The 124,666-nt window shown below is 31.8% G+C and overlaps 6 protein-coding genes across 8 annotated transcripts; 1 reads left to right on the top strand and 5 right to left on the bottom strand.

Annotated features, from left to right (window-relative positions):
* Positions 1 to 11,407: 11,407 nt before the first annotated feature.
* On the bottom strand, positions 11,408 to 15,222 carry LOC132759293 (uncharacterized). 2 transcript variants are annotated; one of them, XM_060751041.1, is made up of 4 exons: positions 14,372 to 15,222; positions 12,938 to 13,081; positions 12,567 to 12,688; positions 11,408 to 11,641 (listed from the first exon to the last, which is right to left on the bottom strand). In XM_060751041.1, exons 1-4 carry the CDS (start codon positions 14,790 to 14,792, stop codon positions 11,456 to 11,458), a joined length of 873 nt encoding a protein of 290 aa, XP_060607024.1. In that variant the 5' UTR covers positions 14,793 to 15,222; the 3' UTR covers positions 11,408 to 11,455. The 2 variants fall into 2 exon arrangements, with proteins under 2 accessions (XP_060607024.1, XP_060607025.1); XM_060751042.1 differs by having other exon boundaries at positions 12,938 to 13,072.
* Positions 15,223 to 15,376: 154 nt separating this feature from the next.
* LOC132759292 (heat shock 70 kDa protein 12B-like) lies at positions 15,377 to 31,982 on the bottom strand. Its single transcript, XM_060751040.1, has 5 exons — positions 31,768 to 31,982; positions 18,259 to 18,570; positions 17,739 to 17,957; positions 17,401 to 17,557; positions 15,377 to 16,729 (listed from the first exon to the last, which is right to left on the bottom strand). The coding sequence occupies exons 1-5, from the start codon at positions 31,804 to 31,806 to the stop codon at positions 15,651 to 15,653; spliced, it is 1,806 nt and encodes a 601-aa protein (XP_060607023.1). The 5' UTR covers positions 31,807 to 31,982; the 3' UTR covers positions 15,377 to 15,650.
* An 11,163-nt stretch (positions 31,983 to 43,145) lies between these two features.
* On the bottom strand, positions 43,146 to 60,943 carry LOC132759291 (chitin synthase chs-1-like). Its single transcript, XM_060751039.1, has 21 exons — positions 60,810 to 60,943; positions 60,081 to 60,202; positions 59,592 to 59,664; positions 58,085 to 58,281; positions 57,728 to 57,895; positions 57,232 to 57,382; positions 56,801 to 56,905; positions 54,767 to 54,882; positions 53,764 to 53,875; positions 52,354 to 52,551; positions 52,110 to 52,191; positions 51,269 to 51,408; positions 50,330 to 50,391; positions 49,890 to 49,986; positions 47,985 to 48,058; positions 46,542 to 46,689; positions 46,040 to 46,093; positions 45,056 to 45,205; positions 44,130 to 44,258; positions 43,647 to 43,797; positions 43,146 to 43,453 (listed from the first exon to the last, which is right to left on the bottom strand). The coding sequence occupies exons 2-21, from the start codon at positions 60,174 to 60,176 to the stop codon at positions 43,318 to 43,320; spliced, it is 2,439 nt and encodes an 812-aa protein (XP_060607022.1). The 5' UTR covers positions 60,177 to 60,202; positions 60,810 to 60,943; the 3' UTR covers positions 43,146 to 43,317.
* A 414-nt stretch (positions 60,944 to 61,357) lies between these two features.
* On the bottom strand, positions 61,358 to 89,278 carry LOC132759299 (uncharacterized). Of its 2 annotated transcripts, none has more exons than XM_060751049.1 (8): positions 88,677 to 89,278; positions 67,481 to 67,806; positions 64,630 to 65,001; positions 64,055 to 64,274; positions 63,465 to 63,562; positions 63,051 to 63,189; positions 62,462 to 62,614; positions 61,358 to 61,410 (listed from the first exon to the last, which is right to left on the bottom strand). In XM_060751049.1, the coding sequence occupies exons 2-8, from the start codon at positions 67,784 to 67,786 to the stop codon at positions 61,388 to 61,390; spliced, it is 1,311 nt and encodes a 436-aa protein (XP_060607032.1). In that variant the 5' UTR covers positions 67,787 to 67,806; positions 88,677 to 89,278; the 3' UTR covers positions 61,358 to 61,387. The 2 variants fall into 2 exon arrangements, with proteins under 2 accessions (XP_060607032.1, XP_060607033.1); XM_060751050.1 differs by having other exon boundaries at positions 89,095 to 89,278.
* Positions 81,795 to 82,589, bottom strand: LOC132759296 (uncharacterized). Its single transcript, XM_060751045.1, has one exon. It carries the CDS (start codon positions 82,587 to 82,589, stop codon positions 81,795 to 81,797), a length of 795 nt encoding a protein of 264 aa, XP_060607028.1.
* A 30,149-nt stretch (positions 89,279 to 119,427) lies between the features above and the next one.
* Positions 119,428 to 121,414, top strand: LOC132759298 (uncharacterized). Its single transcript, XM_060751048.1, has 3 exons — positions 119,428 to 119,956; positions 120,144 to 120,278; positions 121,185 to 121,414. Exons 1-3 carry the CDS (start codon positions 119,491 to 119,493, stop codon positions 121,397 to 121,399), a joined length of 816 nt encoding a protein of 271 aa, XP_060607031.1. The 5' UTR covers positions 119,428 to 119,490; the 3' UTR covers positions 121,400 to 121,414.
* Positions 121,415 to 124,666: the final 3,252 nt, after the last annotated feature.

Here is a 124,666-nt window from a genome sequence, read left to right as displayed (position 1 = left end):
GAAATGCGTAAGAATTCCGTTCCTTTGGAAAATGCGGACTACTTCAATGGTACAGAGTCTTTGTCCAATCAAAATAGACTACGGAATGTTACGAACCAATCAGATTCACGGAAAGAGCTGCGGACGTTTTACGTCACAAAAGTTTATCAATACACTAAAATTAAATGATCCGCAGCCTAGTTTTAGATTAAGAATTCTTCATTTATACACAAAGTAAACAATAGGAGAGTTACACATTTAGGATAGGTGTCCCGAATAGGTACTGTTGGATATTTATTGCAGTCTGATACCTTTGATTGTACTTTTCACACTTGCAAAATTTACCGACACCAAAATGCCGACTTCACTGTCAAATTGTCACCACAAAGATTTAATTCATTCCTGAGTAAGTTGAATGTATTTGTAGATGTAAATAATGGTGTTAAGAAATACTTTTAGTGCTGATAATTGTTCACGATAATGTTTTGTTATTTACTTCTGTGTTGGAGACACAATATTCATAAAAGTAATGTATTTTCGCGATTGTTAAAATGTTGAGTTCTCCCGATGATGTTACAAACAATACATAATGATTGTTTCTGGTACCATATTGAAATACTATAACAATATTATATGAATATTACACTGGCTGCCGGTACAGACCGGAATATCTAGCTCGAGGGTGACTGTTTACGGCGGTAACGAGGCTCTGCCGAGTTTCCGCTAAACAGTTACCCGAGAGCTAGATATTCCCGTCTGTACCGACAGCCGGTGTTTGATTCTTTTTCTTGCATATTACATATCTATTATTTTCAGAACAGAAATTACGTAAACTGATATTCTCATAACGCACTTTTTTCTTATAGTAGCGTATGAACGTACAACTTCATTCACAACGGTTTAGTGACGTCATCCTAAGAACGCAATTCATTCATAAAAGGCGCGCGTCTATGACGTTATTTAAAGCACGCGACTTGTCTTACATTGGGGTGTAAGACAGAGTTTTCTAGCACCAGTGTAAACGGTAGATAATCCTGTCTGATATGCAAGAAATAATTTGAATCCTCTCCCCCAAATTCAAATGGCTACATAAAGAATGTTTAATTTATTTATCTTGCAATGCAAAATAAAGAGATAACGAAATATCATATGTGATTTCAGGGCATTTTTGGCTATGTAACTGGGGTCTATTATTTGTTGTTTTGTTTTTTCAAAAAGTTTGATTTACATGAATAATCACATAGTAACAAAGTTTAGAATTAACTACATTAATTTCATGATAAGTTTATTATTATTATTTTAAAATAACCATGTATAGTTCAAGGTGTATTTTATTATTTTTCTTTTACCAAATTTCCTGAAATGACTTTTACAATTACCCGAAATATTACGCTTAGAGTATATCACTAAATGAACAGGACTGAGACCCTTCACAAGCATAAAGGTACGATAATTCTTACGAAACACTTACGCAATGTTAGTAAAACGCTGCCCTGGGACTGGTGCTGGTCCTGGTGCTGATGGATCGAACATTGCTGGGGTTCTTTGCTCGAACATGGCTGCCTCGTTCACATTGTCACCAGGATCTGGAAAATTAATGTCGGGGACGTCGTGATTATCAAGCACGGCATCCCCTACGTCACCTACCTCGGTTGTATGGTCATACGGCGGCATGGCCATGCGGGCGGAGATGAACATCGACCTCAATGCCTCTTGGTAGGGCCCGGTGTTAATCTGCAATCCATGTAGACTCGTCCGCAAGTGCTGGCCCTTCTTTGCTACCAGGATTTTGCATTCTTTACACATGAAGTAGTTCCTACCCGACTTCGTCTTCTTATTGGCTCCAACCTTCTTAACACTAACGGCCCCTCTTGCTTGCACTGCCGTAAAGCCGTGTTTGGTCCGGAGATGCTGGGTCAGCTTCTTAAATTTCGTCTGCTTCATGCTATCTCCCGTGCGGTCTTTCTCCTCCCTGCAAAGATAACACTCACGAGCAACTATTTCGTAAGAGGCCATAATGAGCGTAAAAATAAAACCAAACTAACAAACTCAGTAAAATACAAAAACAAATAAAGTAACAAACTAATTTTTACAGAAATAATAAACTTTTAATTCAAATATATTACTTTAAACTATCTAACTAACTATTTTATACAGAAATGATTTATACTAAAATCAATTTAGATTAATATGCAATCTGCTATATGATAGCAATTCAATTATATCAGTGAAATTTACTGATATATTAAACAATATCGCTCGCTCAAAGCAAATACAATAAAATATACAAGTGTAAATGTACAGAAAAAAGCTATATAATAGCAAATTATAGCAAATAATACTTCCAAAAATAGAGAAATAATCCAAGTATAAATCCAAAGGAATAAATTATTAAAATCACAAATGTAATCTTAGACTATACTGTGATAGTAAAAGCTAGAGGTTCACAAAGTGAATGAATATTTAGAGAATTTGCGCTGATTATGTTCTGGTCAATCCTAAGATTTTATCTTTGATCTGTTTTGATCTGTCAATTTTAATTACCCAGCATCCGTACTTTAAATGTTCTGTACACAGCAGAGGTGGCAAAGATTAACGCCGTGCCGGAAACGTATGTCTGACCAGTGACCTGTTCTTAACATTTCTTAAACAAAGAACTTGATAAAAGTCCCTGCTAAATATTGAACATTGGTCTAGGATTTAAGCAATGAATATTCTTTAAATTCCTCTTATTTGATACTAAATTTATATTTGATACCAAATTTATTAAAATTACGCAAAAATTGAGCAATTTAGACATTTAAAATACAGTAAATAAAAATAAATAATAATCTATATAAGATTTAAGATTTTTTTTATATATATATATACCATCATGTAAGGAATGATGTTCACTTTAAAAATAAATAAATGGAATTAAATGAATGTCTGTTCGCACGTACGTAATAGTACGTACAAATACTGTAACATAAATCGCGCGGTGTTTGTCATAATTTTCATCTATGAATTATGACTTTGATAATGAATATATTTTTATACGCAATATTGTAGAGATGGATGTGTCCTTAAATTAAATCAATACATTTAAATATATGTCTGTCTGTCCGTCCGTCCGCGATAGTGTGTAGAAGAGTAATATACTATATATTTTTGACAAAAATTGAAAATTGGGGTTTTCATCAATGAAAAATGACTTTGATGATTAATACATTTTTCATAAATAATGCACCATATTGTAGATTTTTGTCCGTCCGTGTTAGTGTGTTAAATAATGAATTATATATTTGAAAACATCGCGCGTGGTATGAAAATTGGCGTTTTATATCATTTTCAAGTATGAATTATGACTTTAATGATTAATATATTTTTATATATAATGCGTCATATTGTAGGGATGAATGTATACTTTGAGATAGATAAATGCAATGAATTAGGTATTTGATCTTAAAAAGGAAAATTCATAATAATTATGATATATTCTATAAAAGTGTTGTTTTTACCTAATTTTCTATGTTTGATATGTACTTTAATCTGTTTTATTATATTTTATGCAAATAAAGGCTACCTCGCATTGGCCAGTGCTGCTGGTGGAGTCATGGTAACAGCGGGGAATTATGATTTAACAGATAAGTATTTAACCAGCACTCTGCAAATTCGCAGGCTATTACCTCTGACGAATGTAAGACATTCCAATGTAAACCCGACACGTGAAAACCGATACCACAAAATTTTATAAAGTGGACAAAACCCCACACATACATTTTATAGAGTGGATATAACCCCACACTTATATTTTATAACCATTTATTATAAAACCATACAATTCATATGATTTTGATCTTGTAAGAAAACATAGTATTTACTCAAGTTTGATATAGTTACTTTAATTATTTAACGCAGTTCCGTTAATCATGATAATAAATGGTATGTTACATTTTATTTCAATACACAATACTATATGATAGAATGGTAATAAACAAATATTACTAATTGTTAAATACAAATTAAAGGGTAAACATTCATTATCTTAATTACCATTAATTATTCTAAGTGCAAAACATGTCAGTTATTTTATTCATCAAAGGTCAATACAAATTAGTTATTAAAATATGTGGGGTTATGTCCACTCTATAAAATTAAAGGTGTTGGGTTTTGTCCACTTAGAATATTCTATATCATTTTGCCAACATTCGAGATAATGGTCCTTAAGTACGGCTTCTTGGAATAATCTTTCTATCATCTAACAATACAAATATCTGGGAATGGGAATCAATTATTAAAATTACACAAACTTGTTCGTTTTTGAAAACAACACGTGGAAAACCAAATATGCTTAAGTCTTATTTTCAAAAGGGATACCCAGGTGTATACAATGGACAAGTAAGAAAATGTGTAAATTACTAACGAATTTTTTATAGTGTCTACTTATTTATTATTCAACTGTTAAATGTGAAACTATTCACATCATCTCATATATTGGCAATTTATTAAGGACTCGTAAATGATTTTGCCATTGTCCCGTAAGTGACCCAGTCTTCAGATGCTATGGATTGACAGAAAGAAATGTAATTTTTTCGTAATGTATATTTATAATAATTTTAGATTAACTTATATTCATTAAGTAAATGGAGCACACATATTTTAGGCAAGATTTTGCCATGATAATTTTTTTAAACAATTTAAACGAAAATGGTCAAAAAAGACGTAAAAGATCGTATAGATTGTCTTAGAAAATTGCCAGATAAGCATGTAAATCTAAGTAAGTGTAAACGATAACAGTAGTACGAATATATTTTTTCTCATATCACTAATATCGACAAAATCACTGTTTTATAAAAAAAATTTAGCTCTGGTCATTTACGGGACCCATCAATCTTATAACTTTTATCAACAAATCTAGATGCACTATATGGAGAAATAGGGATATATCCAATGGCAATATACCGTAAAATCATATTGTTTAAATACTGGATTAAAATACTTAAGTTACCTGATAACTCAATTCTTAAAAAAATGTATTACATGCTAAAAGAAGATGCAGATAATGAGCTATTATACAGAGAAAAAAACTGGGCTTATCAAATAAAAAATATACTGAACCAAATAGGAATGTCTTACTTTTGGCTACAACAAGATAATTTAAATATAAATGTATGTGTCATAAAGCAAAGAATTTTAGATATCTACAAACAAAATTGGTATTCAAGCATTAATAATTCTAACAGACTTTCGTCTTACAGTCATTTTAAACACGAATTTCAGTGCGAAAAGTATTTAAGCGTTATAAACAAAGATAGCCATAGGATTATTTTAACCAAATTTAGACTATCAGCTCATAATCTCGAAATAGAAAAGGGAAGGCACGATAATATTCCAAGAGAAAACAGAAAATGTCGAAATTGTTCATTAAATTTAGTAGAGACAGAATACCATTTCTTATTAATATGCCCGAAATATTACAATTTACGTAGAAAGTTTTTTAAACCATATTTTTGTAGATGACCTTCAATGTAGAAATTCGAAACACTAATGACAAGCAAAAATATCAAAACAATTAATAATCTGGCAAGTTATCTGTACTATGCATTTAAAGAGAGGACATAACTTAAGATTTTTAATATCCGATAACATACTTTTTTTTCTTATGATTACAAGTAAATGAGAGATAACTACGACAATAAATGATTAGTACATATACAACGGTTATGTCATCTTAGAAATATTATAATTGCCGTTTGATTTGTGGATATCGATATGAGATAACGTTAACAAATATCTTTCTACGTAGCTTCTTACATATTTAAGCGTATTTATGTTTATACTTGTCACCAATAATTCTCGGCACGTGAACAAAGCTCGTTCTACTGTGTACATGCATAAGTTTTTTTTATGCAATTATGTCGTAACCTTTGTTTTTATTTGTCAACAATACTTCTCGGCAACGTTAACAAATATTTTTTCTTCTTTGTTTAAGTACATTTGTTTCTTACATGTATAAGTATTTCTTATGCAAACTCTGTTACATATATCATAACATTTGTTCATACTGGTTAACAATACTTCTCGGCTAATTGTAACTTGTAACACTTTACACTATACAGAATATGATTTGACTATAAATTGTATGTTTACAATTTTATGTTAAATAAAATTTATGTTATGTTATGTTATATAAATGAACAGTAAAACATTGAACGGTATGTTTGTTTAAACAGATATAAAGTATCTAGATAAAGTAAAATAATTTATATGCATAAATAAAGAAAATCCCATTTAACCAAAAATATATGAAAAAATTAAAACGTTTTCATAATTTGTATATTTAAGAACAATTACTATCTGGTTTTTTACCAATTCTGCTAAGAACAATTCCATCTTATGATTAATACATTATATCTAAAACCCTAAAACCATTGCGTTTTATCAAACCTTCCTATTACTTACACATACACTTGGGGTTATGTGCGTGACTCCCCTTCTTGATCCGCACCTGTATACACCAAGTCCGTTTTTATTTTGCAAACCGTACGTCAAAATATTTTTGCAGATATTTACGACCTGGTCTCATGTCATGAACATAAAACTTGTTTTCCGCTATGTTGGCAACTTTTATAAAAACACTCCCTAAAATATCACAATTTCATAACGATAACAACATACGATTTCCTTTGATGTGAGATGACCGGAATGGTTTTCGGCACTTCTTTGCGCATTCATTATATGCCGAGATCCGGACACAATCTTCTAACGAATAAAGCACGTGATTTTGTTTTACATGGAATCATTACACCCGGGAGAATTTCATCCAGTCAGTTTGATAACCATGTGAATACCGTGAAATTATAAAGAAACGTAAGATGTGGACAAAAAACAAGTCATTGCATATTTTGGTTATATTCTTTTAAACATGTAGGAGAACTTTGAACGACGACTTTGTTCCCTGCGGTCTGGAGAGGCATGGAGGAGCACGTGACCTGTTTTCGATACATGGAGGAGCATGTGATCTGTAAACCGTACATGATTGGTTAATTGGCCTTTTCGAAAACCTGGCTAAATACCGTTTGCCGGTACGTTACGGATTTACCTCTAGGGAATTAGTCAGAGTGACACCTAATTAAGAACAAACAGCTATTACGTGATATTTCTAATTTTCTATAATTATTTTACCGTTTAAGGTGGAAAAATTTGAATGATGTGTTTGAATATTATCAATGTTTCTTTAATATGTATCTCAAATTTTACAAACAATTAATTGTTTATACTGAAAATCTACAAAATTAAAATATTCGTAGTGGCATCTGCCAGAACAAATAGAGATATTTAAACTTGTGTGTTTACTTTTTTTGCTCGGAATAATTCATAAAATGGTGGGCCTATTTAATCATTTTCTTAAAAAGAAATAATTGTTTTATGTTCGACCTTCTCCGGTCATCAACCGTCACCAGTTTCCAAAGACCTTCTTCTATATTGATCGATTATTGTCAACTATATTCCTGATAAAACCGCGCGTTTATTTATTCCCCACAAACAATGTTGAAAATAGTTAAATGGAAAATCTTTATATCATTAAAAATGTTCCCCGCAGGAAACCATTTTACTTGTAATGTAATTGTTGTACAAACTCAGACTTATATAAACTAAAGATATAATATATACATGTAGTTTGTACCAAATATTCTCGAACCTCTAGAAATCAATTTATTGTCGTTGTGGACATTGTGTTTTTGATTTCAAAGTATATTTTCCATAAACTTATAGTTCAAACATTATTTACAATGTTAAAATTATTATTTTTCTTTGTTTTTTGTTGTTTGTTTTTTTTCTCTTTTTAAATGTTAAAAGTTTAAAACTATTGGTAAGGAAATATAGAGCCCAAAAAATGTTCGCAAATGCTTTTTATTATTATACGATAATCGCCTTTGTAAAGACCAACATCTGCTTCATATTAACATTATTAAAACTATTTGCTTATTATTTCATACATATCTACAGGTTATTGGAGCAATATGAGGAAACACACAAAGATTCGGAAATTTCTTTCTTAAGCATTTATGAAAAGTACCAATTAGAAGGTGGCGAACTTAATACAATCTGTTTTGGTATGAATGTAAATAAATTATTTGATAAGACAGTGTGTATTGAAAGATGCAGCTCTTTAACGCCTCTGACCTCCAGATGGTAAAATGAAAAAAATTGAAATAATACTTCAAGTAAATGGTAAATACTGATATAGTTAGGTTTATTGTATAAATCCATCATTACTGACACCTTAATTCAAGAAAGAATGTTGATAAAAGCGTTAATATATTGGGTTTTCTTTTCCATAATTTACTACGTTACAAACGCAGTAGCTAGACAATATAAATAGGAGAGGATAATTCATTTAACGCGGTCATGTGTCACAACAGTGATCCGTAAAAATCCCAGTATCCGGTATGCCCGGGATCGTTTATCAATTTTCGTCCCCTATCACATTTCAAGCTAAATGTTAAATCGATATATTGGTCATCATATATATGAAATAATTAAACAATTATAATTTTTAGTGCCACGAATTCCTACAAATATAAAAACAAAAGCAGTTATTAGTATCCCTATAATTATGTTTGATAAAATCCGTGCGTTCCGGAGCACAGGTCGCGATATTATCCTGTACAATCACTTGATACTAGAAAAAAAAACCAGATTACAGAATTCCGTGGTATAATAAAAGAAGGTATTTCCCGTTGGTGGAAAAGCGAACTGTTTGTTTTCAGCAATAATGTTAAAATATGAACATTTTGAAGCGTCATTTCGATTTCTTTAAACTAGATAATGTTTTTTCAGGGGGGATTTTGAAATATATTAGCAAGCCGGCAGTTTTCTGCTATCTTCTGGAGGTCAGCTGCTTTAACTTGTAAACAAGATACAATATATCTAAGTAGGTATCTATGAAAAGGTATGCACCAATAAACGAGTACAAAGTTTAACAAGTAATATAATATTGTGGATAACTTCACCATTCTTAGTTTCTTATGAAAATCCAAACCATGCAAACGAAGTTCACATCTCCATGATCTGTGATTCTATAGTAAATAGTAATTCACTTATTATAAAGGATTTTCCAAACATAATGGATAAATGAATAAAGATATGTGGGTTTAAACTTGAAAAGATCTCAATGAATACGATATTGATCAATCTTACACACCAATCAAAGAATATATACAAATTATTGCAAGTCGGTACAAAAAATACGACTCTGCCATGGTATAGATAAACAAAACATCGAGCATTATAATTTGAATAACGATGTAGAATATTTGGGTCATGACAAAATTTTTATACATATATACAGAAGTCAAAACTGCAGCCGAATATTACAATTTCTAAATACTTCCAATGCTTGTTATTTTTGTAGAAAACTTAGACTAAACAAACAGAAAAATCATCCCGGGGGTCAAAGGTTTCCCTTATATGTATTTAATAAAAACTTAAGCAATTTTCTTGTCTAAAGGTACATGAACAAGGCTCAGAGCTCAGAAAATTGGTATGTAATATCATCTATAGGCTTTCTTCCAAATGTGTTATGCCTCTAGCGTCAAAATTGGCCTTGCCCCGGGGAATCATATGTTTTCCTTTGATATAGTTACAATTTAAAAAGTCTTGTCCTCTGAATTGTCAAATGATACGATATTTGGTATGCAACATTGTGTAGGGGATTTCTTCCAAGATTGTTCAAATTATAGCCCTGGTGCCAAAATTGTCCCCGCGCCGGGTGTCATGATTTTTGCTGTAAATGAGTAAAGTAAAAAATAAAAAAAATATCTTCATGTCTGAAGGTACAAGGTAAAGAGCTTAGATATTTGATATATAAAATCATCGATAGATTTTATACCAAAGTTATTTAAATGTTGCTCCTAGTATCAAAATTGGCCGCGCAAGGGGAGTCATACGTGTACCTTTTCTGTAAATAATAGTAATGTAAAACATAAAAAGTCTTCTCTGAATTGACAAAGGCTAAGGCATTAAACATTGTGAAGTGGACCTCTACCAAGAATGTTCAAATTATAGCCCTGGGTCAAAATGGAGACAGGGGGGGCATTAAATTTCATTTTGTACTTGCAGTAAAATCTTAAAATTACTTTTTTTCTGGAGGTACAAGGCTCAGAGCTTTGATATTTGGTATAGAGTATCGTCTATAAATCTTCTATCAAAATTGTTCAAAATTTGACCTTAGTGTTAAAATTGGTCCTTGGACAAACAACAGTCTGTCTTAAGGTGAGCGTTTTGCAGCCAATGGCCCCTGTTGTTAAAAACATCTGGCACTACGGACTGCGTCGTTAAAATGTTTTCAAAAGTTTTAGTGCTAATCTCAAAATGTTTAATATCGTGTACAAATAGACTTAATATTCATAAAATAATATTCAATGTTAGCATACATTCACTTTTTTTTATGTTTTAATCTCAACTATTTTTCTTTTTCAAAAACATTACCTTTCAGAAAACCCTTGACTTTTAAAGGAAGAAAACTAGAATAAATATGGATATTATGACATTCCAGGGTTGTCTTCCTTCTAATAAACTGCATGTTTTTGTATAATTTTGTATATCTATTTCACACGTTATAAAATATAAACAATGATCTCCAGCATTTACAACATGTGATATCCAAATTTTAAATGTTGAATTCCAGTTGAATTAAGTATTATACTGAACACAGGGCATAATAACCAAATATTTTATAATTACTTGCTTATTAAAATGTGGGGCCCTTTATATTTTATTATTTCATATTGGGGTTATAGTTAGACTTTAAGAAAAACTCCAAATTACGAGTTGAGCAAAGTCCTAATTAGGTATTTTTCTTCGTCTAATTAGGATTTTGTAAGTCTCTAAATTCGGTTTTGTTACAAATTAAGAGTTATAATATCCTAATAAGGTTTTTAAAGTCCTTATTAGGAGTAACAAAGAAGCAATCAACAATTTCACGCGGTTTCACTTTAAAAGATACTGATAAAAATCAGGAAAACATTTGTTAATATATATATATTGGTTTAATCCCCAGCCCTGCGGGCTCATGTTTTTGAATGCGTCCTCGTGCACCTTCAGATATAAGTGCACGAAAAAAGGTGCACAACCCTCTTTAACAATTGTGGGAGTCTTTCATATCCAACTGAACGCTATTAGACAACAATGTTTTTAAATAAAGCTTAGGTCAGTCAGACCTTCAGATTACAAATATTACATGCATTCATTTATTTTTGTCGTTCTTTCTGTTAACTTTCCAAAAATTTTAAAACATTTACTGTGTTCTTTAAATAACAACTTTATTTGCAGTTATTTGCATGTAAAGCGTTGATGTGAAAGAAGAGTGCAATGCCTGTATACAAAACTATCTTCATTCTCCATATTCGTTCAGCAAAGTAAATAGATATTAATGAATACAATACTTTCATATTTGATTTAATGTTTTGTACTATTCAAATACAATATTTCATTGATCAACATAAAGAAGAACACCCATGAACGATGTTGTTCTCTCAGTATCGTCACCAAACATATCCGGGTAGGAGGAGTAATGTGACGTCCAAACCTCGTCACCTTGGTTCAGATGTAAAACGACAGCCTTACTTCCCTGGTTATCGTCTGCATCGTCTCTACTCTCAGCAACTGCTCCTGTCTGTTTCCAACATTAAAATATAAAATAGACATACAGAAACAAGCTTGATGTGCTTACGGTTATATATGTTATCTCATATTTAATAACGTCTTTCCGTTGGAACCATCGCTTCGTTTCGTCGCTGTATTCAATCGTCTTATCGCCTCGTCGGAAACAGTACGTAAAGACATATGCACACTTCGGTCGAATTACTTAATCATTCCATTTTGGTTTACATATAGAAATATTTCAGTAATTATTGTTTTTCAAGACAGACTGACACTGAGTGATGACTTTCATCTTCAATTATGCACGAGGCAACCTATTTATATACCTAGCATTTATAATAGTTATTGAAACATATGTAAAAAAAAGTGTTGATTTATTATCAATTTGGTTCTTTTCAAAACAAAATATCAAATTAAAGTACATGTATTATTTATGCAGAAGACTTTCATTTTCTTTTTGCAACATAGATTGTATTTTATGCTGAAGTAGCAGTTTGTGAAACGCGAAAAGAAACGAAGTTCTGTTTTTTTATCGAAACAAACACATACAATGTTATTAAGAATCAGTATAAAGTTGTCAATCTTTTTAACGCCTTTCGGTTCTGATTAAATTAGTTCAATTGACATCGAATCATATTCTTAATTGTATGAATAAAGTTGTTATTCGAAACGCCGAAACAACATAAGAAAACGATTTATAGCTTTTTAGAAACTAGTTTCTTTTTTAACTAATATACTACGAAGAAAGTTGTAAACGTATTATACATTTTTACAATAGCCTTTAATGATATAAAGAAAAAAATCTTCAATCATTTAAGTATCAGTAAACAGTTTTCGAAAATAAAAGTCAATATGAACTTTTCTTTGTATACTTATAAATCATTGTAAATGTTATCTCTACAATAAATAAATAATAAATTCAACGAAAGAAAAACTACCTGATGAACTCCATTAACAACAAGTTTTACCCATACGTCATATGCATGTTCCCCTTGTAACTTTCTGGCCGTCACTGACCAAGATAGAAGATAAACCCCGGAAACAGACACTCGGAATATTCCTGAAAAACATATTATACATGTATTATATGAATATATTATAACAAAAAGGAATACTATAAATTTTTTCGTCGACACTTCAAGTGCACATTTGTTAAATTAAAAAAGAGGATGGGGTGTTAGGGGGCGCTTAAGATACATGTGGACTGAGATATTTACAATGCTGCTCATAAAGAATTCCATAAACTAAATTTTCAAAATACAAAAGCGTTACTCAGACCATTGTAACAAACGATTATATAAGCTACTACCGGTTTTGTCACTGTATGCTCCGCCATCATTTAGAAGAATCTGGTTGTACACGACTGGCTGGTCTGTGCCCAAATTTCTGATCACGTGATCCAAATACGCAGTGAATGCAATATTATCCGACGTTTGACGTCTATCTATGCTATCTATGATAGTCAAAAACAATTACATGATAATATATAAACATTTTCCTGTACATAATTCTAAACAAGTACTTGTTATCATTTAAATTACTTCAATTCATATCAAACTTACTAGTTCTAATACATCAAAACAAAGATTTCTGCAAATTATTTCAGAATGAATGTTCATTCAATATCCTTATTTTAAGTAGGTTTTGTTGGTTTATGCACATGTTTTGTAAAAGTTTTTGTAATCAATTTTTCATTGGTTTGCATGGTGTAAAGAATAATTTCATCACATTCATATTAATCTAAAGCGGTCAAGAAAAAGTGATTTTGCTTTTTTTTATCTATATAAAAAGGGCTCCATATGAAAAATGTATGTAAGCTTCGTGCTCTTTCCAACGTAAATAGAGAAGTAAGAATATCAACCTATATAAAATTATAACGATATTTCTGATATATTTACTTAGTATTCTTTTGCCATTAAGGTAGACCATGGGTAATGGGCACCATAAGGAACTGTAAAATTGACAACATAGGACAGTTATATGTCTTCAAGGTCACCTATATGCAAAATTTAAATAAAATTTACCGTGTGGTTTATGAGTTATGGATATATTTCTGAACTAAGACTTTGCCATTAGAAGGGCTTATTTTCAGAAATGAGGATACTGTAAATAATCTGTAATATCATCATTATAAAAAATGTTTTTCTATTGCTCATTGTTAAGAAACAAATAATAACATTCAGGTAACACATTACACAAGCAAAATGTTTGTTTCTAAACAAAATGTTCTTAATATGTATAAAAATGTTACCCTTCCCCACCCACTTTTAACACTAATTTTACCATTTCCCTATCTAAAATCCCTTATTCAAAATATCCCTAAAATTTATCGAAATGAGGGTCTGTTTTCAAAGTTTGCCTAAATTTTTTCAAAGGTATTTTAGTTGATCATGCGAAATATAAAATACATTTACCGTGTAGTTTTTATTTTATCGAACTTTGAAAATATCTGGTATCATATTTTCTATAAATTTTGGCATTATTTAGCAAAAAAAATACCTAAAATAATTATATAATTTAAATCAAACTTTTTTTCTTCCATAGGGGATCAGAGAGATACATAAATAATGTTAAAAAGAAAAAAAGAAAGAAAAAAGCCTCCGTCTGGGGTTTGAACCCACGCCCTTCAATTTCAATGTAGTTTACAAGCGATTCTAGCCTATTTGAATACTCTTCAAAGTGGAGGTAATGCATTACCCATGGTCTACCTTAAATCTATAAAGAAAATAATAAGTTTATTTACTTTTTCGATGAACATCTTGTTTATAATTTGTATGTTCCGAGTCTCTGTCATTCTCCTGACAGTTCTTTTGTACATTTGATTCACTTCTGTCGTCTGAAGGTATTTTATATACATTGTCACCTAATTGCACAATGCTACTATCAGTCTCAGGTTCTTTCCTTTCACATTTAGACACCCTGTTTGTCAGGTCATCTATATGTAGTCGAAATCGTGCTGTAGTTCCTATCAACACACTTATAGATTGCTTCAGATCCCGGTTGTCCTTTTCCAACTTATTAATCTTTACCTGCATGTTTTCAACTTTATCGATGAGATTCAATATCAGCTGGTCATTAAAATCCAAATGACATAACGTAACTTTCGTAGACACCATGACACACATAATAAAACAAAGAAAATTCGAAAATGTTACTAACGCCATCTTTACTAAAGTAATTTGACTCACACCATATATGAATAACAATACAATACTGTAGTTGACACACACTTCATAAGATAAGAATCGTGTTGACGTTTGGGATGTAAGAAAAGGGCATATGTGTCAAAATCTAAATTGTTATCTTTGTATGATAGGAACGGTAATATATCAGGGAAACCTACAAACCAATTCACAAAGTTATCTGTACATGAAGATTTCAGCAATTCAATTATAGTACTAAATGAAAATAATTCAATATTTCTTTATCATAATGTATTTGTCTGTTATTTTATAAAGCTTGTAGAATAGCAACCTCAAGCAACAGATGTTTATTAAATTTAGGTAAGAAGTGTTACTATGCTTAAGCAGAATTCAAAATTTAACAGAAACTGGTAAAATTTAGAATTTTAGAAATATCAGCAGATGTGTTCATATGGCAGTAAGCATGGAACCTTCAACTGACACGTATGTGCCATTTAATGAGAAGCGGCATATGGTCCCCAAATAAAAGCATACCTTCGTCCTAAACGAGAAAACAGGGGAAGGGGCGAAACCAAATGAAATAGAATTTTAAAAGGGGATCAGAGGTTAAATTGTAATTTATTTTCAGCAATTCCATCAGTTTTTAAATATGAAATATTTTATTATAAAATTTGATTATTGTTATGATAGTAATAAATTATGTTCTGCGTTGACTTGTATATACATAAACACAACTGAAACAAAACTGCAAGATTCCAGTCCTGTCGCTTTAGAAGACATCTATGTGACATTGCTAGTTCGTTGTTTTTTCTAAAATCAGTCAAGTAAAATCTACGGAATGGTAGACGAAAAAATGACTTCGTTGTTTTCACGTCAACCTTATTCAAGGAAACTGACAACTGTTTTCACATTTCTCCCTGTCTTCGCTTCTTCTGCAGTAACAGTTATTTCTGTGCCTCCAAACATAAATGTCACTTCTAGTGGGTTATTACACATATCATCTGAGCCAGACAAGTATAGGATGATCTTGCCAATAACATGACAGTCTCTGTCCGTGGTAAACCTAGGATTTGAAAGTTTTGATACACATATATCCCATTGTACTTTCTTCTGATTTCGATACTGTGGAAAATACCAGTCTCTGTACTGTGATTCTCTAGTTTTTACTAAATCTCCCCGAGTAACGTGCTTGTGGAATATATCTATGCACTGCACTCCGATATCAGTGACGATACGTTTTTCAATCGGGTGTTCATCTGGTATGAATTTTGCACTACTTGAAACACCGTATGTATATTTCACAACCCTCTCTGAAATAACAAAAGGATGATGTCCATACAAAACCGCACCTTTTAGCACCGCAGTCGAGGCCTCTATTGGTACAACAACAGGAATGTCTGAAAATTCTGTTTTAACAGCTTGTTGCAAAAGAATACATTCAGAGAAGCCGCCTACCATAATTATGCAGGAAATTCTTTCTCCATTTATTTTTCCTATCACCTTTTTGATTTCATGCACTGCTTTTACGCTCGCCAGGTGAAAAAACCTGTCGAAAACGTGTGACGGGAAACAGAGCTTGTCCCTTTTCAAAGTGACATCCATCTCTCCGAAAACATCTTTTAAACTTTTATGTTTCTTAAACATGCTAGAAATCGAACCTCGTTTACTTGATTCATATATATCTTTCAAACTTTGCGGGATTCTCATATTTACATGATCACGTTTTTGAGGGTTGTAAGATTTCTTTTTGGTTTCAAAGTCACCCATTAAGTACATCCAATCTTCAGTTTCTGACAGTTTAAATCGTTCGTACTTTTCATCAGATAAAACTGTTTTCAATAACTTTTCGAACTCATCATTGACTGCATTACCACCGTATATATTCCCACTTGAGGCCACTACTTGTTTAATACATTGTGCAGATGTGATTTCATGTACTGTTAAATCTATTGTTCCACCTGAAAAAAAATCTTACAGCCTTACAGATGTGAGGTACAAAAACACACACAGTATAGATAAAGTTGCATTTCTCATGATTGATCCTGATATTAGAAATGCAGTTTTACATATAAAATAAATATACATTTCGATTGAACCTCCATTTTACTTTAAAAGTCAATGTGGACAATTTACATGTACTAAAATATGTTTTGTTGCTGGTGACACATGACAATACAAAGCAACAGTATCATGGTAAATAGGTGAAGGAATATCAGCATATAACACTGGCCCTGAAGGTTTATTCTTCACGGCGGCAACACGGAATTCTGAGTTACCGCTGAACAGTTACTAGAGGACCAGTAATGTCCGTCTGTAACGACAGTCAGGTTTTTATTCTCTTTCTTACATATTTTGCATACATTATCAATCATTTTTTAATTAACTTAATTAACTTAAATAATTATTTAATGTATTTTTGTTTCATATGTAGAAAATGAATGAAGATCTACAAGATTATTTATAAGTTGGTCATTCTAAATCCACTATGCATTCATAAACGCCCTTAAATGAACATGAATGTTTTATTTCTAGTACCGATATAAATAGTTAAAATATCATTTTTTTATCCAAATCTGATCAATTTCTTTATTTTAAATGCAATATCTGTTTACATGTACAAAAAAATTACCCCCAGCATCCAGCACGAGGTATCTACTACCAACATTAAGGGAGGATAATGTAACACCCGTGTCTCTATCAACAGTACACACATCAAGTTGTCGGCAACAAACTGACGCAGCTTCTGGCTCAAGTGCTATAATTATGCTCTCCGACGATAATCCTGCCTAAATCAAAATATGTTTTTATATATAAGTCTGTGAAAATAAAAATCTAAAATGACGAAATATGCATTTTTTTTTTCAAAGAAAGATGCTGTACCTTAATTAACCTTTAAGATATTTTATTCTTTTTTAATTTGCTTGTTCTGATAAAGTTGTCTGTAATCACATTGAGGCAACGTTTTACCTGTAAGGCAGATTCCCTCATCAAATATTTTGCTTGGTCTGTCCAGATGGCAGGAACTGTAATTACCCATTTAATATCTCCCGGTCTTATATCTTGAAATCTTCTTTTTAAATCAGTGAACATGTCCTCGGCTAAAAACCGAATGCTTGCTGAGAATACGATGATTGCTGGTAGCACCTTTCCCATTTGATCGATAAGCTTCATGCCAGTATTTAACGGCTGTAAAGTATGTGTATAATGCATTCATCACGATTAGACAAAATAAAAAAAATCTCGAAAAGGGCGATCAATCTGACGCTTTAAATACAAGAATTTTTTATGAAATTGCAGACTCGATTTGATTGAGTCAATATAACCTGTATACAAAACAGTCATATTTAATTATTAAAATTAAGCGTCAGAGATATGCAAGCATATATGCAATGAATGAATGTTAAAATGATAAATACTAAAAGCATACATATACCTTTGTACAAAACGACGGAATATAATTTTTTTCAAATTATGAAAAGAATTTTACCTGGTAATATTTTCCATACAGACTAGTTTTGAAGTTTTTAAAGAAGAAATAACTATCGTGTTGTTTCTTTGATACTAAATCGTCATATTTTCTCTCTGCCTCGTAGCCAAATGAGTCTAGGGTTTGACCGTCTGGTTTTATCAAAGCGCATGTTGGTGTTTTTCCTGTTGCAAATTGCGTGTATGTTGAATACCAAGACTTAATATATATATTAGGCTTTATTTCTTGCTCCAGATCCGAAATAGTGGCAAATGCCCACCCAGAAAATGAAGTTCCCAAGTCTATGGCCGCAATGAAAAGCTTACTGTCCTTCTGAAATAATCATGATAATCATGTTAATAAGTTATTGAGTTTTTGTTACCTTATTGAGTGATCATTACAAACTTATTTTAATGTACAAAATGATGCTACTTTTGATACATTTTGAGGGGACTTAGAACTCTAGCTGATATAAAATGACTTTGGCATTGGTATAAGAGTAGTGAGGCATTAATATAAATGATACTACCACGTTATATCTTTAGAAACCAGACATGTAGGACCTTGAAAAGAAACAAGCGGCGAAAATTACTTGACTGTTAAATTTATAAACGTTTAAAGATGCATGCCTCCAGATGAGTCGAAATATCTCAATTAAATCACTTGATAAAAATGTAATAGGATTTTAGGAATAGAAAAGGATTCAAGATTCAAGTAATACAAATGTAGTTTACATTTTATGTGCGATTAATGATTCATTTTTAAGTATTTACAGCTATATTTCTACTGCGTTACTAACCAAAAAGTGCTATTTAGTTATTTTGGTAATCAACGCTGGTTGCAAGCGTCATTGATAATGTGCATGTTGCTTCATTTTAGTTACTTCACAATATTATACATGTACATTCGAATAAATTTTCAAATTTTTCATGTTTATTTGTATGAATCTGAAGGCGTACTGCTTTATTATCTTGGTGAATGTTTTACTATGCGATGAGCCAAAAAAATTTTTTTGATAACGTGCAAAATAAATATGTAGTTTTTGTAAAGAGCGTAATCAACTGTATTTTTTCTATCTGTATCTGACTTTGATCTGAACACTGTATTCAACGTGCTTTTGTAAAGGTACACGATATTGCAATTGTTAACATATGTTATCGACATAAATAACTCAATTTATTTTTCAAAACATGTTCTTTGTCCTTGCAAAGATCTCTTCCTTTTTAGATTTTTATTTCAAATTTTAATGTTAACTACTTTCCTACTGGTAGGTAGAATAAATAGATTATATTAAAATAATACGTTTTATAAAAAAAGGAAAATAATGATGTTTATATGTATGTTGGATAAAGAAATGAAGCAGTTTTATAGAATAAACCGCATTCAACAATTATCCGTATTATAGTATTTAAAGTTAAATGGTTCTTAATTGAAGGTCTGCAATATCAAAGAAATTATGTCGAGACTATTCATTATCATACATGGCAGTAAATATTTATTAAATGGATGTTGTTGGTAAGTGTGAGATATGTGATATTACATATAAATGTATTTATACAGCATATAATAAAATGATATAGAACAACCCATCATTCATTATGAAAAGGATCATCCTAAATCAATTAGAACTAGATCAACATTTTTTCCTGAATTATTGTGTAGGAATATACAAATTAGATTTTTCTATTATTTAATAATATTTGAAATACTTATTGAAAATGTGACCATTGTAGACCAATTCACATAGTTCACCGATAATACAAAATAGATAAAAGCAGTTAGTAACAAATTAAAAATAACATTGATATACTTGTACAATAAATTAAGGCATATGTTCGGAGAATATAACATAAAATATTTAATGTATGATCATTTATCATTTCTCTTGAAGAGATCTGCAATGATACACCTACAAAGGCAAATATACCTCGATTGTTATTTCTTAATGTATCATATTGTCGTTATATTTCAATCTGTGTGAATTTATGCATGCAAGGGCGCCTATAAAATGCGCTTTACAACATTTCCGATCTTCGTGATAACGTTACCTCTTTGATATTAGAAAACTATCTTAAATTAATAATCATTAGCAAAATTAAAAGATTTAACATCAACTGTTTCAGCCAATACTGCCAACAGTATTGCCTCAACTATATATATTTATAATCAATGCATCGCCGATCAAGGGTGAATATTAGAATATTAATGTACCAACACTATTGAGCCGATACAGTATCAAGACTGCTATACAGGACCAAACAAATTATCTTAAATGAGGTAATGAACAATTTTATATTCAAATAACTTGAAACAGGATTTGTGTTTCTGTTATTGTATGACCCCTCAAGAATTATCGAAAGTCCACTTTAGAAAAAAAAGCTCGTTTCTCTCTCTTTCCATTCTCATTAAAATCAATGTAGACAATTGCCAAAATAAAAAAAAAACATTAATTGCAAACATGAGGAGAATCATATCCACGACATAATATAAAACGAAAAAGAAGAACAAACGCCTGGATATACAATTGTTCATTATTTTCGAGACGTAAATGTCCTGAAATAGGCATCTTCCCCTTATTATTCTTATTCCTTTCATGTCTAGCGTTTGTTCACTGAAGGTATCCAAAATTATCTTAAACAAGTGTTTGTTTGTTTTTCATCTGTTGTGGTGTCAATTAAATTTTTTAAAAGCATTCTAGATAAAAAAGAACTGTCAGACTTAATCCAATATGTCTTCCCAAGTTTAATGTAATAAATGTCACTCGGATTAAAACTGGTTACAATTACCAAGGCTCACTAAACGTCACAATTAGTTGATGTTTCTAGTTCGTGCATGAGTCTGCAGTTTATGGCTGATATTTGATAGCCATTTATATTTTGATGTTAAGATTATTATTTTGTCAACGTAAATCAATGATAAGTAATTGAACACATACTGTATTTAGTGAATTTACAAGAAATGTCCTGCAAATATGAATCCAATGTATTTTTCAAGGACATAACTTGAATAAGTGAAAGGAGCTTATTATATAAATCACTTATCAGGATGTTTATAAAGGAGAGTGAAATTTGCTTGTAATTATAAATTCGAGGTTATGAATATAACTGTGTTTCATAAAAAACAACAGCAATATTAGTATAAAATGCATTTTGCTGAAGAACTTATTTGTAAAATGGAACATTTTTCTTTTAAACCCCTAGCTGTGTGTATTGAGAAGCAAAACAAAAAGGGTGCTTTTATTGACATTCCGTCGCTTTTAATGTCATGTCGCGATCAGATTGGAAAGCGTCAATGTTGTTGGTTCTTTTTGTCTAATACTTCTGTCAGAAACGTTCAATAGTAAGGCCATACATATGAATATGCTTCACATTTCCCCGTTCCATTCTGTATATGCATCTTTCAAATCCATATCGAAAACAATATAGGTGCTGGAAACTCGAGGAGGACAAGACAGATACGACGCAGTTTACCGGTATATTGCATTATCAAGCTTAACTTAGATATTGGGTTTATTCCACCAAAATACCAGGCACATAATAATCTAGCGTCGAATACAAATTAGACAATTATTCATTAAGGAAAAAGAAAATAGGAAATTTGCAAAATAATGCGGTGCACAGAAATATACAAACCGAGCCGGCAACATTTTTAATTTTGCTGTGTTGGACTTTCTTTAGTGATTCTTTTAATCTCTATTTTATAAATAAAGGTTGAAATCAGTATACAAATAATAATATAATTTATAATGTACAGTGAAATTTGAGAAAACCGGACGCTGAGAAAATCGGAACACTCTAAATACCGGACGAATAATTCAGTCCCAAATTTTCCCTTCTTTAAACTATTGTATTAAACATTGACAATACCGAAATCTGTAAAAACCGAATATCGGACGGTTGATAGGGGACTACAAAGTCAATTATTATTGGAGAGGTCATCAGACCTCTCCACAGTGTTCAGACTGATTGCTGGCGGCATCCATTTTTGCGTATCTGATTGTAGTAAATGAATGTCATTTACAGCTTAAAACCATTAGGAGCAGTCTACAAAATTTGTTTTGCGCATGCTCCGTTTCAAAATACGACTTAACTTGAACGAAAAATTGACCTTTTCGAAAACCTAGCTAAACACCGTTTTCCGGTACGTTACGGAACATCGAAGTGAACGAATCGATCGGTACAAAGAAAAATCGGAATATATTATTTACGTTGTGGATGTTTCATTCCGTTTTAATTTTAAACTATATAAATCGATTACAGTATTGTTTTCTTAATAGCGTTTTACTACATCTTGTTCCGATAAATAGTAACAGTAACGATAAATAGTAACAGTGAACATTATAGCTACATTAACACCATGCACTATTATACGACCGAGTGAACCGTGTACCGCGTGTACAAAGTTCTTTAGAACTGGTATGACTAAGTAACGCAACGGGGATTTTTTGGCGCAAGTGGTACAAATTTGACACACGTTTGATTTTCTTAAAATATTGTGGTTAAAGGCATGCAGCTTTATATTCTGTTTATTCCAATCAAATGATATAAAACATTTTTATGTAAATCCTGGACTTAAAATTATCTGATAAACATACTTAAATTTATGCCCGTTTTGGAAAATGTAGATGAAATGTTTTCATATACTTACAAAAACATTAACCGAAAATTTTCTTATTGAATTTTACAAGAAACTTTTATTTTGATACTACTTTTAATATACATATCATTTATTTTAAATTTAGTTCCCTTTGTATAAAAATTATCCCTAATGCGTCAAGGAGAAAAATCCATTTCTCCAGCATATAATCTTTCAAAACATTAAAAAATGAAGTGTAAACAAACTTTCATTATGATACTATATATTCAATTTATATAATAAATTATATTTTGTTAAATAATTGTAATTTATAACCATTCGTTGTGTCTTATTTCCAAATATTTTCAAATTAAACATATCTTCCACAGCAGCAAAAAGACCTCTCGCATGCTTCTTTTTAAAGAAGCAAACTTGTATAGACAATTACCCTGACAATACCGGACGACACAGGTGTGAATAACCTTGTGTACTTATCAATTGGTTGTGTCTAATACGCTAACTGAGCGGTAACGGAACAATGATTGTCTTGATTTGTTAATTATGTCTCATTTCACAGTTTGGTTTATTCTAAGGTATAACATAGATGTTACCGTTTTATATAAATGCCAAAATGCACGAGGAATTGATAAGTTAAAATCAGTTGACGAGAGCTGTCTATAAGTGACAAATTTAAATTAATTAAAAACAGTGAAACTTTGCCGAGACCTACTTTAAAAATCTTTATCTGACAAATATGGTATAGGCAGTATTTACAATTGGGGAATTATTATAAACAAAGTAAACTACATGTATGTTTGTTAAATCATTATCCATTACCCAACATATGCGGGTGTTATCGGACTTTATCGTTATGAGGTAACTGCTGTTTGTTTAAATCCAAAATTTTATTGTATTTATATGCAATAATGGGACAAAAACAATTAAAACATATTCATTTCTTTATTTAGCAATACTGCAGTATACATACTCATAATCATGAAAATGCAAATATACGTTCAGCATCCTTTGAAAGTCATTGCTCGGTTTATATGATCTTGAACAGCTGAAGGAGACATTGAGAATACCGGACCGCTGAGAAAACCGGACAAAACCCTCGGTCCGAAAGCCGTCCGGTTTTCTCAACTTTCACTGTATATGTTTATAAACTAGAGAAGAGTAAATGCCACTTCTAATTTGAATAAACATATTCACGATTATATTTTTGTATGTAATTGTCTTTTGGTCTTTGTCATACTTTTTCGGCCAAAGAGAATGCCAAAGAAGGTCTTTCCCGCGTAAACTTTCCTTATAAAATATTTATTTAACCATTCATTTAAAAGTCGCGCCTATCTAGGGAAAGTATGAAAAGAAAATCGACGAGTACGTTTGAATTATGTAAATTGTTAATGTCTTTCTTACAAGCGTCTAACTTTTTCTGTGGCCGAGCGATTAATGTCTTTGACTTCAAACCACTTGCCCTTCACCGCTTTGTGTTCGAATCTCAACAGGGATTTTAGATTCTTTCATGTAAGAGAGCTATCCAGCTAGCTTACAGAACGTCGGTGGTTCTACTCAGGTACACGTTCGTGCCTGAAATAATGCACGGAAGGGCACCTTGGGTATTCCTCTACCAAAGCTGGAACGTCGCCATATGAGCTATACTGTGTCGGTGTGACGTAAAACATAATTAACAAAATAAATGACTAAGTATCCTTAATTATTTTACGCCTATAAAGCATGTTTGACGAAATTGACAAGGGCGTTGTTCTTTAAATTTCGTTCATAATGTTATTTTTTTATGAAATATATATGCATCAGAACGACCTAAAAGGAATGTTGTTTATACAGTTTTGTCCATATATAGCCATGTTTTATAACGTTATAATAATCTGAAACGACTACCTGATGTTACACAATATATCTTATTTTTCGTTTTAAGTATTTTTTGCATTTTGTGCATATAAACCTGTTACGACTAAATTGTAGTCAGGTAGAATTTTGCATATATATCGTGATGTAAAAGATTCAGCGGGTATTTTAGTAGATCATATTTCAGAATTTGTTTTGTAGATATAAACAGTTAATATAGGTTAGTGTTTGTTCGTCTGCATTTCGTCTGCAGTTAATGAAATAAAACATTGTTGGTGTATATATATCAAATAGTTGATATAATCTTTAATTTGCCGAATTGAATTTCAAGCGCTAATTTAACTTCCCTCTTTTTGTTTAAATATATTTGTATGTATAATAAATGCCGCCGAGGAAGTGCGAAAGGCTGAAATTTACGGCAAATTCAAATAAGCGTTTTTAGTAAACAAATATCATATATAATTATCTTTTTTTTAAATGTTGTCAGTAAATTCGCTTATAAACCAGCCTAATATAATTTTGGAGGGAAGCGTTGGCCTAGTGGTTAAGGTGTCTGCCTCTCAAAACAGGATCATGGGTTCAAGTCCTAATCGGGTCACGCCAATGTTTCTTCATAATTATGACACCAGTAATGGATGGTTCCAGGAGACATGAGAGCAAGATGAAGGTAATGTAACATAAAAAAAAATGTGTTGAATCAATGTAAATAATTATGTTGATAAAACAACATAATTGTAATGAAAGATGATAGTAATGCAACATTACATTAATGCAAAATTAAAGTTATGCAATATTGAGGCAATGCTTTAAATTAATGCAAGATTAAAGTGATGTAAGATTAAACTTATGCAAGATTAAAATAATGCAAAATATAGTAAAGCAAATTACAGTGATACCAGATTATAACTTGTCTAACTGGTAATAAATGTTCATTTTGGAAATCTGATTGGATTCAAGAAATCTTTCTTTCAGTGGTAACAGTTCAAACAGTGAGGGAGTCTCAGTCCTGTAGGATAACGGTAATTAGCCGGTAATTAGTTAACGGTATGCATGGTATGCATAGGCGGATATATTAATTTAATGAGCTGTCACGAATACTATGTTTAATTTAGTTAATTAATAGACCTGCCAACACTAAAACGGGAAGTGTACCTTTTGTACTTTAGATCGTGCAAACATAATGGGTTATTTAATTGTTTAGCTGTCCACAAATGCATATATACTCTATGAATTATTAAGTTATTAAGTCTTAGGCGTAAAGTATTTTAGTATATAAGGGGAGCGAAATATTTGATTATTTAGTGTAGTTTTTGATGTTGAAGCAGACTCACTCACTTAAGGTTAAATTATGCTAAATACGCAAATTGGCATTAATTCTTATTATTTTAAATATTTGTATAAGAATTGTAAAGTTGTTAAAGACATTGTTAAAGCAATTGTGTTGTATTAGTGAACAGTATTTCATATAAAATAAATACATATATGTGACGTTTATAAACTTTATATTGTGTTGACTTGTTCATATTGAGTTTATTCAGATCTGAGCGTTACACTACAAGGGACGATTTGGTGCTCTAGTGACTACAGGATTCGATACACCAGAAGTTTTTTGCGGAACACAACGACGAAGGGGGCCATTACTCGATCAGCCACGGGAACCAGTTTCCAGCGGAACCAGACACGAGATTCAGTGAGTTTTTTTTATCCTCTGTTTTTTTTGTATTTGTTGTTGGCTTAGGATAACGGTAATTAGCCGGTAATTAGTTAACGGTATGCATAGGCGGATATATTAATTTAATGAGCTGTCACGAATACTATGTTTAATTTAGTTAATTAATAGACCTGTGAACACTAAAACGGGAAGTGTACCTTTTGTACTTTAGATCGTACAAACATAATGGGTTATTTAATTGTTTAGCTGTCCACAAATGCATATATACTCTATGAATTATTAAGTTATTAAGTCTTAGGCGTAAAGTATTTTAGTATATAAGGGGAGCGAAATATTTGATTATTGAGTGTAGTTTTTGATGTTAAAGCAGACTCACTCACTTAAGGTTAAAGTATGCTAAATACGCAATTGGCATTAATTCTTATTATTTTAAGTATTTGTATAAGAATTGTAAAGTTGTTAAAGACATTGTTAAAGCAATTGTGTTGTATTAGTGAACAGTATTTCATATAAAATAAATACATATATATGACGTTTATAAACTTTATATTGTGTTGACTTGTTCATATTGAGTTTATTCAGATCTGAGCGTTACACTACAAGGGACGAGCATTAATTCTTATTATTTTAAGTATTTGTATAAGAATTGTAAAGTTGTTAAAGACATTGTTAAAGCAATTGTGTTGTATTAGTGAACAGTATTTCATATAAAATAAATACATATATATGACGTTTATAAACTTTATATTGTGTTGACTTGTTCATATTGAGTTTATTCAGATCTGAGCGTTACACTACAGTCCTTCTTAACGTAAAGAAGCATATGTAATCCTTATTTTCAAAGAAAATCTAAAGGGGCCTCTTATACCATGTAAAGATCAAGATATGAGCCGCGTCATGACAAAACCAACATAATGGGGTTTGCGACCAGCATGGATCCAGACCAGCCTACGCAGGCTGGTCTGGATCCATGCTGGTCGCAAACGCACTATGTTGGTTTTGTCGCGACGTGGCTCATATTACAATTATCAACCTATATGAACTAAACAAAGGTGATGAAGCTTTTTTCAAACTTCTTGTGAATTTTATTCTTGGGATGAATGATACAAATCTAATAACTTTGGGTGTTTTAATAGAGTTCTTAAAAGAACTCCATTGAGTTTTATCAGCCTTAAAATATAAAATTTTAATTGCTCACATAGATCATCTGGGGCCCTTTAAACAGAAACATAACTAAGAAATATACTCAGGTTACATTGAAAATCGCATATTTATGCGTTTAAGTGAAAAGCGTTGCAACGCTTCTCAATTTTTGGTCATTTTTCACATTGTGAATACTTATTCTGAAAAAAACGGAGCGAGCTAATGATCTGAAATTTTGCACATCAACCGACATCAAATGATGTAATCATCGCGAAAAATTTATATTCAGTCCCGTCATGTCAAAAAAATCTCAGTGGAGTCCCTTTAATCCTTCAAAGGATAAAAGAAATGGCCTTTTTCTGCCTTTTTCTGTTTACACCCTCAATCAAGAAAAACACTAAAATAAATCATAAAAGAATGCAATCATAATAATTTTATGAGGAAACCTAAACCAGCCTTCGTATCACTACACTTGGCGGTCAAATATTATGCAGACTTGATTACACAAAAAGAAACAGATAATCCTTTTTTGATGACAGTGCAAAAATGGTTTAAAGACAGAAATGGCAGGGTTGCATTTGTGCACCAATTATCATGAGACTGTGATGTCATGAAAATATTCTACCATTGATCAAAAATGTCGAAAAATTAACTAAGTTAGTAAACAGGAAGTTGATGAGTGACAGTCCTGAAATCGAATACCGCAATATTGGACCACGCGTTATTGTTGTATACCAACTATCAAGAAGCTGTGATAGGTAGTTGTTGAGAAAATTTCCTACCATTCACCATTATCGTCGAAAACTTAATTAAGTGGGTAAACAGGAAGTGGATAAGGGACAGATATGATATCAAATTTGTTACGAAAATTTCCTACCATTAAAGATTAATTAACTAAGTCGGTTAAGAGGAAGTAGATAAGCGAAAGACCTGAAATTGTGTCCCACGGTATGGGACCACAAGTATATATTATGTATCCCAAATGTCAAGAAGCTGTGTTAAGTAGCTGCCGAGAAAACTGTTAGAAATTTTTCACGCCCATCGCCCGACATTCACCTTACCATAACCCGGTTTTTGCACCTGTTTGACCTGGCCAAAAATCAATAAATGAAGAAAAAGAAATGTGTGCATTTTTTTAAGTAAACATTATTGTGCTCTTTTTGAAAATCACCTGACTTTAATGACCAGATTTTATAAGATAAATTATTCGATTCGTGAAAGAGAAATCTCGTAAACACCAGAAAATCTACATATTTATGAAGAAAAATGGTCGAATTTCAATGAATCCTTATTTTTACAGACCCCAACACCACATATAAATATGCATGTACACATAACAACGAACATCTAACCTTAATCACTTTTATCTTTTTTTTCTTACTACTAAGTATTAAATTTTTTCAAATATCATTATACATGTAATTGTAATAACAATCTTTTGATAGGGACGTAACCAACATTTATCTTTCTTCTCTTTTTACACGATTATCCTTCTCCCGTTCCTCTCTTTTCATAAATATTTTTGTCTCATACTTGAGATAAGATCATGAATATATGATACTAGGTAAAGATAGAGGTATACAGCCGTTCTTGGTATGAAATTACATTATTTTGATGCAACTGTTGATGTTTACATCAGATTATATGTCAAGGGGATCCACCTACATGTATTGTTTACATATGAACAAGAATATTACAGTTTCAATTTTATAACTGTATATAATGCTTTTTATTTCCCATAGATAATGATTTCAGTGACAGTTATTTGGAAATGTCAAAGATGAACTATTATCAAAGAAATAGTGTACATTTATTATTCACTCAACGTGTTTGATGACTGTTTATTTAACTTTACAAGACCTGATATAACAACGTTGACCTTATTTGATGAGTTAGAATAGAATACTACAAATAAATACAGTCAGGTCAAAAATAATATGAAAATGCTAAGTATAATCAAAAATGCCTTTTCGATTGAAATTTTGACTAAAAGATACGGGTTGAAATTGCATTGCTCGGCACTTAATATGTTTCCCATTTTGCTCTAAAACTTTCATTGAATGTTAGAGAAGCAGAAACTGATGTTTCTGTTTCCCATATCATTTACAGGTAACATTAAATATGTGGAAATGTAAGGCTCCTTTCTTTAACATGGTGCATATCAAAACATACTAAGAGTGTGAAAAAAGTACTAGTATTTGCATTTAGTACAGACTCTTATCATTTCATGTGTTTTGGTCTTATACTGGGAATATTTATACATTCACAATATGAATACGAAATAGAGGATATTGAATGAGTGTAAGTTCAATACTGAATTTATTGCACGAGTTGAATAAAATCATATTATGCGAGCCTCTGGCGAGCATTGTATTATTTTATTCAACGAGTGCAATAAATTCAGTAATGAACTTATACGAATTGAATATTCTTTTTATCACATACCAAAAAAAAAAGGTCGTTTGAGGTGAAAAAGGACTATTTTTCATTGGCGCGCCTATAGTATAACGCTAACATTTAGCGCGTCTTCACACTATGTTTGCATAATGCTAATAACGTCACGTCAAAATATATGCACGGCCGTGCAATACCATATTTACGGAGTCGCAAAATCGGCACGGTGTGTGATAAATTGACATATGATATAGTCTTATATTATATTTATCTAAAGCGTATTGAAATGTATCATCATGTTTGTCCAATCATAGAAAATATATATCTCTTTGATGAGCAAAGTTGAACTGCTTTTACACAAGCATATGCACCATTATAACACAGTTATAATATCTCCAATATTTTTCACCAAATTTCAAAATTATGGTACTAAAGAGTAGGAAATGATTATTCTTAAAGGAAATAAAGATTTCAAGTTATAAGTAGATTATTAACTTTGAAGTCTCCTAAAATTAGAAACAACAGAGATAACACCGCTGGAAAATTACCCCACTCAACTGCAGTTTATTCGAAATGAATGAATAACATTTTGTATTGTGCATTTGAATATGATACAATTAGATTATCATTTGTAATATCTATTCAATCAAATCATCATATGAAACTATAACGATCCTTTTTTATGATATGTCAAATAATTAAAGTAAATAGTGCAGCAGATTCCTTCCTTTATTTTCGTAAGGAGTATTTCGTTGGTCATGTGAAAGCCTCAGACCAATGAAACCATACAAAAACTAAGGGCAACAATCAGATTGAGAGGGAAAAAGGTTTTGGTGTAGTGACCAATCAACGCGCTAAACCACGTGGTTGCAGCCGAAATGTGTGTATGACTTGTATTTATTTAGTTTGTTTAAATAACTTAATTTTATTCATTAAACAATATTGGTAATAAATTGCTTACACATTGGTTAAAATAATTTGTACTCTGATGTGTAGGATGATAAAATTGCTTCCCGCTACTTCTTTTTGTTACAAATGTAATATTTTGAGCAGTTTTGTAATAAGAACAGTGTCCTATTGCTATCTCAGTGATGCTATATAAATTGTTATCTTGGCTTTAAAATAATGAATTATGTATATAAACACTAGCTAACATTCGTTTTCAAAATATTTGGGATATAACATTTTTAATGGTATTGGAAAAAGGACGCTTTAAAGTTCAAATTGGCCCAAGATACAATGTAATTGAAAATTCATTCCTATTATTAATGGTATAGTGAACGTTATTCACATTACTTGCATTAATTAATAAATATAAGGATACTAAACATTTCATATTCCCTTTAGGTCTCACTATCGTATTGTAACACGGCCAGCGATTGGCTGAACAAAAGTGCAGGGAAAACCGTAAGATAAAATGGGACATCAGGGGATTTGAAGAAAAAAGGATGTTTTAAGTATAAAAACTAATTTAGAAACTAACACTATATTCTTTCCTAGAGAAATTGAAATATTTCTTAAGTCTCTAGGATAAGTTATCACTTGGATATTAAAGTACGATATTATGACCTAATACACGACATCACTATAATTTATGACTATTGCTGTAAGAAACAAGCAAGCACAAGTTGTGGTTGAATTGTCAGTGAATGACCATTATTATGTTTACCACACAAACTATTCGGAATAACAGAACAATTGATTATAATAATTAATGAACTAATACCGTAACTAAAATCGTCCATGTAAGCAGCTCAAGATAAATAATTAATCATCAAAAAGTCAACAACTTAGAGAAAGGTTCTTTGAAGTTATAAAGAGTAATTTACAAGACGTCGGCAAACATTTTACAGTAAAATATTGATAAAAAAAATAACCTGAGCTGATGCGGAGTCACCGTCTATCGATGTTGCCATATCAAGAGCACTTTATTGTCGCATTATTTCTCCAAGGAAAGGTTTATGTTTATCAAACGTTCGCTTTAAAATTCAACTTTCTGACTTATCCTGTCAAAATCCACCTGGAGACTGACTAGGTAGTTATAACTGTTGTTCCTGGTTAATAAACACTTAAATGGCCTTAAAAAGACACGGAAAGTCACGAAATTAGCCGACTTGTAAAGTGTGTAATCAATATATAACAAAACATATGACGGGATGTAAACGTTATCCCATCTAAACTTTGTATCACATTACTAGGAATATAGATAAATAAATTTTGACTTAAAGGTGCTTTCCTCCAGATGAACCGAAATATTTCACAAAAATCAAACAGTTGTTAGATATAACATGCGTATTGCTGGTAATAGAGTTAATTGTCACATATAACGTGTACATGATCATTTGAAGAATGTGTTGTTAGATATAACATGCGTATTGTCGGTTGTAGTGTAAATTGTAACATATGAAGTGTACACGATCTTTTGTTAAATCAGTTGCTAGATATAACATGTGCATATTCGTTAGTAAAGTTAATTGTCATATATGACGTGCACACAAACATTTGTAGAATTTGTTGCTAGACATAACATGCGTATTGCTGGTAGCAGAGTTGATTGTCATATGTTACTTGTACACAATCATCTGTAGAATCAGTTGTTATATATAACATGTGTATGGTCAGTAGTAAAGTTAATTATCACATATAACGTGTACACGGTCATTTGTAGAATCAGTTGTTGGATATAAAGATATAACGTGTACATGGTCGGTAGTAGCAGAGACAAATATATGACATTATCAATATATAGCATGGTTCTACACACGTAATGTTTGTTAACTCATCTATGACACACATGGTTATGTTTCTAAATACTATGCTCTCTTCAACGTGAAGGAATTAAAAACCTGAATCTGTTTCTTTAAAACTAACTCATATCTACTGTCTCCCTCATAGCCGAATGAGTCAAAGTTTAATCATCTAGTTTTATCAAAGCGCAAGTGGTTTATTTTCTTGTTCAATGTGAAGTTTATATCGAATATTTACCAAGGGTTTATTACCGCATATATTAGAAGGTTACTATACGCCTAAAATTATCGTTATATAAACAATTAATCGATATATCTATAACCTTGTTTATCAAGGTCTTGAATATACTGATGGATGAGATTTTTACTTCCTTTCTGTTATTTGATATCACAAAAGAAATTAAAATAGTAGATCTGGTTTGATATTAATTATTTACAATTGAAACTTTATGTTTAATTCGTGTTACCATATAAACAATTAATGGATCAACTTTTTCTTCTGATATAGTTTGAGCAACAAGTGCGTTTTACATAAAGTAGATGCGTAATTGTTATTGTAAAGGTTGAGAAAACTTTCCCATTCTTTTCTTGATAAATCACCCTTTCAAATCACCGAAAGTAAGGAAAAATATAAAGAAATTATAAATTATGCATAGCGCCTTTATGATTGAGAATGATTTTGAAGTACATATGTAGACAAAATAAATCTAAGGGCTCTTAAGAGTATTGAACCCCAACCGCTTGCATGAAACCCCAACACTGTTGGCAACAACACGGTTAATGGAAATGGCCTAAACCAGTACATTGTTGATAAATATGTCTACAGTATACAATTTTTCTAAATGTTTTTACAGATGATACTCGGCCGTTTATATTATGACAGGATATCGGTTAGATCTATCAGAAATAAATTAATCTTAAATTAAGTAGTTTTTGTCGATGTCGATGTAAATTTTGTGTAATTTTCAAGTTATATATTTTTTAAATATTTTGTTATAATCTAACTATCTCTGGTAATTGACACACATATTTTAATGTCAAGTCAATTAAAGTCCGTGATGGGCTTTATATTGGATTATGCAATCGTGAAAAACAGCTGCAAATTTTTTATATATTCAATAAAACTGATCAAGATAAAATTCATATTACAAATCATATTATGTATTACATTTACATTATATTGTCCATATAAATTATTCTTCTCCCAATCCCTCCCTGGGCGTGCACGTTGCTGAGTAGGCTCACGGCAGGTCAAGGTCAAGTCCTCTCATGTACCAGAGCAATTGGTTGACCTGTCGTGACTAACTCGGGAGGATGGCGCTAAACAGAGCCGTTTTTGTTTGCTGCCGTCACGGAACATGATGCCTTGGCTGTATTGTCGTACTTCCATCAACCACCAACGAAAGAAAAACAGGTTAAGGCAGATCTGCATAGAAAAAAAATTTAAATGATCTAATAATGTTTCAATTTATTTCTCTTCGTACTTCTGCACGTACTAAAGTTATTAAAATATGTGATTTTCAGAGGGAAGAAAACTACCGATCATCAAACGCCATTATTAATAAATCTACTGTAATTTTTCATGATATTCAATAAACTATTCATACAGAAACACAAGTTCGCATAATTATGAATTATTGTTTAAGGTTATTTATTTTTAAAAAAAAATGTCGTACGGCTGGCCTAAACATTGCGTATAGACCTTTTTACGACTATGAAAATTCGACCGGATGTAGTATTTTCTCGCGCATGCGCTTTCTGGGTAGGGCAAAATAGCATCGCTTTACATAGAAATGTAGTCTAAGTTCATTAACATTTCCGTGTTAGTGAAAGTATAAAATTCACTTAATAGTTCGCCTATGTATTCAATTTCCTTTCAAGTTTCTAAGATATTTATGCCCGTTTGAAAACAATATCAGATTTTTCACGTTAACGTTTACAGAAATGTTAGCAAATTCATACATACCCTCATTGTTTGACATGAAATATGCAATTAATTCAGTATAACCATTATTCTTACAATAATTTGTGATTCCTGATCGTTAATGAGAAATCTAGCTTTCTTTCTTCCATTTAGTTAATTCTGGCTTCCAAAATTTCATAAGCCCCTTTTAAATATTTTTGATTTTCATCTGATGCGGCACTAAAGTTTTGGATAAGACCCGTTGCGAAAGCTAACCAGAATACTGTAAGTTGATTTAACCCAATTTTTTACTTGCAAATACCCTTGTTCCAGTCAATTCTTGTGCATTTTGCGATAAAACAATTATTTTAATATCGTTCTGTACCATTTAAAGTATCAAAATATTAATACCGTCATTAAAATTGCCTGTTTAATTCTAAAACACCAATAACGCCGGACTTTTAGAAACTAAGCGAGTCCTCGTATGACGTCATGCGCGGAAAGTCGTGTACTATATTTAGAACATATTTGTTGACATTATTTCAATATTTATATTCCAAGATAATGTTTTTATTTATACTCTTTAATTTTTAGTACACAAATATGATTATATTGAATACAAAAGTCAGTAAATCACCCTTTTCAATATTTAAAAACGTAATTTTAGTTGGGAGCACATGGGTTCGTAAAGGTCAATCTCGTAATCACGTGTTCAAACATTTTGGCAATATGTCGGCCAAGTGCTGAATTTTATACCTGTCGGAAATCAGGTAGTTTGTGTTCGTAATAAGATTTTTATTTGTCCATCCTTGGCTTTTCAACATATTATATATAGTTTTATCAAGGTATACTTCATTTTACTTCATGGTATGTTCGATGAATGAACACGAGCGTGTCAGATTCCTGGCACGATTATTGATGGACTTTCCCTACCGGTCTGTCTTCAGCGTTCACGTCATGTCATAGTATATGAAAAGGATACGCTGAAGACCTTAAGCTACCATTGAGTCAAACCCCTGCTGGGGACCTAGACTTTGAGCGTCACTATGATCTGTCTGATCAAATTTGAATATTTCATTTTTAATTAATATAAAATCATTAAAATTAACGTTATGTTAACTCTGACGACACTATCTCTTAGGATGTTTTTCTTTTTTTGCAAAATGGCAGTGATATGGTTATAATTTTCCCGTTGACTTTCATTGACGTGACGACAATTTCAAAATGGCTACGCCCAAACTGACGTCATTAAGGGTTCTACTTACATTTAGCGTGAAGTGTATTTGGTAATTTAATTTTTTTAGTTTCCTTAGTGATCAATATACTTACTGATCAATATCTTAGTAATTTGATTGATATGAAAAATTAGAACGAACTTGTCAAAAGGCAATTTCACTGGCAAACAATTGTTAAAAAAACCGTTTTAAGTAAAATACCAGAAACCTCTTTATAAATTAAAACATACAGCAGATTTACATAATCACACACCACATAATTATCATGACATTCTATCGTATTTTATATTCATTTTTACGAGAAAAAGAGCAATGAAGTGATTTGGTTAGAGACAGCTTCATACACAAACGCGTTTATTGAATACCGCAAGGGGTTGTTACGGGAACACAAAGTAAAAGCTTTAAAATATTCTTCTACGACCTTCTTGCGTATACAAGTAATCTTAACAAAATAACACTATCATAATTATACCATACAGTTATGAACAAGAACCGGTTGTCCCCGAAAAGATTTTTGACACAGGAAAGTATACCTCTTGTAGTGTCAGTTATGTCACATACAAAGTTCAAAATGTAAAAATAAACAAATGCAGTAACTCCAAATATAAGCAATGCAAACATAAGATTCTTTTGCACTGTACTTCTATTCAATGCGACCAATCTACCTACAAGTTTAATGTTGATACCTCTTATGGTTTTAGAGTTATGTCCCGGACAAAGTTCAAAATATAAAAAAAAACAAAGGGCAATAACTCCAAACATAAGGAAGGCAAACTTGAGGTTCTTTTGCACTGTACTTCTATTTAATGAGACCAATCTACATAAAAAGTTTCATTTTGATATAGAGTTATGTCCCGGACAAGGTTCAAAGTGTAAAAATGAACAAAGGACAATACAAATATGGCAAGACAGAGTTATGATTTTTTTGCACATCACTTCTACCCAATGAGATATATTTACCTACAAGGTTTCATATTGATATATTTTAAAGTTTTACAATTATAACACCGACAAAGTTCAAAATGTAAAAATGAACAAAGGGCAATAACTCCAAAATAAGCCAAGACAGATATCCTTTGCAATGCACTTTATTAAAAAGGAATTTTTTAAAGAATTTTTGGTTGTTTTTTGAATAAATTTTCCAATTTAAAAAAGGGGGTAATACTTTTTTCTTTGCAAACCCCTAAAATGAAAACTTTTTAAAAACACTTTTTTTATGAGAAATAATCAGGGGATTTCGTTTTATCTGGAAAAACAGACCCAATTTTTTAAATTTTTACCCTTTATGGGAAAAAGGGGGGACCAACTAAAAATATACTTAGAAGCTTTTTTTTTCCCAAAAATATATTTAGAAAAATATAGGAACTAATTGTTTTTAATCAATTGTGACGTTGACATTAATTATCATTTGTCCGATGTTCAACTTGCTGTTTGACCTCCCACCACATTTATATAACAATTACTGCTTAAATTTTAAAGATAAACACAAATTTAATTTGGGACTATGAGAAACCCCTCTTCAAAATTGACGATATATCCTTTTATTTTGTACTTAATTTTCGCTAGACAAGCTGTTCGAATAGGGTACATCGCCGGTCATGTATCTTTTTTCAGCGTAAAATATCAACTAAATCCAATATGCAGAGATCTGCTGAGGACGCGATTTTTCGCCATTGACGCTAAAAATGAGAATGGCGCAGGAAAATCGGCAGCCAGACTAATATAGTATGAAAACAAAACCGTCCGTTAAGGTTATTAAGGCACCCCAGTCAAAAACTGGTACCAACAGCAACAGAGTTTGCCAATTCCCCTGTAATTACGGCATATTCTCGGGTTTATCCAGTTCCCTATAGCTTTTATTCCACGTTATCTACTTACCCGATCCCTTTTCCCACCCAGATCGCATTTTCTACTACCGTAAAATTTAATCCATTAAAAACAAAACATCATAAATCTATTTAATATTTAAAATGATTAATATTTATTTGGTAACTAAAAAAATTGTTTATTGTTATAAAATGCTGAATTTACAGTTAAACTGAACATTCGTTAAACTTAATTTTCTGGCATGTCAGAAGGATTTTTTCTCCTTATTTACCCCGGTGTAAAATTGTCTTTTGGAAAAGCCCTTTAAATGACTTCATTAAGCGCCTTTTTATGAATAAATTTCGGTTTTAGTTTGTATTTTCCTTATGGTTGTACATCCAATAAAAAACTCGTATGGAATATCGTATTTTAATTTATGTGTTTAGAAAATATTGACATTATTATCAGGAAAAAAGTTCAAAAACTGTTTAGACGAAATTTATCAAACTCTCTAATGGAATTCACCAGGGAAACAGTTACCTCATAAATTTCCCGGCGACGGCACCCGTTTGTAAATTCAATTCCCGCTTTTATCATTCAATTATTGTAACTCGAAAAAATGTTTGTCTGTTTCTCTTTTAAATTTTTGACAAGGGTGTTAACCAAAAAGTAAAACCAACTTTTTGTGATATGATCAACAAATCCTTGGCACAATATACAAAAGTTTAAAAATTGTCAGTAAAGTTGACCAGGAAAAATTTGTTGCAAATTAGGAACAATTTAAATTATAAATCAACAGAAATTAAATATGAGAAACAACAAAATAAATTTGCATTATAATTTTTAAGCCCAATAAAAATGTTTCCTCATTAAATTTTTTAGGTAATTCGATTAAATTTAAATTACCACATAGCATCTCTAACGTTGACAGAACTTTCAATTTATTAAAACATTTTTATTTTTTTCAAAATGTACATGCAATTATTAAATATGTTCAATTTTTAAATTGAATTTTGAAAGTCAGAATATTGAAAATTTTAATAAAATACTTTTAAAAAAGTTTTATGATTTATAATATTGATAATTCATCGCCGTTTTCACTAATTAACAGCCAATTTTATGTTCGTTGCGTGCATTTGTTTAACTTTAATTGCATTTATTTGATTGCCTGAAACTTTTGTACATAAAACATGTGTATTTATTAAATACTGTGAAATATTGTTTAATTACTATTAAGATGAGATTTTTAATGAACATAGCATTGTTTGGCGCAGTAACGGGCAATCACTGGCCTGAAGTGGATGCGAACCGGTTGACATTGATTTTTTTATTTTGTTCCTTTATTTTATTTATTTATTATTTGATATTGTAACGTATTTTAACTTAGAAAAAAATCTGCTCTAACACCCTTCCCTGTTGAAAATTATATTTGACTGGTCAATACATTTATTATATTTTAATATTTTTCGCTACGATTCTACTAGATTTATCATAAATCAAAAGATGTGGGGAATTGACATTCACGCGGCACCTTGTTTTTATACGACCCAATACACAAACATGGCTCTTTAAACATCGGTGATTTAGAGATTTTAAATTTTTTTATAATTTCGTTAATATTAATTATTTGGCGGAAGAAAATTTGCAGATTTATTATTTATTAGTATTCTCTGAAATCAAGTTATTCAAACCCTTTTGTTTTCCCTTTAAATATAGTAACGAATAAATAATAGAATTATAAAAGGTCGTAAAATAATTAAATTTCTTAATAACGGGAGAATTTCAAAAATGATCATTAAATATATGTTCTTCATTAAAATATTTTAAAAAAATAAAATTCACACAACAATGGACCGCTTTAATTAAATTTTAAAATAAATAAATTTTGGGCTTGAAGGTCATTTGCCTTAATTAAATTTGAATATGTTAACAGAATTGGCAAAATAAAAAACAGTTTTTGAATTTATGTTATCCCTTTATTCAAAAGAAGGAACGTGTTATGTGAATCTGGGGCCAAGCATGATCAAAATAAACCTTCAATAAAATCAAAACTAATTAAATGGAAAAATTTTCATTCAAACATAAATAGAAAGAAACCTTTTTATATTTTGGAGGTGCCTGAAATTTTAATGAGAACCGGCAGACAGAAAAATTATTACGAAGCTTTGTGCGCATTAAAAGTAATAAAGAAATAAGGAAATAAGTTTATTACGGCCATTGTTATGACAGAAGTGCCCAAATAACAATATAACTTTAATTCGAAAATGTATTGTTTAATTTAAGGATCATCGGAAGTTTAATTAGAAAAGTTTTACTCAAACTTTTCGAAAGTTTGGAAAAACCCTATTATAATAATTTTGAAATCTAAGATGGGCAAAATAGCCGGATTCTTACATTACTTGATAACGGAAAATGTTAAATTGACTAATTTTATGAGATGACCCAAAATTATGTTTAACTTAATGCTCCCAAAATTTTAAGAAGAACTTATCATAAAACGTTACAAACGGTAACCCTTTAAAAAGAATTTGGGAGTGAACAACAAATTAAAATATGTTATTTCATTTTACAATTATTTTCCATTTAGAACCAAAAACAAACGAACAATTTTGTTATGTTATTCCCAATTCTTTAATCTGTTGTTTAAGAATTAGTAAAAAACCATTATATCGTATTTTTTCTAAATATTAGCATAAATGCTTTTAATTAATTTATTATATGTTAACGGGTTATAAATATGGTCCATAGTCACGCTATAGGGTAAAATTTAAAATGAGATTCTTTTATATAATGTTGACAAATTTTTTTGGTTTTTGGAAAAAATAGTCATTTCTTTTGACATGGAACTGTAGATGGAACAAAAAATTTTACTTTTAATGGAAACAAGAATTTTGCAAATTTAATGACCCTTAAACCAATAGTAGGTACCGAAAATTAGTAACACATATTAACATGCTCATTTGTGAATAACGTTTATTAAACGGAATTGGGGGAAATTTTCCCCAACTGGCTCGTCATAATTTTATTTGTCGTCAGACTCGTCACTAGATTATTTTGTTTACAAAAAACATGTTAATACACAATTATAATAAGTGATAAAATTTTGCACCATCGTTCCTTTATTTTCGATTAAAGGCCCCTTCAACCCGTTCGATGAAAAAATAACAAAAAAAGGTGTTATTTAAATGATTCGATTGAAAGATCATTTAGATTATATTATTGAATTTTCCGTATTTAAACGTTATTTGGGAATAGTAATTTGCTTAATTCTCTTTGATAATGAACAAATGTCTGATTTTCCATTTTATTTCCGATGGCAGTCCATAGTTCCTTTTTAATAATGGTAATACCGTTCATATCCAAAGCAACAGGTATTTAGGTAGGGCCGCATTTTTTAAGATCTTTGTTTACTATTAATAACTAAAATGACTGGATTTAGGTTTTCCCCTTTGGCAATGAAAATTCTTATAAAGTTTACGTAAAAAAAAACCGCAATAAAAAAAATCAGTTTGAACTTACCCGCAAAAACAGTATAAGTTTTTGGATAGGGGATAAACAGCGATGTTACTACTGATACAATTCCTATGATGATTTCCCGTTTTTTAAAGGATTTTTATGGATTCAAACACATTTTTATCAAATTGAAAATTCAATAGAACAATATCTATCCTTAATAACTTTCAAGAATTTAAATCTTTCCATTACATGTAATTGCTAACCATTTCGGGCAATTTAACGTTTTAAAGTTCATAATTCACCAATAAATAATTTGTAAACGAATATTTTACTCAAAGCATTTACTTTGGGATATTCAGATTTATTCAATAGATATTTGATCGGTCACTGTTCCGGCAAATTTGGGTCTCAAGGTTATATTGTCATACTTAGAAAGACCAAAAAATCCCGATAATTATTCAGGAAATCTCTCTTAGTAATTTGGAAAACTTTTTACAATCTGTTTATAGGAGTTGAAAAGTTTGATGATAAAAATTTTTTACAAGAGCACAGTTGCTTTGTAAGGTGGTAAAAAGTCAGAAAACGCCAGTAATTTTTTTAATAATTGAAGAACATGTTTCCTCAAAAATGGGACTTGCTGCCTTTCTTGGATTCTCCGAAGATTGACTCTGTTGAACGCTTTCAAAGGTTAAATTTTAAAATGGTTGATGAAAATTTTTAAAATGTTGGGCTCACTATACGTGTTAAATATGTATTAAAGTATTGAACACAATTCAGATTTTTGAAATTAAATTGGTCTCCGTCAGGCTGAATTTCTGGTTTATCGTTTGCCAAACTTTTTTTAAGGACTTAAACTATATTTAAAAAACAGATAATTGTTGATTTGTTCAATTTTGAATTTGATATCAGTTTTTGATTTTGCGATGATATGTGTTGGTAGCTACGCATTAAATTTTTAAAGCCTCAATTTACAAGATTAATTGACATTACTTTAAGTTAACTTACTCAAAATAAAGTCTAATTTAGAAAAGGGGCCCTTAACGCAAGAACGAAAAATTTTTTATTAATCAATAAACAAAGCCCCATATTTAAATGATTTCCACATTAGAGTTTTTAAAATATGGGGCATCTTGTTTACTTAAAAAGGAAAACCAAAAAGCTGTAACTTCACAAAAAATTAAAATAAGTGTAGACTTTTAATATTCTTAAAATTTATTTTTCCTTTGGGCTATTTTTAAATTTATGCATGCCTTAGGGTTTTCTAAGTCAAAAGTTTTGAAAGGTCATTCTAAAATTTGGCAATAAAGCGTTAGAAATTTCCACAATACGCAGTATGAGAATTAGAAAACCTTATTAAAAACAGATATTTCAAATGATAATTTTGGGTTTGAAATTCAAATCAATATTTTATAAAAATACGTTTTAAAACTCATTCAACTTTTAAGGCAAGGACTCAAGACTGATATAGTTTATGCGGTTTGCGAGTGTATTTTTGAACCAAAAAATTTTAAATTAAATCATTTTTGGTCATTTTAAAAAGATTTGGATTGCTTAACAAATTCAAGCGATGTAACAATAATATTTGTTTTTAACACTCTTTATTTCATCTTAAAACAGATTTAATGGAAATTTATTAAATACTATCAATCTAAATATTAAAGTGTATTACCTTTAAATTTTTTTGATAACCGGTTAAAACATAAAGGTAGAATGAATACAAGACAAATTTCTTGTAATTTAATGAAACGATATCTTTTTAAATATATGCTTAATAAATTAAAATTGATTTATTAAAGTTATTTTATAAAACCCCATTGTTAAATTATAGAATGCAGAAAAAATTTTTGCAAACATTTTGAACATTTATTATTTCCAAAAAAAAAGAAACATATTTTAAAGAAAATAAATTATATTTCATAACACAATAAATTTTCGGACCGAACAAATTAATTCATTTAATAAATAAAATTATAAACTGAAAATATTTTCCTTTTTTTGAATAATTGCCAAGTTTAATATAAAATTAATTTTAAAAGAATTGCAAGATAATAAAAAAATTTTTCTTTTTTCTTTCTCTTCTTCTTAAACATTTTCAACTGGAGGATTATATGTCAAAGGCTAGATTTCTTTTTCAGTCAGTAATGTGTAAATTTTACATGAAGTCAAATTTTTAACAGATGGTTATCAGCCATAATATATAATTTCTTTTTATGTTTAATATAATATGTTCTACATACACTAAACACACATGTATCGTGCTTTCATATAACAGTGTAATAATTAACATGTCTCTGTAGTGGAGTGTATTTCAATCTGCTCGGAAAGTGGAAGAATTCTTTCGCCGACAACTCTGCTTTGACATTCCTTAATGGTTGTTCCGAAAAGTACATTATCTATACCTTCCAAAGCATTATCACTGTAAACGAAATATTTACGATTAGTAACCATCAAAAAAAAATTATAATTACGATTTCATTGCAAGTTTATGCATTCGAAATATTTTTAAATATATATAATATTACAAGTCGTTTAGTGTTTGTTTCATCAAGTAGGTTTTAACTTAAATTTTAGTATTTAATTAATCCATGAAAAGGAATATTTAAGATCACCTGTTATTGAACACGAAATTGCTATGATAGGCTTTTCCACAAGAGTTTGGAACAATACCCAAGAAATGAAGGAATGTTGAAAGTCTGTGTTTTATCATTGCAAAGAATTGAAGAATAAGAACAACGCTATAAGCAGCAATCACCGCAAACCCTGAAAGCAACATCAGGTTTTTTCTATAAAGGAATATAATATACATAGCTAACCCCTGGCCAATGATGTTGAAACATTTTATAGAAAATTATAGACACTATAAATGCTGTCATAAAAAAATCAAAATTTAACCTTCCTCTCGTAAAATCATTATAAAGAGTAAAGATACTGAAAAAAAAACGTTTTGTTTTAACTTTCTTCGGTATGTATAGAGTTGTTTCAGTATTTCTACAATTTCTTTGATTTTTATGCTTCAGTTCCATAGTGCTCTTATTTTCTTTTGCAATTTAGCTATCTTTCCTGTTTGCCAAATAAACAAAACTTCAACCTACCTATCGGATTACTTCCAAACACACCAAGTAGTTTTCCCTTATCTGCCAACGTTGCGATAAGTATTAACCACAGCACATTAATCATAGCAAATACTATAAGCCACGTGTCGCGTAAGTCCTTAAGTTTCACTATGTAAAAATAAAATACATTGTGACAAATATTAACACAAGTAGAGGTCATACAACAAGAGAGAAGTTCAATTTCAAACGATTAAGAACAACAGTACATAGTAATACCATGATAGGACATTGTGGTTTATAACCTGTTCTCCAACTTCAGAAGGATATCTTTTGTGAACTTTAAACCATTTTTGTTTGTTTTGTTTTTGGTTTTACGTCACATCGACACAGTATAGGCCAAATCGCGACGTTTTTGAACCAATTTTAAACCAATTAAAATCGTACCAAAATTATTTTAATCATATACGACGGCCGTCTAGTATTTGATAAGAAGAGAGCTTTAGATTTGCTTTCTACAAAATAGGTTATAACAATGTTTGTAAGGTTATTTTTTCATTTTCACTATAATGGTTATGTTTCAATATATTTATATTGTGTTTTACATCGCAACAACACATTTAAGGTCATACGGCGATTTCTCAGCTTTACTGGTGCAGGAAGACCTCAGGCGCCCCTCTGTGTGTTTTTTCAGGCAATTTGGACACAAACGTGCATCTAAGTAGAACCATTGACGTTCCATAAAATAGCTTTCTCGCATGAAATAAACCGAAGGCGCTTGTGCGGCTGGAACCTACAGCGGTGAGATGCAAGTCGGCCACGAAAATCATGTTTCAAAATAACTCTCTTAACAACTATTTATTTTATCATGTTTAATCTGCAAGCTGTACGGATCACTATAAAAATAGATCATAGCGGATTTTATTATAATAAAATAAATTCTAATGACGTCCTCAAACTAGTCAAACCTTTCAAGTGCTCATCGGATTCGAATACTGTTGGCATTGGCCTTAGGCACTCTTCTCGAACGTGTTTCCAAAAATCAGTAACTTCACTGTTCCGTTCTCCAGAAAGCAGTTTTTCGATTGCATAGCAAGCTTCATCTTGCTTATTTTGAGCTGCAAAATTATTATGTAACATACATCACGAGGAGTATTTATCGATTTTCAATAGCAAGTGCAATGCTGAACATATATTTATTTAAAATAGGTAAGACACCATTGAATAAAAGCGAAACTGATTAAACCCTATATATGTAACCAATGCGAGCTTACAATTTATATCTTTATATGTTATTATTTGTGCATACAAGTAGGCATTTGATAATAAAAAAGAAAATGAAAAAGATAACACAAACCAAAACGAACCATATCATCTATGGCTTTCCTATTTATTTAGAATATTTCCGTTAACATTTCTTTTTAAATATGTCAATAACATCATCAATGTTAACATGTTAACATAGTGTGTATTCGGAAGTTACACTCAATCAAATTCACAGTGACAAATGTCAAGCTGTATATACTTGGAAGCGGATGTGCTTAAAGTGATATTACACATTGTCAAGTTGAGTTAAATTGTCTTAATAGTTCAAGATTGAAATAGTAATAGTGATTGACTAACAGCTGATATTGTCTAAGAAATAAAACGACTGCCGTACTCTGTTTATAACTGAAATGTACAGGTTATTCCAAAATTTATAGATAGATATTTCCTTGGGCAACTATATTTTATCATTCATTCGATGTCATTTATAATATTGAAAGGATAACCAAATGTTAATTTATTTTGACTTACACCTGATCACTCACTATATACCCTTGAATGTGCATATTGTCACTTTAAGGTTTTTTTCAGGTCAAATAAAAACAAGTACAATTGGTACTATCATTTTTTTTACAAATGAAACTTTATTGTTGTAATCTGGTGTAATAACGTTTTATCAAACTTACCATGTGAAGGTTTTCGTAATGCTTTTATGGCTAATAAGAACCTTCTGATATGACCTGTAAACATGTTAAAAACCACTCAGATCAAATTCATGAACATCAAAGCGCTGTTAAATTAAATAAAAAGCAATAGACAACGCTAACACCGATGCATTTTTAGATGTAATACTTGAAGTTGCTACCTGTTTGTTGAGTCACAGTCTTTTAATTTATGTAGCCTATGTTTGGTAAAACAAAAGGTCAAAAACAAGGCCGGAATCCGTGCGAAGAGAATTATTCTATTAAACTGAGACAGAATGCATGCATATTTCTTAACTGGATGTATTAGTACATTATACAGACAATTCAAATATCTACGAAAAGATTATGTTTAATATAACAGAACGTCCAGGAGCACATTGACTAGACAAAAACAAAATGAAGTATCAAAATATCTGAACGTTGATATAATAATACTGAATAAAGCATTTTGAAAGAAGGTAGATTTGTCAAAATAAACACTTACCTCTCTTGTTGATGTGAAATGATTTGACATCATCTTCATTGCAGTCTGCTAGACTTTCAAGATCATTTTGATCTCTGTAATTTGCCTCATAGAAATTCTTTTTGTATTGTTCCAGATCAATTTGTTTTAACCAACTCTCAACATTTTCCTATATTCAAACGGAGTGAAGAACAATTAATAGACATGTAATAGGACAGGAAACATAAACATTTATTAAAATACATTGTATGCATTGCCTTGCCCTTGTTATTCTTTCTTTAATCACACCAGTGTTAATTTTGCTATTCCGTAAAAACGGTATTGCACGCCCGTGCGTATATACTTTGAAGTGACGTTATTTGCGCAGTTCACACATAGTGTAAACACTGACTTTATATTTATGTTTCAACATATAACTGTGTCATTAAAATCATTCTAAAATCTGTTGAATATAATATAATATTATTCTCGCAAAAGGTCAAAGAAAACGTTACTCGTGAAAGCCCTAAAATGCTTTCACACTATTTGTTTAATCGGAGCATGCCCTTCTTTCCAGTTGTCTTGTATTTTGTTTTCATTTACCTGACAGATTTTCTTTGACATAATCTAATGGCATAATATCAAAAACTAAACCAAAAATTAACATGCATGTAATTTTTTTTAAAGATGTTGGCATGGTGTTCTTTAAACTACCCTAGTTTGATAAATTGAGATTTACTTCAGAAATGGGCCTAAATATTTAATGCACTTGTAAGGCAATGCTGAATATGCTGAAAACATAATCTTACTATAAGCCACGAATTTGTCACTTGAAGATCAAAATATATTTCCTATATAAATCTTTGTGCACTAAGTGACCCTGCGAGCAAATTTCACCAAACAGGTATGATTTGAAAATATTTAAAGAAGACTAGACTATAAAATTATCATTTATGCTAAATATCTGAGTTCTTAGCTCTGCAGTTTCTGAGGTCATGAGTTAAGCAAAATCAGTAGTAGCCTCATCCAAAATATCAAAGCTATATACCTTGTAGTCCTGAAGAAGTAGATTTTTGCTTATTACTTTTGATTTTCATTGCAAGCAGACTTCTGCCCGGAATCAAATTCTTCGAGCAACATAAGATATCTAACAACTAAAACGTTATCGCTATACGACATGGCACATTGCACATACTGCCTCGATATAACAGTTAAATAAATAATCATCATTCACTGAGCGAACAATGTCTGACTGATGAGAAACATTTTTTTCACAATACCTTCAAATCAAATCCTTAAGAGATTATTTGTTAAGATGGAATATTTTATCTCCAGTATAAGAATTCATTACGAAAAAAAACGAAAGAGGTCTATTTACAAGTATGTTGAAAGCACCTGCTCTACATAAACTAGTGGTTTCGACGAGGAGACGGAAATTGCAACAATGTCGTAATTAACTTTCAGCATTGCTTTTACAATACTCACTGGAATTGGCAATGGAATTTCGTAATCCTTCAGTTGTTCAACCATATCAAGAATTTTCTTTATTTTAATACGGTCTGAAATGTAAGTGTTAAAAATCGTTAAAAAGGTTATTAAACATCCTTTTGTTATGTCATACAGATATACAGATAACAAGTACTTCAAAGCAATTTAAATAGCTGCTTTTTAGGTGTTTTCCTTCTTATCCATTTTTCATATAATCATTATTCCAGGTATATCAAAATGTGGGGGGTCGAGTAAAGTGTTTATACCTTTCACAAACCTGTTTTCTCAGGTAATGCTTGGGACTGATGCGACCAAGGTTAATTTGACTAAGGCTTAAAAAGTAATTTTACTCTAACATAACATTAAATAACATAAATTATGTCTCTAGAACTTAAAAAGTACTGCTGGGAAAATTAAACCATTTGATGGTGCACCAAACAGTGTAAAAACGAATCCCCGGCAACCTTGTCCAGCTTTTACATGTTGAACAGCACGTGGTATTTCCACGAAACTACACAGGAGTGAATAGTTTTATCCCTACTTGTGCATATCGCCGAAACGTTCCGCTTCGCTGCACAAAATGGTCACAAGAGCTATAATTAGATAAATCTTGTCAGGCTTTCACAGGTTGAACTGATGTGGGATTTCAATCAAACTACACAGGAGGGATCAGTAGAAGAGCATATTGCCGGCACCTTCTGCTTCACTTCACAAAATGGCCATGCTGGCCGTATTTCAATTAAACTTTATACCGTCCCTAGACGTGCATATCGGTGAAAGGTTCCGTTGGTTGCACAAAATAGCTGTCACAGCTATTAATAGAAAAATCTTGTCCGGCTTCCACAGGTCAAACTGCTGTCAGGATTTCAATGAAAGTTCACAGAAGTGATCAGTACCATGCCTAGTTTTGCATTTCACCGACAGATTCTACTACGCTTCGCAAAATGGCCGCCTGAGCTATCAATAGAGAAAAAGTTGTCCGGCATGTCAAAAAAACATGTCAAACTGCTGTCAGGATTTCAATGAAACGTTACAGACGTGATAAGTACAATCCCAAGTTGTGAATATCGCCGGCACTTTCCACTCAAATATAGCAAAAAATGACCACTAGAGTTGAAAATAGAAAAATCTTGTCTGCCTTTCACAGGTTTAAGTGCTGGTGGGATTTTAATGAATCTCCACAGGAGTGACCAGTATCATCACTTATGGTGCATTTGGCCGGCACGTTCCTCTCCGCTGCATAAATTGCCACCAGAGCTTTAAATAGAAAAATCGTGTCCGCTTTTCACAGATCAAACTGCTGTCGGGATTTCAATGAAAGTTTACAGAAATGATCAGTAACATACCTAGTTCTGCATTTCGTCGGCATGTGCTGGTCGGATTTTAATGAATCTTCACAGGAGTGATCAGTATCATCCCTTATTGTGCATATAGCCGCCTTGTTTGTCTTTGCTTCACAAAATGGCAGTCAGAGTTATAAATAGAAAATCATTTCCGGCTTTCAAAAGTCAAACTGCTGCCGGAATTTTGAACAAAATTCACAGGAATGATCTGTACCTTACATTATTTTGGGAGACAAATGTTGTTTTTGTGACAAAACGACCTGTAGTTTTTTAGCATTAAATATATTGTACAATGTACAATGTTGATAGCCAACATATAAAAGGTTTATTATGGTATACGCAGTCACAACATATGTAAACATGTTTTGCAGAAGAACAAAATTTCTAATTCATGCATATATTGATGACATGAATTTCATCATGACAATCCCATTTACTGTTGTCAAGGTAATACCGAAATTGTTTTATTCGTGTTAATCATCAATCATGGCCATTCATAGTGAACACGACTTGAATGGTCGTCAGTTTTATCATTTATTTTATTAAATGAAAGACATACCGTTTAAACCAATACTCTTTAAATCTTCTCTTCTAATGTTACTGATAAAAGACGTTTTCTCGAAGCCATTTTCTTTTAAAAGCTTTGCTTCTTCTGGCTGCAATGATTTCAGAACATGTTTATTTAGTCCAGATAAAATCAAACAAACAAAACGGAAAAAGGGTTGTCTTGACTATTGTTGAATAATAGAATTCAAGTCAAAATATGGAATTTAAGTATTCCATTAATGTTTCCATTATTGTTCAAATAATAAATGCAGAATCGTTAAAAGATATCACCACTAATCAACAATGAGCACAAAAGAAAGATCGAACCTTTGACTGAATGACATTATCAAACTGATATATCTTTCAAAATAGTTAAAACGTCACTGTCGCATTCAAATCCCCAGCATAATACAGCGCCAGATTTACTGAATATTTCAATTAGAAAGTTATTACCATATCTTGTAACCATTTTTCCACAGACTCGTCTTCTTCGCTTTGTATAGGAACAACGCAATCTAAAATTTAACGATAAAACAGTTAATGCAGTACATTTAGACAGCTAAAGAAGGTTTGTTCAATAAGATATTAATACTTTAAATTGTTTCCGAAAAATTATCTTTTTTAAGACCTAGATGATTGTTAAGCAGCTTCCGGAATGCTTCCTTCTATTTTTTGCACAACTGTTTGAAAAACATCTTAACTATGCCAGATGTTTACAAATAATCTTTAAACAACAGTTCTGGTTGCTGAAAACGTTTTACAAATACTAAAGTAAGCATTGATTTTTTCTCGGCATTTTGTTTGCGCTATTTATATTGCTTTTGTGTAATATAAATTAAATGTTTTCGAATGGGTATTTTATGGAACTTATTAAGGACTATAACGCTATAAATCTGATTCCTGTAATTCACAAAGTTATCCCCCAAAAATAATAATGTTTACATACAATTTTCATTTGTGTTAAATAGCAAAGACATTTTATGTTGCAACTCTTTTGAGAATCAACTATAAGATAATGGAAGCAACATAACTTTGTCTTAATATCGTACATTTTATAAAAATAGTCCATTAGATAAACATGTCCTTTATACAGTATTATATCTGTTAAGGCAAATTTCATAATTGTCCAAAATGTCTGAGAAAAGATATCGTTTAAAGCAACAGTTGACTCCATACGATGGACACGCACGAACACCAGAACCCTTTCACAATAGATCATCTAAGGCAAATTGTGCTTAAGTCAACTATAGATTAAACAACTTTATCCTCATACGTAAGACACTTCTCTCATTAAAGTTTTGTCTTTAAAAATCAATTTTCTGGTTATGTGCCCAAAATTTACAATTTTAAAAACGGTGTCCGATACAGTAATCAACAAATGAAATATATCACCATTTAATTCCATTGTATTGTCACCAAATATTGTTGTACCAGACGATCTTGTTCTATATCTAGATCGACCAAAACTTTTATCAGTGCCTTGATTTTCTGATTCATGTTCTTGTTGTCGATTGTCTTGCCTCGAAAAACAACTAAAAATTAAATCAAATTGACACAAATGATAAAAGTACATTGTATATAAGTAATTTAAAATAATTTAGCATAGCTTTTTTCATCATGTTTTAAAGTGACATTATGCCTATCGAAGTATAAATGCTGAGTGCACACGTAAAAGTTAAAAGTTAATCAAATTTAGTCGTCCATTTGTTCAATTTATATTTTACTTTGCAATAAATAAAACCATCAATCCACTGGACCCATGAATACTAGTATTTCTTTAATTTTCGTTCCAAATAAATAGAAAAAGTTCAAATTTTAGAAAAAGTATGTCAGTCTTTTCATTTTTAAGGACAGATTTATATTTTCCAATATTAACTGTTGGACAGCAACAATTATTTCGCCATTTTCTTGTTATATATAAAGAATTCAGCTCAACTTGATAATGATAAAAATAGCATAATGTTTCGTTAACAACATAAAGCTAATCTTCTTCAAATTATAAATTAAATCATATTTCATGTAATGTAATTCTTAGATGTATATAAGGTTAGCATTTTACAGACTAATGTATGTAAGATTAAACATTAAAACAAACTTATTATAATAACATTCAAGTTATAGAATATTACACTCCATTGTACTTCTTGTTTCTAGCACCATTTATAAAATATAGTTTAGTTATCCACCTGTCACAAATTTTGAAGTTAACTTCAATAATATCAATAATACTTACGAACACAAAAAATTAATCACCGACAAGATGTTCTCTTTCCATGTATGTTCATGCAAAGTTCCTTGCCCATCTTCTCTTGTTCCTTTATAAAGGCAAATGTATTTTGACTAAATGCAACGTTAATAAATGTACTGCATGTTGAATCAGTACAAATATTCTATAAACAGCTCAATTAGCAGGCTAAATATTTTACATTTATTTTAAGTTTTTAAAAATGTTTGAATACTGAGAAAATATTTTATACCCCAAGAACTGTCGGTTATATTGCAGATGCTGTATATCATCAATATCAAATAACTCGAAGGCAATCCAAGTAGATACACAAATCCATAAAATATAATCCAAAACTCTGATAGGTGTAACACAGCGGTAATGAAAAAAATAGCTGTTATTCCTATCAAATAGACACTGGTCGATGAGAGTTTTAAATCTTCACTGATAACTGAAATATAAATGTAAATTGGAGAAATTGGTTAACATGTAGATTCCTCATAGTACAAACAATGTCAATAAGTTAACATGCAAACAACAAGGCTTTTGATTTGATTAGATGTTAACCCAAGATTTCAAACTCCTTTATGATACAATTGAGATGATCAATCTTACAAAGTTTGATGCAGATCGAATAAAACATATGACCTCTAAATTGTTAACAAGCTTTTTTATATGATATAATGACTTTGTTTTTTTACTCAGATGACTATCATATAATTTATTTGAGATATCATTAACTTAAAGTGACATTATGCTCATATTTTCATAGTCAAGTTGAGCTAAATCAGCTTTATATTTTAAAAGATTGCCTGTTTAAATGGTGTTTGACCAACAGTTTATATTCGAAAATGTTACGGATAAAATTTAAAATCTGCCTAAATATAAAAAGACTGCCCCACTCTTTTTATAAATTGAATGTAACAGGTAAATTCTAAATAATATTTACATAAATTTCGTTTGAATTTATTGTTTATGAGAGGTAAATTATTAAATTAAAAGGAATACCGGCAAAATGAAAATCTATTTTAACTCTACCTGTTCGCTCACTATATACCTTTAGATGGGCATAATGTCACTTTAAGGAATACCATTCTGACAACATTTGATGAAAATCAAATAAAAATGTGACCTCTAGAGTATAAACAAACTGTTTCTCATACATTTGACCATGTAACCTAGGTATTGACCAAAGATGACCATCTTTGAAATCTTTCATGATTATGGTTATCATTCTGGCAAAGGTTGATTAGGATCTAATAAAACTGTAACATCGATAGTGTTAAGTTTCTTTTATTTTATCTGGTGATCTAGATTTTGATTCAGTATAACAAATCTTCAAACTCATATGAGGAACTATACATAAAATAATCCTAAAAAGGTTTGACAAAGATAAACATGAAACTGTGACCTGTAAACTGACAAATGTTGATGTAAGCTGAATCGGCTGACCTATGCTTAGATCTCGAATGAATTCAGCTAAACCAAAGCTCGTGTTAGCTCAAGAGTGTGTGTTTGAATTAAAAGCCTTAGGGCAGAACAAAACTGAAAAATAAATCGGAAAGGGAATCAGTCGTTAAAAGACAAACGTAAAAAAGCATGCATTATTGAACGTGATTAAATTAGAAACAATGTTTGTTTTCAATGAAACAAAAAACCGTACAGTTTTTTTCAGAGCCTGGTTGACCTGTAATATCAGTCGCAATTTTCACTGCAGTACCAACTAGCGCTATCATCATGAATAATGTGTATAAACAACAATATAACTTCCCAATCTGAAATATAACGAATACTAGCTTTCACATTTTGTATTTCAAACGGAATGTATAGGACGTTTATTGTAACTATGCGCCTCAAGATTGCCCTTGCAATTTTGTGCCCCTTTTCAGGTCTTATGCTACCATTTGATTTGTTTTATATCTTTCTGTTAGTTTGGTGTTTGAAAATGCTGAGTAACATTAAAATCCCATATAACCTAATCATTTTGTTGAAATCGATAAGTTGTATCAACAATATTAGAGAGACTGCAATGGAATATATACCTTTTTAAAGTTTATTTTCCAGTCCGTAGCATTTCAGCCACACAAAAAATGTACCAGAAAACTCCGAAACCACTCCGAAGACCTTTTTCTGTTGTTTCATGATACTAGCTAATTTTGTTATCTTTACTTTACTCTTTTAATCACATGATGTTACTTTTGCTATTGACGACGTTTTAGTTCATTCTTGCACTACATTTTCAAAGCGTGTTAGGTTTGCAAAAAGAAGTTACACTTGCCACAATAGAAACAAAACAGCTTATTACGTATTTACCCGTAACAAGACACATGATTGCCTCATCAAGTGACACAGTGCTTTGCAGCATCTCGTTCAACTGATTTTACATCATCATAATAACATTCAAAATTGAATGTATGATAAGTTTTAAAAGTTTTAACTGAATTGGATCTATAAACTTGATTGATATTTAAAATAATGTGTTCATAATTTGATATTGTTTTCAGCTTACGAAACTTTTTTATGATATCAATTTCTTTAATTGGAAGATATTTGAGGAATGAAAAAAAATCGTTCTTTAGCAACATTTTTTAAACAGCCTATCATATGATATTGTTAATTTATTACAGCTTTGTAAGAACATATTTGAAACTAATATTATACAGTACCAATAGTTGTGTCCGTGACGAAGACTTGAGACAGATAATTCCATAGCAGACGCTTAAAATAACCTGTATCGAAAGAGTTACTGAAGGGTTCCAATCTGTTCCAAACTTTAGTCCTCCTGTTACAAATTAATAGATTATTTAATGATAGAAGGTGATAAAAACAGCAAGTATAAAATAGATAAAAACACAAAAAAATCACACACAAAACACAACAACAACAAGAAACTTAAAATTGTCACAAGTCCCGAAAATCCCCGACACGCGCTTGTCAGAAAGCTTTCCAGTTAATAATTTTACACATAGGGAGAATGCAGTTAGTTAAAGATTTTTTTCAAATGTTTTTGAATTTTTTGTCTTACATCACAATAAGATGAATTTAAGTTTTGATTTGAAGTTATTATGACTTCTTTAAAGGACAATACTTCTCAGTGAGATCTATCTACCTCATTTTAATACCATTGATAGTTCTCAATTTATATCCTGAAAAATGTTCAAGGTGTAAGAATGAACAAAAGGCAATTTTTTTCTCAACATCCGGGTAGGGAGGAATACGGTGCCTCCTAGTTTTGCTCAGTGTGATCTATCTACCGACAAAGTTTCAAGTTGATACCTTTTATAGTTTTTAAGTTATGTCCAGGACAAAATTTGAAGTGAAAAAAAGACAATAACTTCAAATTAAGAAATAAAGGGTTACGGCTCTTCTACACTGCCATTTTTCTTATTCATATGTATCAGCCTACAAAGTTACAAGTTGATACTTTATTTATTGTTCTCAAGTTATGTCTCGGACATATTTCTAAGTGTAACCATGAACGATGGGCAATAAATTTTAATCAAGGGAAGGGGGATTACTGTTCTTATGTGCCGCACTTATACTCAGTGCGATCCATCTCCCTACACAGTTTAAAAGTGATTCTTATGTAGTGCACTTCTAGGCAGTAAGATCAATTTACCTACAGAGTTTCAAGTTGATATTCTTTTCAGTTCTCATGTTTTGTACCGGACAAAGTTCAAAGTGTAAAAGTAAACAAAGGCAATAACGCCAAAAAGGGAAGGGAGAGTTACTTTTCTTATGCACTGCACTTTTACTCAGTAAGATCTATCTACATACAAAGGTTTCAGTTGATACTTTTTATAGTTCTCAAGTTATGTCTTATACAAAGTTCAATGCGTAACCATGGACAAAGGACAATTACTCCAAAATTATATTAGGCAGAGATTTGGCTCTGTTGCACACGACTTTAAATCAATGAGATCTATCTACCTACAAGGTTTCTTGTTAATCCCCCTTGTGATTTAAGAGATATGTCCTGGATAAATTTCAAAGTATAAAAATAAGCAAAGGGCAATAACAAAAAAATTAGTTAGGCAGACTGACGGTTCTTTAGCAATGCACATCCTCTCACTAGGATCTATCTGTCTACAAAGTTTTAAATTGATACCTTTTGTAGTTCTCAAGTTATGTATCGGACAAAGTTTTAAGTGTTAAAAAAAAATTAAGGGCTATAACTTAAACAATTTCGGATGGGAGGGTTATGGTTCATATTCGCCGCTCTTCTACTCAATTATGTTTAATACCTACAAAGTTTCTTGTTGATACATTTTACCGTTCTAATGAAATGACCCGGACAATGTCAAATTGTTAAAATGAACAAAGGGCAATAACTCCAAAATTGGGAACGGGATATTATGTTTCTTTTGTGCTGCACTTTTTACTAAAAAGATCGAACTACCTACAAAGTTTCTTCTTGATATCTCATGTAGTTTCAAAGTAATATCCCAGAAAATGTTCAAAGTGTAAAAATAAAGGGCAAAAATAGCAAAATTAGGCAAGGCACAGCACTTCTACCCAATGAGATCTATCTACCTACACAACTTGAACTTGATATCTCTTGTACATTTTGAGATAAATTGCGGACAAGAAATCTGCAACGACAGAGCGATCGAACACTAGCTGGCTCCAGTATAACCCCACAAACTTCGTTTTTCGGGTATAAAAATAGATAAATAAATAAAGATAATTTGAAGACTGACCTGAGACAACAAGAATAACTGAGCTTGGTCCAATTAAAGTCGAAACCAGCAAAACAATTTGATATATCTTGAAGAGGAAAGACACACGTAAATTGTTTTGATTGACTAGAAAAATAGATAAAAAATTAATTCATTAAATGTTTTGACATGTATATCATATAATTTATTTTAAATCACTTATAGGATATGTCTTATCTTAAACATGTTATAAAATGTGTAACGTTGAAATCGTTGATCTTTATTTAAAGTAAATATTTTGATTATTTGATCATTTTCCAACAGTTTGTTTGATTTCGATGTTAAATTTTTCACATTTATTTATCCGTTCAAAACTTATATACGTATTAATAAATAATGATTTTAAGTTTTTTGTTTCTTATTTCAGTTTGTTCATGTGCGAATTTTTAATCCAAAATAGACAACAATCATACTTAAACTCCATTCTTTAATTAAAAGCCATTGGTTAGCAAGTGTTGAAACAATCCATCGACGCCTTTGTTTGAAATATTGGTCGAAATCTTCAGGACAATGAGTACTATTTGTTGAAGTTGCACAATACTCTATCCGCCATCCTTTCTGGACCTTTAAAATGGTAATTAAATTAAACAAACATATAAGTTTATTCCTAAACTTTAAAGTATGTTTCGAAGATCACATACATGTATTCATATTCGATTTTAACATTTACTTCCTCAATTTGAAGATGACGACTTGATGATCGTCAATGATCGGAAATATATCAAATGAGGCGCATTTTTTAGAGTTTCCAAATAATTTATGATCATTGAATGCGCTAAAGTTCCTAAACATTTCACAAAACATGTATATTTAATTATATTTAGAATAATTAAAACAAACATACAGAAAGGATTACTAATTTCACAAATATAACATAAAGTTTTCCAAAGATGTAGACAATGATTTTACCAAAAGCGTACATAACCATCGGTCTTCGCCCATATCTTTTGTTAAAAATTCTTCTGCTTTTTCAACATTTGTAGCGTATAGACTCAAAACATCGTTTATTGCTTTAAGCCTGTAGACACTGAAACATCCGGGTGCACACAAAACAGTACCAAGTACATGCTCAGATGCCTGAAATTTCAAACAATATATATTCCGTCGAAATTGTATCTTTATTATGCTAAAATTTTTAAAACACCGGATGCTGCTTCCTTCTTTACTTTTGTTTCACAAATATTTATTTCTAAATTGAAGCGTTTTGTGATAAGATAGATGGCATGATAGCTCTAACAAACATAAAGAAAATAATGATTTACATACTTTTTGGAACCAGTGACCAATCGCATACTCGAAAATCTGTAACCAAACTAGCAGCCCACTTCCGAGTGGATGAGTCCTTGCACATACCGCACCGACGCTCTCATCACGTGCCATTAGATTTATTAGTGTTTCAACACTTTTAGGGGTAAATTTGACATCTCCATCAGTTGTTAAAATGTAAGATTGTTCGGAATTTTCTAAAATTTAAACAAAAATAAATGGATGAATTTTCACACATAATTTTAGACATCTGCGACGAAACAATTTAATTATGTTTGTGTTTAAACGTGGTCCATATTTTGATGATATTCAAAATAACTTAGAACAGTTCAAACAAAAAAATCATTACAAAATAGAAAAGAAAAACAAACAAAACAACAATCAAAAGAAATAATAATGATAATAATAACAAAAATGAAAGAGAAAAAAGAAAACCCTTACACACGCGCGCGCACGCAAGCACACAACAAAAATGGGACAAAAAGGTCATTTTGTCTACAGATAGATAATAAGTATTGAGCAGCAAACAGCAATTATGGAGTATGAAGAAATCATCGCGAAGTTTTGAGTATTCAAAACTTAATTAGTTTCTCATGTTTTATATTTGTGTGAATCTTCCAGGTTTTACTGAATTTTTCAATGCACCGTCCAGGTGCCGATGGAGTCGATGTATTTGCTGTTGCCAGATAGTTTATGATTACATCATGTACAGTAGGATTCAAAGTGTTTCAAATTTGCTCCAGGGTATATAGATCTTGGCTGCTGTCCAGTCAAGGAACTATCTTGATTGCTCAAAGTCCAGAAAAAGTTAAATCTTGGATATGTATTTAGGTTACAGGAGGAATGTTTCCAGGCTTCGATTATTGCGAATGTAACAGTCAGTCTTTAATGTCAATACGTCTATATTGTCATTTGAAATGCAACTTTTTCTTTGATTCTCTCAACCTTTATTGAATAAAACTGTTTAAAACAAGGCTGGCTTGATAGGCTAGAAAATGGAATGTTAGACTTGATCTCGTATGAAACTATTTTGCTTTTTCTTTAAGGAACGTGGCTTAATCCTCTTTTAACGCTATAGCGGCTTCTTTATATCGTAAATATACTGATAGTAGCAATATTGATACATGCACCTAAACCTTCCTATACTTTATTACTGGTCAATCACTTATCACATAAAAGAGTTCAACACAGAAAGAGTTGTGCTTTATAAATATCTAAATACGCCGCTTATTGAGCAAATGGTTTTTAACAATAAACACGGGATACTCTTCCCTATTTAGACTATGCCATTGTATATATAACTTTAAACGTAAGTCTGACATATCAGTTGCGTAAAAAGTCATTTTAGACGCATCAATCAATGATGTGTTAAATTAAATTGCAAAGTTGGAGCCTTAAAACCCATTTTTAAATTTGAAAATTATAGAAATGTTTGTTTATAGAGTCTCAAATATATTATCAGAATATATGACATCTGATGAAACATCATAGAAAAAAATTAACTCACGGTTTGCTTGAAGTGTTTCATCTAGAGCATATTTCATATACATGACTTGGCTCCACCTTTTCTTACTTTTGACCTAAACAAATTAGTTAAGTTAATATCATTATTTGTTGAAAATGTTTAATGTGTTTACTTATATATAGCATAAATTTGTTACACCATAAATATTTTTGCTAAAAGTACGATATTTTAATTCAAGTTTCGAAATGGTAATGCAATTTTATTTCATTGGTGCAATTTAATTGTTAAATAATAAGCAGGAGAAAACATTAAATAGCCATGTAAGGCATTGCAGACTAGCGTTTGTTCAATATATGTCTTAAAACGAAATGATATAAGTTACTTTTGATTAAAATTCATTTTCTCATTTTTTTCCATTTTTTTCATGAAAGGGAGTATATGAAACATGGAAATAAGAATCCTTATTTTATTTATCTGCTAAGCTTAGCAAGGCAAGTTTTAGATGATAATAATACAACATAAATATTTTACCTTTAATTTGTCTTTGAGATGGATTGTGCAATTGGAGCCCTCGGTTTGATTAAAGGGCAGTCGCAAGCTAAGCGACAAACCATAAGGTGTTTCCATTTTAGTAAAAAATCCTACCTTTGTCCCTAAAAGTGTTTAAATTGAAGTTTCTAAATTTTTTAAATCAATTTAATTGTCAATAACAATGTTAATTACATAAATAGTCTAATGTGATATTTGATCATGAAGCCAAAACGAATTAAATAAATTTTAGATTTCTGTTCCGCCCAAACGTAATTCAAGCTTGATTTTATATTCACAATCCTTTAAATGTTAAACAGTCTTAATACAAATTGCTTAAAATAAATAAATATATAAATAAATTAATGAATAAATAAATAAGTTTATGAATTGATTAATAAATAAATACATAAATAATTAATAATAAAAAAACAGCAGGGTAAATATAGGCTTTCATCAAGTCCCTTTTACATTTTGTATGTCATTTAAAAAAGATAATAACAGTAAATCAATATAAAGTTTATAAGACATCAAATTCTATTGTATAAAGTGCTAATAATTTTTCAGGTCTTGATTTCGATAAAAATATTTTATATGCTTATAAACGTTAACTGCTTTTTGTTCGAATGACACTATAGAAATTAAACCATAGTTTCTTATAAACGCTGTTGAAATAACAACGTTAGAGAAATAGTAAAGTTAAACTTAATTATGATAATGATAATTTCTAACCAAACACTTCTTCAAAAAGCACAACGAGCTGAAGTAAATATTCCGTCGGTTTTCCTGACTTTACAGCACCATCGAAGAAAATGTGAAACTCGATTTTAAGTCCTTTAGTTCTAAAAGCGTGGTTGTTAAATAATCGAAAATCGGGGAGTTTGCTTCATTCTTGGTCGCCCAAAAGTTAAAAAACTCAATTAGCAAAATTTTTTTATTAAAATGCTTGGAAACTTTGTTTTGCATTGTAAAACAACCTTTTTTTTTTTAATATAATAAAATTTTTTAAATTTTTTTGAAACCAACATAGATTTTGGGCCCCATTTGAAGGGTGAATCTATTTGCAAAAATGAAATTTAAACGTGTTCCAACATAAGAGGCACAATTTCGAACACCTTTTTTGTAAAATTTTAAAATTGTATGAAAAAGCAAAATAGATAAACAAAATTTATAAAAAAAAACGTCCTCGTACTTTGGGGGGCAAAAAAAGTTCGATTTTTTGGCCATTTGCAAAGGGGTTCCAAATTTTTATTTTTGGGGGGTTTTTCTTTCCTTCTTGCAACATTCCCCAGTGTTAAAGTAGTGCAGAATTATACATTGGCGTCCAAAGTAACTGTTACAACATAATAAATTCATGTGATTATATGTTATAATATTTTAGCAACTGAGACTATCGTCTTTCAAATTAATCTTTAGTTTATAGATATATAATACATATTACGCTTCAATTTAACTAATGGATAATTTATCAATACTAAGCGTATACCGTTAAGTCTGAATAGGCTGCTTTACCCTAACTGGCTAAATATTCAGTAACAAGGTTAGCTTTTAAAAAAGCTAGTAGCGACTCGCTTCGTAATTTTATTCCAGGGTTGTGCTTAAATGTAAAAATGACAGTTCTGTACCTGAAGAGATTTCAGCGAAGATCAAAATAAAAGTGACATATAAAGTTACGGAAGCCAGTTCTCTCTTGGTCGTCCTAAAAGGTAATAAAATTTACTCAAGTTCTTAATGCTTGGATATACATTGCTTGCTATTGATATAGTAACAATACCTTTATCCTTTTATTTATATAAAAAGGTTTTAATTTTTTGCAACCCAACCATAGATATTGGTAAATTGACGGTAGAAATCTATTTGCAAATGAAAATTGATACGTGTTGCCAACATAGAGGGGTCTACATTGTTGTGCGAAAATCAGGTATTTGTGGAAATATGTTGTACGATTGTATGATAAATGCTAGAGATAGATTAAAACAATTTATAATTTTGATATAATAAAAACGTACTCTCTGTACAATGTTGGTGCATATAAAAAGTTTCCGAGTTTTGGCCGTTTGCAATGGTTGCAAATATTTGTTTTTCTTTGTCGCGTGATTTCATTCCTTCTTGCTACATTATTCCAGTGTTCAAGTACTGCAGAATTATAACATTGCGTCCAAAATAACTGTTACAAACATAATTAATTTCATGTGATTATATGTTATAATATTTTAGCAACTGAGACTATTCGTCTTTCAAATTAATCTTTAGTTTATAGATATATAATACATAAAATTAGCTTCAATTTAACTAATGGATAATTTATCAATACTTAGCGTTATACCATAAGTCTAAATAGGCCTGCTTTACCCTAACTGGCTAAATATTCAGTAATAAATAACCTGATCTTCCTTTAAAATAATATTGAATACACTTTCGAATAAAATCCACCACGTCGAAAAAGGCCTGTGCAAGAAAAAATGCCGTCGTGGCTATCACAACGAAAATTATACTTTTCGACGATGTGATGGTACAGTCCAGCTTGTCGTCGTGATCTATACAAACAAAGAAACGTGTGTATCAGAACTTTTCTAGGCATATATAGTAGTACCATTTAATATGAAAACAGATAAATAAAAAATAAAAAAACTAGAAAACCATTTGCCCCGACCTCAGTATGTTCGAATCGCAACAGGTCTGTGGATTATTATTTTATGTGAGGAACATGTATAGCTAGCTCACGCAACGTCGGTTGTTCGATTCAGGAGCCTATTTGTACATCAAATAATGCACTTAAGGGTACCTGAGGTCTTCCTTCACAAGTATAGCTGAAACCTCGCCATATGACCTTTACTGTGTCGTTTTGAGGGACCCCCCACACACACACACACACACAAAAAACTTAAACCGTAAGAGCCTGATTCAAGTTCAAATTATGTAAAAGTCAAAGAATGTTGGTTCGAGACAACAAATTTTCACCCTTTCACTTACCTGGCATAAAAAGAATACCATTGCATGTTGCCTCAGCTGCTAACAGGAATATAGAAAAAGGGGTTGCTATTGCAAGTGGTACTGAGAAACCAATCATATGTGAATTTGTTGTACAAGCGATATAGCCGGCGAGATAGCCTGAAAAATGTATTTGTATCACTTAAAACATATATGAGTATAATAGTCTGATCACCGGACATACAATTATTATAAATAAACATGATTACATGAGATAATTCAATTTTATCATATAAAATATTTATTTTACAGTTTAAAAAAGGTTCTGAATAGTAAGAATTAAATACGGTAGCTCCGTAGATGAGCAAAAACGACTTTTACAAACACTTCTTACACTTCTTACTTACTTGAACTTAATTTTAAGATTTTGTTAAGAAAAAGAAAGTGATACTTTCCGACAAAACCTGATGCTATGTGTGTGTAGAAATAAATGAATTGCTTTCGACTACACTCAAACAACGTTATCCATGCATTCTTATAAGTGTCAATATCGACTGCAAGAACAGAGAGATATTAGTTGTGTAGACTAAATTATGACAGTCAAGGTAGAACACTCATTTACCAGTTTTATCACTGATCGCAATATTCAAAAAAGGGAACTGAATAATAATTTGATAGAATCAATCAGTTGCATACGTTTACCTGTCACTTACTGTTACGCACAAATCTTAAAAGAACAATAAACTTTCATATCAGATTTGATGGATTTGTCAGTATGTACTATGTTAGATATAATCTTAAGTGTCTTTTAAATGTTAAGTTACAATTTCAGATAATTCCAATACCTCATTGTTCTAGTCACATAAAATTGTGCAACTCGTAGATTTGATTTAAAAAGGCTTGCTATAGTGTCATGCAATACCCTTATTAAAATAAAGAGTTTTATTACATACTTGATAATTAATGATTCCTTGTGTAAGTATATCAATTATATAAAGCTGTACAAGCTTGGTTTTAAGTAAGAACAAATTAAGAGTTTTTTGTACCTTTTTCAAAATTTTCAGGAAAAGGTGATATGTCGCTTATAAACAATATCAGCATGGAAAATCCAACAGTTGATAGTAGTTTTACTAAAGACATAAGCGCAGTTAATTTCCATGTTGTGTTTTCTAATGTGTTTTGATTTGTTGTTTGACCCAATGAATATGGACTGTCTTCATATTGTATACTACTACTTGATGTACATGGACCATCATTTCTTCTACTCTGAAAAGTATTATCATTTAATTAAATGCAGAAATAAAACATATTTTCGTATATGTAATACTCTTTACTAAAATCTGAGCTACTTTCTATCTCATAAAAGTTGGCTGTTTTTGTTGACGTTTGTTATCAATATGCACAATTGAGAACAAAATCACGTGTTTTTATTTTTTGTTTGCAAGCTATGACCATATATATGACCATTCTTTAATAAATTATACAACCATTTTCTTACCCTGGAATTTATTCATTCAATTTTGTTATTTTTCTTGGATGTTATAGCTTAACAATGAATATATCAAAAACATGTAACTATATAAATTATTTGTCGCTTTAATATAAACAAATGCGTACCTACCTCGGTATTGATCTCCTTTTCACTTTCCACCATGTATTTTTGAACTGAAGGACACCAAGCTACAGACAATAGCATGACACTTATAGGTGCTAGTACAGGTAATTTTATTGAGCTGTCTAGCAACAGAAGAATTGTACAAACTATTCCAACAACCACACATATTAGAGCATACACACTAGTATATTTACAGCAACAATATTGCTGTAAATTTCGCGTACTAATGTTAAGTCTCCTGATATTCAAGATGGTATTAAGAAGTGGACAAACTATCACACAGTTCATCAACAGAATAGCATGATACGTTTTACCGAGTCCTGGTATATAAAAGATAAATAAACAAAGACCCACTGCTTCCATAATGCTCATAATCGTCTGAAATACAAACAGGAAAAACTGTTAAAATAATTACTCAATAAATAAGCATTTAAACCATTACCTTTGCTGAGACCAAAAGTGATTAAAGGAGCCTCACTCAAAAATCTTACAAAATAATTTTAAGGCACTTAAAATGGAAAAATATGCAACGGATGATAACGTAATTCATTCAAAATTAAATTGAATATCGTCTTTTGTGCGATTCTTGGAACTATTTGAACGAATAGCGTTGCAACACCTCTTTAATTTGTTTAGGTGTTTTCACGATTAAATTTTTTTTTCTGTAAAAAAGGTGAGTAAATGATCTGCAAATTTGCACATTAGTTATCAGTTCTAACTTACATCGAATGGTTAACAAATAATGGAGATAAATTTCTTGTTCCTGCGTGTCAAAAGACTCAGTGGAGTCCTTTTAAACATTGATACGTAAAAAGGTATACCTGCAATCGGACCAGAATTAATATGTTGACTTGGTATTAATAAAAATATCGCAAAACTTGAAAAAAATCCATCAGCGAATGATTGATCAAATGAAGCAGACTAACAATTAAAATGATTAATTAACATAATGCATAATTATTATATAAAAAGCTGAATTAATTTTAGAAACTATTTATTTATTGTCTCTATTAGGAAAACTTTTTGCACAGAATTGAACACTGAACATATATTTGCATTTATAGGTAATTGTGTAAAATACCTTTAACAAATGTATTCAAATATAACATGTGATTTTATCTAAACTAGAAATGTGTCCATAGGACACAAGTGCCCCCACACTATGTACATAAGTGCAGTATTTCAAAGAAAACTCTACCCTCTAAAAATCACGCAGTCGATAAAAAGTAGTATTTATTTATCAAAGACCATTTTACAATGTCACAAAATGTTTATAAGATACATATTTTAAATTTCTTAACTGGTAAATGTCATATCGCTGTCTAAAGAGAATACATTTTAATAAAATTTGTCGGCTATCGTGTACTTTGCCTCGCCCAATGCACGATAATGAGAAATTTAATTATACTATCTAAAGAACTTATCATCCATCATTTTTATGATGAAATATTTTCAAAAATTATATATATAGATGAAACACCAGTTCTGTCTTGGAAAGGATAATCGGTCGTCAAGTTCAATTAGTCTGTACCACCAAATTTGAGCATTCCATTTTTACCGAGTGCTAAAGTAAAAACGTCTAGATCAATGCTTAAAAACCTGAAGTCAATATATTTCTAGTCGTGCGTTTCATAATGTCATAAACATAGCGTGCAGACGTACGTCATTTAGGGAAATCTCAAATAAGCATGCATTTTTAGTAATGAAAAGAACATTCTTATTTACCTATTGATCAGCAATATAGTTATTAAGTTAAGAATCTAACATTAAATATCATAATATCATTGAATTTATAACATTTATTTGTTGATATACTGTCATTAACTTGATGTGAATTTACCGTTGTATTATCGATTAAACATTAGCTACGATTTGTCAAAATTTACGCCCATCCGATTTGTTACAAAAAACACCATTCATAAATGAACAATTTCATAAAAATGAACATTTAGATTAAATCTTCCAATTAATGATAAATAAACGGTCAAAAGTCATAGTTTATCTTTCTTATCGTCTGCAGGACCTTTGCATGTTACTTTGACCTTGACCGATGCTGGTGATTATTGTTAATAAACCCTTAAATCCATCCAAGCATACTGAAGATATTCTTCGGACAAAATCTTGGCATTTTATCTTCTCTGGTGACCTTGCTTTTGCATATTATCCTGGAATGCTCTCATATTATCTTTATTTCAAGGCTACATTATTGTCACTACACCTATTTTCATATTTCTGTCTGACCTCTGACTTGGACCGACCTCCATTATGCTCGGGACAAACGTCTCACAATGACTTACATTTGCATGAAATTATCTCAATGCGTGTAGATGTTTTGCTATGGATAGGCCTTTGGATTTGACCTTTGTGATCTTTAACTTTGACCAAAATACCGGTACTTGGTTTATGCGGTTGACACAACGTCTGTAATATGTGTGTTAAAATGCTAAAATCTATATATGCATGTAGAAAATATCGTCCGGGTGAAATTTATCGCTGCCTTGACAATAAATCACCTCTTTGGACCTTGACCTTGCATATATTATACTATTCAGACTCATTTTTTTGGAATTATTAAGTCACATTTTCATACTTTCATTGAAATTTGATCTCTTAGCATGACTTCACCTTGCCTACAAGGACATGAATGAACCACTGTCTTACAATTGCGGACGTTTTTGCTTAGTCATTCAAATCTTTCATTGCTCAGTTCTTGTGCTGAAATTTTAGAATGACCTGTGAAAATGCGAAATTCATTCAGCACCACCCTTTGATTTTTACATGGGATCCGTGTAAAAACATAGACAGAATATTGTCTAATATTTTTAAAATAAAGGAACAATAAAAGTAACATGTTTACCGCAAATATCATTACTTTTCCCTTGGGCCATTTCCTATCTCTTCTGAGGACACATTTCCACACTCCCCGAATCAAATTTATGACATGTGGCACGACTGATATTATTTGTAACATAACGAACATTCTGCATCTTGCATCAAGGTCGAGATTATCATTACTTGCATGCATAGCACTAGACAAAGCTAGCAGTGATATCTTGCTAAACACCAAACACGACCCGAACAAGAGTAGTATAACAAATGATGATATCCATTTTATTGCAACTTCTACACGCGAAGCTTTATGTTGATGATCATATGCTGGCATTGTTTACAAGTTTGGTATACCTGAAATAAAATATTTTTTGACAAGTATTTGAATATCTTTTCGAGAATGTTACTAATTTCAGTATTATACATGTGTACATAACACAATCAAAATCAAGTTATTTACTATCATATCTTCTTATATCTTATAGAGGAAAATTATTCAGATACTTTCAACAAATCAGCATTTTAAGCTTAAATATGATTTGTTTAGGAACGAAATTATTCAAATAACAAATGACAGTCAAATAAATCTTAATTAAATAGGACATACTAATGCTGCATTTAATTAGGTTTAGTAGATTTCAATAATGGGTTGGCCTTGACATTTCATTTCTTGAGTACAGCAATACAAATAATCTTTCAAGTGTCAGATTATATTTAACAATATATATTTAGCATTTAAACTTGTGGTGTCATCCCCTTGTAGCTTTAACAAATATCATTTAACAAGGGAATTCATATATCGGACAATACCAATAGAGTCAATGTCATTATATTATATACGTGATCAAGTTTTCAATAATGATCCAGACATTTGAAGTATACATTGATCTGTCATTAGTTATTTCAAATTTACTGTATTTTTTTACATCCGTTTATAAAAATATGACACATGTTGTTGCTGTATTTCGCAAACAATCACGTGAAGTCTTTTTCAAATTCATTTATTTAGTAGATATGAATGGAAAGGAATAGGTAAGTATTGGTCCTGTGATATTTCAAAGAAGTATCTCTCCGGATTCATGCTTATTTTCATGAAAAAAAATGAAAATGTATTTAAAAGTGAAGTATTGTGAAGTAAACAGAGAAAGCAATTTACAGATTGCAATTGGCACTTACAATACATGATAAATGCCAAAAGAGAAGTAAAAATTCGCAAAAATACCTTAAGCAGTAGAAATATGGTGTTAAATATTGAAAATAAATAATTAATCGCCCATTACATTTAACTTTTAAATTGAATCCAGAAATGTTTGGCTGATCTGGAGGCATGCAGCTTTTATACTATCATATACAAAATATTTATTTGCCATACAACTGCTGATGAGATGCTGATGAGAAAAAGTTCATAAAATATTTGATCACAAAATTGATTTTAAAAAGATAGACAATAAAAAATATACAATATCACGGTAGATCCTATGAATGCATAGCAGTTAAGTTAGAAGGCTAATAGACACTCAGATTTTTTTTGCAAAGGCATAAAGGCAAATAATATAGGGTAAAACATTCGTTTAAAGTTTGCACGATTATAGAGAATCGTGACTAGGAATAATGCAAGCCACCATCCTACTCTTTGCGGAATCTGTCCCTAAAAGTGAGATTTCCTTAACTATACAACAAACACACCAAAACTATATTACATTTCAAATAGTTTTACTTCATTTTCACTCACTATGCAAAGTTAATACGCAATCCTTTCAAAATGTTTTACTACGGTTCGGTGTTTTATATTGCATTTGTCTTAAAAAGAGGGCACAACTCATAGAATAGCTCGATCATTCCGTAGAAGACATTTTGAATAAAATATCATAGAATTCCAGAAAAGTTTGCACAATATATGAGAACAAATTATATAGCACACATTTAAAATTAAATAAGGTGTTCATTGCAATAGTTTTGAGCTATCTACCTTTGACAATGACCTAAAAGAGCAAAAGGTACTCACTTTCAGGGAGAGATATATGAAACCATTAGCTTTTTTTTAGGCCCTAACTGGGTAACCCCATTTATACACCTCGTAATAGTTATGAGAGGGTCGGGGTCATTCCCCTCATACCTTACATTATTTATACATGTATATCACATTGCAACGTTTACAAACAAAATATCATAATATACCTTCATTTCTATCATATCAACACTATAATTAGAGAAGGTATATAAATAGTCTATTTTACACATGTATGCAAGTTATTTGAAAAATCTATTATTTGCAATCTTTCAATTTCAGTGTCAGTCAAGTTGGATTTTTTTGTAAATAAACATAACATAACATAACATAAATTTTATTTAACATAAAATTGTAAACATACAATTTATAGTCAAATCATATTCTGTATAGTGTAAAGTGTTACAAGTTACAATTAGCCGAGAAGTATTGTTAACGAGTATGAACAAATGTTATGATATATGTAACAGAGTTTGCATAAGAAATACCTATACATGTAAGAAACAAATGTACTTAAACAAAGAAGAAAACATATTTGTTAACGTTGCCGAGAAGTATTGTTTACAAATATAAACAAAGGTTACGACATAATTGCATAAAAAATACTTATGCATGTACACAGTAGAACGAGATTTGTTCACGTGCCGAGAATTATTGGTGACAAGTATAAACATAAATACACTTAAATATGTAAGAAGTTAAGTAGAAAGATATTTGTTAACGTTATATCATATCGATATCCACAAATCAAACGGCAATTATAATATTTCTAAGATGACATAACCGTTGTATATGTACTAATCATTTATTGTCGTAGTTATCTCCCATTTACTTGTAATCATAAGAAAAAAAGTATGTTATCGGATATTAAAAATCTTAAGTTATGTCCTCTCTTTAAATGCGTAGTACAGATAACTTGTCAGATTATTAATTGTTTTGATATTTGGCTTGTCATTAGTGTTTCGAATTTCTGCACTGAAGGCCATCTACAAAAATATGGTTCAAAAAACTTTCTACGTAAATTGTAATATTTCGGGCATATTAATAAGAAATGGTATTCTGTCTCTACTAAATTTAATGAACAATTTCGACATTTTCTGTTTTCTCTTGGAATATTATCGTGCCTTCCTTTTTCTATTTCGAGATTATGAGCTGATAGTCTAAATTTGGTTAAAATAATCCTATGGCTATCTTTGTTTATAACGCTTAAATACTTTTCGCACTGAAATTCGTGTTTAAAATGACTGTAAGACGAAAGTCTGTTAGAATTATTAATACTTGAATACCAATTTTGTTTGTAGATATCTGAAATTCTTTGCTTTATGACACATACATTTATATTTAAATTATCTTGTTGTAGCCGAAAGTAAGACATTCCTATTTGGTTCAGTATATTTTTTATCTGATAAGCCCAGTTTTTTTCTCTGTATGATAGCTCATTATCTGCATCTTCCTTAAGCATGTTATACATTTTTTAAGAATTGAGTTATCAGGTGACTTAAGTATTTTAATCCAGTATTTAAACATTATGATTTTACGGTATATTGCCATTGGATATCTCCCTATTTCTCCATATAATGCATCTAGATTTGTTGATTTACGGACACAAAGGATCTTTCGAATAAAATTACAATGTACAAGTTCTATATTTTTACAATCATAGTATCCAAACACTTCTGCACTATAATTTAAGACGGATCCAACTAGTGTATCAAACAGTTTACATTTATCTTGAATCTTTAAATCAAGTTGGTTAAATACTGTAAAAAGGTTATGCATAGAAAATGATGAATGTGGAGCAAGATGCTTTTGTGTCCGATTCCAATGTCCATTTTTAAAGAAATAAACGCCTAAATACTTAAAGCTTTTAACAATGTCTAAGGTCTGACCGTTGAAAATGAAGTTAAACGTTGACTGTCTACCTTGTTCAAATATCATTATTTTAGTTTTAGATGTGTTAACTTTTAGATTCCATGTTTGGCAGTATAAATTCAAATCATTTAACATTGATTGTAATACATTGGGTGTATTGGCAAAAAGAGCTGTATCATCAGCAAAAAGTAGCATAAATAATTTTAATTCATGTACGGTGAAAATTCCATCAATGTTACTATTAATGTTATGAATTATGTCATTAACGAAGAATCAAAATTAAAGTCACCTTGTTTTGCACCTATGTTTGAGGTGAAGTTTGGAGATATCTCTTTTTTAAACCTTACCGCTGATTTAACGCTGCTGTACATGCTTTCAATTGTTTTTTACAAATTTAGAACTAACATTTACCTGGATTAGTTTTTGAAAGATAAACGGACGTTGTAATTTATCAAAGCATTTTTCAAAGTCTACAAAGGCTACGTATAATTTATTTTTATCAGAAAGAGTTTTTACTATTATTGAGTGAAGTATAAATATGCAATCTGTAGTTGATTTTCCTTTTTGGTATCCGTATTGATTATCTATTATAGTTTTATGTTTTATAGTCCATGATGTTAGGCGATTAAGTAATACCTGTGAATATATTGTTATGGATAGACATGTAAACAATTTGACAGTGTGACAAGATATTACCTTTCCTTTACTTGAATTCTGCTCTGTCATTTCCGTGATTTGTGTGGTTGTTTATCAACTATATATCTAACAGTAAACAGTATAAGTATTCAATGATTCGAGTTACAGAAACATTGAAATATCGTTCAGAACTTTGTGAACATGATCCGGGTCGCGAAATAACCTGACAATTGAGCATAGATACTCAACTGACCAAAGAATAACAATAATAACGATCAGATATGTAGAAATATACCTGAACTATTATTCCATTACAATAGATGCAGAAAGTATACACTAGAAGTGTCACTAGAACACAAAGATGTGTATTATTTACATTTTCTAGCTGACGGATTCAGCGGAAATAAGTTCCATATCCGGCCAAATTCCGAGAAAGTACTGTAATGCAACGAAACTACCATAATCATATTTTGGAAAAAGAGTGACTATTATATAAAAATCTGCCGATATTTTATGTCTTTATTATTCTATAAAAGAATAATAACATTTTAGCGGATCCTTGACGGATCTATTTTGTCTGACGGCGTATGAGCCATGACTGTGCTATGTTTAGCGGAACGCTGTGATTGGTTAACTAATTCCGTTGTCGAATCTTATTGGATAAGAGTACTTTTGAATGTTTTAGCGGCGGGCAAATTTCATTTCGGAATTAACACGCCAAAGTCTATAAATACAGACGCTCAATTCAGTTGAGCAGCTTTTCCAACCGTGAAACACGGACTAACAAGGTTATTATTTGAACAGTAGCTCAACCCTAACTAAAAATCCGCCAAACAACGGAAATCCGTCAAAACTTGAACATTCCGCTAAATAAATATTCCGCTAGAAGACTTTAACTGTAATTTACGCGAAACACGTTCATATAATCCCTTCTTAAACAATTTTGTAAACATTGACGAACTCATTAGATCTACAATAATTATACCAAGGGCAATAATTTACATGTTTAATAGTATTTAATTATCCTGTTTTATGCATTTATTTAACAGAAAATCTTAATAAATAAGATTAACTGTACTTGAGCGTTTTGGTATTTTCAAGTGTTTATATTCTTTTTCATTGAGTAAGTTTTATGGTAAATTACCGTACCATTTAACTTCAGTAGCCTTAAAAGTGATCCTGACAAAATCATTTCAACAGTGACAACGGTAACATTTTGGTGTCAGAAGTGCCGATTTTAGTTCTGACTAATATCAAGAACCTTACAGTGAAACAGATTATAAACTATTGAACATTAAACATTTGGAAGTGTAAACCTATAAAACAGTGATATTGAACTTATTTGTTTACTGTTATTAATGGTGCATCTTTAAGTTAGGGTTGATAAGAAGCCAAAGCAAAATTAATAAAGCTTTATGAATTTTTTTTATGGTACCTATATATATGGTCTAAGGTTAAGGCCCTGGAAAGCTCCCTGTGCGGCAGGTTTGGCCACTGATATATATTTTTTTGAGTATTTGAATTTAAAAACAAAATAAAATGGATAACTCAGATTCTGAGGTTGAGTTTAATCTTGCTCAAGGTGACCATGAGAATGTTAATGATTCTCCTAGGCGTGAAATAAGAGGTCAACAAGATGATGAACAGTATGACAGACATAATAGATATGACAGACAATTTCATTGTTGTAACAGGTCTCAAAGGCCTTCAATAGTAATTAAACCTGACCCATTTACTGGTGAGGAAGATTGGGAGCAGTATATATCACATTTTGAGGACTGTGCTGAATTAGGACAATGGAATGAGAAAGAAATGCTTCTAACTCTAGCTGCTAGTCTGAAAGGTCAAGCGCGTATTTTCTATACAAGTCTTCCTGCAGTCCAGAAACGCAGTTATCGTGGACTTATTATATCGCTTGAACAAAGGTTTGGTAGTGCGCGACAACAGACAAGATGGCTGTCGAAATTCCAGTCACGTACAAAATTATATGGTGAATCTATCGCAGCCTTTGGTGATGACCTCAGGCTACTGGCAAGAAAAGCTTACAGCAATTTAGAATCTGAAGCTCAAGAAATGCTGGCACTTCAACAATTCTATAAAGCTCTTTCAGTTGAGATGAGATGCAGAGTTATGGACCGTGATTGTAAAACAATCACAGCTGCTGTAGAGGTTGTAGAAAGATATGAAGAATTATTGGGTGATAACGCAAGTCATAACAGACGCCGAGATGTTGTTCGCCAAGTCAATGAGTCACTACCAGACTCATCATATAAATCCTCAAGCAGATGGGACAGATCCTATGTAAATAGCAGTGATGAACTTCATAAAACCTTGAAGTCTATTCAATATAGACTTGATAAGATTGAAAGGAGACAAGGGAGACCAATGAATGTATCAAGGACATGTTTCAATTGTCAGTCACCAGATCATTTCATTAGGGATTGCCCTAACCAACATAAATTGAAGATGAATGATACCAACTTAAAAGGCAAATCAAATCAAATGTCGGGAAACGGCGAAGAGTCCTCCCTGTAGGTCGAGAGAGGACACCAACTCAAATAAAAAGACCTCAAAGTGAAAGTAAAGTTAATGATACTGTGACTCAAGCTGTTAAGTCTAAATTGAAAAACAAAGATGATGAAGGTAAAACAAATGAAAATAACAATTTTGGTCCTAGAATTGGTCAAGTTGGCGACAAAGGAACAAAATTTGATAACGGCTTGTATATAACAGGGAATGTAAATGGTAAATCTATCAACTTCTTACTTGACAGTGGTAGCACAGCAACTCTTATTTCTAAAGAAACATTTGATAAGCTTAATATTAAGTATTTACCTGAAAAGAATATGCAAATACAGGGTGTAAATGGTTCAAATATTAAGGTATATGGTAAAAGCAATTTCAACATTACACTTGGTCAAGTTAAAATTGAACATCCAATTATAGTATGTGACATTACTGCTGAAGGTATCATTGGACAAGATTTTATTTTGAAGCATGTTCGAAACTGGGATATGGATGCTTTGAAATTACGATTGCGTACTGGAGAAAACATACAGTGTTTTACAAGTGGTGAAGCTGAAACGGTATGTCGTGTTATTGTTAAGGAAAGCGTTGAGGTAGAGTCTAGGTCAATCGCATATGTTAAAGTCAGAATACCAAGCAGCGATAAACTTTCCAAGTCTGGTTTTATTGAAAATGACGTAGGTGTTCAAGCAAATAAAGGTATAAAAATAATCGAAGGAGTGGTTGATCCTTGCAAAGCAGAAATTGGTATTGGTGTAATAAATGACAGTGATGATAGTGTAACACTTCATAAAGGTTTGAATATAGGTAGCTGTAAGTCTTCATATGAAGAAAAATATGAAAATGATGAAAACCAAGACAGTGTTCATAGATGTGCCAAAATATCTGCCGAAGGTCATACAGATAATGTGGATGGTAAGCTACAAGATCATTTACAGGACTTACTAAATCGAAGTTCTGTCTATTTAGATGATACCGATAAGCAGCGACTAGAGATGCTTCTGTTCAAGTATAAAGATATATTTGTGTCATCCACAGATGATCTGGGTTGTACAAATCGAGTCAAACACAAAATTAATACAGGCAATGCGGTACCAATAAGACAACAACCTAGGCGACAACCATTCAATAAACGTCAAGGCGAAAAAGATGAAATTGAGCGAATGTTAGCAAAAGGTATTATCGAACCATCTAATAGCCCCTGGTCGTCACCGATAGTCCTTGTTACCAAGAAAGATGGTTCTACCAGATTCTGTGTTGACTATAGAAAGCTTAATGAGGTAACCATAAAAGATGCATATCCCCTTCCAAGGGTAGATGAATGTCTAGATGCATTGGCCGGTGCCAAGTGGTTCAACTGCATGGACTTGTGTTCGGGGTTTTGGCAGATTGAAATGGATCCAGACGACAAGCTTAAAACAGCTTTCTCAACATCTGATGCATTGTATCATTTTCGTGTCATGCCGTTCGGTCTTGTGAATGCACCTTCAACATTCCAGCGTGTCATGTCTGATATTCTTAGAGGTATCCAGTGGGTCGAATCACTTCTTTATATGGACGACATCATCACTCCAGGTCAGTCTGTAGATGAATGTTTAAAACGGTTAGAAAATGTCTTTTCCAGACTTCAAGATGCTAATCTGAAATTAAAGTCTTCTAAATGCATATTTTTCCAAAAATCAGTAACATTTCTGGGACACACAGTTTCTGAAGATGGTATCCATACAGATGAAAGTAAAATTGAGGTTGTCAAGAATTGGCCAACACCAGTTAACGCAAAACAAGTCCGAAGTTTCTTGGGTCTAGCATCCTATTATCGCAAATTTGTTCAAGGTTTCGCAAGTGTTGCACGTCCACTTCATCAGCTCTGTGAAAAGAAAGCAAAATTTATTTGGACAACAGAGTGTCAAAATGCATTTGATACCCTTAAACAAGCATTAATAACAGCACCTGTCTTAGCGTATCCTAAAATGGATTGTAAATTCATTCTCGATACAGACGCGAGTGATAAATCGGTTGGCGCAATCTTGTCACAAGAACAAGACGGTAAAGAACGTGTAATTGCTTACATGAGTAAAGCCATGAATAAACACGAGCAACAATACTGTATAACAAGAAAAGAGTTACTTGCTGTGATTGTAGCACTGAAAAATTTTCATTCATACTTGTATGGTCAAGAAGTCCTACTTAGAACTGATAATTCTGCTGTAAGTTGGATGCGTAGTCTAAAGGCTCCAACAGGTCAAACCGCGCGCTGGTTACAGGAGCTAGGCACTTATAATCTAGTGGTGGTACACAGACCAGGTAAATGTCATAGTAATGCAGACGCATTATCGCGAATCCCTTGCAGAAATTGTGCCAGACAGCAGCAAATAAATGAAGAACATGTAACAGAAACAGCTGAAAATAAAAATAATGATGAAGATATAGAGAAACCAAGTGAGAAAGTATCAAGAGTTACAACTCGGCAAGAAGTTGCAAAAGCCGTTGACGATGATATTCTACCCCATCAAATTAACCTTGATGGTTGGAGCGCCTTAGAAATAAAGACCGAACAAATGTCCGATTCTGATATTGGTCCATTATTTTCCGCTAAATTGGAAAATGAATCGAGACCAAGTTGGTCCACGGTGTCTAGCGGCACATCATTCCTGAAGACTCTTTGGCGTCAGTGGGACCGATTGAATGTTCGCGGTCAAATGCTGTATCGGAAATATGTAGATGAATCTGGTTTAGTCGGTTGGCAGCTTGTTGTACCTAAATCGAGGCAGAAAGATGTGATTAATTTCAGTCATGATATTCCGTCATCTGGACATCTTGGGTTTGAAAAGACATTATATAAGGTCAGACAAGGTTTCTACTGGCCTGGTGTTGCAGATAGTATTAAGCTGTATTGTAAGGCCTGTGATACATGCACAGCACGAAAATTGTCAAAAGAAAATAATAAAGCACCATTAGGACAGTATATTGTAGGCATGCCTATGGAAAGGGTTGCCATGGATATTTTGGGTCCACTTCCGGTTTCTAAAAATGGAAACAAATATATATTAGTAATTGCAGACTGGTTCACAAAATGGACCGAAAGTGTCCCAATACCAAACCAGGATGCTAGAACTGTTGCTGAAGCATTTGTAAATAATTTTGTTGTAAGGTTTGGTGTACCACTACAATTGTACACAGATCAAGGCAGAAACTTTGAGTCGCAATTGATAATGGAGCTTTGCGATTTCCTTTGTATAGAAAAGACGCGTACGACAAGTCTAAGACCACAAGCCAATGGCCTTATAGAAAGAAGTAACCGTACTATACTATCCATGTTAACCGCATACTGTTCTAAAGATCAGTCAAGTTGGGATGATTACCTACCATTGGTGATGATGGCCTACCGAAGTTCTGAGCACAGCTCAACTAAAGTATCACCAAATAAAATGTTATTTGGTCGTGAAGTAACACTACCTTTAAATGCAGTAGTGGGAATCCCTGAACAAAACACAGATCAATATGATAGTGACAGTTATACAGATATGCTGAAACATAAAATAAGTCAAATTCACCAATTTGCACGACAAAATATTGGTCGTGTCGCAAATTACCAAAAGAGACATTATGATACAAATGCCAAACAAAGGCGATATCATAAAGGTCAATTAGTATGGCTACATGACCCAACAAGAAAGAAGGGAATATGTTCAAAATTGATAAATAAATGGAAAGGTCCCTACATAATTACAAGTGTTCTTGATGATTTGATATGTTGTGTTAAACGTTCCAGCAAACAAAAAACAAAAGCCTATCACATTGACAGATTGTGGCCATATTCGGGTAAGAATATCCCCATGTGGATAAAGAAGGAAGTAGTCAGTTCCCAAAACAGTGATTAACAGAGTGAAATTAATTAAATGTATACAAAAATCATTGTTGAAGTGAAAATTCTACAGTATGTTTTGTTTTTGTGACGAGTAATGTTATAAGATTTATAAAATTCATTCTAAAGCTATTTAATACATGTACATTGTGAAGCGTGTGGCAAATGTTATGTGTGTGACAAGTGTCATAAGTGAAGTCAGACGGTTATATTGAGTTATATGCGATAAAGTGAAGTCAGACTGTTATATTGAGTTATATGTGATTAAATGAAGTCAGATGGTTATATTGTGATAAAAGTGATTAAGTGAAGCCAGATGGTTATATTGTGATAAAAGTGATTAAGTGAAGCCAGATGGTTATATTGAGATAAAAGTGATTAAGTGAAGTCAGATGGTTATATTGTGATAAAAGTGATTAAGTGAAGCCAGATGGTTATAATCAGTTATATGTGAATAAGTGAAGCAAGATGGTTACATTGAGTTATATGTGATTTAATAATCGGAGTTACAAATTTTGATGAATGTTAAAGTGAACCACTTTAGAAAGCACCTTTAATGAGTGACCATAGACAAATTAATGTTTTATTTAAAGTAGACATGATGTGAGAAAAGTGAAAAACATTAATTACACTGTCATGTGTTGCATGATGTGTACTACATGTACATTGTGTCATTTTAAATGTTTTCTTTGTTAATCTTAATGTTTTATTTATTTCATAGTGCAAAAATATTTTTTAAAGAAAGAAAATACATGTGACAGTTGTGTGACTTAAATAGAAAACTCTTAAAATAACCTAGAGCATATAAACTATAAGAGATATTTTATTGACAGATTTTTGAAAAATAATGCATTGGTGTTCTAAAATATTGTTTGTTGATATTGTTTATAAATAATTTAATTTAAATTTCTTAGCCCTTGGTATGACATGTGTAAAAACATTTTCATTAGTAACATTATCCAGGAGGATATTCTTTTAAATAAGGAGGGGGAAGTGTTATGGATAGACATGTAAACAATTTGACAGTGTGACAGATTTTACCTTTCCTTTACTTGAATTCTGCTCTGTCATTTCCGTGATTTGTGTGGTTGTTTATCAACTATATATATAACAGTAAACAGTATAAGTATTCAATGATTCGAGTTACAGAAACATTGAAATATCGTTCAGAACTTTGTGAACATGATCCGGGTCGCGAAATAACCTGACAATTGAGCATAGATACTCAACTGACCAAAGAATAACAATAATAACGATCAGATATGTAGAAATATACCTGAACTATTATTCCATTACAATAGATGCAGAAAGTGTACACTAGAAGTGTCACTAGAACACAAAGATGTGTATTATTTACATTTTCTAGCTGACGGATTCAGCGGAAATAAGTTCCATATCCGGCCAAATTCCGAGAAAGTACTGTAATCCAACGAAACTACCATAATCATATTTTGGAAAAAGAGTGACTATTATATAAAAATCTGCCGATATTTTATGTCTTTAATATTCTATAAAAGAATAATAACATTTTAGCGGTTCCTTGACGAATCTATTTTGCCTGACGGCGTATGAGCCATGACTGTGCTATGTTAAGCGGAACGCTGTGATTGGTTAACTAATTCCGTTGTCGAATCTTATTGGATAAGAGTACTTTTGAATGTTTTAGCGGCGGGCAAATTTCATTTTGGAATTAACACGCCGAAGTCTATAAATACAGACGCTCAATTCAGTTGAGCAGCTTTTCCAACCGTGAAACACGGGCTAACAAGGTTATTATTTGAACAGTAGCTCAACCCTAACTAAAAATCCGCCAAACAACGGAAATCCGTCAGAACTTGAACATTCCGCTAAATAAATATTCCGCTAGAAGACTTTAAATGTAATTTACGCGAAACACGTTCATATAATCCCTTCTTAAAACAATTTTGTAAACATTGACGAACTCATTAGATCTACAATAATTATACCAAGGGCAATGATTTACATGTTTAATAGTATTTAATTATCCTGTTTTATGCATTTATTTAACAGAAAATCTTAATAAATAAGATTAACTGTACTTGAGCGTTTTGGTATTTTCAAGTGTTTATATTCTTTTTCATTGATTAAGTTTTATGGTAAATTACCGTACCATTTAACTTCAGGGAACAATAATTCCTGATCCCCACTCACTGGGATATATTCCGGTATGAAATATCCTGTTAAAAAGTCTTAGAATAAAATCAGACGTTTCATTAAAAGAAATTTTATATATTTCCGATATAAGTGTATCTATTCCACTACTTTTATTATTGTTTTGTGAAAATACTGCTTTATGTAATTCTGACATATTAATTTGTTTATCTAAATCTTCATCTATAATATTTTGATTATAAGATGTATTTCCAGTTGTTGTCTCTGTGCTATACAGTGTTTTAAAATGCTCATATAGTTCTTGTGTTGTTAAAGTTTCAGCCCTTCTTGTATTTTCAGTGTACTGACTTCTAATCTTATTCCAGAATTTACGTGGTTGAGATTTACTAATTTCATTTAAGTTTTGCCTTTCATTAAAGTTTTTTTTTGGGTGGGGTGGGGGGTTCGTTTAATTTTGTTATAATTATTTTAATAGTTTATATATAGATTACAAAGGTTATCATTGTCTTTGTTTTTTACAAAAGCATTTCTTGCTTTTTTGAATTCAGCTCTAGCAGTGTAACAGTCAGCATTGAACCATGGTTTTTTCTTGAATACTTTATTTATAGATACAGTTCGTGTTGTTCGTGTTTGTCCGAAAATATCATTTGAACAATCGCTTAAAATCTTAATAAAAGATTGTGATATAGTATCAATATTTTCGTTTTGGTTAATTTCATTAGTTAGCTCTAATATATCTCCTCTTTTTGAGTTTAAGCATTCTATAAATTGTGAGTTGTTTGTATTGTCAAATTTCAAAAACGTTTCTTTGTGTATTTCAATCGGCGGTGAAGCGTGATTTTTACATGGTAGACTAAAACCAGACTCGATCTCTTCGAAAAAATCAAAATTATTAGTGTCTATAACTCTTGAATTTGAAGGCGGCATATAAGTACAACATAAATACACATTATCATTGAAATCAAACAAATTTTGTAAAAGTTCTATCCATACTATTCCATTTTGATGAGTTTCTATAATGTTTATATACTTATTTAGGGATTTTCTAAAGTATATTGATATACCACCGCTGAACCTGCCTTTTCGAACATTCCGGGTTTTATTTCCATATAGATGAACACATTGATATCCAGTTATATCCAAATTTAAATGCGCATTTTTCGATAACCACGTTTCAGAAAGAAATACCAAGTCATAATCGCTAATAATATTAATAAAATCGATATCACTTATCTTCCTTGCTAATCCATGAATATTCCATGAAAGTATTTTAATATCATTGATATCCTTCTCACGGCTTTCCTAGTATGTATTATGATTCACAATTTTCCCGTTGACATACTTCTTACTGATTTTATTGTTGATATACAATTTTGTTCCAGATATTCTTGCTGTTCCTTCGTCTATATTTTCGCTAGCAATAAAGTCTGTGAATGCTTTCCTAGCTTCCCTGTAAGGTTGGGGGGTCTGGATACCGATGCCTTGCTGCTGCGCTTTAAGGTTGATTTTAATATCATGCTCATACGATTTTTGCCTGACCTTTTCACGATCTGCGTTGTCCCTGAATTTCACAACGATCGGTCGTGGTCGTTTGGATCGTATTCCTCCTAGTCTGTGGGCTCTATCAAAGACCATATCATTTACTTCCAAATCAAGGGTTTCCCTGATAAGGTCTTTGACAATTTTATCGCAATCTTCCGGCTCTCTTGTATCATTCGGCTTAGGGGGTTCGGGTTCGTTCAGGCCATAGAATATAAGGTTTGATCTCATTGGTCTTGCTTCTAAATCTAGCAGTTTATCTTGTACATTTTCAGCTTGTTTCTGGAGTATGTGATCGTATTCTGCTAAATCAATGCATTTGTTTTGTAAAGCATTAACTTGTTCCCTTGACTCCTGTAATTCACTTTTTTGATTTTCGAAAGCTGAATTAATGAATGCTAATGAGTTTTCGGCCTCTGTGCTTTTCGTTTCCAGATTTTTAACTTTTATTTCTAGATAACTCATTTGTAATTGTATCGTTTTCACTGATTTCTCAATTTCGTCTAATTTGGGTAACGCATTTTTTATCATTTTAACATCTTCATTTATCACTTTCATGCTTTCTATAAGGGGGTGAGCCCAAATAGGGGGTGATGTACCCTGGATCGGAGTCCCAATATTTGTAAATAGTCCAAGCTAATGTAAAGCTATTTTTAAAGCCAATACCTGTAGGTAGTATTTTTTTCTCTTAGACAAATATATGTATTTTTTCAATTCTAAACATTGTCAAAATAATGTTTGTTACTTTGCAAATATTGAAAAAGAGACTGAATTTTTGACATTCCCAAAACGAATGTATAAATGTTTCTTCTTGACAGTTACAGAAAGTACACATTTTGTTATCAACAATTTTCATTTTAATCAGAAGTGAGTTTGTTGCTAAAGGTCTGTGAATTATTCTAGTCTGAAACCACTGAATGTCTGAATCTTTTGTACATTTAAATACATAACTGCATATCAATGACCAGTTTATATTATTATCTATGAAGTATGTGTTCCATTTTTCTTAACTTGTTGGTACATCTGTATTTTTAACAAACGTTTCATACAAGTATTCCTTATTTGTAATAATACTAGGTTTGATATAACAGCTTACAATAGGATATTGAACATTTAGCAAATCGATATTAATGTATAGCTTTAGCATGTATGATTTTATTGCCTATTTTAAACCATGATATTCTAGAAAATTAACTTGTTTGCCTACATATTGTTCTAAAAATCACCTTGTTCATTAATAATCTTTCACAAATCTGATTCCTTTGTGACAGTCATAAAAAGAATTAATGTAGATAAATATTGACCCTATTGAAAAGCAATGGTTATAAAATAGTGGCATATGTAATACTTGTTCGACACAATATACACAAAGTTTATCAACAAATGTCATAAAATCATTTAAAAGATCAATCCAGAAAGCATTTTTAATATTATATTAATGAATATACAAAATATTTTTACAAAATTAAAAGTTTTATCGGGATGAATATTTTACAATGCGACGAGTAAAAAGGTTTTCTTTGATATTGTGCAAACTAAAAATGCAATTTTCTATAAAGAGCGTCATCAACTGAATTTTCTATCTGTATCTGACCTTGATCTGCACACTGTATCCAACGTGTTTTTTTGAAAAGGTACACGATATTTCAAATAAAGTAGTTGTGTTAATTTATGCATGCTATGGCGCCTATAAAATGTGCTTTACAACATTTCCGATCTTTGTGATAAAGTTAGCTTTATATCTTAAATTCCTAATTATTTGCAAAATTAAAGGATTAAGGAAGTAACATCAACTGTTGCAATCAGTAAGTGCCATGAATATTGCCTCATTCAAATACACTTAAATCAATACATCGTCGATATAGGGGGATATTACAATATAAATGTACATAGACCGTGTCAAGACCGCTATATAGGAACTCAAAATTAATTTGTAAGAGGTTATGAACAACTTTATTCTCAATTAACTTGAAACAGGGTTGATGTGTTCTATTATTGTATGTCCCTCAAACATTAGCGAAAACCCCCTTTAGAAAAAAGCTCGTTTTTCTCTTTCCATTCTTATAAAAATCAATGTTGTCAATTGTCAAAATAAAGAAAAATAATTGCACAATGCCAAACAAGAGGAGAAATCATATCCACGAAATAGTATAAAATCGAAAAAGAAATTAAAACGCCTGGATATAAAATCGTCATGTATTTTCGCGACATATATTTGTACATGTCCTGTAATAGGCATGTGCCCCTTGTTATTCTTATTCCTTGCATGTCTAGCGCGCGTTTGTTCACGAAAGGTATCCAAAATCAAACAAAAAAAAAAGTGTTTGTTTTTCATCAATAAAAACTTAAGAGCATTCTAGATAATGAAATTTTCAGACTTAATTCTTGATGTCTTCCCAGGTTAATCTAAGAAATGTCTCTATGTTCAAAACTGGTCACACAATTACCAAGGCTCACTCAACGTCACAAAATTTGATGTTTCTAGTATGGGCATGAGTCTCTAGTTGTCGCTAATATTTGATAGCCATTTATATTTTGATGTTCAGATTATTATTTTATCAACGCGAATTAATGAGAAATAAATAATCAGGGGCTATATTTAGTCTATTTACAAGAACTTTCCTGAAAATATATATCCAAAGTATTTTCAAAGACAAAACTTGAATAATTGAAAGGAGCTTATTATATAGATCACTTATCAGGATGCTTATAAAGGAGTTTGCTTATAAATTTGTTGTTACAAAATAAATGTGTTTCATTGAATTGTTTCAAAAACATTACTATGAGTATAAAATGTATAATTACTGAAGAACTTGTTATCAAAGTGGAACATTGTTTTTAAAATACTTATAAACTCAAATATAGCGTTTTCGTGTTCCCTTTATTCTCCGCTCAAGCCTCAAATCTGAGATCCATTTTTTTTTCGTTCGTTCGCCCCAACAAAATAGAAACAAACAAGAACGTGTTTGGTAAAAACAGAAATGCCCCCGGCCAAGATTTTTGTCAGTAACAATTTTTTAAATATTACCAAATCACTCAGACATATAATTCATATCACTCATTATAATCTAGTGTCACATATAAATAAAAAAAATATTTATCAAGGAAAGAAAAAAAGAAATTTGGAAAATCATACGGTGCACTTTAAAACACACAAACACACACACGGACGCATGCACGCACACACGCACACACACACACGCACGCACACACACACACACACACACTATATTTCACAGATGATATTTAAACATTGTATACAAACTTGGCAATCGATTTCTTGTTTACGATGTTTTGAGAGTACTTGTGGCACACATTTTATGGCTGCATAGAAATATACCCGGTTATAAAAGATTGTGTAATATTTGTAATGTCGGTCTTTTATAAAAATGAATATCATTTTATTTTAATATGTTCTAAATTCCAAGACTTAAGATCAAAATATGTAAAGATATATATCTATACATGGCCGACTGAACAGAAATTTGTTAACATCATATGTGCATGATCATTAGTTTATAATTGGGCGAAATATACAATTTATGCAAACCTGCGAAAATACTAGTTATGTTTGTTTGTTTGTTTTGATTGGGTTTTACGTCACATCGACACAGTATAGGTCATATCGCGACGTTCCAGCTTTACTGGTGGAGGAAGACCTCAGGTGCCCTTCCGTGCATTATTTCAGTCACGAACGAGCACCCGAGTAGAACCACCGACGTTCCGTAAGCTACCTGGATAGCTTCCTCACATGAAAGAATCCAAAGTCCCTGTCGGGATTCGAACCCACAGCGGTGAGGGGCAAGTGGTTTGAAGTCAACGACCTTAACCACTCGGCTACGGACGCCCCTACTAGTTATGTAACTGTAATGCTATATGTGTACGGATACATATATTATACATGTATAACATTGTGCTATTAAACCATGTGTTTGTATTAAAAATTGTACTTATTGCTGAGAAACACTTGTTTTAATCCAATAAAATATTTTGTTATTGTAGTTACCAAAACTGATACTCAATTACTTGAGTCATCAACATACAGAAGTTAGTAAAAAGGCTCGAAAATATAATAAAATGCCTTTGTTATTTCTGCAAATAATTGTTTTGAAAGCAAATGGTCATCTCATACAGTACAAGCAACATCAAATTTTACAAAAGAAAGGCAAATAAAGTTATGTTATAAATTTCATATACAAATGTACAGTGATTTAAATCCACTTCACATGAAGGTTGTTTCTAAATTCAAAACTTTTACCATTACATGTTTAAATTTTGAATGCTGCTTAAGCCGATGCTAGGGGACGTGAAAAGAAGCTTGCATTTTCCAATACTGTCCATGAACATGCTCAAACCGAGCCGGCAACTTTTCCAATTTTGCCGTTTTGGACTTAAGTTTCTTAAGTGATTCTTTTACTCTCTATCTAATAAATAATAGTTGAAATTCGTATACAGATAATAATACATGTACAATGTAGATGTTTATAAACTAGAAAAGAGTAAATGCTTATATTTTTGTCTTTTTTTGTCTTATTGGTCTTTGTCATACTTTTTCGTCCAAAGAATATGCCAAAGAAGGTCTTTGCCGCGAAAAATGTCCTTAAACATTCATTTTAACCATCGCGCCTATCCAGATAAAGTATGAAAAGAAAGTCAGTGATTACTTTTGAGATGTATAAATCGTTTATATCTTTCGTACAAGCGTCTAACTTTTACTCAAAATAATCAACGGTAGTAAATAATTGATTTAGTTGGTAAGTCCGTGGCCGAGCAGTTAAGGTCGTTGACTTCAAACCACTTGCCTCTTAACGTTTTGGGTTCGAATCCCAACGGGGATTCTCTTATGTGAGGAAGCTATTCAGTTTGCTTACAGAACATTTGTGGTTTAGTTTAGTGCCCGTTCGTGCCTAAAAAAATGCACGGAAGGGCACTTGAGGTCTTCCTCCACCATTTAAGCTGAAACGTCACCATATATGCTATAATGTGTCGGTGTGACGTAAAACTCAATCAATCAAAAAATGACATTGTATTCATTATATAAGAGCATGTTTGTAATTTGCTCTTTTATGTCGTGTTTTGATTAATTTTAATCGTGTTAACCCTTTCATAAAATATTTTTGTATAAAAAAGACCTAAATGGAATGTTGTTCATGCAGTTATATCCATATGTACTAATTTTTTATACAATTATAATGATCTTAAACGACTACCTGATGTACCACAATATATCTTATTTCCGTTCAAAGTATTTTTTATTATTTCGGCAAGTAAACATATTAAGACCAGATCGTAGTTAGTTTGAAGTTTGCATATATGGCGTGATGTTTAAGATTCATCGGGTATTTTAGTAGTTAATGAAATGAAATACTTTTGGTAAATATATTTGATACAATGTCTTATTTGCCGTATTAAATTCAAAATGCTTATCTAACTTCCCTCGTAGTGTCTGAATATATTTGTATGTTTAAAATATGCCGCCCAGGAAATCCGAAAGATTGGACAAATTCAAATAAACAGTTTTTCAGTTATCAAATATGTCATTAAAAAAATGCTGTCATAAAATTCGCTTTTAAACAAGCGTTATATACTTTTGTAGGAGAGCGGTGGCCTAGTGGTTCAAGTGTCTGCCTCTCAACACAAGGATCATTGGTTTGAGCCCTAATCGGTTCACAACCATGTTTCTTCATATAAAACCAGTACTGGTTGGTTCAAGGGAGCGGACTCGAAAGTGATTAATATAGGTTGCAAGAACTTGTTTCGCAATCGAGCTTAAATAAATATGTTTAAACCAATAAACTTATGTTATATAGTATATTACGGTGTTTTAATGATGGAATAGTATTTAATGGCAAGGATGTGTTGATTTATTAGATGCTGTTTATGTTGATTTAGTGTAACTAACACTTGAAAAGCAATATTTCTTTAATAAATTTCTTTGACGGAAAAAAGAATACAAATGACGTAATTTGAAGAAAAAATAATCTATTTTACCAAAACGAGGACGTAAATACATAACGCCTTATTCACAATGCATTAACAATTGACTATTTTAATAATCTAACACAAAGTAAAGAAAATATAGTTTCTTAACATGCAAATAGTCGAAAATGTGTAATATGATGGTTATGCAATTCCTGTTAAAGATGAGAGGTAATGTAAACATAAATGTACTTCAACATAAATGTAAATAAAAATGTTGGTAAAGCAACATGATTGTAATGAAAGATGATAGTAATGCAACTTTATATTAATGCAAAATCAGAGTAAGCAATATTACACTAATGCAATATTAAACTAATGCCAGATTAAAGTGATGCTAGATTAAACTTATGCAAAATAAAGTAAAGCATATTACAGTGATACCAGATAATAACTTGTAATTAAAGCTCATTTTGGAAATCTGATTGGCTTAAATAAAATTCTCAGTGGTAACAGTTCAAGCAGCAGTCATGAAATAGAATAATTTACTTTTCGGAATTACAGAATAATTGATTATAAAAATAAATGAACTTTTACCGAAACTAAAATCGTCTGTGTTAACAGCTCAATATAAAAAATTAATCATCAAAAAGTCAACAACTTGTTCTTTGAAGTTAAGAAGAGTAATTTACAATACGTGGGCAAACATTTTACATAAACAAATACCTGAGTTGATGTGGAGTCGCCGTCTATCAAGAGCACTTTATTGTCGCATTATTTCTCCAAGGAAAGGTTTATGTATATGTAACGTTCGCTTTAAAATTCAACTTTCTGGCTTATCCTCTGTTACAATTTCAATAGACTAACTAGGTTGTGATAACTGTTGTTCTTAGTTTATAAACACTTAAATGGCATTACTATTACACGGATAGTCACAGGATTAGCCGACTAGCGACTTTTAAAGTTAGTAATCAATATGACGGAATGTAAAAATTATCACATCTAAACTTCATATCACATATTTTGACCTAAAGCTGCTTTCCTCCAGTTGAGCGAAACTATTTCACAAAAATCCAAGTACAGAAAAACGAATAAATTTTGTTTTAAGAAAAGTAAAATATTCAAAATTCAAGTAAAAACTTACATGCCATTTGCGATAAAGGACTAATTTTGATATATCAACATATAGCATGTCTCTACAAATGTTATGTTTGTAAATACATGTATTACATGTTTATGCACTATTTGTAAATACTTTGCTCTCTTCAACATGAAGAAATTAAAGAACACGTATTTGTTTCTTTAAAACTTACTCCTATCTACTGTCTTCCTCATAGCCGAATGAGTCAAAATTTTATCATCTGGTTTAATCAAAGCCCACGTGATTTATTTCCCTCTTGAATGTGAAGTATATATATCGAATACTTACCAAGGGTTTATTACCGCATATATTACATGTTTCCTTTAATCAAGGACTTTACCTGTACTGAGGGATGAGATTTTAACTTCCTTTCTGTTATTTGTTATCACAAATGATATTAGGATAGTAGATCTGGTTTGATATTAATTATTTACAATTTAGTGTTTAAGTTTAATTCGTGTTACCATATAAACAATTAATGGATGAACTTTTTCTTCTGATATAGTTTGAGCAACAATTCAAAGTGCTTTTTACATCCTGTAGATGCGTAAATGTTATTGTATAGGTTTGAGAAATTTTTTCCATTTCTTTCTAGACAAATCGCCCTTTCAAATCAACGGACTCAAACAAAAATATAAAGAAATTACAAATTATACATAGTGCCTATATGATTGAGAATTATTTTGAAGTACATAAGTAGACAAAATAAATCTAAGGGCTCTCAAGAGTATTGAACCCCAACCGCTTGCATGAAACCCCAACACTGTTGGTAACAACACGGTTGTTGGAAGTGGCCTAAACCAGAACATTGTTGATAAATATGTCTACGGTATACAATTTTTCTAAATGTTTTTACAGATGGTACTCGGCCGTTTATATTATGACAAGATAACGGTTAGATCTATCTGAAATAAATTAATCTTAAATTAAGTAGTTTCTGTAAGCTGGTGTAAATTTTGTGTTATTTATTTATTTATTTATTTATTTATTATTTTTTTTGAATATTGTGTTATAATCTATCTACTGCTGGAAATTGAACCACATACTTTAATGTCAAGTCAATTAAAGTCCGTGACTGACTTTATGATGGATTATGCAATCGTTAAAAACAGCTGCAAATGTTTTTATATGTTCAATAACACCGTTCATATCCAGTAACGCCGGAATGTGAAAATAAAGCACGATTCATTCGTGCAATAAGTAACGCAGAATTGTGCAATAAATGGCGGATACCTGAAAGGATTTCCAACGCGGTAAGAAAATTGCCCGATATATTTTTTATTTAACCGAACTGAAAAAAATCAATAGCAGCATACGGCTGCAAAGACATAACTCTTTATCCCTCATCAAGATTATTTCCACGAAATTGTAAAGATCATCCGTGAAAATAATGGCTTGACAACCGTTTTGAGCGAGATTTTGACATTTTGTCTGCTCTTATATGCACAAATATGCATATTATTCTATAAAGTTTTGATTTTCTGTAGGCAAGTGGCATAAACTTAACTTCTTGTGATATAGGAAATTGAAAATAAACAAATTAAATATGATTCAAGACGTTTTCATGAGATAACGTCGATGTATGTGAATTGTGTTTAGCGGTAACGCCGGAAAATGTATCTTTTTTTCTTATATGGTACAGAATTATTACTCAGGTTTAAGACATTTTATCGGCGAGTATAATAAAGTTATTTGCGACATATAGTCAATGTATTTTCGTCGTAACTTTTAAGGAAATATAATATAATTAGATATTAACAAACTTTCAACATTTGATTGCATATTGTAACTTAGTACAATTTGACAATTGTTTCCTGAAATAAAATTATTATTTGTCAACATGCTTCCCACATCTGATATTGTTAGAAAATAAGAACAATAAACTTCCTTTGCAAATAAACTGAATATAAAAATAATAGAAAACAATCAAGAGAAGAAGAGTCTGTATATTTTATGCCTGAAATAATGCACAAGTAAGGCTTGAAAGTATCCATATGTCCTTTATTGTGTTGGCGTGATTTGAAACCCGACCAAAACAAATACTTGTATTTGGCTGTAGCACTTTGCCTGGTGACTTCTGTAAAAATGGATTATTTATTTAATCTATATTTTCTCTTAAATAAGGAAGTAACTTGTTTTCAAAAGATATTTAACTTAAATATTATATTACGTATAATGCCAAAAACTTGTAAAAGCATAGCCTTATTGTACTCTGCTAAAGTTAAATAAATCATAACTCTTGTTATAACGATTTACCCTTCTCTTAGGGTTTCTTATTCATATGTTAACTTGTATTGGAAAAGCATATGAATCTACCGTAAGAGTTTATGCTAGGCATCACTATAGACGTTTACAAAACTAACAGGACTAATGACCCTAAAAAAGGCCACCGGTACAGAGCCAGGTCACATCCATACAGATTGGCCATTTGCTCAATCAGGTAGCTCATTTGTACAAATACATTACATATCTAATACCAATCTCTCAGACTTTGAATAAACAATAACAAGTTCACAGCTGAGCAAAACAATGTCATAAAATTACCAGGTAAATGGTCACATAGACAAAAGATAGGTTGAATATATTTTGATTTCTTAACTCAATGTACATGCATTTGGAGAGCTACTAGAGATGTGTTTGTGGAAGATTTCATCTATCCGTTCTATGAAGGTCTAAAAGTGGACTTCTTCTTCATGTCAAATATTTAATAAAGAGTGAGAACAATGAAAATGACTATAATTTAACAAAGCCCATTTTCATAACTACCATATCAATTGGTACTGAGAAAATGCTACCGCGTTGTTATCCCGTTGTTTCTTTGAGAAAGAAATATTTCATGCATTGCTTCGTACTCACTTCAACAAAGACTTACATTACGAAGCTTATAGCTCTGCGGTTTCAGGGACGGATTCGAGACTGTGTCTTTTTCTATGCAATCAAACTAAATTAATTCTGTATAAAATGAATTAAAGTTTCCCTACAAACATATTTTTGAAAAGCGCTGATACTCGCCGATTAATGGCGTTAACCCTGTGTAACAGTTCAGTACCATATATGAAAAAAATCACATTTTCCGGTGCTACCGCGAAGCGCTATTTACGTACATCTGCGTTATCTTATTAAAACGATTTGAATCCCATTTTATCAGCTTATTTGAATTTTCTATATCACCAGAAGTTAAGTAAATGTCACTTGCCTTCCTTAAATCGAAATTATATCGTATAATATGCATTGTTGTACTTATAAGAGTCGACAAAAAGCCAAAATCTCGCTCAAATCGGTAGTAAACTTATCGATTTAATGAATGATCTTGAAAAGTAAACAATTTCGTGGAAATAATGTTGATGAGGGATAAAGAGTTATGTCTTTGCAGCCGTGTGCAGCTATTGATTTTATTTTCAGTTCAGTTAAATAAAAATTATATTGGCCAGTTTCTTACTGCGTTGGCATTCCTGTCAGGTATCCGCCACTTATTGCACAATTCTCCGTTACTAATTGCACGAATCGTGCGTTGTTTTTACATCCCAGCGTTACTTGATATACACGGTGAATTATAGTGATCAAGATAAAAAAATATAACAAATCATATAATGTGTTACATTTATAATGTCCATATATAAGTTTTCTTCTCCCAATCCCTCCCTGGGCGTGCACATTGCAGAGTAGGCTCACGGCAGGTAAAGAAATCAAGTCATCTCAAGTACCAAAGCAATTGGTTGACCTTTCGTGACGAACTCGGGAGGATGGCGCTAAACAGAGCCGTTTTGTTTGCTGCCGTCACGGAACATGATGCCTTGCCAGTATAGTCGTACCTCCAACAACCACCAACGAACGAAGAATAGGTTAAGGCAGATCGGAAGAGAGAAAAAATATAAATGATCTATTAATGTTTCAATTTATTTCTCTTCGTACTTCTGCACGTACTAAAGTTATTAAAATATGTGATTTTAGAGGGAAGAAAACTTCCGATCATCAAACGCCATAAACTAATATATCTACTGTAATTGTTTAAAGTTTTCATGATATTCAATAAACTTTTCATACAGAAACACAAGTTCGCATAATTATGAATTATTGTTTGAGGTTATTCATTTTGAAAAATGTCGTACGGCTGGCCTAAACAGTGCATATAGATTTTTTTACGACTATAAAAATTCGACCGGATGTAGTATTTTCTCGCGCATGCGCACAATATTCATGATTTTAAACTGCCATCTTGGACGCTATCTTGGATTACTAAGCTACGCATCGGACTTGAGCCAAATGAATATCCATTCTGGAAACAAACAAATTTTGTGTATAAAACTTGCTGTTGGACATAGACCACTTTCATGTCTTTTTACCCTATGAATTTGCAGCGCTATAATTAGTATTAGCAGAATACATCAAAAGCCTTTATTTCATTTTAGGATTAGATAACACTCTGTAAAGTATTTATTTTGTATCCATAATTCATACAAGTTGGACAATATTTGCAAGTTGAGCAAAAAAAAAGAAAACGTGTAATTAAGAGGATAGAAAATAGAAAATTAGCTCTCTGTTGCTTCAAAGACCATTGCAGTGGCATGATTTTCGCTGAACGTTTGAATTTGTTAATCTTCTAGTGCATGTATCAGGATAATTGTACATCATAATCTGTTTCTAAATGAATAACCACAACGTCACAATCACATCTCTTGATTCTGACATTTGGGCATAAGTATTACATGAAAGTTGTTGTTTTTTTTGTAATTTTATATTTATTTTCATCAGTTTGAAATGATTATGATTAAATTAATACCTGTGTTATTTTTTATCTATCTCAGACAAGCAGTATAATGGTGATTAATAAAACATTCTATTGTAGATGACACACATTACGAGGTCTGTTCGAAAAGAATTGCTTATTGTCCTCTATCTCGTGATCCACGTGGGACACGATAAAAACCAATACATACCTGTGTAGGGTAATTCAATACCTACACAACGGTGTATAAATGTACATGTTAGACTAAGTGTAAGACATACAATTTGCCATTTAAATACACGCAGTCATTGACCACTGTAGTAAAAATGGTTGGTAGAAGCGCCGAAAAAAATGAAATACGGGCTTACTTCAAAGGGATGCTCTTTGAAGCAGTTGATGACTGAGCTCTCTACTGCTTATGAGCCTTCTTGTGTGTCTTATGACACAGTAAGACTATGGAAAAAGAAATTTGAGATTTGAGTCTGGTGTAGAGTGCATCAAAAATGCACCAAAATCAGGTAGGCCCAAATATGCATCACGTAACGAAAACGTTTCCAAAATAAAGGATATCATTGAAAAAGATGCCATATTTACAGTTCGTGATATTGCACGAAAGGTAGGCATATCACTATCAACGGTTCACTTTATTTTGAAGAAGCATTTGAAAGTCAGAAAGATTTCTGCTAGATGGGTGCCACATCTGTTGACCGATGAGCAAAAGAGGCAACGTGTTAAGGGTGGCCAAAAAGCTGCTTCAAATGTTTCCAAAATATGACCAAAAACAGTTTGCCAATGTCGTCACAGGTGATGAAACTTGGGTCCATTATTTTGAGCCCGCCAAAAAAGTAAGCAACAAAATCTGGGCCACTTAACACAATAAACGCCCAATAATTGCCAAACGTTCTTTGAGTGCAATGAAGGTTTTGTATGCAATTTTCTTCTCTGGTGAAAGAGTCGCAATAAAAAAGCCGGTGTAAAAGGGCAAAAGTATCACTTGGAAGTACTACAAAGACGTAGTACTTAAGAAACTGAAAAAGTATTATAAGAATCGACGCCCTGTCACTGGTCTTAAGCACATGACAATATCCCCGCTCATACCTCCGCAATAGTTCCGGCGTTTTTGAAAAAAGAAAAAGGAAAAAGGAACTGTTTTGCCTCCCCCCCCCCTACCCCGTATTCTCTAGACCTTGCCCCATGTGATTTCACGGAGTCTCAACGCCGTGATATTGTGATGGGTAGTTTTCGGTAGCATGGGCAAAAGTCACGTGACAAAATGCCTTTCGATTTCTACAGCCGACATTTTATTGTTTTTACGTAATCATTGTACAGCCCATTTCCGTGAAAAGTTACATAGAAACAGTTTTTTTTTTTCAAAACCATATAGAATCTAAACAGTATTTTTATCAACCCACGAAATATCAGCGTTTTATATTAACACATTTCCGGACATCCTTTCGACATGCTTGAGAAATTCGCCTTGAATGGGTTATGTATGGTGGCTGATTAACGCCATCCAAATATTTTCTCGTCTTCGCCTCAAAATGCGAAAATGCGAAAACACGAAGGGACGACATATTTTGACTAATGTGTTCTCATGTCGGATCTATGTCTCTCTCGGAGTGAATCTTTTCACGTGTAAAATGTTTTTGAACATTACATTCCTAAGTTTCAATTTTTGCAATTAAGAACTTAAATTGTCTTCTTTTTTTAGCTCACCAGAGCCGAAGGCTCAGGGTGAGCTATTAGTATCAAAGGGGGATACTCCGGCGTCCGTCGTCCGTCGCCATGCGTCAACACTCATCTTCTTCTCTGAAACTGCTGGGCAGATTTAACTAAAATTTGGTCTGTAGCATCCTTGTGATAGTCACACTTAAATTTGCTCATGTCATTTCAATTGGCCCCTTTAAGGGTTCAGCAGAGCTAAAAATAGAAAAACCTTTAAACATCTTCTACTACAGAACTAATGGATGGATGATCACCAAACTTTGTCTGTAGCATCCTTAGGTAGTCTTTTATCAAGTTTGCTCATATTAATTTGATTGGCACTAGGGCTAAAAATGGAAAAACCTTTAGACAATTCTTCTACAGAACCAATTGATGGATGATCACCAAACTTTGTCTGTAGCATTCTTGGGTAGTCTTTTATCAAGTTTGCTCATATTAATTTGATTGGCCCCTTGTAGGGGCTGCTATATATAAAAATAGAAATACCTTTAAACGTCTTTTTCTACAGAACTAATTGATTGATGATCACCAAACTTTGTCTGTAGCATCCTTAGGTAGTCTTTTATCAAGTTTGCTCATATTAATTTGATTGGCCCCTTTTAGGGGTCACTATGGCTTAAAATAGAAAACCTTTAGACATTTTCTTCTACAGAACCAATTGATGGATGATCACCAAACTTTGTCTGTAGCATTCTTGGGTAGTCTTTAATCAAGTTTGCTCATATTAGTTTGATTGGTCCTGTTAAAGCTAAAGCTTAAATGCACTAGCATTTCTGTAAATTTAAGTTTAAAGATATTCTAAGCTCTAATTTTAATATAAAGAAATATTGACAATGGATACACAGTCTCCTTATAAATATAAATATGAAATATACGTGTTTTGACTTCACACAAAGTAGATATGTTATGTTTTAAACTCTTAACACTATTCGTGGTCACAGTATAAATATAATGAAAGTGTCATTACAAAAACTTTTTTTTTTCTTTTTTTTATAGAAAAGACCATCTTTACATTGCCTCTAATAGCATATGCAGTTTCCTGTACATAGTATATTCATTCTTTTATCCAAATAAGACATTTTCAGCAAGAATTTCATAAATTTCATTGGCTTGGGTCATGACCTGTTTATGATGTGTAAATATATTTCAGCTCTGGAATTCGGACTACTGCATCATTGTAAGGTCAGTTGTGGGTCATTAACCAGGAAAAAAATAGGCCTAAAGAAACATAAAATTTGTTTCTCCTGTACTTTACTATCAAAGATGAGTTTATCTGCTCAATTCTCTTATTGAATTTTGTAAAAAATTGTAATTTTTTCATTTTTTGTTGTTGAATTAACAAGGGACAAGGGGTTTAATTTCTGTTCCTGAATTGAATTTTGATATGAACTGGCTTACTTTTGATATATTTGATATCGCTTTACCTACTTTTTTTGTCGTTTATGTACTGACTTGAAATTTGGACTATGGGTGTAGTTTGTGTAATTTTTGATGTTGAATTCAATTTTGATACCAGCTGACCTACTTTAGGTATTACTGACATCATTTGACCTACTGTCTTGTATTTTGACATTCAGATTTTAAATGTTGACCAGGTTTGTAAATTCTGATGTCGAAATGAATTTTGATATCAACTGACCTACTTTTGATATTTTTGATATAATTTGACTTTCATTCTTGTGTTCTTGACATACAGACTTGAAATTTGGACTAGGGGTGTAATTTCTGATGCTGAATTGAATTTTGATATTAACTGGCCTACTTTTCATATTTTTTACAATGTTTGACCTATTGTCTTTTTTTGAGGTACAGTTATGTTACCATACAGAATGTATAAACAAGAAAAATATTACATAAATTCGTATGTAATATAGGTACGATTGCATACTACTTTTTGTGAAGACTTTATGTTTGCTGAATTAAAGGTGTAATGTAAAATGAACAAACATGTCATGAGATAGTTTATATCTTTAAACATTTTCATGGAATGTAATTAATGTATCACCATACAAGACACAGTTTGTAAATATTTATTACAATAAAATATGAAAAAAGTAAACGCGCCGAGGTTAGCTATAATTAAAATTTCCGCGCTAAGTCGCGGTGGTGCTTGGGATAATCACTTGATACTGTAAATGGCAGCCATTTTACGATACGAATCCTTGGACAGTTTATCCTTCCGAAAAGATATGAAAAAATACTTGCAATTCAAAGTAAAGATGATCGATTTACTCTTTGCACACTTTTTCTCTGCCTGTGTATAATAATATTGACGTGTTTTCATTGGCTTAAACCAATACACATGTAGGTGTGAACTAATTTCGTGTTCATTAAAATTATTCCGTTAATAGACATATAACAATCTTATTTACAAATGAATTGATAAAACAACAATCCCAGAAGCATTTAAGATAATAACAATCATTGAAAAAAAATGCATATAAATTGTAAATTTGTGTATGACAACTCAACCCCTTAAACAAAACATAATAGACTCAACCAAAACAAGCGCCTGCTTCTTCACCTAACTATGTAGTTGCGTGACCATGATTAGCAATTTAGCAAACCAAATCTAAGAGATAAACCTATTGTAAAAATAATACTATGACCACAGCAGATTTCGTACAGAAAAAATTTGTCCCAAACTGTGAACTTCAAACAACTACACCTTACATGTTTTGCATGTGACATTTTGTGTTTTCATTCAAAAATAGTTTTAAAAAAAATTGTCCAATCAAAATTAATCCTGCTCTAGTGGTCAGTTGTTCTGCATTTATTCTACATAGTCTCATAGGAACACACTTGCAACATACATATTTTAACAAATCCTTTCCAAAATATAAGGGCAAAATATTACAATTTTTATAGTGAATAATGAAATTATGGGTTAGATGAGTCATCTAGGGCCATCTTAGTGGTCCTATTGTTTATTATGAAGAAAAAAAGCTAAAACAATCAGTGTTGTGAAAGTATATTACTAAAGGGGCAAGTTAAAGTTGATCGAGCTGAACTGCCGAAAGAGCTGGACTTGCCTTTCAGCAAGTTCTTTTGAAAAATAATTTCCAACACTGAAAAACAGTTGTTTCTGGTGAGCGACTCAGGGCCATCATGGCCCTCTTGTTTAATAATTTCATTTTTCTTGCGCAATTCTCTAAAATGAGACTTGGTTTTTCTATATGCGTTTCACAATTAACATTCACCATACCAGGTTGTAAAATAACTTAATTTGGTCCTTAAATCAGTTTTTACCACAACATCAAACTTCATTCAGAATTCATGTCACGTTATTGTGAGCAAAATTCTGAGTTTCCTTTAGATATGAACAAGAAAATGTTTATTACCCCCCGCCGAAAAGACGGATATAGAATTAGTCTCCATCCGTCCGTCTGTCCTTCCGTCCGTCACTCTACATTTTTTGTCCGGAGCATATCTCAAAAAGTATCAATTTGAAACTTCATAGGTGGAGGTATCAACTTGAAACTTCATTTGTGGATAAATCATATTTAGTAAAAGTGCAGTGCACAAGAATGACAACTCTACGCTGCATATTTATTTCATTGTTGCCCTTTGTTATTCTTCAAACTCAATTTTTGTCCACAGCAAAAAGCCTTTGAGATATCAACATGAAACTTCATAGATCTCACTCAGGAGGTGTGCAATGCAAGAGTGATAACTGTACCATTTCTAAATTTTGAGTTATTGCTCTTTGTTATTTTTCATACTTAATTTTTCACCCGAGTGGAGCATAAATTAACTAAAAAACAAACTTTGAGATGTCAATGTAATCTTCATAGGTAGATAGATCTTTTTGAGGATGAATGTAGTGCGAAAGAATGATAACTCTAACCTTTATAATTTTTGAGTTATTGACATTTGTTATTTTCTTACTTTTTGTCCGGAGAATATCTAAAAAAGTGGTAGAGGCAACAACTTGAAACTTCATAGGTGGATAGCTCTTTTTGATGAGAAGTGCAGCACACTAGAATGATAACTAACCGTGCATTATTTTTCAGTTATTGCCCTTTGTTATTTTTCATTTTTAATTTTGTCCAGGGTATAACTACAAAAGCCTTTGAGATATCTACATGAACCTTCAAAGGTGGACAGATCTCACTCAGGAGATATGAAGTGCAAAAGAGTGATAACTCTACCCTTCATAATTTTTAGTTATTGCCCTTTGTTATTTTTCATACTAATTTTTTCACCTCAGTGGAGCATATCTCTGAAAAAGTCTTTGAAATGTCAACATGAAACTTCATAGGTGGATAGATCTTTTTGAGGAGGAATGTTGTGCGCAAGAATGATAACTCTATCCTTTATAATGTTTGAGTTATTGCCATTTGTTATTTTTCAAACTTTTTGTCCGGAGCTTATCTAAAAAAAAATGTTAGAGGTAACAACTTGAAACTTCATAGGTGGATAGATCTTATTGGGGAGCATTGCAGCACACTAGAATGATAACATACCGTGCATTGTTTTTTCAGTTATTGCACTTTGTTATTTTTCATACTTTATTTTTGTCCAGGGTATAACTACAAAAGCATTTGAGATTTCAACATGAAACTTCATAGGTGGATAGATCTTACTCAGGAGGTATGCAGTGCAAAAGAGTGATAACTCTACCCTTCATAATTTTTGAGTTATTGCCCTTTGTTATTTTCCATACTAAATTTTTCACCTGAGTGGAGCATATCTCTGAAAAAGTATTTGAAATGTCAACATGAAACTTTATAGGTGGATAGATCTTATTGGGGAGGAATGTTGTGCGCAAGAATAATACCCTTTATATTTTGTTAGTTATTGCCATTTGTTATTTTTCATACTTTTTGTCCGGAGCTTATCTCAATTATTATTAATTGAGCCTTGATTTTAAACTAAATGTGTCTGTATTTCTTACCATCCTTTACTGGTTTTAGATTATCATTATTGTTTAATAGGTTTACTTAATTAATGTTGTTCATTATGTCTTATATATATATGGTTATGTTTTATCGGATTTATGTAAAGCACTCTTGAACATTTATTATTTATGAAAAGAGTGCTATAGAAATGTGGTATATAATAATAATAATAATAATAATAATAATAATAATAATAATAATAATCATAATCTCAAAAAGGTGTTAGAGGTATCAACTTGAAACTTATTAGGTGGATAGATCTCATTGAGGAGGAGTGCAGCACACAAGACATTTAACCTACCGTGCATTATTTTTCAGTTATTGCCCTTTGTTATTTTTCATACTTAATTTTGTCCATAGCATAACTACAAAGGCCTTTGAGATATCAACATGAACCTTCATAGGTGGATAAATCTCACTCGAGAGGTATGCAGTACATAAGAATGATAATTATTCTGCTCTACTACATATAAACATGGCTCTTGTAACAAGTTACATGATTATGATATTTTAAAACCTTCTGAACAAGTTAACATGTCAATTCAAAACAATGCTATTTGGAGATACCTTATCAATATATTTAACTGGGTTTTTTTTGTTGTTGTATTTTCTGATCGCAAGATCAGTAAATACAAAGCTAACATCCACCGTCTAACACAAAATTTCCTTACAGACCTAACAACGCAAAGTAGTTCTCACTCAAAAGTGCTTAAAAACCAACAATTTAAAAGAAAGAATAATTTTTTATGTAGGCATTTAACGAATTACAGTGCATTTAAAGTTTAGATTAGTCAATAGAAATATGAGGTTATAATCACAAATTTCGCGGATGAATATCTTTTTTACCAAATGAAAAATAATCAGCTATTTCCGTAAAGCTTTATCAATGAAAATGCTATTTTTAGCTATGTCCATTACCGAATACTCCAGAGCGTAGTACACAATCAAATCTGACTGTCGAGTAGTGGAATATATACATGTCGGACTATTATGGCGAGAAGATTTTCGCTAAATTATTTTCATCAGTGTTAAACAACAGGTTTATCGTGAACAAAATACCTCGAAATAAATAAGGATTACAAACGCGAAATGGAAATTTTCACTTTAGAATTACAATGTATTTGTTTTTATTTAAGCTACATATGTATTACTTCACCGTGGTGCAGAGGTAGCGCGCTCGTTTAGTGTGTGAGAGGCCTAATAATGTTCAAATCCTAGTCGAGGCAACTATTTTTTTTTTTTTAGTGTTTTTTTTTAAAGGAAGTAGCCACGATATGCAATGATAAAGTGTTGCTGTCATAAAAAATGAAAAATGATTTGTTGATGCAACTCTAGTCATGCAAATTTCCATATGTACGAGGGTTGATCCAAAAATTCGTGGACAATATGTGTATCTCCATAACGTGACGTTCTACCGGGTTGAACTCTTTGGATATTATTAATCAATGCTTTTTTAATAGATTGACCAAATTTTAAAACACCAATTGCATTTTTTATCTATATATGACAACATAAAAACGTTAAGTATCAAAATCGCGGCGCAGCTTACTTTTTCTCTGTGATGTAAACGTTTTCATCTCATTTAAACACATGTAAAACCTGTGAAAAAAAGAAAATTGCGGGAATCGATATAATAACGTTGTTTTGATGTGTATGACGTCATTCTGTCAGTATTAGGAGACATTTTGAAGTTGCGGTTATTTTACGCTCGTGCTTTAAAGAACAGGTGCTAAAAACAGCTTTATCAAAAATGGATCCAGCAAAACTTCGGACAGTTATACAGTTCTGTGTTAATCTTGGAAAGACGCCTGGCGAGACAAAAACAATGATCGAAAGTGTGACAAATAAACCGTCAGTGTGTCGTTCTCTAGTTCTCAGCTTGGAGCAGAAGTACTCAGTCATTCACCATATTCGCCTGATCTTTCCCCGTGTGACCTCGCCTTGTTTCTCAGGTTAAAGAAAGAGTTGAGAGGGAAACGTTTTGACAATCTGGACGAGTTGAGAGGAGCCACCCAATGCATACTATCATCATTCAGCCAGGAATGGTATGCGAGTACATTTAAAGACTGGGTCCGCCGCCATGAATAGTGTGTGCGGGTTAAAGGGGAATACTTTGAAAATCTGTAAGGCAAAACGGTAACGTAGATAACTTCCTATGATAGCATAACGTTGTTTGTGACGTCGTGAGCTGCGCCGCGTTTTGTCATGTCTATATATATAAACTGGTGCAGAATCGTTAATTCTTGTACAATATTTACAATATTTTGAGAATTTGTCGACATATGCTAACTTAATAAGATACTAGAATTTCATATGATTTGCTTTATTACTTTTTGTTTTATGCAGCGTGTCCACGAATTTTTGGATCACCCCTCGTATCAATCTCAAACTGTTATAGAAAAAAATCTAAACGCAGCCGCTGCGTAAGATGAATTATATATAAAAATAGTATAATAGTATATAAAAATAAACATATACAGGAAAATAAATATCGATAGTCAATATGATTTAGATTGCAAAGATCAGAAAATACCAAAGAGTTTGCAGCCCTTTGATTTTTTTTTGTGTGGGGGTTGTTTTTTTTTTGTTGTTGTTGTTTTTCGCCGTGACAATCATATTGCTGCATTTCCCAGCAATTTTTTACTTGTTTCTTTGTTTCCGAATTTGAAATCCTTCCGAGCTGGGCGGAAATACATTCCCGACAGGCACTTGGATCTGCCAATCATCAGTACCTAATTACTGTGCCCAAATCGGCGTACCATGACGCCTTCAAGAAGTCGATCTATGCATTTCTAGCCAAGGGTAGTATTTCGAGGGCATGAAATGAACACTTTTGAGCTAACTTGAAATTTGAAGTCTCCAGATAGAAATAAGCAATACATTTCAAACATCCTTCGTATACCGGTCAAAATTTTAAATTATTATTATATAATCTATTGTGATACTCTTTCATTTTACTTCATTTCAAGGATAAAAAAACTTTTAAACTACAGATTGCAGGGAATCAATATCTAAATAATATAATGATATCTTAAGTATTTTGAATAAGCTGTGTTTAAATAACAAGCATTAGACCTGGTGTGATTCATTATAAAACAAGAGGTACCAGAGGAGACAACATAGTACAACGCTCAACTAATTAAATACTGGAATCAGTAAAGTATGACAAAAGTATAAAATCAATGATGATATATATTTTTGTATCAGAAAAGACAGCAATTTGAAATCAATACTTTCTAGTAACAAAAACTGATAAGAGCAAAAGGAATATTTAAGTTTTTACAGTAAAATTATAAGTAAAAAAGGAAAGATGTCTTGAAATAAGGTGTTAGAGTTATGAAACCTTGACAAGATGTAATTACAAATTACAATTCTCTTAATTTTAGAGGAGATACCATTTTTAATAACAAAAATATTACTTAATACATTTTCAAAGAAATTCCAAGAACCAAATATTTAGAGCCAGAAGTTAACGTTATTCATTTCATTTGTTTATTGGCAATCAGCAATACATTTGCCTTTGGCCATTTACAAACAAACAAAAAACTTATGGCAAAGACAATTATATACATAAATAACATAGACAAAAATGAAGTTCAATATACGATCAGAAGACAGGTAAACTTTCAAGGGCATTTTGACGTAAACACAATGCTTTTTTTATATTCTTTGCTAGATTAAACATATATTTTGAACTTTTATTTGACATCAATGCATTCAATTTTGTAAAGTTGGCCATGAACACTGGCCTAGATATTTTGATCTAATACTACTATAACGTGAGCAACACATAACAAAATGATATTCTGACTCTACGGCATTTTGGTTACATAGTTTGCACAATCTATGACTTCGTTCAAAATAATTATGTCTTCCTTATTATATATGTAAACTATGTGAGCACAATCTTAAGCATGTCAAATTCTGTCTTAGCTTATCATTCAATATAACATCACAGTTTTTTCAAAACAAAATTCAGTTTTAAATTTGCAATAACAGTCTAATTTTGACATAGAATTAATATTTAAACTCCATTCTGGAACAAATTGATCTCGTATTCTACATTTTATAAAAAGGTAATAAGTAACCCTAGGATCAAATGACAACCTTATATTTGAAAAACTTAAATGATCTATAATAGAATTCATTTTACTAGTCCAACTAGTGGTACTAACATTATTACATAAATCATTAAACATTTGATAAATAGGTAAATCATTACTTTTCATAATTTTCAACCAAAATTTAACGCTTCTTTCTTTACATATAACTGACAGAGGCACTCGGCCGAGTTCACCATATACCGCATATGTAGGAGTTTGTTTCTTCACGCCTAATATATATTTACAAAATCGAATATGTAAATTATCTACCTCTTTATAATTATAAGCACCCAAAACTTCACATCCATACGTTAATATAGGGATAATCATAGTATCAAAAAGAGTTACGAATATCTAGACTAACATTTTCCAAAACGTTTAATAGATTATTATACGCCCTAAGAGCTTGCTCATGCAGTGCTTTTACAGCATTTGCAAGAGTGCCAGTGTAAGTAAACGTGATTCCGAGATAAACAAAATTGTCAACAGTTTCAATTTTTTCGTTATTAGCTCGACTATACGAAGTATATGGAGAGCTGTCCTACTCGCCCCGGCGTCGGCGTCGGCATCCGCGTCCGCGTCAACATTTCAGATTAAAGTTTTGGTGCAGTAAAATATTTTTCACTATTACTTTGTCATTTCTTAAGGTATCAACTTCAAACTTCAAATATATGTTCCTTATCATCAACCACACCTTATGTAACAAGGTTCATAAATCTAGCACCAATATTTTCAGATTAATCTCCCCTTGAACTTAGAATTTTCATTAAAAATCTAATATTTTACTGTTACTTCTTTATTTCTTACTTCATACTTCAAATATACATGTATGTCCCTCATGATCAACCACATCTTATGTGACAAAGTTCATAAATTTAGCACCAATATTTTCAGATTTATCCCCCCTTGAACTTAGAATTTTCATTAAAAAAAAACTATTTTTTTACTGTTACTTCTTTATTTCTTATGGGATCAACTTCATACTTCAAATATATGTCCCTCATGATCAACCACATATTATGTGACAAGGTTCATAAATCTAGCACCAATATTTTCAGATTTATCTCCCCTTGAACTTAGAATTTTCATTAAAATATATTTTTTTACTGTTACTTTTTTATTTATCTAATTTTGAATATTTGTTGTGTGTCAACTGTTTCTAAATTGCTTTTATCCAGCACCAAGAAAACTGGATCATGTTGTCTGAAGACACTTCTTTACATTTACGTGCATATTTTATGATTTATAATACTCGGACATTTCTGTTTCTGCCTTGATAATAAGAATAAACAGCACATAGAAAAAGGTATGTATGAACTTTTCTTTAATTGTTATTGATGTTTGTTGTTAATTATTTATGTTCTTACGCAGTAAATTTACTCATTTTCATAAATGTTGGTCCACCAGGCTTTTTGGATAATTAATTAGTCAAAACTTATTTCTTAGCAAGTGACCGACATATTTTCTTAACTCAATGTGTGCGATTAATTGTCAAGGAGAAGTTCTATCTTGCCTGATGATGGAACCACATGTTACTTGATTTTTAACTTGTTTCTAAGATTTATACTTTTCTGATTTATGTTGTTCTCTATTCTGTAAATTTGAGAAGAAATAAAGCACACAGTAATGTACATTACTGAACTCATCTTATATGATTTTTTATCAGCTATGGCAATATCAACATTTATCTCTTTGTGCATTTCGTGCATGAAATTTTAATAATTGAGATAATGTTCATGCTGTGACCTGCACATCTGACTTTATACTGATTATTGAAAGGGATTGACGCCCCTTGCTACCAGAGTTGAAATGCAAATGAATGTTTTTAGATATTACTGTTAAATTTCGTTTCTATATACTTTCAGATAATTTAAAATGGCTTCAACAAATGACAGTATTGATGTTAAACCACCACTTTCCCAACCAAAAACCACAAGATCCGAAGAAATACCAGTTGTATCAGGCTGTTAATCAACAGCAACATTATCCTCACAGAGTTCAACAGGACAAACCACATCAGTAAAGAGGAAACTTTCAGATATGCAGGAGACCATCTCCACACATTTTGATGTAGTAGAGACCAATCTTAAATCTGCTCTCTATGGTTTTTCTAAAAGTAAAATACCTGAAGGAAGCAGAACTGTTGAGAAAGTCATAAGATTGAACAAGGCCATTGGAAATAAGATCGACTTCATGATAGAGAAGACAAAGCAAGATATGTCGGTATTGTCTCAACAAAATTATTGTCTTCAGAAAAGAGAGAAATATCTGCTCAAATCTCATAGGGAACATTTAAAAGTCATGGAACAGGGAAATGATACTCTAAGAAAAGAAAATGAAAGAATGGAAATGAAGCTAGATAGCCTAGAAAAGGCATACCTGGTGAATCAACAAATGTGCGTTCATTCAATGAATCAGATGAGGAATTATCAAAGACACACAAGATCATAAGAAAGAATAATTATCAGCGTTAATTGTAAATTTTGAATATAAATGTATAATGCTACAATCATAACAATAACTATTAAAGTACCTCAGAGTAAAATATTTGTAATTTGGATTATATTTGAAGTCTTTTCCTCCATTTAAGTAAAAACTATCTTGATATTTGATTGCAAATAAATTTTTTAAAAAAATCAGGCTTCTCCCCTCAAGGTTTGTAAGTATGTATTACTTAATGACTTAAGAAATAACAATTCAACAATTTGTTCAAGCTGATACCGTTAACTTATTTCTTTGTTGTAACTTATTATTGACTATTTGACCATATTTATTTTTAAAAAACATTGCTAAAGAGTGTTGTTTCCTTCTAAATTGTATTTTATTATTGTTTAAGTGCTGTGAAGAAATATATATAATAACAGTAACAGAATAGAACACCCCAAAATGATGATTTTTATTTTCTTTTTGAAGGATAATCAGAAAGAAAGTTGGTGTTAATTTTACCAAAAAAAATAAACATTATTTTGGTATCTTTCCATTCAAATATGATCAAGGAAGCAACTTTTTGCTAATCTTCTATTTGCCCATATGTTTGTACTAATTTGTTTGTTCATATCAACACAAAATAACTAATAACTTTTATTAAAAAAACACATCTTTCCTGTTTATTATCAAATACTACTTGTAATTATTTTGAAATTACGTGCATTTTTACGGTGAAGGAAAATCACATTGTGGTAATGGACAATTGCATTCTGTGTAGGTATAAAGTTTATTCTATTTTACTACTTCAATATTGCCAAAATGTGACATACTGTTTAATTGTGCTAACAACTATTTTATATTTATATGTCTTCATCATTTTACATTTATAAAAATTGAGTTAACAAATCTTAGATTTTAAGAAATATTTTTAGAATGATAATTTAAAAAGGTTAACAATTTATTTTAATACTTAAAATTTAATGTAGGATAAACTTCATAGAGGTTTAAATCTTATATTTCAGTGAGCATCATTGGCTCATTAGCTACCTATTAGGAAATAAAGGCTCCCATATCTACAACGGAAACATGTCCAAATCATGCAACAAGTGTGAAAAAAAACTTCAAAACTATGAAAAATCTGGAAAAACACAAATGTACATTTTGTGTAATTGTCAAAAGATATTTTCAAGATACACAACATTTGCAAAACATACATGTGTAAAGATTTTGTCTTGTGAGAAATGTGGAAAGACTTTTAAGTCAAGCAAAATGAAAGAAAATCACAAATGTTCTTTTTGTGGCAAATGTAACAAGATCTTTACTTCTTACCAAATGTACAATAAACACAAATGTTCTTCTGTTGCATGCAGAACAAACACTACAGTATTTTCAACCAGTCAATGAAAGATGGCATAGAATGAAGTGCAATGAGTTTGAACTATTACCCATCAAATATCATTGTGTAAACATGAAAGATGTGCCTCGTGGAGAACCATCTTCTTTCAGACCTGTTGCAGGTGATGGCAATTGTTGTTGTTGTTGTTTTTTGTTTTGTTTTTTGTTTGTTTGTTTTTTTGTTGTATATCATATGCTTTAACTGGAACTGAAGACAACCATTTCTTGATGAGAAAGAAACTTATGCATATCATGATTTGCCATGGAGATCAATTACAGGTGTTATTAACTGGATTCACTACTTTTCAAGAATATATTCAATCTGGCAATATGCAGATACTAGAAGAAGGTCAATTGGCAACAGAAATTGAAATTTATGCTACTGCATATTTATTAAACACCCAGATATTTGTTTATAGTCAACCATCATGTTTATCCCCGTTTATAGTCAACCATCATGTTTATCCCAATGGAAATGGCTTAATCACAGTCCATCACTTATTGACAGAACATGCTCTGTAGCAAGACAATCTATTTATTTGCATCATAGGAATGGAAACCATTTTGATATTGTTGACTCTGTTCATCTTTTGCCAGTCCAAATTTATTTTGCAACCAGGATAGTTTGATCCAAAAAAACGTCAATGTAAATTACAAACCGCAAAATCATTTACATTGAAAAATGTAACTGTGGCAACTACTTCTATGTGTGTAACAAAAAATGACAATGAGGGAAATAAGATAAGAGAAAAACATAAAGAAAGAAAATGAAAACTTCGTATGGATGAGTGTTTTAGAAATAAAGAAAATAATCACAGAAAAGAAGAACAGAAAAGACTGATAGATAAGGATAGAAAAAGGAGGAAAAGATCAAATTCTGATATAAGGCATGTTGAAAACTATAGAAGACAAAATCAAGAAAATAGATTAAAAGATGTAAAACGTGAAAAGTTATCTAGAGAAAACACAACATACAAAGGTGAAGGAAATGCAAGGAAAAGTAATAACCCCAAATCTAGATTAAAAGAAAGGCACCATAAGAAAGAAAAACATTATGATGATACAATAAGAATTGAAGAAAATAAAAGAAAAAGACAGAGCAGTAAAAGTAGAAACACAGAAAATCTGCTTAAAAGGACCAAAGGACAAGATATAGATGTCTCCTACTCCTATAGAAATGCAGACAGTTTATCTAAAATAAATAATCCAAACATCAGATATGTAGAAAAAGAGCACAAACAATTAAAAAGATGAAACCTATAGAAACTTGAAACTTCAGAAAAAGAAATTACATTCTTTTGAAAAACTAATATCCTCTTTTCACAAAGAAGTGTTACATGGACCAGAATACATATGCACATGCTGCAATCAATTATGGTACAGAGAAAATGTACAAAAAGCATCACATGTAAGAATTATTGATGATGATTTAAGGGAAAAGGTTTTGAATGAAAGTGCAGGGAATGACGAGTGGTAATGCATAACATGTGCATCATCTATAAGACAAAAAAATCCACGTCTTTCTCGGTAAAATATTGGAAGGTTTCCAGAAAAATCTGAATGTATGAATTTGACTCACCTTGAAGAGCGGCTCATAGCCCCAAGGATTCCATTTATGCAACTCCGGGAATTACCAAGAGGTGGACAGATCAGCTTGAATGGTAATGTTGTAAATGTACCATCAAACATTAATTCTACGATAATAAAACTTCCAAGAACACTAACAGATGATATGTGCATACCTTTACAGTTAAAAAGAAAAATATCATATACCCACTTTGTTGATAAAGAGATGATTCGGCCGAATAAGGTCACAGATGCTCTGAATTATTTGATAACTCACAGCAAATTATACCAAGATGAAGGAATAACTTTCAATAAAAATTGGAATACAGAAAATAAGGACTACAACATTTCAAGTGATATAAATGAACCCCAGACAACAGAAAAGATCATAAATAAGGATAATGAACATTTCTTGGAAGAAAATATTTGTTCAAGCTCAAATGACAAGTGGGATGAAACATCACTTGAAGATCAAGCTGTTGGAAATTTAGATACAATGCTACATCCAGTAGATATTTCAGTAGATGCTAGTCGTATTTTATCATTTGCCCCAGCAGAGGGTAACTCACCAATTAGCATTTGCCTGGATAAATTTGCAGAGGAACTTCCATTTCCAACAATATTCTGTGGTGAAAAGCGACCATCCAATAGTGAACGTACAATTCCCGTCTATTTTTTCAGATATATGCAAATCTGAAGTACATCGCCAAGATCGAAGAGTTGCATCTAGTATTCAAATTTATTTTTTAAAGTAAAAAAATTGCAAGCTCAACACATCTCAGACAAAGCCAATATTTGCATGAGAAAAACAAAAAATATAGATGGCCTTACTGCAGGATATATGAAAAGTGAAAATAATTTACAAAATATTTGCCTGAAGGATATAGGATGTTTAAAGATTTGTGAGGATTACCCCCATATTGGGAGGAAACAAAAAAAATTTGTTTGCAATGATAAGATGCTTAGGAATTCCTACTTGGTTTGCGTCATTTTCATCAGCAGAAACCAGGTGGGTGCATCTTTTGCAAATACTTTCTAAAACTGTGTATGGTTCCACTTTGTCAGCCGAAGAAGTAAAAAAATCTAAATTGGTTTGAGAAATGTGATTTGATAAGAAAGGACCCTGTTACATGTGCTAGGCATTTTCAACATCAGGTTAGAAAATTTATCAATGGGGTATTACTGAATCCACTTTCTGTTATTGGAAAAGTTCAAGAAAACTTTTACAAGGTTGAGTTTCAGATGCGTGGATCTCCACATATACATATGCTTTTATGGGTAGAAGACTCGCCAAAGCTCTCAGAAGACTGTGAGAATCAAGCAGATATGATTGAATATATCAATCAATACCTTACAACTTTTCAAGGTCCTGAAATTGAAACATTGGTAAAAATGCAAGGACATGCTCATAGCAGAACCTGTAAAAAGAAAAACAAAGAAATCTGCAGATTTAGCTTTCCTATTCCTCCTTTTCCTGAAACAAGAATACTGTTGCCTTGAAGCATGAAAACAACTGGAAAAAAATGCCAAATTTCTGAATAGCTTAAAGAAGGGTCAGTCAATGACATTTAATGAAATGCTTATTTCATTAGAAATGACATATGAAAACTACATTCTTGCTGTAAGGATTACAGTAAGAAGGAAAAAAAATTTTGAAGAGGATGTAAGTGCTATCAGAATAAATAGCTACAATAAAACCTTACTGCACTGTTGGAGAGCTAATATGGATCTCCAGTTTGTGATAGATGCTTATATATGCGCAATGCATATTGTCACTTTCATATCAAAGAGTCGGCGTGGTATGAGTAATCTTTTGTATGCCCCTACAAAAGAAGCAGGTAAAGGCAATTACACTTTGAGGAAACAAGTAAGATCGATTGGCCATCAATTTCTAACCCATGTTGAATTATCTGCCCAAGAAGCTGTTTATTACATATTACAAATGCCTTAAAAGATGTATTCTAGAGATGTTATATTCATTAACACTTCACCCCAAAATGAAAGGACTGTTCTGCTTAAAAGTATGAATCTTTTCAAACAAATGCCAGATGACTCTCAAGATATTCAATCTGTAAGTATTCACCAAATATACGCAGCCAGATCAACATCAAAGAAATAATGCGACAAAAAATCAAAATAGTTTGCTGAAGTATTGAATAGAATAAGAGAGTGTTATCTCACATCAGTGGATATCAAGCTTCTATTAGAAAGGGAAAAATTCAACACATATTTATAAAAGAAATGTAGATGTAGAAACTCACAATAACCTTGTCTGTGAATGTCAGGGAAGAAATGTTGTCAGTGTAAAAGCTTTTGATGTTGTATTAGGGGATGTTAAAAATGATGTATAAGCAAAAATACTTAATACTCTTCCTAATGACACTTCAAAGACAATGGGTTTGTCCAAGGAATAAATAACAGCCATAGGTTTGAGAAATGAACTGTCCTGCAGTGCCTATTGCTAAGTCAGCTTTCATGTACAAATCAGTTCATAAAATCATTATCGAGGCAATCCAGTTTAAAGTTGAAAATGTCTTACCTAATTTGCCAAAATTATTCATTACTGGAACATATGTTTCTCCTAAAACTAGCAAAGAAATATGATAGAATTCATTTCAAGTTTGGCCAAAGATGAAAGTACTCATCCGTCTGTGTATCTTGGTGACTTTAATGGAGACTATTTGAAGAAACCATTTCAAGCATATTGAAACTGCTCTACAATGCAAACAGCTTGTAAACTCTTCCACAACTGATTCAAAGACTTTGATAGACCACATTTATGTTACAGAAGATTTTTGCAAAAACATGTGTTTTGTGTTAGAAGGCTACTTTTCTGACCATAAACCAGTTGTTCTTCAGCTCATACAGTCTATGTAGTTTTTTTTTCATTTTATTTTTAACGTTTCAAACATTAATCGAAATAGTGTATATGATGAGTGTAAAATTTGATGCAGTGATAGCATAATAAATTATTTGGTGTTGTGAAGAAACATTTTGTAAAAAAAACGTTTCAAGAAGTAAGAAAAAAATCTTGACAGTTTCTTCAACTGATGGATGATTAGGTAATTCTCTTTAAATTTTAGGAACTTCGACATAAAAATAATTAAAAAATTTGTGTATTTTTTAGATTTATAGATTTGTTTATTGTAATACTTGTATTATTTAATACTGCATATATCATATACAAAACATAGAATAATATATTTTATTGATAACTGATTATTGCTTCGGTATGATATTAATGTACTTATGAAATGAAAAAAACTGTTGCAGATCATTTGGTGTTCACGGAGACTGTCTAAATATGGCATTGCTTTGTGTTGCATTTTATTGCTGAGGATAATTATTTCTAGAATTTAGGCTTTTCTGAAAGTACAGTACTAGTATCTCCAGTAATATATACATGTACATTTGATTATCAAGTTTCTCTATTATATTATTGGCACAATTATTGCCATAACATCATATTCGTAAAATAATAATTTCATCCTCCATATCTCATATCAGTATCAACGACAGAATGATAATACATCGTGTCATTCATTATGTACAAGACTCTTACCTATTTGTCTACATATCTTGAAACAAATATATTTTTAATAACTAATCCTTTTCTTTACAATCAAGTTCTTAATTGGTCGAGCGTGCTGTCTCTACTGACAGCTCTTGTCTATATAGAAGTCAGGATATACAGTTTGTTTTCTCTTTTCAAATACACAAATTTCTGTTTTACTTACGTTTATTTTCAAACCCCATTTCTTAGAATAATGTTGCACAGCATTAATTTGATCCTGTAGGCTATTTGGATCTGTTGTAAATAATACAATATCATCAACAAATAAAATCATATACCTAGACAAAAATTCAAAGTCCCTTTCAGTCAAAGCATCAAAATCCAAATGTTCAGAAATATCATTGATGAAAAGTAGAAAAAGTAGAGGAGACAAAGGTTCTCCTTGCTTTAGACCTATTGTTACATTAAAGAAGTCTGACATATTCATGTCGTTTGACAATTTCACAAAAGCTTGAACCTTTAAATATATACATTTGATCATATTTGTCATTTTACAGCTAATTCCTGATTGTAATAGTTTATTCCATAATTTATCTCTACAAACAGTATCAAATGCTCTTTAGTAATCAATAAAAATACACCAGAGTTTTGATTTTTTTTTTTATAGAACCTTCTGTATAATAGCATGAAGTAGGAAAATAGCATCTGCTGTAGAGCGACCCTCTCGAAAACCATACTGAGAATCATTAAAAACATGTTCTTTTTCACACCAGTAATTAATACGATTTCTTAATATCAAAGAAAATATCTTATAACATTTATTCTTGTAATACCTCTATAGTTCGCAGGTGTATTTTTATCACCTTTTTAGCTTTTAGGGTGAGCTTTTGTGATTGCTTTTCGTCCGGCGTCCGTCCGTCCGGCCGTCCGTCCGTAAACTTTTACTTTAAATGACATCTCCTCAAAAACCACTAAGCCAATTTCATCCAAACTTCACAGGAATGTTCCTTTGGTGGTCACCTTTAAAAATTGTTCAAAGAATTTAATTCCATACAGAAATCTGGTTGCCATAGCAACCAAAAGAAAATACTTTAAATATCTTCTTTTAAAAAACCAAAAGAGCTAGAGCTTAGATATTTGGCATGAAACATCTTCTAGTGAGTGTCTACCAAGTTTGTTCAAATAAAAGCCCTGGGGTCAAAATTGGCCCCGCCCAGGGGGTCATTGATTTTCCCTATATGCATATAGTAAAATTTTTAAAAAACCTTCTATTAAAGAACCCAAAGAGCTAGAGCTAAGATATTTAGCATGAAACATCTTCTAATGAGTGTCTACCAAGTTTGTTCAAATAAAATCCCTGGGGTCAAAATTGGCCCCGCCCCAGGGGGTCATTGATTTTCCCTATATGCATATAGTAAAAACTTAAAAAGTCTTCTTTTAAAGAACTCAAAGAGCTAGAGCTAAGATATTTAGCATGAAACATGTTCTAATGGATGTCTACCAAGTTTGTTCAAATAAAAGCCCCGGGGTCAAAATTGGCCCCGCCCCAGGGGGTCATTGATTTTCCTTATATGTGTATAGCAAAAACTTAAATCTTCTTTGAAAAAAAAACAAATAGCTAGAGTTTTGATTTTAAGCATGGAACATCTTCTAGTAAGTGTCTACAAAGTTTGTTCAAATAAAAGCCCTGGGGTCAAAACTTGCCCCGCCCCAGGGGTGTCATTGTTTTTAACTATATGTGTATAGTAAAAACTTAAAAAATCTCTTTTAAAAAACCCATTGAGCTAGAGCTATGATGTTTAGCATGAAACATCTTCTTATGGGTGTCTACCAAGTTTGTTCAAATAAAAGCCCTTGGGTTAAAATTGGCCCTAAGTTTTGGAGGGGGTGTCATTGTTTTTCATTATGTGTGTGTAGTAAAAACTTAACATCATGAAATATCTTCTAATGGATGTCTTCCAAGTTTGTTCAAATAAAAGCCTTGGTGTTTAAACTGGCCCTGCTACGAGGGCCTATATACAGGTGAGCGACCTCAGGGCTATCATGGCCCTCTTGTTTATATATCGGACCCTTTTTATATATCGTAACAATAACTCCCTTAGACCATGCTTCAGGATATAAACAGTTATTATATATATATAGTTAAAGATTGTACATAAATAGGGAGATATAACATTGTTTGCATCAATAAAAAATCGGCTACATTATTGTCATAGTCACAACTTTTATATCTTTTCAAAGAAGATATTGTTTTTTGGACCTCTTCCACAGAAATGTCTCTATCAAGATAATCAATATTTACAGTTTCGTGACTCTCTTGTGAAAATTCATCACTTTCCGACTAGATTTGACTATCATTAGACATATTTTTAAAATAATTTTTAAACTCCTTAAGACTAGCATTAGATTCAAATCCACCTGTATTTCTAATTTTTTTAATATAGTTCCAAAATTTACGAGGAGTCTTTCTAAATTACTAATGTCACAGGGTGAGGAAAATGTGCAGCCTGACCGGGACTCGAACCCGGGACCCTCGGAATACCGTACCGCGGCTCTACCGACTGAGCTATCCGGCCGCTTACACATCTTCTCCCCTATATAGTGAACAGTTCTGAACCGTGACATACTCCCCTGCTATATTGAAATTCGTCCTCGAATTTCACAGAGTTACAGAGCAATGTGAATTTAACTCTGCGCTGTATTCAGTCACGGTCCCCCGTTGGGCGCCAAATGTCACAGGGTGAGAAAAATGTGCAGCCTGACCGGGACTCGAACCCGGGACCCTCGGAATACCGTACTGCGACTCTACCGACTGAGCTATCCGGCCGCTTACACATCTTCTCCCCTATATAGTGAACAGTTCTGAACCGTGACACTAATATCAGACATTTTTATTTTTTCTCTATGTAAATACTTGCTTTAATGTATTTTTTTCTACAAGTAAGCAAAACTTTTTTTTCTTCGGATTTAAACCTAGCCTGAAGTCTCTTCGCATCACAAAATAACTTTTTTCATGTCTACAATCATCATTGAATCATAGCGATTTCCGCTTCTTTTGTTTTGGACGATTATTATACGTCTTACCGTTACATGAATATGAAATATCATGTGTCAATAACTGTGTCAGAAAAACATGTCACACATTGATTGATATCATGTACATCATTTAACAATTTCTGGTTGATATCGTTAAACACGGAACACCTATTTTGTAATATATTTAAAAAAAATCCCCATTTTCGGACGAATTCCATAAAATTTTATCAAATTCTAAGTTATTAATCTAATCACATATGACAGAGATGTTGATAATAAAAATATTTGTGAAGTCTGCATTAAATTCCTGAAGAAATAAAAAAGTTAAAGGAAAAAATAAAACACAAAAATTCTAAGTTTTAATGGGAAGAAAATTCGGAAAATTGACACTAGAGTTACGAACCTTTCATTTTATTATGTGGGAGCTGATATAAACTTAAATTTTAAGTTTAAAATAAAAATGAAGAAGTTAGAGCGAAAAGCATTTTTTATATAAAAAAAATCCAAGTTCAATGGGGGTACTTATGGAAATATTTATGCTAGAGTTATGGATCTTACATGTATCACCCACGATAAGGGTGATAAAAAGAAACAAATATTTGAAGTCTGAAATAGATGCCTTAAGAAATGATGAAATTTTTGTAAAAATTTACACTTTTTAACATAAATTCTAAGTTCAAGGGGAGTATTTCTAAAAAAAAGGGGGCTAGAGTTCTTAATCTTATCACACATTATGTGGGTAATGATAAGGAATATATTTAATGTTTGAAGGAAAAAACTATAGTAAAAAAATAACATTTTTAAGAAAAAGTTCATGCGGAAATAATTCTTACAATATTGGCGCTAGAGTTAAAAGAACCTTGTTACATAAAATGTGGTTGATTATAAGGAACACATATTTCAAGTTTTAACTTATAAAGAAGTAGGAGTAAAAGTAACATTTTTAAAGGAAAATTCTAAGTTCAAGGGGAGATAATTCTGAAATATTGCCTTAAGAGTTATGAACCTTCTCACATGAAATGTGGTTAATGATTAGGAGTTTAGAATTGATGCCTTAAGAAATATTTTACAGCACCAAAACTTTAATCTGAATGAGGATGCAGACGTCAGTGTGAGTAGGACAGCTTTCCATATACTTCGTATAGTCAAGCTAATAATGATGATCACCATCAGCTATAATTTTGACCACATTTTCAATCTTAAATATCTCCAATATTTATTACCTGCTATAGCTATGCGATTGTCTCAACACATGTATTTGTAATTTAAAGTGGCATGTCTCCAGATTCATGCTTATTTTCATGATTTCTTTTAAATGTTTCAAAAGTAAAATATTTTCCAAGTGTCCAAAGAAAGTAATTTACACACTGCAAATGGTACTTAAAATCTGCGAACATTACCAAAAACAGAATACTAGTATGTAAAATAAGCCCTTATTACATTAGTCACGCTGTATAAATTTAGTGATAAGTACTGCAAAATCAGTCTTGAATTGCATATATTAAAATGTCAGACAATACCATCACAATATGTGTCACAAATGTTTGATAAAATGAAGGCAAATATAGGTATCATCCAATGTCAAACTGATTTGAGATTAATTACTATATCAAAATGTCCTCTCTACTTACTTTGCTAAAGGTATATGTTCTGTTAAGCTTGTTTGTGTTGGGCTCAACAAAGTCGACATTTTTTTCGTATTTTTCACAAATACAGTTGGAAAGGTCTTATTTTTCATCTGTATAAATCAACACTTGCCAAAGCAGTCAGATTGAAAACATCTCAAATTAGCATTTTGTTCCAACTGCCACCTTAGTAGACAAAATTTAATATCTCTATTTGAGTCACTCTACATCACTCTATAACAAACTACCCTCCAACAAAAGACTGGTGAAATCAGGTCGTGTGTTAACTGTGTTTACATTTTTTCCTTTAGAAAACTGCTGAACTGCAAGTTTTGTATGTTTTTGCGATTGCGAAATAACCCTAGTTACCACATGATAAGTCATAAATCTCAAAATGAAGGGAACCATATCAAAGTTTCCAAAGTAGCCAGGGAAGAAGCCTTTAGGTCCCGTGCTCTACCTACTGAGCTAACTTTGCTGGTCTCGTGCTCTACCTCCTGAGCTACCTTTACTGGCCTCGTGTTCTACTTACTGAGCTAACTTTCCTGGCCTCGTGTTCCACCTATTAAGCTAACTTTGCTGGCTTCGTCCTTTACCTACTGAGCTAACATTACTGGCCTCGTGCTGCTCTACCTACTGAGCTAACTTTACTGGCCTCGTGCTCTACCTGCTGAGCTAACTTTGCTTGCCTCGTCTATCTCCTGAGCTACCTTTACTGGCCTCGTGTTCTACTTACTGAGCTAACTTTATTGGCTTCGTGTTCTACCTACTGAGCTAACTTTACCGGCTTCGTGCTCTACCTACTGAGCTACCTTTACTGGCCTCGTGTTCTACTTACTGAGCTAACTTTACTGACCTCATGCTATTAACCTACTGAGCTAACTTTACTGGCTCTCGTGCTCTACCTACTGAGCTTACTGTAATAGCCTCGTGCTCTACCTACTGAGCTAACTTTACTGGTCTCGTGCTCTTCCTACTGAGCTAACTTTACTGGCCTTGTGCTCTACCTACTGAGCTCACTTTACTGGCCTCATGCCCTACCAACTAACTTTACGGGCCTCATGCATTACCTACTGAGCTAACTTTACTAGCCTCATTCTCTACCTACTGAGCAAACCAAGGATGAAGAATTAACTGTTATGTACGTTACATACCGTATCACCATACTTAAGAAAGGGAGGAAAAACAGAAGTGCTGAAACTTAAATAAATCAAATTTTGTTAATTAATTTTAATACCAATGTCGTTACCTTACCAACGAACAATATTTTTCAAATTGATGTGTCATAGTAAAGAGATAAAGTGGCAAACCCATTTACATTCCTCGTTATCTGAGATAAGGCTTAGTGCTTGTCACACAACTAAATCGAGATCTTTTCGAAATGGCATGTTTGCAGTTTCTTCTATTTTGGAGTATTACAATCAACTTCTTGTGCGTCTATGGAAATGATGATGCCGTTGGTAGACTTACTCTCAATAACGTTCTTACAACTTTCAAGGAGATGCAAGCAAAACTGGATAAATTAGAAACATCGGAAAGAGATTTAAAGCAGACTGTTAGTATTCTTGTCGGTAAAACAGAGCAATTACGTGTACATGTAGACCGCCTAGAAACATCGGAGGCTAAATTAAAACAGACTGTTAAAACTCTCTCTAAAACAACAGCAAAGTTACAGCAACACATCGCAAAGTTAACGAAAACTGAAGCAGTGTCCGAGCATCCAAAAAAAGAGGATACATTGAAGAAACAACCCGAAGAGTTCCCGGCAAACACAAGCAATTCAGTTGAGGAAACGACGAGGACATTTTCAAAAAAGAGACAAATTCTCAACGATTGCAGGAAAAGAGGTAAATATGTTAAGAGTAAATTAATCTATAAAAAATCATCATGTTGTCATAATATGAAATAGAAAAAGACGACTTATTCATCTTTTGTCTGATTTACCATAAATATAATTATATGACAGCTATGTGTTTCGTGAGAATTCATGTATGCATATAAATAGATAAATTTCATTATTTATTTTTTTTTCAGATAACCGTCAAACGTCAGAACAAGTTGCATTTTCTGCTTATCTTGATCACGTGATAAGGAATTTAGGCCTGGACCAAATCATTGTTTATAATCGTTTGCTGCTCAATGAAGCCGGGGCATACAGTATATATACAGGTATCCTTTTGTCAATATTTTGTGTTGGCGTAGCATATTGCAATTTTGCTGATAATTACTTGACCCAATGTTCAATATCATAATACGATGGATGTTCGAAATGTATTGCTTATTTCTATCTGGACACTTCAAATTTCAAGTTAGCTCAAAAGTGTTCATTTTATGCCCTCGAAGTACTCCCCGCGGCCAGAAATGCAAAGTTTCAGCCGATGTAGGCGTCACGGTACGCTGATTTGGGCACAGTAATAAGGAACTGATGAATGGCAGACTCAAGTGCCTGTCGGGACTTGTATTTCCGCCCAGCAAGGAAGGATTTCAATTTCAAAAACAAAACGAAATCACATGGGGCAAGGTCTTGAGAATACGGGGGTGGGGGGTAAGGCAAAACAGTTACTTTTTCTTTTTGCAAAAACGCCGAAACTATTGCGGAGGTATGAGAGGGGGGCATTGTCATGTAGAAGACGGATATGCTTAAAACCATTGACAGGGCGTCGTTTCTTATAATACTTTTTCAGTTTCTTAAGTACTACGTCTTTGTAGTACTTCCCAGTGATACTTTTGCCCTTGTTCACCGGCACTTTTATTGCGACTCCTTCACCAGAGAAGAAAATTGCATACAAAACCTTCTTTGCACTCAAAGACCGTTTGGCAATTATTGGGCGTTTGTTGTGTTTTGTTGCTTACTTTTCTGACGGGCTCAAAATAATGGACCCAAATTTAATCACCTGTGATGACATTGGCAAACTGTTTTTTGTAGAAAATTATGATATCTAAGTTAGTTTTACACTTTCTAAAACAAATGAATTAGTAAGTGCGTAGTTAACAAAATAATCAATTTTGTTGTAGCCTATCAGTTTGTGAATACTAACATGTGCGAAATTGTTTATCTGACAACAAATATTTCAGGAGTATTTCGTGTACCAGTTTCCGGGTTCTACCTATTTTCGTGGTCAGTCACGGCTAGGAAATTACAAGGAGAACAGGGCTATGATATTTGGGTCAAATTGGTTGTAAATGGCCAATATCAGGTGAATTTATGCATATTTTGTGGTATGCGTGTTCTTATATTTACATTTAATAGATATAACACACCCCCACTGTTGTTTGCGACAGGTCTATAGTTTTCAGATATACATGTTTAAACAAACGAAAACCCGTCATGAGGTCTTTCTGTTGCACATGCAAAGGTCTTGTCATGCAAAACACTTTAGAAGATAGACCTCCATCCGTGCATAACTAAAATAACATTAAAATTAATCAGGAGTTAAAAATGAAAAAAATGTAAATGGTTGTCGTAAAGAAAACAAATTTTAAACAAGAAAATGTTAATTTAATGCACTAAGCAATTATACCAACGTCCATTTAATAATTATTTCTATAAAGATAATAGGTAGCATATCAAATTAAAAAAAAAATTGTCCGGACTACTTATCTTATACCAATAATAAAATTTAATCAAACTATACATGATTGATTTGTAGCTCAAATACATCCGCATATTACATGGGTTTTCCGGTTGAATGATTTTGGACTGAGTTTATAGCCCTTAAATATAAACTGCATTTTGCCTGTGTGGTCACTGATCGCACTTGTCTCTTTATAAACCTATAATCCACGTATGTTTGACAAAGCTATGGTTAAATATGGTGAAGCAAAATTGATTTTTATCCCCCGCCGAAAGGCCGCGGGAGATATAGAAATAGTCTCCGTCCGTCCTTCCATCCGTCCTTCCGTCCGTCCGAGCAAACATTTTCGGTTTAGGGGCTATATAACAGTAAAGAGAACACAAGAGAACAATAGGTTCATTCCGTGATCAAAGGGTTTAGGGGCTAGTAGTCCTTAAGAAAACAAAGAAAAAAAAAACAAAGAAAATAGCCCCTAAAGCCAAAATGTTGGAACGTCCGTCCGTCCGTCCGTCCCGTCCGTCCGTCCGTCCGACATTTTTGTCCGGAGCATATCTCAAAAAGTATTTGAGGTATCAACTTGAAACTTCATAGGTGGATAGATCATATTGAGGAGGAGTGCAGTGCACAAGAATGATAACTCTACCCTGCATAATTTTTCAGTTATTGCCCTTTGTTATTTTTCAAACTTAATTTTTGTCCAGAGCATAACTCAAAAAGCCTTTGAGATATCAACATGAAACTTCATAGGTGGATAGATCTCACTCAGGAGGTGTGCAGTGCACAAGAATGATAACTCTACCCTTCATAATTTTTTAGTTATTGCCCTTTGTTATTTTTCATACTTAATTTTTCACCTGAGTGGAGCATAACTCAAAAAGTCTTTGAGATGTCAACATGAAACTTCATAGGTTGATATATCTTATTGGGGAGGAATGTTGTGCACAAGAAAGATAACTCTTCCCATTATAATTTTTGAGTTATTGCCCTTTGTTATTTTTCATACTTTTTGTCCGGAGCATATCTCAAAAAGAATTTGAGGTATCAACTTGAAACTTCATAGGTGGATAGATCATATTAAGGAGGAGTGCAGTGCACAAAAATAATAACTCTACCCTGCATAATATTTCAGTTATTGCCCTTTGTTATTTTTCAAACTTAATTTTTGTCCAGAGTATAACTCAAAAAGCTTATGAGATATCAACATGAAACTTCATAGGTGGGTAGATCTCACTCAAGAGGTGTGCAATGCACAAGAATGATAACTCTATCCTTCATAATTTTTGAGTTATTGCCCTTTGTTATTTTTCATACTTATTTTTTCATACGAGTGGAGCATGACTCAAAGAGTCTTTGAGATGTCAACATGAAACTTCATAGGTGGATAGATCTTATTGAGGAGGAATGCTGTGCACAAGAATGATAACTTTTCCCTGCATAATTTTTCAGTTATTGCCCTTTGTTATTTTTCATGCTTAATTTTTGTCCAGAGCATAACTATAGAAGCCTTTGAGATATCAACTTGAAACTTCATAGGTGGATAGATCGCATTGAGGAGGAGTGCAGCTTATAAGAATGATAACTTACCTTGCATTATTTTTCAGTTATTGCCCTTTATTATTTTCTTTTCTGCCATCAGTATTCACATAGGTTTCAAATCTGTAATCACTTCAGCCATCAGTTTTCATTACCAAAAGACCTCTTTAAATTGAATTATTCTGCTCTACTACATATATATTTTTCCAATGAGCAAAAACATTCGGCGAGGGATGGCCATGTTGACATGGCTCTTGTTTCAACAGTTTTGAAATATATTTGAATAGTTTTAGTTATTACGTTTGAAACGTTTAAAATTTTATCACCATAAATTAAAATTTGTTTGCTTATTTGTATATTATTTATCTATTTTCTTCCATTGCTATTTATTCAGTAGTATTCTTTTATTCAAGAATTATCGACACCCCTGTTTGTTAAAATTGATGTTAACAGTTAAGGAAAGGAATACCAAATTTAACCTATACAACATTTTAGATTACATAATCCATAACATACTAAACGGTCTCGAAAATGTTTAGTACATAAAAGTTGTATAATAATTTCTTATTGGCAATTTAATTAAAGCTGTTCCATCATAATTGTGTCTTTCCCTTATAAGTATGATTTTTCAAAATGTTTAAATTTTGTTGTGTTATTTTTTAGATATAAAATGTCTAAAAGAATTGGGAAACTTTTGTTAAATGATTCCTGTTTTGATTAAAATTTGCACCTTGAAGTTATCTTTGTTTGGATCTAGAGATTATTACTGCCTTGATGTATATATATAATGAAATACTTAAGTATTTTCTACATTTCACGATTCCCCCCTGATAATAGAAATACTATTACATTTTATGAAACTACAGTTGTTGGATCTTTTATTATCATTGATAGGATTAAAGGCGGGTAGATAATGTCTTGAAATTATTTACAATTCAATGTGTAGTCTGTCTTATGTCAACAGTAATATTTCATAATTCTAGAAAAGAGTATATACCATCTGGGTTTTCTATTGTTGTAAAAGGATAGATGCTCCTCACAATGTACAGAATACCTGAATGCATGGCAGTAAAGAACTGGTAACCCGTAAAACATAATTTATATTGCATGACCAATTAAAGTTCATTATGATAATAAACCACTTGACTGAATGGTGAAGGCAATATCAAATCTATAAGAATTATTGTAAAGTCCAGTAAAGTCCAGTATATTAAGATCTGGTGTATTCTCTATTGACATTAAGTTTTGTTATTGGCCTGCAAAGTTGATGCAAGTACAATTAATATTGATCATGTGGTTGCGTAGATAAAGATTGGTAGTGTTGTCAGCTTCTACCTTGATTTCATGGACCCTAAAGTCATGAGAATAGTATCAGCTGAAATCGATGTTCCCGAAGGACCAGAAAAATACATTGCAACATGTAAATTATTTAACTATCTTATACTAAGA

This window comes from Ruditapes philippinarum, unplaced genomic scaffold (genome assembly GCF_026571515.1).
Source record: "Ruditapes philippinarum isolate M1 unplaced genomic scaffold, ASM2657151v2 ctg2135_1_1_1_1, whole genome shotgun sequence".
In the NCBI taxonomy this organism is placed as follows: Eukaryota; Metazoa; Mollusca; class Bivalvia; order Venerida; family Veneridae; genus Ruditapes; species Ruditapes philippinarum.
This window is presented reverse-complemented; position numbering and strand designations above follow the sequence as displayed.

Bases quoted from the DNA above. Each gene is read 5' to 3' on its own strand.
- LOC132759293 (XM_060751041.1), bottom strand. From the start codon at position 14,792: ATGGCGTTAGTAACATTTTCGAATTTTCTTTGTTTTATTATGTGTGTC. The intron at 13,082-14,371 runs GTAAATAAACTT...TGACTATCATAG, and splicing joins ACAAGATGTTCATCGAAAAA to ATAGCATAGATAGACGTCAA. The intron at 11,642-12,566 runs GTAGTTTTTCTT...TGTTGGAAACAG, and splicing joins TTGTTAATGGAGTTCATCAG to ACAGGAGCAGTTGCTGAGAG.
- LOC132759292 (XM_060751040.1), bottom strand. From the start codon at position 31,806: ATGGCAACATCGATAGACGGTGACTCCGCATCAGCTCAG. The intron at 18,571-31,767 runs GTTATTTTTTTT...TGATTATTTCAG, and splicing joins GTGACTCCGCATCAGCTCAG to AAGGACAGTAAGCTTTTCAT. The intron at 17,958-18,258 runs GTAAAATTCTTT...CATACTTTACAG, and splicing joins TGTATGGAAAATATTACCAG to CCGTTAAATACTGGCATGAA.
- LOC132759291 (XM_060751039.1), bottom strand. From the start codon at position 60,176: ATGGAAACACCTTATGGTTTGTCGCTTAGCTTGCGACTGCCCTTTAAT. The intron at 52,552-53,763 runs GTACGGTTTTTT...TTTATATTTCAG, and splicing joins ACCAGGCTCTGAAAAAAACT to TTATCAGTGAAGATTTAAAA. The intron at 52,192-52,353 runs GTATAAAATATT...GCCTTTATAAAG, and splicing joins TATAACCGACAGTTCTTGGG to GAACAAGAGAAGATGGGCAA.
- LOC132759299 (XM_060751049.1), bottom strand. From the start codon at position 67,786: ATGCCAGCATATGATCATCAACATAAAGCTTCGCGTGTAGAAGTTGCA. The intron at 63,190-63,464 runs GGAAAGTATCAC...ATACATTTTTCA, and splicing joins ACATAGCATCAGGTTTTGTC to GGCTATCTCGCCGGCTATAT. The intron at 62,615-63,050 runs GTAAGTGAAAGG...TTGTTTGTATAG, and splicing joins TGGTATTCTTTTTATGCCAG to ATCACGACGACAAGCTGGAC.
- LOC132759296 (XM_060751045.1), bottom strand. From the start codon at position 82,589: ATGAAAGTGATAAATGAAGATGTTAAAATGATAAAAAATGCGTTACCC.
- LOC132759298 (XM_060751048.1), top strand. From the start codon at position 119,491: ATGGCATGTTTGCAGTTTCTTCTATTTTGGAGTATTACAATCAACTTC. The intron at 119,957-120,143 runs GTAAATATGTTA...TTTTTTTTTCAG, and splicing joins CAACGATTGCAGGAAAAGAG to ATAACCGTCAAACGTCAGAA. The intron at 120,279-121,184 runs GTATCCTTTTGT...CAAATATTTCAG, and splicing joins GGCATACAGTATATATACAG to GAGTATTTCGTGTACCAGTT.